Here is a 144,179-nt window from a genome sequence, read left to right as displayed (position 1 = left end):
TAACACAATCTTTCAATTTATTTTCAAAGACTGTTTAATCTGCCAACCTAATTTTCAGCTCTCACAATTTTTTTTATCCCTGCATTCTAATTTTATTTGTCAACTTGATTAGGATAGAGGATGGCAGCCGATGAAATATTATTTCTGACTGTTTCCAGAATAGATTAACTGCACTATCACTCTGGTCCCAGATTTTCATTTATTTAGTTTTATTTATATTTATACTTTACCTTACATTTCTCCATACACTGTTTAAAATCTACTGGCATCTATTTTCTTGGTATATAATATTTATCTACTCTTATAGGTATATAAATTATCTTCAGAGAAAATTTCCTATATTGGTGGAGAATCAGGTAGTGTACATTTATGTCAGACCATTAAGTTGTACTAGCAGCTATTACCTTTCCAGGAGTTGAAGTTTAATCAGTTAAACTTTTCTAAAGTTTTTTTTTTAATATTTTGGAGTAATAAAGTTAATTTTTTAATTTTTTTTCATTTTTTTATAAAGTTAATTTTTACAGCATTTTCATACAGAAGAGGAAGATAAGCACCAGATACAAAGTACTCAATAAAAGCAAATTTTTATTTTTTAGTCTAGCTGGTCAGATGACATGAATTTGTACATTATCAGTTTTGTGTTATTTTGAAAATCTGGGAGCTAACTGGTGTTTGGATAATTCTATTAGGAGAATTTTATTTCTGAAATCTCCTATTGTTTGTTTAAACTTATGAAAACCTCCTTTCATTGGCTACAACTACTCTCTCATGTTTTCACAACAGTATTCATTTAATCTGCTGTAACTGAGTACAGGAGTGCAACCTTGTGTAGGGAGCTGACCCCTTCAAAGAGGAGAGGGAAGATAGAAGATTCCCTCTACTTTGGATAAAGTATAAGACCAAATAAACTCAGCCTTAAAATCAGATTTTATCTCTACTTTTCAAAATTAGAACAATAGAGAAAGAAGCCTAGAAATGAAAGAAAAAATAAAATGCTCCAACCAGGGTTTTGCTAAAAATTATAGGTTTATAGGTTACCCTACATGTAGTGATCTCTCAAAGCCAAAAAGGGTATCAAAGTGATTTATAAAAGTAAAAAATTATCATACTTGAATACAAAATCCAAAGTCAACTACAACAGAAATGATACCCAGTCTACATCAAGCTGTACTTGGGGAGAACAGTTGCACTAGCATTACGAGGAGGTGGGGGTAGAGGAGAACAGGTGTGAAGGAGGACAACACTGGTGGTAGGAATGCCCCTTACTCATTACTCTTATGTGCCTTAAATATTACTGTGAAGGATTTATAATTTACTTCCCCACAATAAAAAAACTGTATCATAAAAAATAAAAATAAAAAATATTTTATTGAAACCATTGAGATTTACAAAGTTCTTCATAGCTGGATTTTAGACATACAATGTTTCAGGGACAATCCCCTGAGCAGTGTTGACCTCCCTCTATCAATGTTCCCAGATTTTATTTATAAAAATAAAGCACTCAAATTGCTTCTTATAGCTCTTCTCAATTTCATCTCATATGAGTATCCTGATATTCTAAGTGCAGCTAATTTCATAATGTACACTTTCTCTTTACTGTAAAGTTACAGTTGATTTCATGATTCTGCCCTTTCTACAGAACCTTTGTACTCATTAAAAGCAGGCATTAGTATCAATTACCTACAAAAAATTGTAGTATGATTTTGTCTTTGGAATAAATCATGCAAATAAAATAGTAAAAATTAAGGTGGATGTCTTATTGCATGAAATGCAAATAGAATACTAAAATAAAATCTTGTATTCCAAATTTTTGGTTTACTGATTGTTGAAAACAAATTTCAGTTTGTTAAAGTTAAGCAATAAAAATAATTAGAATACTTTGAAAATAGACACTAAGAATTTTATATGTAAAGCTTTGCAGATTTATCTGACAGATTACCAAATAGTAATTTTGCATTATGGTCAACTTTTCAATTCTTTTCTGTGTTAGCACCATTGCTTTTCTGTCCTTTCTTTTGGAATCATTTATTTGCCAAAAGAGGTCATAAAGTCTCAATTCTTTTATCTGGTTAGGTTTTTTAAATTATTATATAAAACAAGTTATCTATGAAATATTTTTAAAAATTATTTTCAGTTTTCTATCAATCTCTATGCATATCCCCCTGCTGGGAGATTAGATTAACCATTGTCTGCACTGATGTGTGATTCTTCAAAAGTCATTCTGGTACATAATTACCACAGAGATGTATATGGCCTTGGGCAAGTCATTTAGCTTCTCTGTATTCTCCTTTCTTCACTTACAAAATGGGGATTAAATGACCTTTCTGTATCTACCTATCAGGAGTGCTATAGATAAAATAGTATAGTAGACTTGAAAGTACATGGAAAGTAATTTTAAGTGTCTAATAAAATTATTATAATCTATTCTAGGAAACTGAACTAGAAAAATATATGTATGGAGGTTTTTCAAAGCTGCAGTATGCTTGTGAGTTCAGTGAGTGTGTGTGTATGAATGAATTATATTCACATATAAGTTTTCTACAGTAAAATATAAAATGAGATTTGAGAGTTTAGGGATACCGTTTCATATTTTTATAAGATGTGTTTCTTGCCTAGAAAGAAACTACAAATTTTCAAAGCTATTGATGCATAAAATTATATTCTTGATTAAACTGAGATTTTCAAAATTTCAAATCTTTAGTAGAGAATAATATTTTCCTGGTACCAAAGTAGAAAATGTCTAGATACTATAGAAATAATAATACACCCCAGGGAAAAATATTATACTGATACATTTTCTCTTAAAAGCAAAGAAAGTTATCTTGTACCTATTCTATCTAGAGAGAAGTGAAAAGAAGATAAAAGGAGGAAATCTGTCAAAAACTTCCCAAAACAGAAATCACAGGGAGAAATAGATTATTAGGGAATGTTAACTTCCAGATACAAGCCTTAGATTTTCTAACAATAGCATGCCACAGCTTTATTTTATTCTTCTATTATGTAATAAGAAATAATTAGTAAAGCAAAGATGTAAAATGTAAACAAATATATTTGTTGATAAGAATTCAAATAGTTGTCTTTTCTTTAGATAAAAATAAAAGCAGGATGCAAGCCTTTAGCAAGATATTTAAGATAAATTTTCTAAATACACAAAAACATACTAAATTCATGAAAGAGTCTTGCTTAATAAAAATTAAGGTGAGTTAAATTCACCACAACTTTGAGAAAATTGAACTTTAAAAAATAACTACACCAACAACTATTATGACAATAGTAAGAAGTAATAGAAATAGAATGCCTGTCTTGAAGACAGGTGGGGTGGGTGAGGAGAGAGATATGGGGCATTGGTGGTAGGAAGGCTGCACTGGAATCAAAATGAAAAATAAAAATAATTAATGAATAAAAGAAAATTGGGCTTAAGTAAAGTAATAAATGTATATAATTAAACATAATTAAGTTGAGGCAATTACATATAGGTATATTTTAATATGGCTTAAAGCAAATTTATATGTACTTGAAATTTTGGTTTTTGTACTATTTATTTTTAATTATTTCCTTTAGGGGTTCAACTCTTATTTAACAAATATTTATATAAAAGAGCTTTGGTATTTGATTAACCACACTTAGAAAAATAATTTTATTGGAAGATTGTATATATTTTATAATTTGGTCAATAAGATTATATAATTTAATCAGCTACCTTCTTAAATGTAGTCATTATGTTAGTTGGAAGGACAAAGTTTGCTATTTCTTATGGGGATTTTTTCTTTTTTGGATCACATCTGGCTCTGCTCTCAGTAATCACTCCTGGTAGGCTCAGGGTACCATATGGGATGCCAGAGATCAGACCAGAGTCAACAGTGTGAAAGGCAAACACCCTACCCATTGTGCAATTGCTCCAGTCCCTGAAGCTGTATTTCATAATAAATGTAAACATGAAGAACTTTCTTATCATAAAAATAAACTTCAGAAATATTGTGGGGTTCTTTTGGTATATATTTAGTTTTAATATTACATTTTAAAATTTAGGTTGGTAAATAATATCTACAATTGATAAAATAACACCCTAGAACCTTTTACTATATTAAATTTTAGTATTTATTATGCATAGAATTACTTCTTATATATTAAGATTTTTTAAGAAAAAATTACTAATAAGGTTAAAATAAAATAGCATTAAAACAAGAATTTTACACAATTTACTTATATGTGTTGATATGTATTTCATTATTGTATGTTTCTAGAGCTTTGGGGTTAAAATGTGCAGCTTTCTTCCCTGATAATAAATAGACAATGTGCACTGAAGTCTTTGTGAGTCAGATTAAACAAAACCCAGAAGCTCTAACATAATCATGTATTGAATAAAATATGCCTTAGAAAAAAGATTAAAGAGGGACTTTAGGGACTGATTGCTAATAACAGTATAGAACAGGATCTGTGTATGACAGAATTTTCAGCTTCCTCAAAACACCAACATTTAAAAATTGAAAAAATATATAGGCATAGGCTTACAAAATAAATTGTTAATCTTCAGTACTGCAAAGTACAGAGATGAGCACTTTAAAACATTTATTTTAATAATATATTCTCAACTACATTTGATAAGATTTTGTTGTCGTTGTTGTTGTTTTTGGTTTTGGGGTCACACCCGGAAGTTCTCAGGGATTACTTCTAACTCTGCTCAGAAATCACCCCTGGCAGGCTTCAGGGGACCATATGGGATGCCGGAATTCGAACCACCGACCTTCTGCATGAAAGGCAAGAGCCTTACCTCCATGCTATCTTTACAGCCCTGATTTTTTTGGTTTCGGGGCTACACCCTGTGACGCTTAGGTGTTACTCCTGGTTATGCGCTCAGAAATCACTCCTGGCTTGGGGGACCTTATAAAATGCCTGGGTATCAAATCACAGGCCATCCTCAGTCAGCTGCTTGCAAAGCAAATGCACCACCGCACCGGCCCCAATTTGATAACTTTTATTGTGATTTTTTTCTATTACCAGAGACATATTTATAAGCTTTGTGTGTTTTGGGGGAAATTTCAGAATGTGTTGCCATTCCATTTGATAACAAAAAGGGATAACAAAAAAAATTTATCTAAGTAAGGCAGATGTATCAGAAAATTGAGGTCAATAATAAATATTTATCTTTCATTTTGTATAAAAATAAAAGAAGAAATATGGTATGTTGATTAAAAACTGAATCAAAACATGAATTAAACATTTTTGTATTACACCTTGTTAAATTGCTTCCTATATGATTTTTATTTCTTTAATTTTACTGAATTTTTCTCTCTCAAAGTTATTTCTTCTTCTTGAAGTGTATTTCATTTTAATCAAAAGCACAGTACATTTCAAATTCTTATTTTTATCCTCAGAAGTTCTCTTTCTTGAGGGTCCTACTGACATTAGTAATCATTAATGAAAAAGTTTGTAGATTTTGGGTAAGTTTTGAATTTTGCATAAACATATACTTGTAGTTGAGCCACCTTATGTCCAAACAAACAAAAAGAAAGGTAGCAGATTAGTGAAGCAAATTAACTGGGGGACAAATTTAGCCTCCTACATTCATTTCATTTGCACCTCATCTTGGACGTAAGCCATTAGCACAGCAGGAAAAAGCAATGGTTATGCACCAGGCCACCAGCACTTCCATGCATAAGATTTTGCAGATTGACAGAAATAATGAATGTAATTAAAACAGCATGTAGCCAAGAAAAAATAATTAGTATACAAGTTGGATGGTTCTGTAAGGCCCATGACATGACAAAAACATTTTTAAGGATTTTAATGATATCCTAAACTAATTTAGTTACCAAACATGAGCTTACATCTCATAATATTTGATAAATAAATGGTCTAAATAATTACGTCCAAGTTGCAGACTTAAGGGGTTTCAATTTTAAGAACTTCAGTTATTAGTCGTGGATTTTCTTTTCTTATTATTGACATGATGTTTATAATTTATTTAATTAAATTCAGAAGGAAGTAGTATTATGAATGTCCTGTGGTACCAAATAAATTAAATATATTTGAGATTTTAGAATGCAGTACTAGTAAATTCTAAGAGCATATTTTAAACTATATATATGTGTGTTTGTATCTGTGCATACAAGAATACATATTTGAGTGGGCAGGGGGAATTTGGCCATACCAAGTGTCCTTTGTACTTAATCTTGGTTCTGCGATCAGTTATTCTTGGTACAGATCCAAGAACCATATATGGCTCCAGAGACTGAATGAAGTTTAACCAAGTGCCTCTATCATGTACTCTATCTTTGGTTGAAATATGTACATATCTTTACATATTATACTCTATCTTAAGTAGTATGATTAAAATATTGATAACTTTTATAATTTTCTCTTTCAAAATGTTTATACTCCACCAACATTAAACTGCCAAAGAATCTCCAAAATTGTCCTTTTATAGTGGCCTATTTACCACTCTCTCTCCTTGATAGCTAAATATCACCAGCTTCGTAATTTCACTGAAAGTCTAAAATTTATCATCATTTCATATTAAATACAATTAACTTTATTTTTTGTTTGTTGGTTTCTGGATCACACCCGGCAGTGTTGAGGGTTTACTCCTGGATCTGTGTTCAGAAATTGCTCCTGGCAGGCTTGAAAGACCATGTGGGATGCCAAAGTTTGATCCTGGGTCTATCCACAGTCAGCAGCATGCAAGGGAAATGACCAAGTGCTGTGCTATCACTCCAGACCCCAGTTAACTTTAAATAGAAAAATGAATGATATTGTGCATCCTTGACTTTTTTTCCGGTTTATTCTACTTAATACATTGTCATTAACTTCTAAACAAGTTGCAGCAAACTTCAAGATTTCATTTTCTTATGTAGCACTATATATGTATACATGCACATATATAGTAGAATAGTATTTTATTCCATGCATCAATATTTGGCCATTTGGATTATTTCTAAAAATCTGGGCACTATACATAAAACAAAAAATTGATGTGGAATCACTGCATTTTATCAAATCTCTCCCTCTTTCTAGATATTTCTATACCCATTTCTATAGAGTGTAAACAAGGTAATATTTCCACCAAAATTGAATGTAGATTCCTTTTATACCAAATCACTTTAATACTGATTATTTCAAGACATTTTGATATATATTATCCTCACTAGGTTTGAGATAATATTATTGACATGATTTTTATTTTCCTGATAATAAATGATGATTCACCACAAGTCTAATAGCCAAAAGTATTTAATATTTGGGGAGGAAATGGTTCTCTCTCTGTTTTGATGAACTATTGAATATTTGTTATTGAGCTAAGTGAATTCTTTATATATGCTGGGTAGTAGCTCTTTATCAATTACAAGATATATGAGTAAGTTTTCCTCTTCAATTTGTTGTCATTTAATTTTAACCTGTTTCTTTAGCCACACAAATGATTTTTAGTTTGACATTGTGATTTTTTTTTAAATTCTTATTAATCTATCTTTTTAAAAAGTTGTAAAAGATTGTCCATGGTAGATAGCTTGCACAAAGAACAAGAGAATGCAGTTAGGGCAAAGAAAGGAACAACTATGTAGTTGGAAATGATCTTCATGACATGAACTACTTTTGAAAGGAAGTAACATACATAATACCATGACGGTAACAATATTGCAAACCACAGGTCTATAGAGGCCTCCTCATGCTGGCCAGAAGCAGGAAGTGAAGGTGAGAGAGCTGAAAATTTAGGGCAGTGTCCTAGATACTGACATCTACCATCTTTTCTCTACAGGAAGCACCTTTTGGAGATCCTTGGACCCCTAACCTGCAGCTGCCTAACAAGGAGACCCCAGAAGCCTAAAATAGAAGGTGAAGATGGAGAATCCAAACTCACCTGAAGATCAGCTGAGGAAAAGCTGCTTTAAGAACCACCTGCATTTGGGTTACCTCCAAAACATAAACTTTTTTCTAGGCAAATCTTTTTCCCTATTTGTATAAGTCACCATATTGCTTGTAAAACTGTGTTTTATCTGCTTGGATATTAATAGTTACATGACTGAAATTATACAACTACAATCATTTTGTAATTACGGTGTTTAAATAAAGATTAAAAAAATCTAGATAGTTGGGGCCAGAGCTATAGCATAGCAATAGGGAGCTTGCCTTACATGCAGACTACCTGGGGTAGACCCAGGTTCAATCCACGGCATCTCCTATGGTCCTCCAAGTCTGCCAGGAAGTATTTCTGAATGCAGATCCAGAAGTAACTCCTGAGTGTGGCAGGGTGTGGCCTCAAAACTAACTAGCTAACTAACTAACTAACTAACTAACTAACTAACTAACTAACTAACTAAATAAATAAATAAATTTCAATAGTCATCGGAACCAATTGAAGCAGAAGGCTCATACCCAAATTCCAAGAAGATTGAAGGGATATGGGTCTGGAAGCAAATACCATTACAGGAAATAATCCACACATGATTCAGGAAATAAAACAGGTTCAGGGCCTACCACACTCAGCCTTCTGCTCCTAGTATTAATGCCAGCGAGCAGATAGCTCAGTAGTGGGAAAATGCAAGCAGTTTCTTCCTGAGATCCTGGGTCTATATTGGCAAACCCAAAGACCATATTTAGGGAGAATAGGTATGGTAAAAAAACAATCCAAAAATTCTTCAATCTAAAAGTGATTTTATCCAATAAATAATATGCATCATTCAGAAATATCCTAAATATAATTTAAACCAATTAATCCAACACCTATCACATATTGATATGGCTTTAACCCTAAATCCCTTCTTATTAGTCAAATTAATCTTGAAATTGTTTCAATTCTAGAATTTAGTTTATTTGAGAGATGATCTCAAGAGGATGTAGATGATAGGAGTTTTTTGTTTGTTTGTTTGTTCGTTTGTTTTTAGTTTTTGGATACACCCGGATATACACGCTCCGGAGTTATTCCTGGCTATATGCTCAGAAATCGGTCCTGGCTTGGGGGACGATATGGAATGCCAGGGGATCTGGTCTGTCCTAGGCTAGCGCGGGCAAGGCAGACACCTTACTGCTTGCACTACAACTCCGGCCCCATGACAGGAGAAATTTTGTAATAGTATTTTTATGTTAATGAAATGAATACATTTGATACTTACTAATTTTCTTCTATACTTACTCTCCTGATATGCACTTAAATGGTCACGTTTTTCCTATTTTGAATAATTTATTATACTTTTTATACTTTTATTTATTATACTTTTTATTATACTTTGTATTGTTGCCTAGCCTTAAAATATAAAATATTTATGTACGAACTAAAATAGTTAAAGAAGAATAATTAGTTTTTGTGAGTAAAGGTACCGAAAATACCTAAATAACATGTCATTATGTTGTCTTATTTGAGCTACTAGTTTTATGAAAGTAGGAGCTTTTAATTGAAACAAATATTCACTGGCTAATGGTCTATTTGGCAGAGCTCATGGCCATCATTATTTTTGCTACTCTTGATTAGAATCTGAACCATAAAAGTCCAAGAGATTCTTAATTGAATGTTATTAACAGTTTGTGTACTGTATGTAATAATGAATTAACTGAATCAGAGACATTTTCACAAAATAAAAAAATAGAGCTAAGGAAAATTAGGTTTTCAACTTCTCTAATTTGATTCAAATAAATGTGCATCTGAAGATATATATTCTTTTTTTTAATTTAAATGCCAAATGTCGGAAGAAATGAAAATAATGTTAAAAATGAGAGTAGCAAAGACTTACTTAAGAAAACAGAGGTTTTCTTAATCTCAAATATAAGGACAGTATTGTATACATAGTTAAATGACTTTGTCTTAGGAACAAAATACACATCATTCATTGTTCAAAAAAATGTCCTTCAATGACAATAAATGACTAGCTTTGTTTTAATAACATAAAGAATCTAGGATATTATATGCCATGCTGTTGGCCCTGCATCTAATTGTAGTTATGTGGATGGTTTATTAAATCAAAACAGAGAACTTAAACAAACCAAAATTTAGAAAAGCTATAAATATATTTATGATCATTTAAATAATTTGTTTTATGAAAGATTATGGTATAAAACATCAAAATAAGTCAGCAACTAATCATTCTGAATGCTAAATTATCAAGTAATGAACATATATTTTTAAAATATGACTACAAGTTTCAGATTTCTAAGTTTAGTCACTAATTCTTTTTTTTTTTTTTTTTTTTTTTTTTTTTTTTATGTTCTTTTTTTTTTTTTTTGTGGTTTTGGGGTCACACCCGGCAGTGCTCAGGGGAAACTCCTGGCTCCATGCTCAGAAATTGCTCCTGGCAGGCACGGGGGACCATATGGGACGCTGGGATTCGAACTGATGACCTTCTGCATGAAAGGCAAACGCCTTACCTCCATGCTATCTCTCCAGCCCCATAGTCACTAATTCTTAAATAATATTCTAGGCCTGGGCTGGAGTGGTGGTGCAAATGGTAAGATGTCTGCCTTGTCCATGCTAGCCTAGGAACTGCGGTCATCCCCTGGCATTCCTTATGGTCCTCCAAACCAGGAGTGATTTCTGAGCTCAGAGCCGGGAGTAACCCCTGAGCATCATCAGGTGTGGCACACACATAAAAAAAAAAAATTCTAGACCCAAGCTATACTTAGATTTTTACATATGGAGGAGTTTGGAGTTCACATGGAGATGTTCAGAGGTTTCTTCTAGATCTTCACACCAGGAACATACCCAGTCTTGGGGATAGAATAAGAACAATTGTCAGAAGGTAAGCCTTAATTCACCATCTATCCCTATGGATTTATTAATATTACAGTTTTTTCTTTTTTGTTTTATAAAAATAATCTGTTTATTTTATTTTATTAAATTTTATCATCCATATATAGAAATATATTCTAATATTTTATATTATTATATTACAGCATAATAACATAAAATAAATATGGTTTTGCTCTCTAAAACAAACAGGATTTAAACCATTTTAGATAAAATTTATAACAAATAAATTTAGAATTTTTATGAGATTAGTACTAGTACAACAAAAATAGTATCTAAGCAATGTATACTAAGTTCTTTTGGAATATTAAATATAGGACATTTAAAAGGAGAAGCTTGAGTTACAATTACTATTCATTTCTTCTTTTAAATGACTGCATTTGAAATGGATATTATATCAGTTAAGCTTAGATGATTCTTTAAAATAAAATAAGTTAGTCAACTAATCTTAATTTTTATGAAAGATGCTTTAAGTTTTGTGTATTCTAAAAAAGATAACATAACTTTTTGAAGTAAAGAGATTATTACATAAGTATGGGTGATTTTTAATGAATGTAATTACCAAGTATTAGAAAGAGATATGGAAATATCACACTGTAACAAAATGTTATGAAGTAACTGTATTTTAAGATATCAAAATTAGACATCATTCCTTAATAAAATAGATATAAAAATCAAATAAAAGAAAAAAATTAAATGCCAAACTATTAGACTTGAAATAATAACATTTTATTAGATATGATAATTTGAAATTGTGATAGTGTGAATCTGAATGTTGTATACTTAAATTCCTTTCAGCATTAGATTTGGATGTTTTACATTTGTACATATTATATACATAATATACATATATATTAAATATTATATGCATATTAATGTATCTCTTAGCATCATTCAACTAAATATTTTATCTTAGTAATGGAATTAAATTATTGTGACCTTCACATAGCCATTATTTTTAAATTTCAAAACAGCATTCTCTGTTCTTTAGCTATAGCTATAGTATTCCAGCCCATTCCTCTATGAAATCTGTACTTCTTTAAGTTAGCCAGTGTCCATTTTTCACTCGTAAAGGTCTTACACACTGACATGATATTTAAGAAAACGTATGACCTGACCTCATATTAGTTTTCCAGCTATCATCCTTTATTCTCACATGAACAGCATACTTTTCTATACTCTTATCTATAAGATAAGTGTATGCCATCAGAAACATCTTTTAAAAATTTTCCTTATGGTTTAAGTCATTAATCCTTTGGCATGGTTTACCAATCTCTTTCTGCACATACGGAATTCTTCCTTCTCCTTTTGTCACATATTGCTTGATTTCTCAAATCTCCTGAATGAAGCTTATTTTATTAAGAAGCCTAACCAGACAATTTATCTCTACACTGTTTTTTTTTTGTTTTGTTAGGAAATTATTCTTTATATAAGTATGCAACAGAGTTATGTATGCTAATTTCTTAAAAGTATTCTTTCAAACATTATTTAAAAATTTCTACATATGTATAATTTTCCCATCTATGTTTTGTTTTCCTAGGGTCTAAGCTTTTTGAGCAAAGGAAAAATAGGATTATGTATTATTTTATTCTATAATTCACATGTTTAGACAAAGAATGTGCTAAATATATATTTGTTGATGTATTGACTTATGTAAATTTCAGAAAAAACATTACTAGTTGGGATGGAAAAATAACTTTCAATATCCCTTTAATATTACAAGTGTCAGACATTACATTTAGAAGGAACTTGAATTATTCAACTTAAAGTTACTAAACTATGAAATGTTCTGCAGAAAAGCCAAAGGTATAAGTGCAGCCATGTATAATGTCACTATAGGTTAACGATGAAATAGATCTTTTCCACATTTTCAGTGAAAGCATTTGTGAAAAGATGTATTGCTCCAACTTGGAAATCTATATTCTGCGACAGCTGCTGACTAGTAATGAGATCTAACGAGCTGTCTCTTTATTGGAAAAAATAACATTTGCAATAACAGCCCCTTTGCAAATTGTAAAAGAGTATGGGAGTACAGATATAACCCTGAGTTGATAGGGGTACATTCATGTCAATGTCATTTCATTCAAATCTAGGTTTCTGTTCTCATTTAAAGTAAGGTACTGTACATTCAAATGTGAAAATCAACTCCATTTGTTCTAACAGCCTCTGGCTAAAGATTTAGTTTCTTTCATATTATATTAATGTAACACTGATGCCAGTGTTATCCTAGTAAACTTAAGACAATTAAGTTTAAACAATGATAAGCGTTTTAGAGCTCATTTACATGCATAGCATAAGGCTATTGTCCTCTCTTCGAGTGTGGAGCTAATGTAAAGTGCTCATTATTTTAAACTACTAAGCTGATATACAAATAGCCCTCTCCTCCATCTTACCCAATCTCCCAACCCCCAACAAATATAGGTAAAAAATGAACAATGGTCAGCATTAGAGTAAATTATTTGAAAACTGGTGGTGGCTTGCATTATCTTGGAATGCTTCAGGACTCAAGTTAAAAGTCATTTGAATTTAGCCAGTGGCAATAAAAATATTATTGATTTGGAAAATATAAAAAAATCTATTATTTCACATAATGAAATAGAGTTATTAAAAATATCAATAAAATTTAATTTTTCTGAAAACATTATTTACCCTATATTTACCTTTTAAATTATAATGTATGACACATAGCTCTAAAGTAATAATTTTTATAATTTCTAACAATTTCCTACATACATTATAATCTTTATTTTCACTGTTTCTACTATTAAAAGAAAAAAGCTGCATTATTTTTAATATATATTTCATTCCAATTGTTCTCAGGATTATCTTGACATATCCATACTTATTTGCTCTTTAGTCAGCTCAAAACTATATGAAGTAACCCCTATATTAAAATAGAAACTTCTACTCTATTTTTCCAAATAATACAAGAGTCATTCATGTTATAAATTAATAACATCTTCAGTTTTATTTTTCACATTTTTGCCACCAATTTACTCTTCAGCCTACTACTCAATATACTTACATTCACCTAAAATACATTTCTCAATTTATTTTTAATAACTTCCTTTTGAAATTCTTCAGCAAGAAGATTTGGGATTATCTTTGGCGTGGCTTCCATATCAGCATGCACTTCTGATTATCTTTCTTATTTAATTGTTACTATTCAACAGATACTTTTAGAAATTTTATTGTCTTGTCAATTATATGCTGTCCATTCCTAGAATTCTTAGTCATTATTTTTGTCTTAGCTCTTAGCATTCTTTCCAGAAATATTTTATGACTTCTCACTAATGCATACACAGTTTTGATGGCACCATTTTACCTGCCATATCACATATATCATTAGAGTTGTTATATAGTCTATAGAAGTAACTGCATACTCAATACCCATTTTTTTTTTTGGTTTTTGGGCCAGACTCAGTGACACTCAAGGGTTACTCCTGGCTATGTGCTCATAAATCACTCCTGGCTTGGGGAACCATATGGGATGCTAGGGGATCGAACTATGGTCTACCCTGTGTCAGCCGTGTTCAAGTCAAATGCCCTACCACTACACCATTGCTCCAGCCCCACTAGATATCTATTTTAAAATTTGCTTCCTTTCTCTGTGTAGCAACCCCCAACTATTTATATTGGTTAATTTCTTCACAATTCACTAATTTTCTCAAGACAGAAGTTACAACTCTTACGTTATTTACATTATTTTATATGCAAGAAATTGCTATACTCTTAAATTCAATAACGCAAAGATAGCCAACAATAAATTATCTCTTATACAAACTTTGTGAAATAGTTGTCACATGGTACTAAAGTGATTTAATGACGTCAATCTGATCATGCCATTTGTCTTCTTATATTTCATTATTCTTTGGTTTCTTAGGACATTTAGGCTCAAATTCAGATTTTTTTTTACTAGATTCTTCTTCAGTCTTCTTTCCAGTTCACTTATTTAGTCCTAGAAGACTAACATATTAGTTTTACAATGGTGCACCTGTACTTATTCAAGTTAAGCATCAGTAGTAAAGAATATCACACTAGGAAAATTAATTAAAGTGTGTTTATGATCCATTGCCTTTGCATATGGCTATGTACTATATATGTGCTCTTTTATTTGGAAGGGGTGATGGACCAGACTTGGTCGTAGTCAGGGCTTATTTCTGGATTTGTGCTCAAAAATCAATCCAGTAGTTCTTGGGGACCAGATTTGACACTGGAAATTAAACCTGGGATAGCTACATGTATTGCATAAATCTTATTATTCCTGTACCTTTTTTGACTTTGCAATTAATATGTGGTAGCTTACTTATATTTTTCGTGACAGTCAATATTTTATTAGTATAATGATATAGTTATTTTTTAATTATTTTCTTCTTGCCTGAGATCTTAAGATTTATAATGTATCTTTAGACTTTCATAGTATAGTGCTTAATAAACATAGCACTCAATACCCAAGTTCAAAGATAAACTAGCAAAATAAATTAGTCTTGCAATTCTCATCCAAAATGTTTTTTGATTCTTAGGTTAAGTAAATTTTTGAAGGCATAGTTAACAATTTTCATAATCTGGCATTAAATTATGTGTCCACTATTGTCCAGAATTATTTTTCACCTTTTCTTCTTCAAACACTAGCTGTTCATATTGTATAAATCATTTCTCCATTATTATATATGTGATTTCTTTGTAATTCCAAACACAATTTTTTATGGTTGAGTAAAGGAACAAATGACTATCAAGATCAAAGCATCAGTAGTTTGTACTCATTGTCTTGACCATGCTTTGGCTCTGCATCTATGTATAATCTCTACCCATCTAATTAAAATCTAAAAGCTAGATATTCAAATAAAAATACTTTTTTCATATTACAAAACTTTAAATATCATTTAAACATTCTTATGGGGTTAATAAATTTTAAGACCAAAGTATAGAATTGGAGAGTATGCATGCAGGAACATTGCCCAAATCATTCAATAGGCACTCTGATAAAAACCATAGAGAATTCCCCTTTAATTTCCAAGCACAGCCTTGGAAAAATTGCTATTCAAAATATATCTATAATGATAAGAATGTAAAGTCTGCCATACTCCTATTAAACCCATAAACTGTGAATCCTAGTATATTCTGTTGCTTCACCTAATTCTCATTAAAGCATTGTGTCTCAGGAACCTATATATTTACTTATACACTCAGTTTAAATGTATAAACTTATACTTATATAAGTTTCAAGGAGGCTGAGAAACTGAGTCTTTAATCCCAAAGAAGTAGATTTAGAATGAGAGGAATTTTAAGAATACAAATGTTTAATTATTCCATGTGGAAACTAAGCATAATAATTATTGAACTATTTTTATACAATTTACTAACTTTCAGGTATACATGTATATGTATATATGTCTATGTGTGTATACATATATGTCTCTTCCTAATGTTTAGAATGTATCTTCCTAATGTTTAGAAAAAAGCATGTAGAGAATAAACAGCCAAAGTATAGAAAGAAAATTATTACAGAACAAAATTAAGTATAGCATTTTATTATTTTTATTATATTTTTAGTCTATGATATTTATGGACTTCAATGTTTGTGTGTATGTGTGTGTGAGCAGTTATTCTAAGAAGTCCCAGAAAATTGATGATTCACTCCCAGTGAGCTCAGCCAATATCATCCATGGATTAAAGCAAAGACTGGAGGATACAGTTTGGGTCACAAAGTTCCAGGAATCACTAGGGAAATTTCAGTGTTACATGGGGCTTTCAGTGCTAAACCTAGACACAATTTGGAAGCTAAATAGAACCCTGGGTCTAATCTCAGTATAGGATCATAGGAAAGAAGCACTCTAACCCCTGAGTTATCTCTTTGTCCCACCTGTATATGTTTTATATACTGACACATGTTTGTTCAAATACCCTGGATAATGTATTTATGTAAATAAAATACACAAGATTGTGTACACATATACACATCTTTTTATCTATTTCTATAAAGAAGAATAATTATTCTATTAGAAGAAATTACAAAGTTGAAGAAATTGTTCAAACAATAAATCATTTCATAATTTTATAGAGTGGAAAACAAAAGTGGAAACAAAAATATGAAAACGACAATTTTCTGCGTCAGCAATTTCAAGATGACATGTTTAAATAAAGCTTTGGAAGAGTATTTTTAGATAAAATACTCCTATATTTGTTAACAAACTTCAATTTTCATCCATGTTGGCTACTATATCAAAAATATATAGGTTGGGTGACTTAACAACAAAGACTTGCTTTCATCATACTGGAGGCTATAAATTGAAAGATAAAAGTAGCAACCGATTTAGTGTCTGGTGAGGAGTCATTTATTAATTCACAGCTGTATATTCAGTATCCTAGCACATTCTGTCATTCTTTTACACAAGGGCTTTAATCCCATTGATGAATGTTTGATCTTCTTTAGTCAATGAGCATTGGATAACTAACCTTCAAATATTGTAATGTTGGAGACAAGTGGTGATAGGACAAGTATTCCATGTATAGAAGATTTTGTGGTTTTTGTTTCTAGTTAAACAATGGCTACATCAACTGTATAGTTCTATTAGAAAGCTTATATTCCAAACCAAAGAACAAATGTCAAACATATTTAATCTAGTGTCCTAATAACTTATACTGAAATTAAGCTGTCAGACCATAGGTGTAACTGTATGTTGACTAATGTAAATTTTGTTGAAATAAGAAGAGTCTTCTGAGCTTCTAAGTATTTTTACATGACAAATTTTAATTTTCACTCAGTTTTAAGTTACCTAAGAGTTAATTGCACTGGGGGTTGTGATCATATATGTGGCATCTGACATGAAGCTAATGAAACATTAGACTGAATAATATGTGAATAGAAATGCTCTGACAAACTTTTCTTGTAAAAAAATACAGTGTCATATATAATCTTGAAGATTATTCATTTGGTTTTGTTTTAGGGGTAACATCCAGCAATGCTCCAGGCTTACTCTTGGCTCTCTGCTTAGGATTCATTCCTGGTGATAATGAGCTTGGGAGACCATATAGGATAATAAAGATATAAACTGGGTCAGCTGCATGCAAGGCAAGCATCTTACCTTACTGCCCTTATGCTTCAACTGGCTCCTTTAGTAGAATTTTCAAAACAAGGACCACATGAAGAAATGTTTAACACTACTTATCAGCATTTCCAAATAATATCATAATTGATGAATGTTTTAGGTATAAAACCTGAAACATAAGTATGTAAAAAGAAGTTGGTGATATAATTTTACTAGAGTTTCTTAACTTTTATTAACCAATGTCTCAACACCATATACTGAAGTTATCTTCAATTATCTTTCCATTCAAACTTTTTCCTAAAAATTAACAGAATTATTTCTATAAACTATCACTTAGCTCAGCTCCCCTTTCAGTATCCTAATCCTCCAACCTTCCACACCGCTCCTCCATTACTAGAAACTGTGGATTTCATAGTATTATTCAGTTCCTCTATTTAATCTTTTTAGTGGCTATCCATTGTTATTAGAATGAAATACAGAATTTAAATATATTTACAATCATGGTGGTTATCGCAATCTCTGGAAAACAGTGAAAATGAAAAGGAGGTTCTTCATAGTAATACTACAACTATGTATCAAACTCAATCTCCAGGGCAAGATAGACACAAGATGCCTTACTCAAAGTATTCAGAGTCAAGCTTTGAATTTTGGCTTCTTTCTTTTCACAGTTGCTATTTAGCCATATAAGGCAATCTTAATATATGACAGAACATTATTTATTTATAGATCTGGTGATATTATTTTAGATTTCAACCTTAGATATGTGTTTTCAGACTCAAGTGTTGTTTTGCAGAATTTTTTCTTGCCATGGAATGTAAATGAGTTCTCTCAGCCCATGATTTCAACCTCATTTTATATTAAGTGTATTTTGAAACATTGAAAATACTTTGAAAATATTTTAAAGCCATGTATCTATTGATCTGCCTTTATTTGGTTGTTTAAATCTTTTCCAAGTATAAATGAGTCTTTTCTTTTCGGTATGTATGCAGTTGCAAAATCATATTATTTTTAATTGCAATTTTTGGCATACTATAAGAAACATTAATGATTAACAAAATATCAATGTGTCCATGAACTCAAAATGGAAAGAATATAAATAAAATAAAATGTCTGGTACAATGTGATATAACTAATTTTTTTTAAGAAAGATTCTCACTGATTCAAAGGATTGAAAAGAATAGCAATCATGGCATAATTACAGAATTTTAAATTGAATAACCAAAAGCTATTAAAGTTATCATATACAAAAATTTTGGAATAACAACATTGTTTTTCCTAATTTACAGAAGAAAAAATAATAAGAAATATCAAGGAAAATCATCATAGTTACAGATTGTCAGCATTTACACTATCAGGTTCTTTTGTAGATAGATTAATAAAGTGTGACTTTTTAGCAATAATTATTTTCCTGCTGACCAACTTGACCTGAAATGTGAATCAGACTAATTTTAAAGACAACAGCAAGAAAATGTAATTTAGATTACAAAATACTTTGAGAGGCACAAAGTGTCCTCCTACCTTAAAATGAGTGAGCAAAAAGGACAAAATAATGATATTGAGATGGGGTTTGTTGATGATACCCTAAAGAGATTTAGTGTAACAAACTGGTTCAATGGATCCCCATTAATGTTAATGGATGGAAGCACAGCCTACTTGTGGATGGTAAAATCTGCTAAGTCATGTATCATTTCAATTAAGAAAGAGAATATTTTGGGAATGCTGCTCTATAGTCCACAGTAAGTGTCGGAATAGAAATGTTGCACTGGTGATGGGTGTTGTTCTCCACATGACTGAAACCCAAACACAATCATGTATGTAATAAAGTTGGCTAAATAAAAAAAAAGGAAATAAAACACAAAGACAGTTTTCACATATTTTATTAGCAAAAATAGTCATTCTAGATGAAGTACTAAAAGACAGCACTAGTAGACATATTTTCAATAGCAGCAACAAAACTTAGGGAGAAAAAGCAGCTTGAGATCACAGAATCTCAGCACTTAAAGTTTGTGGTTGGCCTTATTTATTGGCCTTCACAGTAGATCAAGTAGAATAAGACTGAAAGAGGTAAAAAAAGGTAAAAAAAACCAAAAGTTTATCTAGATAAAAAATAATCAAATATAGGTCTGAAGACATAGTACAGAATTTAAAGGAATTAGCTTGCATTGGGATCTGGCCACTAGCCTTGTCAGAATCCAAGGTATATTTATGGTTCTCAAAGGATAATTATATACCATAAAAGTAAGTTAAAAATGATTGGACCTATATGTTGGTGGAGGATTTTCCACTTTCAAGGCTCTTCATCATTGATGGGGGTGGTCTGCTAAATAAAAGTTTCAGGGTTATATAGTGGCTGGAAATTTTTAGAATAAGTACAGTTTTTGTGTCTAGAGTACTAAGCAATGTGGTTGTGAGGACTATAAGATGTGGCTACCCTATGTAGTATCGTCTGCTGCATCTTAAGTATAGAGGTACTTTTCCTAAAGAGTAACAAACAGCAAGGGCTTTATTTAACATAGATTGAATTTATGAAGAATAAAGGAGAGAGGAAAAGAGCAAGTATGGGGAAAAAGAGTGAGAGAGAGAAAAAAAAAGAAAAAAAGGTTGTAGTAATTTGCAAAAAATGTGTTCAACAAGTGGGACCTATAATGTTAGTCTGTGGTGCACCATTGACTGTTCCAGTGGTTTGAATGATCATATGCTTTGGGTCCTACTAGAAACATAAACAAAGCAAGTGAGTAAATAAGAGTATTTTATTGAGGTATTGTCATAATGAGCACTGTATATGGTATCCAGTGTGATTGAACACCAAGGATTAAAATGAGGGTGTCCACCTTTCATTTCCAAGGCCCACTGTGGACAAAGAAGCTGAAGGGTTAATTCATACTTGGTAAAATTAAGGCATTAAAGCATATTGTTAGTAATCACTGCAGCAGGAGTCCAGGTTTTCGATTATATTCAGCACCTAATTCTGTGGATAAATACATTAGGACGTTATATTAGAGACCTTTGTAGTTAGAGGTTGATTGCATACCTGTTCACTCGAAACTGCTGTTTCTATTATTGCTGGTTTCTTTAAGTTATAATGGATAGTCACAGCTTTGTGTTGACCCCTTCCACTTCATTTGAACACTGAGATGCTCAAAAAACCACATGTGGGTAACAGGCATCAACTTTGGTTTACCATCATTTGAAGAAATCACCCTAAAAGCTGTACTATCTCTTCAGTTCCTGCTAACTTATTTTCTTTTGTACTGATTGGTTATAAATCCTATAATCTTTACACTAAGACATTCTCACTGATATTACTAAGAAATACTTTTTTTTGTTAGTTTGTTTTTCGGGCCACACCCATTAGATGCTCAGGGGTTACTCCTGGCTATGCGCTCAGAAATTGTCCCTGGCTTGGGGGGACCATATGGGACGCTGGGGGATGGAACCGTGGTCCTTTCCTTGGCTTGCGCTTGCAAGGCAGACACCTTACCTCTAGGGCCAATTCGCCGGCCCCACTAAGAAATACTTTTAATACCTAGAAGTATCCTGAATATTTAAAAGCAAACTAAATTTAAAGAACTCAATAATTAATTGGATTAAATAAATATTAATATCAAGGTTACTAGTTTACATCAAAATTGTAGAGATGTAGTTGCTAACATTCAAAAGCACTGTACTGGAAATATGGACCGGAAGTTGTTCTATTTTTTTGTCAAGAAACATTTACATGTACAAGAATGACCCTGCTTTTGATATTCAATAAAATGCCTTTAGGAAGCCTGTTTGAAAGCTTAAATATATTTGGAAACTGGCCCATTGAGTCACTTTAAAACATTTTCACACAACGCGTAATCAAACATGTCCTCAAATGGGATTAGAATTGTGTTTCCTGGTACATTCTAACCCTCATTATGCAAAATGCTCTGGAAAATGTAATTCAGTTCATAATGATTTGACTTTGTAACAAAAACAGTTAAATGGTTTCATTAGCTGCATAATATTTTTGCACAATAGAGATAAATGAGTGTTGAAATGTACTAATTCATTTAGTACCATTAGGTAAAAATAATATTGAAGGCAATAATGATATCGTTAGAATTATGATTAGTAGAGATCAAAGCACACATTTTCTTGCTAATAAGTATAATTTTAATGTGGAACAAACTATGGAAAATATACAGGCATTTAACTTGTTGACTTACTTAATACTTATACAATTGTTAGACTTTGTCTTTCATAATGTTAAGAGATTTATAAGTTAAATTAGATAACAAAAACAATCATTATTCTTTGCCTATATGGACTAAAAAGAATGCCACTTTTGGGTATGATGTTGTTTAAATTTGTGTGAATAAGAATTCAAAAGGACAACTATTAATGTAAATAGTTCCTCACCAATAGTTTATAGCAATAAATTAAAATGGTTTTTTGGAAAGATAATACCATAACCTAAATTAACACTGTAATTCTCAAATGTAAAAATGTATTACTGTATTTTCCAGCATATAAAACGACTTTTGAAACAAACAAAAAAATCAACCGATAATTGGAAGTTGTCTTATACGCGGAGTATATCCCGAAAAATGTTTCAATATGCTGCTAAATGAAAATTGTTTAAATATTGCCACAAAATGAATTTTCCAACTCGATCCTGCACCAATCACTGCAAGACTGCTCAGACCGCCTCTCTAACTCAGCCAATCCAAGCAGGCTTTGGATGCATGCAAATTAGACAATGTTCTGTACCTGAATCTACACTGTAAAAAGCCTGCTCAGATTGGCCCGAGTCAGAGAGGAAGTCTATTACAGTATAACCTTTGCACCTTTGCTTGTTCTGATTGGCTTACTGTGGTACACGAGCACAGGAACACATGCAGCACATGCAGCACAGGAACATTCTGTCTGATACAACGAATATAGGCCTAAACCTATGTTTTAACTGCAAAATTAGGGGTTGTCTTATACTCTGGCAAATATAGTATATTGTAAATCTTAATTAAGATCAAAGGTATTGAAAACATTAGCTGAATATCCTGCCAGTTTTCAGTAAACATTAAAGTTTAAATATTTGCACAAATACTATTATAAACATTTAGAAATTCACTATCATAAAAGGTGTCTATTCTATTGAATGATATATTTATGATATTTAAGTTTCTTGCAGAGCAAAATGTTTGTTTGTTTTTGTTTTGAGTCACAGCCAGTGATGCCCAAGGATTACTCCTGGCTATGCCCTCAGAAATCGCGTCTGGCTTGGGGGACCATATGGGACACTGGGGATCAAACCGAGGTCTGTCCTGAATCAGCAATGTGCAAGGCTGTGCTATTGCACTGACTCTATAGCAAAATCTTGTGCTAAAGTTTAATGTTCCAAATGTCTGATAGTGTTATAAGGTATTAGAAAATGAACCTAACTTTGCTAGCAATGTATCTTTAATATTGTATTTTTGCCCTACATATATTTATATACTTAAGTTGCAGATGGGAGAAATACCCCCTTCAAAAGATGTTGATGCCATATGACTTATATATTTGGTCTCTTCTCCTCTGGCCCTTTCATAAAGTGTTGCAGGTTATGTTGATGCTGTGGAGAACCAGCTGGGTAGCATAGAGAAGAGTTGTTCCAACTTTCAGTGACCCAGAAAGTCTAAGGTTTAGAATAGGGCTGGAAAATTAGCCATGATCACTATACACTGTATGAGTTCTAAGATTCACAACAGTCATACAAAGCAGCTGTCAATGTCCTATACATTTTGTATTTTTTATTCACCATTAGGGAAAATAATTAAGTGGAATTTTTTACATTCAACTTATTTTTTCCTTTTTCTCCTCCACCTATTTCTTTCTCCTCCCACTCCTCCTCTTTCTTCTCCCAATCCTTCTCATTCTTCTTCATCTTCTCATTCCCATTCCTCCTCATTCTTCTTCATCTTCTCATTCCCATTTTTCCTCATTCTTCTTCATCATCTTCTCCTCCCACTCGTTTTTCTCTTCCTACTCTTCCTCCTGCTTCTCTTTCTCCTCTTCCTCTTTCTCCTCCTCCTCCTCCTCCTCCTCCTCCTCCTTCTTCTTCTTCTTCTTCTTCTTCTTCTTCTTCTTCTTCTTCTTCTTCTTCTTCTTCTTCTTCTTCTTTCTCCTCCTCCTCTTCTTCTTCTTCTTCTTCTTCTTCTTCTTCTTCTTCTTCTTCTTCTTCTTCTTCTTCTTCTTCTTCTTCTTCTCCTCCTCCTTCTCCTCCTCCTTCTTCTTCACTTTTTTTCATTATTATCATTTAGTTTTGAAGCCACAACTGACTTTGGGGTAACTATTGACTCTACACTGATTATCACCTGGATATTAATTTTCAGAATTCTTTGTGGGCCCATATTCAGTTGTAATGCACAAGGGTCACTCCTGATATGTTCTTAAAAATTGATGTAGTTTGTATTCAAGGGTCCATGTGATAACAACGTCTAAGCATGCTCATCCGGTATAAAAATTATGTGCCTAGTTTGTTGAACTGTATTTTGTGTTCTGGAGTATACTATTTTTTAATTTTTTTATATTTTTAAATAATATCTCTATTTAAGTGCCATGATTACAGACATGTTTTTAGTGGGGTTTCATTCATAAAATAAAAACACCCCCTTTCACCAGTCCAACATTCCCACTATCCCAATGCCCCACTATCTTCATCCTCCCACCCCGTAGCATAATAATTTTTTTTGTTTTGTTTTTTTGGGCCAGACCCACTGACACTCAGGGATCACTCCTGCCTATGTGCTGAAAAATCACTCCTGGCTTGGGGGACCATATGGGCTGCTGGGAAATCAAACCGCAGTCCATCCCAGGATAGCACAGGCAAGGCAGACAGATACCTTACCACTTACACCACCACTCTGGCCCCAATACTAATTTTTAAACAAAACAATCATACAGTACTCAGTAAGCATTTAGCTTAGTTTTTATAATTTTAAAATAATAAAATCAATGATTGAGATATACATAATTAGTTTTGTAAAATTAGCAATAATGTATTTATTATTTAGAATATAAATATTATAATTGAAGAAAATAATCAATCAATAATTTAGATCTACAAAATTATTTTTATGAAATTAACAAAACATATTTATTTATTATAATTTAATAATTATGGTTGTCATATTGTTTTCTCTATATGATATAGAGAACAGGTTTCTTTTGTTTTGTTTTGGTTTGGGTTTTTTTGGGCCACACCTGGTGAAGCTCAGCTTTTACTCTGGGCTACGCACTCAAAAATCCTCCTAGCTTGAGGGAACATATGGGATGCCAATGGATTGAACCTCGGTTTGTCCTAGGTCAGTGCATGCAAGACAAATGCCCTACTGCTTGCATCATCACTCCAGTCCTAGAAAACAAGTTTCTATCATAGTTGCAGACTTTCACTTATTTTTACTGTCTCTGAAAGAGGTATTGACCCTGTATATATGTATATGTATATGTAGTATATGTATATGAGGTTATAAGAACATTGCTACTGCAAACATAACTTTTATGACCTACAAATTTTATTATGTTTTAATAACTTAAGTAAATACCAAGTTTATTTGGAATCACAGAAGAAATCTAATACATTTTAATATTGATTAAATTTCAACTATAGAATTAGATAACAGGATTAAGGTTTATGGGAACAACATAAAAATCTTACTAACATCATCATGTTACATTTGTTTTGTCATAATCTGGATAGTGTAAAATTGTCTATAAAATATATACTGTATTACAGGAGGAAATAAGAGAGCTACCAAGAACAAACAGATGTAAGACCACTAAGTAGCAAGTTAGGCACAGAGGAGACCACGTATTCTTGCAGCCCCGGGGGTGAGGGAGGAAGATATGGGAGGGAGGATGGGAACAAAGGTGTAGGGAGAACAATTCGGTGATGGGAATCCCCCTGATACTAAGTTAACATGTACCTAAAATATTATTGTCAACAATATGTAAGCCACTATGATCAAAATAAAAATTATATTATTAAAAATTTAAAAAATATATACTGTAAATCAATTTTTTGCCTTGATATACAGCATATTTTATCTAAATAACTTCAGTCAATGAGAGTGAAAAGAGCCTACCTATAATGTGAGAAGAAATGAAGCAGATCTAGAAATAGTCTATGTACCTTAAAAATGTAGAATCAAAAACTTATTTGATATTTATATATCAAATAATTTAAATGAGTTGTTTCATAATATAATTCAAAGACAGAAATGCTCAAACCTTCTGATTGGCAAGTTTGAACGTGAAGGTAGTCAGAGATAATACAACATGTAGGGAACTTGCCTTGCACAATACCAACCCAGATTACGTCCCTGGCGTCACATACAATCTGTGCAGTTTGACAGAAGAGATCTCTGAGTACAGAGCCAGGAGTAATATGGTACTACATGGTATATCCCCTAAATCAAAGCTAAGCAAAACAAAAAACTGAAGAAATATTAAGTTCTGTGTTTGTTATTTCTTAGTGTGATGGATATTATCAGCACCTGAACAAAGGCCAATATTTTCTTCTTAAAAAGATTTGTGGATTTAAAGTTTATAGATAGACAATGAGTTTAGTGTTGGTCTGTGACAGAGATGCCTAGTTTCTGTATCTTATTATTAGGAAGAGTCATACAATATATTTATAGTTTTAATGCATAGATAAAAGACAAATTTCTGGGCTCTTTACATAAGACCTATCCTTTTTTTTTTTTTTTTTGCCAGGTCCCAAGATATAATGAGAAGAAATATGTTGTCTATCAAGTCTGTTATCTGTTTTAAAAAGTCATGCTGGTTTTCTTTGTTGAATAAAACATCCTTTGTAATTCCTCATAAACTTTGTCCCTAGCATTAGTCCCATGTTTGCCCTTCTGGGTCTTCAGAAAATTACCTAACTCTTCTCTGTGACCACACTTGATGAAACTGAAAACAAATGTATTCTTGATATTTTATTTTATAAACAACTCATCTATCACCAAAAGAAGATTAGCTTTCTCTGACCTATTGTATCTCGGAATTGTTATAAAAACAAGGTGAGATAATAAATGTGAAAGCATGTCAAGAAAACAAATAAAATTATATGCAGTATTCCATTGTTATATATTTAAACTAATAGGTATGAAATTGCCAATTTTCAACAATGATAACTGTCAGTATGTTATTCAAATTTCAATGGTATACTTTACTGAATGTGGGGGAGGTGAAGAGCTTCCACACATTACTCAAAATTTCTAAGGCCTTTCTCACTGGGCCATATGATTCAATATTAGGACTTAAGAATCACTTATGACCTTGAGTTCCAGGGACTTCCTGGGTCACACCTGGTTATAGTCAGGCCTTCAAGATATTAACTAGCAAGAATTAGGGGGCCATTGTGCCAGGGATTGAATGTATAAAAATTAGAATATATATAAGTTATATTATTAACATATGTTTCCATCAATTTCTAGATGCAAAATTAGTATAATGATGATTGGATTTACCTTACCACATTTTTCTGAAAAATATAATAAAAATGAATAAACAGAACATTGAAAATTTTTGTTATCTTTCTGTATATAATAAAGGTAGGCACTTATAATAGTCCAAATGTTTAAATTTTAACTTAGTAATTTATAAACCACTAATTGCACATTGTTAACTTATAAGTTTATCAGTTGAACTGCTTTTCATTTTGACTTTTAGTACTCCAAATATTCAGGGCAAGTACACTAACATAAACAACATAAATTATAAAAAATAAAATTTAATGGCTTTTCAATTATATTCCAGGACAAATTTAATCCTATAAAAGCAAAAAGGGTTCTATTTTAAGATGGAGCTCACAATATTTTCCTTTCTTGCCCCCTTTGACTATCATGTCACTGAAAACTTACAGCTGAGCTCTGAAGATACCCACATCATCCAGAGGTTGTCAAGATTAAGGCCTTATACTGTCAGTGTCATCATCTACTAAAATCTTTGAGATCTTTTTTTTTTTCTGACACAGAAAGGAACATTTACAGCTCAGCAGACTCACTATTCTCTTATTGTTTCTTTCTCTGACTTCACTGATTATTCAGAGAGAATGAGAACCCATTCCACTTTTCTCTGCCAACTCTTAAAAAAATACATACAGTAAACAGGAAGTACAGCTTCATTTCCTCCTCATTTAGTCAGTCCCAAAAGAACAAAGCTTAATCTAAGTTAATCTTCTTCCTGAAATTCTCCTGGAGGACCTGACTTTTTTCCCCACTCCTTACCCTTCATTTTTTAAAAACCATTCATATCAAAGGAGATTTTCTTAGTATGATGTTTGTGAATAAGGAGTAGATTTAATTAGGCAAATCATGCTGTATCCAAATATATAACTGTCAATTCAAATTTCTCTGAAATGATTCAAATAGTTTTCAGAGGGTGATATGTCTTCACATTCAAAGGAGAAAGAATTTGTCATAGAGGAAAAGAAAGTTTATTGTGAGTGCAAAAGGGAGGACAAAAAGTGAAGGGAATAATATTATATGATTGTATGTATCTGTATGTTGGGCTAGTGAAATGTATGGTTATAGAACATATAATAAAGAACTTGGGTGCAGGAGTGATAGGACAAATAGGGTGCTTGCCTTGTACAGGGTTGTTTCAGATTGATCCCTAGAGTCCTATAAGAGCTTCTAAGCCTCACCAAATGTGAATCCTGAGTGTAGAGCCCTGAGTAAGCCCTAAGCACCTCTTGGTGTGTCCTAGAAAATTGAATTTCTATTTAATTTTTAATCATAAACTGTGAAAGAGTTTTTACCTTGGGAAGTATATCTGGTTTATAATACTGAAAATAAATACAGTCTCCAAAGCAGAGATAAATTAGGAAGTCCTCTTATAGTATTTCTGAGCAAATCCAGGTAGTTCCAATAGTGTTACAGGGAAAGAAATGGTGGCTTATATGTGGGTGGTAAGAAAATTAGAAGAGTCAAGAGTTAGTTCTTCATCATAGATTTTTGAAATGAATGTCCGTAGGGACATTTAATGAAATTACGATTTTATTCTAATCTTGTCTTTGAGGTATATAAAATAAGAGAGAAAAATAATTTCTACTACAGAATGGTGTATGCTAAGCAAGATGAAGGTAACCTTCAGAAATGAGAGAGAAGATACAGGAAGTTGCTAATCACAGAATATTCATTGCCTCTGGTGTGGGCAGGATTTGTCTGACTGGTGAAGGACAAGAGGGAATTTTTGTGTTAATGGAAATGTCCTATAACTTGTTTATATGGCTTTATGCATTGTCAGAACTTCATGTAACTATACTCTCTGATCTGTGCATTTCACTCCATGTAAATTACACCTTAAAATAGAAACTCAAAAGTTTGAAAAACAAAAGTAGTTCTGATTGAATACATGGTGAGAATAAAAAAGCAATTCATCCCAAGCAGCTGTCCACTGAGATAAGAGAACAAAAGCAGTTTGAGTCTCTGAGTAAACTGTTTCTACTTCAGTTTTTATAGACAGAAGTTTGACAACTTTGAGCATATGGAATCTGTCAGACTTACTTGAAGAAGTAAGTTATAAAGCAGTCCCTCTGAGATAATGAGATCTTGTCAGTAAACCTCTCTCAAATGATCAGTTATATGAAGGTGTGTATCGCCATCTGACCTTAACTTTCTTGTTGGAGTGCAGTGAAACAATGATTCAGAAATTTCTTATGGACCTGTTAAGTCAAGACCTATTGTAAAACGGGTATAGAACAGAAAAAAATAGAGTGGAAATTTTAGGAAATATTTTCTTATGTAGATAGGGACTTCCAGAGACATTTCAGTATAAAAATTATGCTGGTTAAAGGGGCAGGAGCGGTGGCGCTCATGAGCATCACCTGTTGTGGCCCCCCAAAAAAACAAAAACACACAAAAAGTATGCTGGTTGGATTTTTGTGTCAACATGAATATTCTCCTTGCTGGAAGTATTTGTTTACTTTGAATATAAGTAAAAATACTGAGTCTTACTAGAAAGGGGAAGATGTCCAGGCAATGGTTAAATTTTCTGTTTTGTTTTGTTTTGTTTTGTTTTGTTTGGGGGCAACAATCGACAGCACTTCTGGCTCTAAGCTAAGAAATTGCACCTGGGGCTTAGGGGACCATATCTGATACAGGATATTGAAACCGGGATGGCCACATGCAAGAAAAAAATGCTCTACCCGCTAAGCTCCACGCCCCCCATCCAAAATCTTAAGACATTTTCATTTGGGATGTTTCTCCACCGTGATGTAACCAACTGCATGTGAACATAAGCATCTTGTTTGCCTTCCAAACTCACCCAGGATCTTCTTCTTCCAGGAAGCCTGGAAACTGTAACCAAGTCCACAAATGCAGTGTCTTATGTTCAAACTGGGCCAGCTGCATTGGCCCACTCTTTTATCAAGTGAGATATAAACTGAGCAATGAAGAATCATGAGTACACTTCCCATGCAGCAAAAAGCTGACCATCTTTCAAGGAGAAGGCTGGCAAGCCCTGCTCTGCCAAGTCAAGCCTACTGCCTCCATCACCCCCAAAACATGAATTCCTGATAGCCCTGCAACATCACTAACCTTCTACTGTTCCCTTTGAAGACATAAATCTGACTAAACTTTAGGTACGTTGAGTTTGGGGCTGATATTACCAGGGCTTTTGGGAGTGAGTGTGGGCACTTTCTCATTATCTTCCTTCTTCTAGGAGACCTAGCAGCTGAATCATGAGCCTTAGTCATAGTATCATCAGTATGTTATTTGGAATTTCTGGACAAATTCTTTTGTTTGATGCTGCCATCCATATAGGAACACACTAATTGGACAGCTAAGGGTAAGAGCTCACTGAACCTTCTGCCATTGTATTAATGACACCATTAGAGATACAATGATTTCACAAGTGTGCTTGTTACTGCTCGCTCTTTCTTTCTTTCTCTCTTTCTTTCTCTCTCTCTTTCTTTCTTTCTTTCTTTCTTTCTTTCTTTCTTTCTTTCTTTCTTTCTTTCTTTCTTTCTTTCTTTCTTTCTTTCTTTCTTTCTTTCTTTCTTTCTTTCTTTCTTTCTTTCTTTCTTTCTTTCTTTCTTTCTTTCTTTCTTTCTTTCTTTCTTTCTTTCTTTCTTTCTTTCTTTCTTTCTTTCTTTCTTTCTTTCTTTCTTTCTTCCTTTCTTCAACTTTCTTTTCCATTTTCTTTTCTTTCTATTTTTTTATCAAAATTGGTTTTACTTATCTGAAAACAAGTGTATTTTGATCCAATATGTGATGCATTTTTTGAATAAATTTAAAAAATCTTGCCTCATCTAATGTCTTTGATGTTGAAACATGGAGATATATAAAGTTAAGATATCCATTGACTGATATTTTTTTTTTGTTGTTTTGGTGCCATTCACGGTAACGCTCAGTGGCTACTCCTGGCTTGAGCTCAGAAATCGCTCCTGGCTTGGGGGGACCATTGGGACGCTGGTGATCTATCCCAAGTCCTTCCTGGGTCAGTTGCCCTGCAAGGCAAAAGCCCTACAGTGGCGCTCGAGACTGCCCCCATTGGCTGATTTTACTGTGAATATGAAATTATGGGGTTCTCTGGCCTCGTGTCCTTTCATGTAAGTGATGATGGCTTCTTAGCTTGAAAGTGTTTATCTTTTTCAGTCTTCGCAAGTTTTGAACAAGGATGATTCTACAATAACGTTTGTTATGGTATTTTATTTTGGGGGGCTGGCACAGCTGATGACACTCAGAAGTTACTCCTGGCAATGTGTTCAGAAATCATTCCTTGCTTGCTGGGTATCGAAACAAGATCCATCCTGGATTAGCTGCATGCAAGGAAAATGCCCTACCACTGCACCATCACTCCTGTCATGGTTTTTCTTGTGTATCAGATCTCTGAAATAACACATTCCCTCTGAAGCCAGAGGACTCAGAGAGCTCAAAAAATAATTGGGGTGTATTTTTTATCTGTATATTTGAGCTACATAAAAATTTAAAGCCTTATGACTCTTGGGGAGAAATATACCACTTTGTCACTATATTTATAATATTCCCAAGCTCTCTTTTATATGGTCTATAACTAGTTACTTGCTATCGTTTTTCATTGAAGACTCAATTTTCTAAGATCAGGATTCAAATAGTAATCAATAATAGAAGAATTTGCTTTCAAAGGACAATATATATTTTCATTAATTAAAACATTTCCTTTATATTAAATATATGTATTCTATGTTTTAAGAGAGCATTCCTGTTATTTTTCTTCAATTCATCAAAAGGCTTCTATTTTTGTGTCATTGCTGTTTTACTTCAGGTGGATAAAAATAATATAGTATTCTTTTTACAGCAATTCTGTTTAGAGAATGCTTGGATATATTAGAATATTTGATGTTGGTTATATTATGTTTCCTTTGAAACCCCAACTTTCCAGCATAGTGAGATCTTTATTCACATCCTTCTGATTATCTGGCACTTTGATATGAAGGCCAAGTTATTTTAAAAAAGCTCTTACATATGCATAATATTCTTATTCTTCTGGTCTGACTCCAACGGTATCAAATTTATCTGTTAGTCTAGCTACGAGTGACAAAACACATATTTTTCAGTTTCTACTAACTTTGCAGTCAATGTTATTGAACTCATTTTCTCTAGAGTAGTTTCCATCAGATAAATAAAATATTTAAACATTGAAAATTGCCTGCAGTTAAAACTGTAGACTTAGGGAAGTAGATCTCTTCTGAATTTCTTATATATTAAAATAGACTTAAAATAAACTTTAGTTTTGGGGCTGGAGAGATAGCATGGAGGGTAAGGAGTTTGCCTTTCATGCAGAAGGTCATCGGTTCGAATCCCGGCGTCCCATATGGTCCCCCGAGCCTGCCAGGAGCGATTTCTGAGCGTAGAGCCAGGAGTGACCCCTGAGCGGTGCCGGGTGTGACCCAAAAACCAAAAAAAAAAAAAAAAAAAATAAACTTTAGTTTTAATGGTTTCATAGTAACATTTTTATTATATTATCTAATAAATATTGGCAATGAAGAGAATAGTCAATGCATTTCTTAAAATTTTACTTTGTTATTCTGTGATTAGTCACTATAACTACATAAAATGTTTAAAGAATTATGAAGAGATAGACTCTGATAGTGGCATCAGTATAATTAAAATTATTATTTCTTCTCAGATAACAAACTTATATTATTTAATATTTAGTAATTTTTTTTATTTAAACAACTTTATTACATACATGATTGTGTTTGGGTTTTAGTTGTGTATAGAACACCACCCATCACCAGTGCAACATTCCCATCATCAATGTCCCAAATCTTCCTCCTCCCCACCCAACCCCCGCCTGTACTCTAGACAGGCTTTCTATTTCCCTCGTACATTCTCATTATTAGGATAGTTCAAAACATAGTTATTTCTCTAACTAAACTCATCCCTGTTTGCGGTGAACTTCATGAGGTGAACTGTAACTTCCAGCTCTTTTCTCTTTAATCCTGGCAAATAGGATTCAATGCCTCATTAAGAAGATCATCCATGACCATCAAGTAGTTTTATTTTTTTCTATTTTAATTATGACAACAAAGATGCAAAGAAAGAGGACAGGGTAAAGTTACAGTGGAAGCCCAATCACCCATAAACAAAATTCACGGTATTCCCATCGATGATATCCCAGCCTTGAACTTTCAGCCAAAGAACATTAAGAAAAACAAAACTAAACCCATGTACAATACAATTACTTTGTCCCTCAAATCCCCAATTGTAGTACATACGATTTCTTAGCAGCACACAATATACTCTAAAGACATTAGACTTATGTAACTCCTTAAACATTGAGGGCAAAGTACATTTTTCTAGTTCCATGCACATGCTTACTAGTTTAAGTTAACCTCAAAAGTTTTAGTGGGTTGTTTTTCTTAAGGATTGGCATCAAGGGAACTTAGTAAAAAATGGTATTAAAGTGGCATTTGTTTGCATAGGCCCACCAAAACATAAGGGACATGGACAGACAAATTATGGTCTAAATACAAGGAGACCCTATCCCTGAAGTTTCCTGGCACAGGACTGACTCTAGGCTCCAGGCAAACTAGTTTGTCCAATTCAAGTCATCATCTGTAGTGGCAATACACCTCCATTCCTCACATAGTCTCTGTTGTTGGTATCATGCTTCTGTATTAAAGATCCTGGAGTCTGCATATCCCATATTGCAGTCAGGATGGTGCAGAGCATGCTCTCGTTTCACCTCACACTTAAGGGGCACTAGAGAGAACCATGTCCTATACAGCAGGTCATTGTTGTTGTCAAGTCTTCTCAGTGTAAACGGAAGTCTCTTTTTAGGGAGTCGATGTCAGACCCTTGGTAGTGTCTTTCCTGGTAGAGGACTGCTTCCAGCTGTTGCTATAAAAGACCTTGGATGTTTCGTAGATAGCTTGCCTGGTTCCGGCGTGAATGGAGGATGCCCATTCTTCTGAGGCCTGTGCCAGGTCATTATATCAATGTTCAGGGTGTAAGGTACATTGTACTGAGATTTATTAGATAAGAACTTATCTATATGTATGGTGTTTTCCCATTTTAATGTGTCTATGCAAACAAGGATCAATGCCATGAACCGTTATTGGTGCATCTGGAGGTAATAGGAACTAGACCAGCAATTTCCATGGCATAGTTCAATCATAGGCATCAAACTGAGGGACAGTTCCAACAACAATCCTTACTATACAGCTTACAAAGAAAAGACAAGATGAAAAGTGGATAGAAACATCATGATAGAAAAATATATAGAAAGTTACATCAGTTAAAGAAAATACCCATAAAATATTCAAAAGATATATGTGTTCAATATGTGTTTAATTTGTGTCCTTCTAAATAGTTCTGGGATTTGTTAGAACTCCTGTATGTCTTAGGTCAGAGATTAAAACTATGTGTTACTAAAGTTAAGAAGGGTAAATCTGGGGTACTGATGGTTGGGAGGAGCAAATGTTCGCGCGGGGGCTAGTGCCCCCGCGTGGTTTGCAAAATGTAGACTGGTATGAAATTTCCAGTGACAGCCTGAGTATAGCTGAGCAGCGATCTGCCACCCACCAGATCAAACTCCACCCCCTAAGCCCCACCCTAGGCCAGTGTCTGGGCCTGGCCTGGGAATGGGGAAAACCCAGGGTGCCCCGTCAACTCCTTCCAGGAACCCACTTGGAGATCCGGAGGAATGGGGGAGAGGGGGGTCGGGTGACCCAGGTCTGGGCCCCCCTGACCCTAGGCCGGACCAAAAGGCCGTTGGCACATGGAGAGGCCTGCCAGCTGCCCGTCCGTGCCGGCTAAAAATCCTGCTCCAGGAAGGGAGAGGGACCCTCCCAAGCCCGAAGGACAGGGATTTGAGCCCCACCATAGGCCAGTGAATATTTAGTAATTTTGATTAAAATGCATTTACACTGATTTTCAATGTATTTATTTTGTTTTGGGACAGTTTAACAAGAAATGTTTTATAACTGTTAGGTATTATTGGGAGTATTTGTTAAAAGATATATTCTTTACATATCTTTTCTATATATCATTTTAGCATCAGTTGATATATCAGGATTAATAACTAGCTCACAAAATTTTTATTTTTATGGATGACATGTGCCCATATATATTCCTGATTTAGAATAAACATACTGCATGATCTTCATTTTTTTAAACAAATGAATTATTTAATTGAATCACCATGAGATACACACTTACAAAGTTTCACTCATACATTTCATAAATTTACAATACCTTTCAGAAGAGCTCAATTTCCTTCTTCAGCACCCCTCTTCCCCCATCCTCTGGGCAGACCTTTGTTTTTTTTTTTTTTTTTTTTTTTTTTTTTTTTTGGTTTTTGGGCCACACCTGGTGGTGCTCAGGGGTTACTCCTGGCTGTCTGCTCAGAAATAGCTCCTGGCAGGCACGGGGGACAGACAATTTACTACTCTGTTGGTCTCTCTTCTTCTATCCTTTTTAAAGACAGAATAAACTGAAATTATTTTTTAAGTTCTAAGTGACATACTTTCTAGTTCTAAGTGACTAAATTTTAAATATAAAGTCATTATATCCTATGTATCATTCACCAATTTTACTAAAATCTGAGGTTAACAAAATAAAATATTCTTAACAAGAAATGAGACCATTTAATAAAAATATATTTCATTTTTCATATATATTTATTTTTACAAATAGATCATCTTTAAAAAGTTGACCAAATTTTATTTGTAAGTATCATTGGGAAAATAATGTTATTTTGTAGCACAGTGGCTGAAATACAAAATCGATTTTAATTTTTCTTAAAATGTATTAATTTAGCTTTGCGAACTGTCTCAAGAGCTGAGCACATTTTCCTGTAGAAGCAGTTGACTATTTAGTATGAGGTAAAAATTTATTTCAATAAAACTCTTCAAACCATGGTGGTTTGAGGCTGAATATTTTAGTAACACTGTCTAGAACAATATTAACATATATTTAAATTCCATGTTTAATAACTGAGTTGAAGAACTTCAATTCCCCAAGAAACTTTCACTATAAGTGTGAAAAATAATTTCTTTACAAATAATTTCTTTGTCTAATAGTGGAAATATTGGGATTTGCTCCTTCCTACCCCAGTGTTACCTTTGCTATGAGAACCATAGACACACTGTGGAGGGATTGAACATCAGACTCAGAAAAATCCTGTGGGTAGAAGAGTATGATAACTTTATCATTCTGAGAAAATGCTTTCATGTGGCTGATTTAAAATAACTTTTTGAAGTTTCCTTTTGAAGGGTGTTGGAGTAAGATTTTATGCTTTTCCTTCTTCCTGTCATCACGTCAAAATATTACTTAATATTGAATAAAGTTGGAGTTATCTAAAGAAAATTGGCTATGATCTTTTGGGGGGAGATTGCAAAGAAGCAATGTATTGTTAGTTTGGCATAAAGAGAACAAACACACCATATCTGTGTTTTAAGAAATAGGAATACCTTTCTTTTCTTTATAAATACATGTTTCTTGAAGGTAAGGAAGAAGGGATGAAAAGTCCTCTGCCTCCCAGGTAAACAGAGGCATCATTAGTCAGCTGTCCGATGCTGAGCAGTAAATCCAGGGTTTGTTACCCAGAGGAGAGTGAGAGCTAAAATAGTGAAAGCATGACTGCCTTGTCTCTTCAAATGGCCAAAGGGGTCTTTGAAATCATCTGTCTTTCTGCATTAGTCATAAGCAACTACTGAATAAAGCATTCTTCAGGGAAAATATCTGAGTATTTCTTCCATCCCATATGTCTTCTCTTGTGATTTGTTCATCTCTCTCATGTATATTATTCTGTGTGTCTATGTGTGTGTGTATTTTAGCTATTGTCTCTGGGACTCAAATTCAAGGCAGAAAAAGATAGTTACTGAAAATAGAATAAAAGTAATAGTGGCATCTTTTGCTGTCCAGTCTCAGAGTTATCATGGACTTTGTTATAAGACACATGGAAGGGAGTTCAGTTGAATAGTGATGGAAGCAATGATCATTTTGGAAAGAGTAGAGAATTATTTCCAAAAACTAATTATGGATAACTTTGAAAATCACAGAGCTTTAAATTAAAAAAATAATCTTAATAAAATAACATTGTGGACTTACTTTCCACTCAGTTCAACTCTTTCTCTAAATTGCTCCATATTTCTGGGCCAGAGAGATAGAACAGAGGTAGGGCTTTTGCCTCTCATGCTGCTCATCCAGGACTGATGGTGGTTCATCCCATATGGTCCTGCCAGAAGCGATTCTGAGGGTATTGCCAGAAGTAACCCCTGAGTGCCACAGGGTATAATTGAGATTAAAAAAATATAAAAGGAAAGAAATAAAGGAAAGAATGAAAGAAGAAAGAAAGAAAGAAAGAAAGAAAGAAAGAAAGAAAGAAAGAAAGAAAGAAAGAAAGGAAGAAAGAAAGAAAGAAAGAAAGAAAGAAAGAAAGAAAGAAAGAAAGAAAGAAAGAAAGAAAGAAAGAAAGAAAGAAAGAAAGAAAGAAAGAAAGAAAGAAGAAAGGAAGGAAGGAAGGAATAAAAAGAGAAAGAAAGAAAGAAAGAAAGAAAGAAAGAAAGAAAGAAAGAAAGAAAGAAAGAAAGAAAGAAAGAAAGGAAGGAAGGAAGGAAGGAAGGAATGGAAGGAAAGAAAGAAAGAAAGAAAAAGAAGAGAAAGAAAGAAGAAAGAGAGAAAGAAAGAAAGAAGAAAGAAAGAGAGAGAAAGAGAGAGAGAAAGAAAGAAAGAAAGAAAGAAAGAAAGAAAGAAAGAAAGAAAGAAAGAAAGAAAGAAAGAAAGAAAGAAAGAAAGAAAGAAAGAGAGAAAGAGAGAAAGAAAGAAAGAAAGAGAGAAAGAAAGAGAGAGAGAGAGAGAAAGAGGAAGGAAGGGAGGGAGGAAGGAAGGAAGGAAGGAAGGAAGGAAGGAAGGAAGGAAGGAAGGAAGGAAGGAAGGAAGAAGAAAAAGAAATCTCTGACTTCTGCCATTTTAATAACTATATATCTTGGTGTTCTTGTTTGAGCCTATTTTGTTTGATAATTTTTACATCAATTTTGAGCAGCTTCCTCTTTCCAAAGACTGGAAGTTTCTGCTGTCCCACTATTTGTTGCTACCTTTTCTCCCTACCTCTGTGATTCTTATAATTTAGCAATAATTCTGTTCTCTTTGTTCATAAAAATACCTTATATTTTGTTTAATCTTTTGTCTCTTTAGTTATTTAATTTTTTTCTTTACTATCAATGCTTGTTTGTAATTTGGCTTGAGTTCTGCAAGTTGGTTTCAATTCTCATATTGATTGCTTGATTTTGCTGACTAGTGCTTCCTTAATTTCTGTTGTCAATTCATTAAGTGTTCATTTTAGGTTTTCATCAACTGGGCTCAAGTATTTTGATTGGTTTGCAGATTTACCTAGGTTTCTTTACCAAGCCACAACTTTGTTTCCCCATTGTTCTTCTTATTGGATAGTTTTTAATGATGAAATTTAGTTTACCTATTATTTGAGAAATGATCTGTTGAATTTTTTCTTCTAAATGGTTACTAATAATGTATCTACATTTAAGGTTATTTTTCTGTCCATGAAGAGTTATTTTAGTTAGCTAAGAAAATTGTTGACTAGTTAATCTGTTGTGTTGACTGTATGTTTGTGAGGCTGTATATTGTCTAAGAGAGAGATGTGCTAAGACCTGCTGGGATATAGGAACAATATATGGAATAGGAGCTGTACATTGAAATAGAGCTCTATATTAGTGTGTCTATATAGTTTGGAAATCAAAGGGTAAACAAATGTCAAAACTGGCAACTTTCTAGTGAAGAGGTTTGGGAAGAGAGTGATGGTGTAGCTAAAAAAAAGCTTGTTGGTAGATGTTGGTACTACACATGTTGATAGACTGGAGCATGCACTATCAGCTCCAGGAGGGCTGAGACCCTAGTAATGTTGAGCTCACCTGAAAAACATATGCACTTTATCTGAAGAAACCTTGATCTAAAAATGTTTCAGTAAAAGACAAGAGAAAATGAAGACTGTCTTTATGTTTAGACCATGTTGCCTAAATCCAGAGATAGGTTTATAATACAATACCTCTATGGTGCAAGTATTTGATTTGAACACTTTGTTTGATCATAACATATACATAAAAAAAGTATTTTTAAAAAAGCAACATTTTCTCCTTTCCATTCTTCCTTCACTCTTTGCAATCTGATCTTTTGTCCTATGTTCTTAGTCAAATAATAAAATTTAATTATGGTCCACAAATTCTTAATATTTTTATCTAGGGCTCTATTTCTAAGTTGAAGTCATATCATAGATGATGGAAAAGTTCAGTCTAAAGTAAACTGACAATTCTAAAGTAGCACAATCACTGTGAATAGAGGTAAAAGAGAGCTCAAGAAAGTGAAAATTATGAAATCCATGCCAGCAAGTGCAATTCTATTCTCCATATTTGGAATCTCCACAGTAAGGTTAAGCAGCTCAATTCAAATGATACAAAGTGGGTCATACCAACAGCAGGCAAGCTTCAATGATTTTAGTAGAATGAGAAATTAAGACATTTCAGTCTGTAGCTCATACAGAAAAAGGATCCAATGGCTGTAAGGAGAGCTGGCTAGAGGTCTTGTTTATATTTTCATGGCTGTAAACTTGCTCATAGAAGATCAGAAATGCAAATTTATAGGGAAGGAGTATTTTCTGATTTAATATACTGATGTCTGAATAAATGTTAACTTTATAATCAGAAAAAATAATTTTTGAAACAATTGTTTTCTGGAGAGAAGCCTTTCAACAGATTTTTGCATGGCAAAAATAGTCCAATAAATCACTTTGTTGTAGCAAAAACCTATATAGGTATGGAATATGCAAAAATAAAGCCTTAGAGCTGAATTGAGGAATAGAAATCAGGAAGAGCCTAACACTCAGTGGAGGGAGAGGAAGCTGAACTCCAGAGGCAATTTCTTAGTAAAGAGCAGGAAGCAGGACCAGGAGGGAAAATAGCCTACAAGCACAAAGAGAGTTCTTGTAAATGTGGGAAATAATTTAGGATGGAAAAATGACCACTGGCTCAGCAAATTTGACAGAGCTATTTACAAAATTTGATTAGAGCTCTTCACAAAAGGCTTGAGCTTTCCCTAAATTACCACATAAGCTTCTATCTACTAGGTAAGAGAAATTCCAAATAATTAAACCTATCAAAATATTTAAGTGACCAGAATATCTTTATGAGATATGATATATTTGCAATATTTTATATATTTTCAGGAGTACTAGATGTAGAAAGGAGATGCATGCTGACCTAAAGTAACTTAGCAAAGTTCTAACTTTAATAGGCAGTGATATTTCCATATGTATTCCTTTTACTCAGTGAATACACACAGAGATGATGCTTTCTTCATTCCTATTGTTCTAGAAAAAGGTATTGTAGAGAACATATATGAATGTGCATTAACATTTACTAAGTCTGTGAAGACAGAAAGAAAAGATGGGGGAAGAAAGCATAGTACAGTGTATATATCAAGCTTAAATTATTTAAAGTAATCAAAATGCATAAAATATGTTTCACTCGTGGTATCTAAATCATTGACCTTCCCCTCTCACCACACACAAACACACATACACACACACACACACACACAAGTGTGCACGCGCAAACAATCAACTGATCTAGAATCTAAGCATTAACTTTCCTATATTACCTATCAGAGAGTAAATTCTCTTACTTTCACCCAGTACAAATTTATCTTTTTTAGTGCTTTATTTAAAAGTGCAATCCTTGCCTAAACCCAAGTTCATATTTTCTAGGTCATTCCCTTTACTACATGGCCTGTATGCCATCTGGTCTATTATATATTTTATGCAGAGTTATTTCTGGTAGCAGCACATTTTGCTATCTAGAATGCATAATTTTGGAGACATTTGTCTGTTGTTCTTACTGATATCACAAGTAACTAAAGCAGTAGTAGTCCAGCATAGTTACTTTTGAGGAAATTAATGCATGTAGAAAGGAATAAATGAAATTTCTTATGTGAGTTAAAAAAATCTTTTTTTTTCCATTAAATGGAAAGGTCCACTATGAATTTACAAAGGAAAAAAGGAAAAGCAAAAGAAGCCATGAAAAACTCATTACCAGTTATGAATTAAAGCCTGCATGCTTTTATGTATTCAAACCACACCCAACACAGAACAGTAGTCCGAAGCTGTACTTAATTTCTTGGGAGGAAATGAGAAGCTTATTTTTTGTCTTCCCATGGCTTTTGAATCATGTCCTGACACAAGCCAAATGTTGTCTGTCAGCCTGTTACAGCATGTGCTCTTATGTGCTGCCACACTTTTTTTCATTTCTGTCTCCCCCGAGTTAAACTGTTCTATTCTGCTGCTTTGCTATCTAGTGTTGTGAATAAAAATGCTCAGTGACTGTTTCCATGCTGTTTACATTTAACATTAAATGCTCCCATCTCCTGGTGTTTGCAACTGACTACGTCTTGGCAACTTCTGAATAAGTCAGAGAAACCAAGCCACCACTGGGACAATGACAATCATTTAGCAGAGCAGTGAGGATAAAGGTACTGCACTTAGAGTTCTTTCTTTTTGAGCAGCAGCATCTCACATGGAGAGGACAGATTGCTAGCAAGTCATCATGAGCACAGCTGTGACTGGCCAACAGATGCAACTCTATTCCTATGCACAGTCTGTAGGAATATACGATTGGATGGGATGAAATGAAAGTATAAACTCAAGAAATTGAACTCTTCTTTAACTGGGACTATGTAGAGCAGCCAGAAGCCTCCTTGGTCTTTGTTTTCTAACTTTCCAAGGAATAACAGATGTTGTGAATTCAAGAAAATTAAAAAAATGCAAATATCCACCAAAGCCTGAATGGTCTTTAATGTAAAACTGCAGGAACATTGAAATTTTAAATTTCCAACAATGTTTATTAATATTATTCACATATGCTTTTTTTTGTTTTTAGAGAGTGCTTTGATGTTAATCCAAGTTGCATACAGTGTGCAGTGATATGTATGATACTCCTGTTCATGAAAAAAAGTACTGGACTAGGGCCAGGCAAATGTCAATGGTCAAAAACTTGTAAGCCTTGTCCCAGAGAAGATTTAAACACATTAAAATATCACAAATGTGTCCTCTTGGACAATCTTTACTTAACATTTTTCTAAAATACCCTCTCACAAATATGGCTAATTTTAAACATTTTTGCGTTATAATCTGAAATTTAATTGTATTTCTAGATATTTACTTAACTTTTACGAGAACATCCCCCTAAAAACACCCCACATCTTCAGAAAGATTATAAAGTTACAGAACAAAAATAAAAGAAAAATTAAAAGTTATTGTTCAATATCTATTTGAGGTTTCATTCATTTAAAACAGTGTTACAGAACAAAAATAAATGGAAAATTAAAAGTTATTGTTCAATATCTATTTGAGGTTTCATTCATTTAAAACAGTGTTACCTTTAAACACACAATGGGTGTGTCAGGGATATTAGGAAAATGTTCTGAGTACAATATTCAATAAATATTACCTTTCATAGAAAATAAACTTCCTTAAATTTAGATTTAGTTTTATTGTTTACATTTAGAAGAAAATGTTTTGACCAGAAACAAAGGGATCTCTGCTTGATCCTCTCACAATATGAATGGCTGTAAAATGTATAGTGCAGTATTGTAATGAGGATTTGTTTTCTGGGTAAGGGAAGGGAATAATTCAAAAGACAGGGATGGACATTTTTTGCATTGCATAACTGCATTGAATTTTGCCTTAACAATGTTGAGAGCAACCACTGAATACCACTGAATACTGCAGGATGTGGCCAAAGATAAAAACAAAACAAAACAGAAAGGAAATGATAAAGAAAAGAAAATTTGTTTTTCATTATGACAACCAATTTTATATAGAATTGTTAAGTTAGAAACAACAGAACATCAGTCTCACAGTTTTTTTAAATGAGTTTTTTTTTCTTTTCTTTCCTGAAATCATTGTGATCTACAGAGTCATTCATAGTTGAATTTTAGCGAGTTAGGCCAGTCCCACCACCAGTCAATCATCCTTCACCAATGAACCCAGAGTTTATCCTATAGCACCACCCTTTGTCCCTTGGCCAGCCAGTATAACAGGTCCATTTAAGTTAAAGTTAACATGCCTTGATTCTGTTCTCATTGACTTTGGTTTGGATATTTAATTCTGTCTTATTTTTTTTCTTCACCAATGCATCTAAAATCATTTGGCCCCTGGACCCCAGAATTATTTTTCTTTCTTCTTAATTTTAAGGAAATATGTGGTAAAACAAAGCAATACATGTCCCAAAGTTCTATGAAAATGGTGGGAGCTCCAATATAAAGATAAAAAGTAACTAAAAGAATAGAAAAAGAAAAGAAAAAAGGATGTGTGTGGCAGGATTTGTTTGTTTTTGCATAGGCACAGGAAAATCTTGGGAAAATACAAGAGGAAAAAGCTTTGGCCTAAAAGCAGGAAAACCCTACCCATGAAGCACCATGCCATAAGATCAACTACAAGCTCCAGTCATACTAAGTTGTCTATTGCCAAAATCTCCTCAATTATGGTTGTCACAGACAGATTTCTATAATTAGAGATCCTAGTTTTTGTACAGATCCTATGTTTAAGTTACAGTGATATGGAGCATCTTCTGGCTTCATCTCATTGTTAGGTGAAAATGCAGGGAACCCTCCCCTGAAAGCAAGTTGTTGCTGTTATCAAATCATCAGAGTGGCATATGAGACCACTCTGGAACAAGTCATTGCCATGGGTAGCATTAGGGCCTTTCTGGGTAGAAATTTGATTCCTGATGCTGGTGCAGAAAAGCATGTTGGTTCCATAGATGGGATCCAACATTCAGAAATAAATGGCCAATGCTCAATCTTCTGAAGCCTTAGCCATCTCACTATGAGAAATGTTCAGGGTGAAAGGCCCACTGCAATATAAAATTAATGTGCTTATGCAGTAAAAATAAGCTAAACCATCCTGATAACCTGGTTCTAACATGAACTAGGAACCCAAGAAAAACTTATGTACTAGAATGTCCTACTAAACAGATTTAAAAAAACAGGAATGGGGTAAGCTGTCTTTCTGTAAAAAAAAATGGCAATAAGAATTACACCAATAAAGGAAATACATCTAAAGAACTGTACAAAGGAAGGGCCTGAGTGATAGCACAACAGTAGGGCATTTGCCTTGCACATAGCCAATCCAGGACAGATGGCGGTTCTAATTCCAGCGTCCCATATGGTCCCCCAAACCAGGAGCGATTTCTGAGCACATAGCCAAGAGTAACCCCTGAGCATAACCAGGTGTGGTGTCCCCTCCAAAGAAATATACAAAGGATATATACATATTCCTTTAAGTCTTTTGAAATATTAAGTGGAGTCAATAAAATCCAGAGCACAGCTTCAGCCTGTGACATGGTCTGGTGGAGTCTTAAAAATGGCTCCCAGCTGGGGTCAGAGAGATACTACAGAGGTAGGGCGTTCGAATCCCGGCATCCCATATGGTCCCCTGAGCCTGCCAAGAGCGATTTCTGAGCACAGAGCCAGGAGTAATCCCTGAGCACTGCCAGGTGTGACCACCGCCCCCCCCCCCCCAAATGGCTCCCAGCAGTCACATATCAGGATATGTTCTCGAGCTAGGTGTTTCTAAAAATCCAAATCTGGTAGAGGCTAATATTCCGCAATGGCAGGAAATGGGTTACAAAGGGCCACTGAGAGCAAATCAGTAGCAATGGAGGTGCCACCTTCTCTTCAGGCAAAAGAAAGAAAGGCTGGGAATTTGTCTTTTTACTTTGGTAGCTTTTTGTGAGCTGGTTGGGGTGGGGACCATTCCGCATTCCTGAAGAGTAAAAACGAAGGGTATAAAGGGTTCAATATGGAAAAATAACATATTGGGGTGAGAGAATAAAGGTCTAGAAAAGGATTTGTAAAGTGGTAAGCGGGGGTGGGGGAACGGCAATATACAACATACAATATACAACATAGAAAAACATTATGTATATTACAGACAAACATTAGAAAAACATTGAGGTGACCAACACATAGTCTTAAACACACACAAGACACTGAGGATTGGTCCATGGGTTACAGTTGAAACTGTTTCAGGTGAAATGGTTCAGAATGCTTAAAAATTATAAAGCAGGCAAGTCAGATTAAAGGTTTTCTATTTTCTAGGCAAATTATCATTGTGAGGGTAAACTTTACTGAAGAAAGCCTTATTGGGTTAGATTGTGTATAGAGTATTCTTAAAAACAATCATAATTCTCAAGTCTAGAAAGCAAACCGATATGGTAATGAACACTGTAGGAGGAGTCTCCACCATGAAATACCATCTACCATTTATTGAGCATTAGATTTCTTTTCTGTAAGCAAACTAAAATCATGAGCATTATGATATAATGGTAAACTACCTGAAATTGAAAATAAATTGCAATAACATACACAATGAATGAACTCTATAGCAGGTGTTTATGACATGCGGTTGCATATTCTATTGTTCACACTGTTTTCGAAGACTGAATGTCAAGCACTGGAGATTTAGTTATGCTTAGAAGAAATATCCTTTTGTATTTCCTCCTTCCTAAAAGAACAACCTGTCATTATTTGCTAGAAAAAAAGAGTTCTGCCAGCTTAATGCCCTCTATTGGACAAAGAGTTGATAAGTATGCATATTTACTTCACATTTGCTTTTATTTCTAAATCATGGAAGCAAGAGGCAAGAATAAGAGGAATTTATGAATTCCAATCCTTTTGTTTTCTACTGGGCTGATATTTACACCAGCACGAGAAACAATCTATCTATTCTTTATTACAGTTAAAAAGGCAAAGAGTTTTAAAGTTAGATTGCTTGGTATCTTTAGCCCCTTTGTCAAATAACATAGTTACTGTAGGGAACACTTAGGTTGAATTAAATTACAGCACCTTTTACAACCTGCTACAAGTTAATTCATGGTGCTGGAATCTCTAACTCTGACTTTTACCCCGAAACACAAAGCATATGACGAACATTGTGAACTGATGAAATGTATCAGTCCATTATGGAAATTGCAAGAGCATATATCACTATCTTTTCATTTTACAATATAAATGACAAAATCTTGTATTTTTGAAATGTTTTTATATAAAAATATCTAAAGGAGAAAACATTCAGAAATAAATAAACCGTGTTGCCATCAAATAAAGTTTATCTGACCACATTTTAATTAGAATGATATATATCTTGTGTTAGACTAAAATTTATCATCTATAATATTTAGCAATATCCATAATAGACCTGTATTATTCTTGGGTGGTACAATTAATCTCCAAAATATATTAGGGGGGATTTAAATAAAAATGAGTCAAATACTCTGGCTAAAGACACCACAGGCATTTTCTTCTTTTCTTTCTCTCCTTTGTTGGTAGTAAAATTTGTTAATTAAAAGTATTAAAGGAGGATAAAATTTGGCACATTTGTGAGCTGCTTTTGATTGAGTTTTGACTCCCTGAACATTAAGTGCATATGAATATTTATTATATTGCATGAAAAATCTCTTCAGGTCTTTTTTCTTTTGCAATTTGCTGTGATGGCTCAGTGATCAGTTGCTTTGGTTAGTAAATTTTGGGTGGATTTGTTGTTGTGATATCCATACAGCATAAGTGTCTTGATGACAGAATGTTTTATATTGTATAAATTATTCTAGTAATTCTTATATTGTAGCTAATCAACTGCTGAAATCATAAATAAAGGAGTTCTACCACAATCACAATAAGATATGGTGGCTACGGTATTTCAGTTTTGAAGTACAATAGTTTGAAATTATTTTGAAGATACCAAAAAGAAGTTACTCTCCATCTATGTAGTCATATATGTGTTATAATATGCAGAATATATGTGCATATTAGAAGCCAGTGTGATGGTATAGCAGGTAGGGCAGGCACTTGCCTTGTGCACAGCCATGCTGAATTTAATTTCAACACCCCTTGCAAATTTTAGAGCTCTGAGAACTGATACCTAATTACAGAGATAGAATTCAGCCCTGAGCAAAGCAGGGTATGCCCCATTGACCAAAAAAATATGCATTTTATAAGTAAAATTATTTTCTATATTGCTCTCTAGCAGTTTGTACAGCTATTACTAAAATACAAAAATAAGTCGGAGGAAGAGTACAACTATTTTTAACATTAATAAACACATACTTTGTTCATAGTTAGTGAAAGACCAATACCTGACAGCCTATTTACAAATTATTTTAAGTCAAATCTAGCTACTGAAAGGTAGATTATTAAACCAACCATTGAGTATCAAGACATAGTACATGATCTAAAAAATTTGCCTTGCATGTAGCCAAACCCGATTCAACCCAATAATCATATAAATTCCCCTGAAACCTATCCTGACTGAGCTCAGTGGAACTTATGTGATTCTCGGGTTGAATTACCAAGAGTAACCCAAATTCCTTGACTAACCTGTATCAAGCATTGCTAGACACCTACCAGAAGTGAGGCATTAGAACAGCTACTTTTTCACAAAGCTCAGAAGGTGTCAACCCTATATGCTTTTTACTTATATAAACATTGAGAGACACTTAACAGTATATACTAGATAACAAGCCGAGTTTTTTGGCATAAAGGTCATACAGGTTATTTGATTTGGTGCACGTGCACGTGCACCAAATGAAATACACATAGTCTCCAGTTGTCTTCTGCCATCTGCTGGAGGGGGTGGTGCTTCAGCTCAGTCCAAAGTCCCTGCTGAGCTGAGCTGAACTGTATGCCACTGAACTATTTAACCTACAATATTCTGCGCTTTGTATGAGACTAAGAGTAATGATGATGATATCTGCGAACTCAGTGATAATGACAATGTCTATGCTGATACCCTTACATCAGATAGCTGAAGCTCTGTTTGGACATACAGGTGATTAGGAGGAGGAATCTAGTTTTGAAGGATTTTAACCTTCTTTATTTAGCTTGATTACCTGTTAAGCTACAGTTTTCTGCACTTTATTTCAAGTTTTCAGGTATTGTTGATAGTTTATAGTTTTTCTTTAGTAATAAATATTATAATATTTAACCTACTGTTTCCTCAATATTGTAATTGTTTTCGGCATAGATTTTATTTTTGAAATTTACCAGTGGCTGCTGCATTTTTCACCTTAGCTTATCCTCGAGTCGCTAACTTTTCCGAGTTTTGGGGTAAAGTTAGGGGGTCAGTTTATATTTGAGTCAGCTTATACTCGAGTATCTGTGGTATATATTAGTTTATCATGTGGCTGTTTTCTTTCTATTATATGCTCTGTCTCGTCACTACTATTCTCCTAAATTAATTTTCTTTGGTAACTTCAGTCTTCCTTGACAATAAGTAAAATTACTTCCTAATGTAGCACATTTACAATCTTTTTTTTTATGAACTTTTTAGTAATTATTTTTACAACATAGTCAATTAACTATGATACTCACTTTTGGTTTCTGTTCAACTATGCTCATTTCAAAGAGGGTTTGATTTGGAGGGTCATTTTATTCTTGCTAACTCTTTTATTCCATTATTCTGAAAGAAAAAATTGTCATTGTTTTTACACAAACGAAAAGTTATTTAATTATTTTGGCATATTTAAACAACACCCTGTAATGTTCAGGACTTACTCAGGCTCTTTGCTTAGAGATTACTCCTGGTAGTATGCAAGAGATCAACTGTATATGGTGTCTGGGATCAAACTATACTCAGCCATGTGTAAGGCAACTGGCTTAACTTATATATCTGTGGACAATACTTTATAAATTGTCATGAACTTCAAAAAAACTGGTTATTATTGGTTTAAGTCTAATAAACTGTTCATTTCCCTTCCATTCTTTTGTTGTATTTACTGCAAATATCTGGGTCTTATTTTGGTTGTGATGTTCAAACTTGCTTTCTCTTTTGTTGGAGAGGATAATAAGTACTGTTGCAGTGTTTAAATATAATTTCCGGGGGCCGGAGAGATAGCATGGAGGCAAGGCGTTTGCCTTTCATGCAGAAGGTCATTGGTTCGAATTCCGGCATCCCATATGGTCCCAGAGTCTGCCAGGAGCGATTTCTGAGCATAGAGCCATGAGTAACCCCTGAGCGCTGCTGGGTGTAACCCCCCAAAAATAAAAACAATATATATATATATAATTTCTAACTATAATCTGGAAATGGCCTCTATATATCATATAGACAAAAAGCAAACTAAAACACCTGAAAAAGGATACTACACTCAAAGGAGCTGAGGTGTCCTTGTTATGTTTTGCAATTATGGTGTTTAAATAAAGAAATTATTTAATTAAAAAAATGGAGGATTGATTACTTCTAAAGATGTTAGGGCAACTTTCATGAAAAAGAGCAGGTACTCATTCCACAGTGTTTGGTATACTTGATTATTCAGGGAATTGGAATTTTAATGAGTAGTTGACACCTAAGAAGACAAAGATTTCAAGCTACATACATGAATGTTCAAATAAGTATACTTATGCAAAAATTTTGGGTCTTTTGTTTTTATTAGAGGTGCCATTTGATAGCAAGTCTTTCTAATCCTGTTTTTACCTGAATGATTATTTCATATATCAACCTCCTCAATGAAGAATGTTAGAGAAATACTAGAATCTTTCATCTTGAAGAAGCAAATCATAGATGTCTCTATTTTGGGGAAAATTCCAGCTATCTTTTATTTAAATACATCATAAGCCAATAAGACAGGAGGCCAACTAAATAGGAATTAAATTCAGCATTTGAGTTACATATCTGGCTGGGTCCTGCTGCTAGCTGATTCTATAGAATTGAATCCTACCTCCCTCTCCCAGCAGGAGACAGCTAGGAGCACAAAAACATTGGCTTAACATGTACGATCTAACATCTATATTTCAATGATTTATCTTTCTATTTTTATAATCCAAAATTTTTCACAACATTAATATTTTATTCCCCTCTTCTTCTTGAATTGCAAATACATAAAGGAAAATGCAGAAAGCTATTATCTTTGGATATGCTGCTTACTACCTAAATGCAGCATTCAAGGATTTTAACACTCATGTTGATAATTAATGTAATGTTATCAAAAGATATACCCTATCCAGATTGGTAAAACTGACTTTACGTTTATTTTATTTTTATTTTTTAATAATATTTTATTTAAGCACCTTGATTACAAACATGATTGTGGTTGGGTTTCTGTCATGTAAAGAACACCCCCTTCACCAGGGCAACATTCCCATCACCAATGTCCCAAATTTCCCTCCTCCCCACCCCACCCCCGCCTGTACTCTAGACTGGCTTTCTATTTTTCTCATACATTCCCATTGTTAGGATAGTTCACAATGATTTTTTTTTTTTTTTTGGCCACACACGTTTGACGCTCAGGGGTTACTCCTGGCTATGCACTCAGAAATTGCCCCTGGCTTGGGGGGAATATATGGAACAGCGGGGAATTGAAGAGTTGTCTGTCCTAGGCTAGCTCTTGAAAGGCAGACACCTTACCTCTAGCGCCACTGATCTGGCCTCGTAAAACTGATATTAATATATTTTATAAAATAAGTATTTGTATTGCTTTAGGGTCTAATCTTGTTTTATGAGGAACCATTGTGCTAAAAAACAAGATATTTAAATAATAAGTACTTAAATAAATTTGGAATTTTTATTACCACATTGTTACTTTAAGGAAAGTGATATTTTTGCTTGGTTATTTTAAGTATGACTTTTTATCTTTTTGGTATTTGGTATCATAATTTAGGGATCACTCCTGGCACAACTTTGGAGATAATATGAGGTATCTGGATTTAAAACGTGGTTGGATATATGTACAGCAAGTCCCTCATTCAGGCTCCCTAAATGTTGACTTTTTAATATGTGAATACTCATGTTCTATACACTGATCAATATTCAAGAAAACCTGGTCTCTATTCAGCAGCTATATGCTCATAGTTTATATGTAGGATATAAATAATTTACTTTTATATACTAACATCTGTGTATATTCTATGTGTGACTGTATATACCTATTGCATTTATTTTCTTAAGCCTCTCAGTTAGGGGTTATTTAAGTAAAATCAGGCAATTTCAAAATAAATAAAGGTGGGTTCTGCTCTATCAGCATAACTATTTTATTGTATGGACAGTATTTAAATGAGTGACTGGTGACCATTTCACTTCATTGTAAGTTTGGTAACTTGTATATCCAAACACTTTAGAAAGTGTTTCAATTTATTTTTTTTTACATATACACCACACTATTTTATTTTTGAACCTGTTATGACATAATTCTGACTAGACATACTTATTTTTCTTTAATGAAATTGTATCTACATGGCTTTCAAAATGGCTAAATGGCATTTAATCATGACAGAGTAAATATCCTTTCCTCTCATAATACTCCCTCATTTCTCCATTTATTTGGTGGCATATGCAAAATTCAATTTCATTTAAGAAGATATTTGTATAATCAGCAAGAACAGTTGAAGTAAAGTAATATGATTAAAAAGGCCAAAAATCATGAATAATTTAAAAATGTGAGGGATATACTGTGTGAACATTTTAAAAAGAAAATGAACCTTTTAAATTTACATTTGTGGGGCAAGAGTGATAGTACAATGGATAGGGTTCTTGGCTTGCATGTTGTTGAGCAGGGCTCAATAACTATGGCTACATATGCACAGTTCCCATAATTCTTGTCAGGAACAATCCCTGAACACAGAGCCAGGAGTAAGCCCTAACTCTCATCATACTAGCTATATTTGTGATAACAAATTTGCATTTTAGGATATCAAATTCTATTTTTAACTTAAAAAGCAAACACATATTTTTAAATGTTATTTAATTATAATTTTTTATTTTATTTTATTTTATTTTTTTGGTTTTTGCATCACACCCGCAGCACTTAGGGGTACTCCTGGCTGTGTGCTCAGAAATAGCTTTTGGCAGGCTCAGGGGACCATGTGGGATGCCAGAATTCAAACTGGATTTGACTGCCTGCAAGGCAAATATCCTACCGCTGTGTTATATCTCTAGCCCTAAATGTTATTTTTCTACATCTTAAGTTATTTTAAACTCAACATTTCACAAGAATACTTTTGTACATGCAGAAATTAAAAATTGAGAACTAAAGAGATATTACAGGGTTTAAGGCACATATGGTCACCTGACCACCACCAATAATGATTCTTTATTACAGAAGTGTGGGTAATAATATGCCACAGTAAGGTGTAGATAACCTAAAACCGAATCCACAAAAATGGAATGAAATTTTGAATAACCTAATTTGCTTTATTTATGCATCTTCCATATTTATTTTCACATGATCTAGTAATATAATTGTAATTATGCAAAAGAGTTCACATTATTTTAGAATCTATTTTATTTTTAAATAAAATGTATAAAATTTTGTTCCACTATTGGCATTTTTTTATTTTTTCTTCTTACAAGCATTTAAATTGCATATAATCATAATAAAATAGACATTGTAGCTATGTATATCAAGAGATATACATAGCAGCTAATATACATTGTCACAGATTTTTGAATCTCCCACCTCCTTCATAGGAAAGGTCAGTTTTCCTGGCTACAACTAGGATTGTTTTAAAGCGGTTTTGCAAGACCCAGTCTGTTTTTTGATATTTTTTTTAGTTTGTAAACCCTACTGGAGTAGGGGGATGGTCACCTTTGTCATGACATTTATGTTAAAGCACACAAATACAGTTATATAATAGATATAAATTATGTGTATTTATATATTTATATATTAATTTATATAACGCTACATAAATTTTATCTTTGAAAGGCAGAGTCACATTATTTCCAGTTGTTGATGAAAAATATACCTCTGTGAACAACTTCTCTTTCTGCTTATTTAAAATTAAGCAGAAACCACGCTAGTCACAATTATGGTAACAAAGATCTGTTATGCTCTTTAACCTGAGTTCCTTTTCTGTTCTTATTTTCCCTTATTGATGGCTAGACTGCCATCTCCTGCTTCAAGAATTCCTACTCCTAATTCAGATGGCAATAATGTCCATCAGGATACTTTTGAACTGATTGACTTATTGCCCATTACCTGGAAGGAATTCAAGTATATGCTTAAACAAGCCCTAAAATCTTCAGCCTTTTATCCCTAATTGTGAAGTAAATGTTCTAAATTCATGAGCAGGTGGCTTACAAGTTGTTAAAGCACCTGGAAACACAAAATACTGTTAGTTTTGTTTTACTACTATTTTGAGGACAGAATTTGTTCTTATATAGGTGACAAATTAGAAAAAAAATTTAAATAAAATACAGACTTCACATTTGTTTATGTTCCAATTCTTCTCTGAGAAACATAAAGGGAATTATGAAAGCTTTACTTCACTATTTGAGAAGCACAGGATGCACAAAAAACAGACACACACACAAACACACACACACACACACATGCACACACACACATATTTCAAACATCTGCAACCTATTTCAGGCCACCCAGTGTGCTATAAAATAGTTTTTTATATAGTGCCACAAATTGTGTCCCATTTTTTAAAAACTCACCTTCTACTAACTAACATCTTGTTGTTAACTTCCACAAGCACACTCTAGGTCTTTTATTAGTAAAGTATATTACCTTGAACGTGACTGTTACATATTTGTAAAGCATTTAATATATTTAAAATATGCCATCATTTTTGTTATGTTTCAGTTTTTAATGTGTCATTGATGAATTTTTTGACTGTTGAGAATGTTTAATGCATGCTTTTGCATTACAATGGCTCTCAGGAAATTGACAGTTTTCTCTATATGTTTATGTATATAGTATTATAAAAAGAATCTTCCTAATGTGTTTCGTGTTTTTCTGGGAATCATATGTAGTAATACTTCATTGAAGATTATTAGAGAATTTTTCTTTATTCTTGAATTATATTCATAAACATTTCTAGTCAACACCCCAAACTATATATTTGACACAAAGAACAGATATGCAAAGTCTTGAACATTATTCAAAAGGCTTAACTTATTAAAAAAAAAAGCAATGGATACTCTTGTAAGATAAGAAACTAAATAAAGGTACATAATAATGGTAAATATACAATTCTGAAGGTAAAATTTTCTGATTGAAGGCTCAATAGTCAGGATTTCTTTAAGCTAATGCTTGCTTGTAAAGCATAAATACTGAAGGACTTGATATTAAGTGTTGGAAAGTATTTGTTAAACTTTATAAAGTCAAACCAAACAAATTCAGAATACATTTTTTTAAAAAATCAACAAGAGAGAGACAATGAAGTTGTTTAAAGAATGATGGCAATAGTAAATATCTTCATTTATTTAAAATTACCTCCCAAATTTTTGAAAGAAGTTAAAAGATTAAAGTATATTTCACTAATTCTCACCAATTATTATGCTTCTTTAGTCCTGTTTTGTGCTTAATAATGTTGAGTGCCATTCTTTTGCCATGAGGGTATGAGTGATACTCATTGCATTAAATAAAAACACAAATTAAATTCTACCCTTCTTCATAAGAAACTTGTGTCTGCTGTGTATACTTTAATGGTTTTACACTCTTTGTTAAAATTTTTTAAAATATGTTGTAGTGTTTGTTATCATTAAAGAACTTCTAGAGAAAAATATGGAGAATTTTATTTTTTTGCAATGTTTATACAATGCAAGTTAATAAAGAGAATGAAAAACAGAAATTTAATCATAGAGACTATAGAATCTGAATATGACTTGCTTTAAAGGTGTTATCTTCTGGGTAACACTGACTTCATTGGAATTAAGTGTATACCACAACTGTATAGGTAGGTAATCCATATGCTTCTCTGTGAAGGCAATTCCACCCAAACACCTGGCTCCTTTTCCTGTCAATTAATAGCCTATATATAGTTATATAGTATTGCAGTCTTAGATAGTGTGAAGATTCATATTATCTGTATTTTTCTGAAATTTGGTTCAAATATATGTTGACAGAAATGAAAATGGTGACTATCAATTGGAAACTTCTATAAATATAGTACTTTTTACTCCCTGAGTGATAATATAAATGTCAAATGAGAGTCTTTTAGGTTTAAAATAGATAACTCATTTAGATATATTTATTTGTAGTAATAGGACATTTTCTTTACCCCATCACTGAAATTCCAAGAATTATTTAAATAGAGTTTAAATGTATATTGCTCACTACTGTTTGGTGTACACTTGACGTCTCTATATTTTCTACATGTTTACTAGAGCTTTAAGTGACTGTGTTTGACTGGAAACACTTTTTATTCCCTGACACATTTTATTTTTTGCATGGCAAAAATAAAACCAAACTAAAATTATTTAGGCTAAGTGATGCAGTGAGTCTAGCAAGCCTGAGGCAGATTGGGTATTTTGCATTCAGAAGAAACCACTGGAGAGTGACAGTTCAAGTAAAATACTGTGAAATAGTTGATGGAGAATATCAGATTTGGGGATGCTCAGGCTTACACATTAATGGGAAGAAATTTGAGTGGAGAAAATTTCACTATGAGATGAGCAAGAATGTAATGATGGAAGAGATCATCACAAAGAAAACTGGAAAAAAAGACAAATCTTTAGAGACTGAGTTATTAAAGTTTACAGCACCTTAAAATAATTTGGAAGATTTTTTTTAAAATGCTTGATGATGTTCACAATGCACTTTAGATCAATTAAATTGGAATCAGAATGGGATTCAGTATTCAGTAATTTTCTAAACCTCCCCATGTATTCTTAATGTACAGCTAAAATAAAGATAATGGTGAAACCAATGGGTGAAGTTTGACATTGGATTGTGAAAGAAGCCAATATCTCATGTTATTGTTGCACTAGAATAATGATTTCATTTTGGGTCTAGTTAAAATGTAGATATTTTATGAAGTCTAAAATTTCAACTTCTGCACTGTTTCTCTGTGCTGCATTCTTTTTTTTTCCCTCCCGCCCCCTGTGCTTCATTCTATAGTTGGTTGGTTTTCTAAAACAATATGATCTTATGATAATTCAGTTTTTATATAATTTTGAAGAACACTAGCATTTAAGCAGTGCAATATATTGCAGTTAGAACTTATGATTATTATTACACTCATTAAATATAAGCAAAATAGGAGGAATGTGTGTTATTATAATATAGTTAACTCTTTGGTAGGCACATTGACACATTTTAAAACAAAATATAATGGTGATATTTATAAGATAATTTTCTTAGATTTGTTGTAAGGTTTTTTCACAAGTGCTATGTCCAATATTAAAGCACTCAGTATTTAACACATTGTATTTTCCACTAGGAAAATCTAAGTTCACTTTTAAAATAAAATGTCAACATTTATACACAAAAAGAAATATTGTGACTCAAACCATAATAAGGATATAATGAATGTAACTATATTAAGATATTTTATACACTAATAATTGTACTGTATGCTATGTTTGCATATAAGGAATTGTGTGATAACATAATTTAAAAATCACTTCATAAAATTTTACCAGATGGACATTTTTGTGTACCTAAATCTATTCATTCTATTTTGTGCAGATGGAAGACATTTTTGAAGTTTAATTAAATGTGGAATATGTAATTAGTCTCTATGTACTCAATATTAATGGTAAAAATATGACTTAGACATTCATGTATTTTTATAATAAATACAGATACTTAGTTTGGAATTGTTTTAAATTTTTAAATTCATTTTAAATTCATTTTAAATGAATTTTTCCTTAAGTATCATTAATGGTTTTCCAATCTGTTTATTATTTTTTCCCAAAAATCATTTTACCACTTGAAAAAAATCAAATTCTCAGTTAAAGCAAATACTTTAACAATGCATGAACACTGAGGAAAAAAACTACTATTTATCATACAAAGATATTTTATCACCACTGCTGAAATACAAAATAAGTGCATTTCTTCAGTTTTTATTCTTAACTACACTATAACTTTGAACTACTTTTAATATTACTCTTTCTTAATATTATGAGAAAGAAATGAAATGTTTTAGATATGCTTAAAATACTTCAAAAGATCATATCAGTGTGTCTCTTAGTTCTCAGCATCTTCAAGGGCTACAAAGGCCAAATATTGCCAGGCATAACCTCCAGTCCTCAAGGACTACTAAGGAAACCTCTTTCAAAATGATGGGGTGGCTGAGGAGTTACTAATCTTGCTTGTAGTCAAATGGCTTGTAGCCTTGTAGCCAAGGCTTTCCAGGGGTTATTCCTGAGTACAAAAGTAGGACTAATACCTGAGCATAGCCTGGTGTGGCTCCTAAACAAACAAAATAATAATTTAAAAATAAATAATTTCAATGAGATACATTATCTCCCTGGTTTCTGCCTTACATTTTAATATTATGTATAAAATTTCAAAATAAAATTACTTTAAGTTGTGTGTTGTGCAGATATATTTATTAATAGTGATGCCAATACCTTTAGTGGTGGAAAGGGAAAGATCCTGGTGGAACATAGCATAATGCAACCATCAACAAATGAAAATAAATTACCTATAAATGTAATAACTGTAACCAAAGGGGTAAAGAAAGATTGGAAGTAATCAAAGTAACCTTTGACTAAAGAGGTCCTGACTGAGTATTACAGGGATAAAGACTAAAATAATTCTGCTCTAATATAATTACTTAGTTAACTAGAACATATAATTCCTATATGCTAAATATAATTCATTGGTGCTTTTATGCTATGGATCAAAATAAAATTTTTGATTCCTGAGTACCTATAACTTTATTGAAAGTTTTTATTGATTTGTCTTTATGAAATAAAATTAACAATATAAAAATTAATGACTATAAGCTTTTTAGAAATCAGTTTATTTCTTTGAAAAGCTAATTCAACAAAATATATTTTATAGAGTTATAGTCCTTGAGAAAAAAATTATTTGCCTCTATGTAATAAACACATTATTCATGAGACACCATTCTAATATTTTCCATTTAAGCAAAATTGAATTTCATAAAAAGGACTGTATCAAATTCCAAGATAATATTAATCTTAATTTAAGATAGAGACCAGATATCCTTAAGCATGGGCTAATTTTTTACCATGATATTTGAAGTAGCTAAAGTTAGGCACTTTAGAGAACAATAATTACTTTTGCATTCCTCTAAAAAGAACCTATTTAGGTCAGTGAAGGCAAAATTGTCTATATAGCTTGACAGAAGTGCTTTTTAGAAGCACATGGAAAAGTGTATTAACTGGAAGTCTTCTTCCTACTTAGCATTTAGTTACTTTAGTGAAAACCTTGAATTCCCCTCAAGAGAGATATTTTGCTTTATCTGAAATGGACTCTAAGTAATCAGACATTTCTTAATATTGAACTTAGATCAGCAAGTAAAGTGCTTTGTCTTTGGAATTCCTGTGGAAAGTTTTATTCTCTTCATCACAGCAGAGACTTTTAAAGCTTGTTCATCATTATGAGAAATGTTAACGTTTGTCATTTCCTCATTTGACAAGATCCAGATACCTGACAAATAAATTTTATTATGCAGCATCTTATTCTAACCATAAAATTTTTTGTTATATTTATGGATATATTTTGGGGACACTTTGTGATACTTAGATGTCAGAAACATTTTTAGAAGAACTCAGCAATAGCCGGGATCACCATGGGCCACTGTGTACCTAGGGTACAATGAGCTTTTGGGCATTAAGTGAAGGGCCATATGTGTGTAGACTTAAGCTCTGCAACATCTTCAATACTTGAATTTTCTTACACACTTGAATTAATAAATGATTTTAGACTGAACCTTGTGCATTTTTGTCTCTCTAAGGTTTATTTATCTCCAACTACATAATCGTGCTAGTTACATTGTATTATAAAATATATTATTAAAGAGCAAATTGAACACAATTTGAATTGAACAAAAATTATGGGAAGATACATATTATCTTGTTACTTAATACAATATATACTTATAAATCAAAATATAATTTAATAGAATGGTACTCTTTTACTATATAATTAAGTATAATACAATACATTTTATTAAAACTTATGATATACTCTTTAAACTATTAATATCATGTTTTAGGATAAAATATATTAAATTCTCGTAAGTATTTACTGAGTACTCTAGTCTAATTCATCAACAGAGGGATATTTGTAATACTAATTATTGAATTTTGAAAATTTCTATTTCTACTTTATATTTCCAGCTATGACTTTAAAATACATGTGTACTGATGAATTCAGCAAGACCTAGTTCAGTATCTGTGGAGAGTTTCAGTTATGAATTCCATCCAGAAAAGTTTCTTAGATTTGGAATTTTTTCAAGATTGCTTAGAGACTTTATGTCTACAGTAACTTAGATATCTCTTTAGTATTTTTCAATATGATTGATACCTCTTTAAAAATCAGATTCAAATAAACATAAAAATTTAAATGGACTCATATCAGTAAAAAAATTAAAATACTACTTACCATCCTACCAATACAGGAACCACCAGATTTTTCTGGGTTTATTGAAGAAAGCAATTGGTTGAAACATGAATGGATCTGTAGAGTATATTGCTGAGTGAAATCAAAAGCAGAGGGACAGATGCAGGATGATCTATCTCAGACATGCATTATAAAGAAAAATAGTAAAGGAAGAACAAATGTGCATGGGTACTAGAATATGAACACTAATCTGTAGAACAAAGCTTATCAAGTGGGAGTTTTAGGTGGTGGTGTTGGGAATCTCAAGACAGTAGTGTAGGTAAGCACAGGACAATCTGGTGAAGGGTGTTGTGTTGTAAAATTGTATATTTAAAACACCAGCACTGGTCATTCATTTTTTTAACGATGTGTGTCAACTTCTGTAGTGTGAGATTATCTTTTTTGTTGTTTTGATTTGCATTTCCCTAATGATTAATGATGTGCTGCATTTTTCATGTATCTTTTGGTCATCTGTATTTCTTTTTTTTTTGGGGGGGGGTCACACGTGGCAGCGCTCAGAGGTTACTCCTGGCTCTATGTTCAGAAATCGCTCCTGGCAGCTTGGGGACCATATAGTATGCTGTGATTTGAACCACGCCTTCTGCATGCAAGGCAAACACCTTAACTCCATGCTATCTCTCAAGCCCATCTGTATTTCTTGTTTGAGAAAATGTCTGTTCATTTCTTATTCTCATTTTTGATGGAGTTAGATTTTTTTAATTAAATTGTGTCAGTAATTTGATTGTCTTAAATATTAATTCCTTATCAGATTGGTCTTGGGTGAATAGTTTAACTTATTTATGGGTAGCATTTATATTCTATAAATCTTTTGTTTGAGGTACAGAAGCTTCTCATTTTATGTAGTCACATTTGTTTATCTTTGCTTTCACTCTTTTGGACAATGATGTTTCATCTTTGAAGATGGCTTTAATCTGAATGTAGTGAAGTGTTTTGCTTACATTTCCTTCTCTTTTTCTTAAGGTTTTGGGTCTGATATCAAAGTTTTAAAAACCATTTTTATTTGACCTTTGTACATGATGTTAAGGAGAGGTATGAGTTAACATTTTTGCCTATAGTCAAATAGTTTTCCCAACACCACCAAAGAGGCTTTCATTTCTCTACTTTGTTTTTTTGCCTCTTTATCAAAGATTATATATCTTTATATCTTATATATCTGGAGATTAGTTTCTGAATATTTAAGTATATTTATTTTATTTGAAGTCCTGTCTTTATTACATACCATTATGTTTTAATGACTATTGATTTATAGTATAATTTAAAGTTGGGTAAAATGACTCCTACCATCTTTTTCTTAAGAATTTTTTTTAGCTATTCATGTGCTTTCACTTTTCGAAATGAATTTCAGAAATGTTTAATCTAGTTCTTCAAAAGAAATGTCAAATTTAAAATTCATCTCTTAGATGAATTTCATTAAAACTATATAATACTTTGGTAATTATTGTCATTTAATGATGCTAATCCTCCCAATCCAATAAGTGTATACACTTCTATTTCCTTGAGTCCACTTTTATTTCTTGAAGCAGTGTTTTGTAGTTTTCTTTGTATAGGTCTTTCACCTCTTTAGTTAAGTTGACACCAAGTTGACTTGATTTTCTATTGCATAATTGTTAATGGGAATGCTTTTTGATGTCTCCTTATTTTCTTTCATTTTTGTATGTTAAAAAGCTTTTTCATAACTAGTTTTGTAAAAATAAAAACCTAGATACCTTTGTTTTAAATTACACTATTGCAAACTTTTATATAACCCAATATTTAAGAAAGTCTTTGGTGATATAAAATAATGCAGTTGGTTTAAATAGCTGTACTGATTGAAAATATGCACTGAAATAAAATTATATATTCTATCTACTTAACTTTCTCACTATGTAAAAAGGATTTGTTTGTAATGTTATTCAGTTGCTCCTACATGAGATACAAATGGTAAGCTTGTAGACAAGATAGTATTTGGTCCTGGATTAATAGGTAATAAATGTAGAAAGAGTATAGCAGAAATTGGGAAGAATAGGAAGAGAAATGGTTAGATTAGAAGCAAGGATGGAGATAGAAATATGAGCCTGACAAAGGATTATACAATTATTTGGAAAAAACAAAGCCTATGTTTAGTGATGTGTATAAAGAAAAATAAATTTTGTAGAGTTATGAAAATGAAAAACAATAATAAGTGTATTTGAAGCTTCCATGAATATGCTGATACAAATAATTCAGGGAGATTCATGCAAGGACCATTCACTTTATTACTAGAATAGCAAACTCTAGAGAAACCATATTAAAAAGAACATGTCTGAGATAAATCTAACAAAACTTTGGAACATTTTGCTGAGATCAAATCTATGTCAGATTGATTGGTGATGGCTTGTAATTACTGAGATAACAGGTAGTACAGACAAGATTGAATAAATGTTATAAATCCTGCCTGTTTTGGCTCGTAATTTGGCCAAAAGACTAGCATTCAGGATGAAGTTTTAACAATTTTAAGAAAGCTACATAATTTTTTTATTCCTGCTGAATGAGGATTGAGTAATAATGGCAATTGTGTATTTATGCATGTTTTTTCTTTCTGTTCTCCAAAGTGTGTTGAAATATTTTCAAAGTGCTTACTTCCCCAAAAAAAGTCATAGTCAAATCTCTATCCACAGGATTTAGTTCAATGATGGCAAGTGAGGCTGTCTAAACTTTTAGTGCTGAACTTCTGACCCTGGAACTCTCAAAAATTCAGAGAAATCGAAGTCTGGCTTTTACCAGCTAGAGTACCTATAATCAGGCAATATCCATTTAACCTAGGGAAAAAATTTAATTGCATACAAGTAATCTATTGGAAAGATAAAAAAGAGTGACAATCAAAACAAAGGGCAATTCCTATTCAGGGGTCCTCAAACTTTTTAAACAGGGGGCCAGTTCACTGTCCTTCAGACTGTTGGAGGGCCAGATTATAGTAAAAACAAAAATTATAAACAAATTTCTATGCACACTTCATATATCTTATTTAGAAGTGAAGAAACAAAATGGGAATAAATACAATATGTGGGCCGCGGGCCATAGTTTGAGGACCATTGCAACAAAACAATGCAAAAATAAGATTCAGAACATGCTACCTTAGAGATACATTTAAATGGAATGACAAAAAAATTTTGAAAATAAATAGATGTTAAAACATACCAGGAAAAAGCAAAATGTAATATAACTTTAATATTGAAAACTAGAAGTTAAAAAGTATTTGAGATAAGATAGGTTTCTATACTGGTAAGATTATAAACCACTTGATATAAAAATACCACAAAATCCATCTAATGAACACATGAGCCTTTAACTTTAAAAATTTTGATACTGATACTCTGATGGATTGACTCATCATATGAAGAGAAATACAAGCAAATCTGTCCCTAAGACCATAAGCAGAGGTGGGTATTAGACAAACTAAAGATCTAAATGGAAAAAGGTAAACTATAAAGTAACTTGCAGTGAGGGATTTATTTTGAACATCCCAGAAATGAAAAAGTTATATTTATATATCAAAGAGTACTAAATTTATGGAGTTCTGGGGCTGAAGTGATAGCACAGTCATAGGGCATTTTTCCTTGCACACAGCTCACCTGGAACGAATCCAGGTTCAAACCTTCCAGCATCCTCTATGGTGCCCCAAGACTGCCAGGAGTAATCCCTATTGGCTGCAAGGTGTGGCCCAAACTCAATGAACAAATCAATAATCACGGAATTTTATTTAATACAAACATATACATAATTTAAATGGATTAATGATTGACATCTACCAAATACATATTTACCAAGTACATATTTCAACAAAATAACAGGAATACAAAACACCAAAATATGAAAGTTAAAAATAAAATTATAAAAAAGTATAATTTTTTTTATTTTTGGTTTTTGGGCAGCACATGGTGACAGTCAGGGGTTACTCCTGGCTATGCGCTCAGAAATCCCTCCTGGCTTGGGGGACCATATGGGACCCCAGGGGATGAAACGAAGTTCAGTCCTTGGCTATTAAGTACAAATCAGATGACTAACTGCTTGCATCACCACTTTGGCTCCAGAAAGAAAAACTTTAATAAAGATATACAAATATATAAAACATTAAAAATTCTAGATATTTCCTTAAACCTATCAAAAAGTTAGAAATTTAGCTAATGTAGAGTTATTAGAAAGCAAATATGCAGGAATTTTCATGTCTTAAAATTTATAAACTAGTGATACCATATGGGAAACAATCTGATAGTATTTACAGTATACACTTATATATTTACAAAGATTTTATGATGCAGTAATTTTACTGCTGGGTATACATTACAAATAATTTATCAAATGTTTAAAATATTGCCTAAGGGTATATATATATTAGAATTTCATATAATAAATATATATATGGGAATACAAATAAATGTCAAAGACTTACTATGGATCAAAAAAAGATAAGAATAGGGGCCTGGCGGTGGCACTAGAGGTAAGGTGCCTGCCTTGCCTGCGCTAGCCTAGAACGGACCGCGGTTCGATCCCCCGGCATCCCATATGGTCCCCCAAGCCAGGAGTGACTTCTGAGCGTATAGCCAGGAGTAACCCCTGATCGTCACCGGGTGTGGCCCAAAAACCAAAAAAAAAAAAAAAAGAATAGTGTAAGTAATAAATTACCAATGAAATACTAATGTTCTATGTCTAATAGAGCAATAACAAAACAAGTTAGAATAGTAGCAATGGAGAATGACAGTGATTTGGGGATAATGTGTTTTAATTGGGAAGTAGTTCTATACTAATATGATTTGGATGACAATATAAAACAAAAACTCTCTTATCACTCTCTTTTCAGCAAAGCTGATGGTTAGTAAAAATGTATAACTAACTAAACCATTAGCTGCACTTCTGACTAAAATATATATACACTTAAAGGAAAATAATTGTGATAAAATGTAACTAAAATATATAGACATGTATGACTGAAAATTTGTATTATCCACTTCAACAAAACTAGATTCAAAGAGTTGATTTTCATACCTGTAAAATTTTATAGAATGGTTGCTAGATATTACAATAATGCTTTTTTTGTCTGTTTTTGGTTTTAGTTTTTGGGCCACATCCGGTGATGTTCAGGGGTTACTCCTGGCTTGGGGGACTATATGGGACACTGGGGGATCAAACCGCAGTTCGTCCTCGGTTAGCACATGTCAGGCAGACTTCCTACTGCTTGCACCAGCTCTCTGGCTTCTACAATATTGTCTTATTTTGCATCAAATATACCTTTGTGTTGTTACAGAAAAGTATACTTATATCTTACATGAATTTTTATTAAATCCTTTTTATTTATAATGCAAATATAAGGAAATTTCTAGAACAAAAACAATTAGGAAAATGGCATCATTATTTTTTAAATTTAATTTCATTAAATGCATTCAAATGCAAGAAGTTTTCAAAGAATAGATCAATTTTATAAAAGTCTTTGACATTTTTGTTTTAATATTTTTAAAAACCCATTGTTCAGCAAATATTATATTGTAATTAATTATAAGAACATTTTCATTTACAGACCAAAATTATGTATCTTGTAATCCAATTTGAAAACCTAATATACCAATTTATATTAATGAAGTTTCTTGGGATTAAAATATATCTTCATACTTGTTTTATATAAAGCAATGACATTTTTGTCCCTATTCATCTGAGCCTCAAAATGGTTTCTAAAAGACAAATTATTCAGTGTTCTTTGTCATTAGAAATTTCCTTGCTTCTTATTTTGCATAATATCATAATTATACAAATTATATAAACTTTTTTGCAAGTTCTTTATCAAACAGGTACAAAAAAGAATGTTAAATATCAGTATAAAGCTTTAACATTATTATAGATAGTTTTCATTCTAGATGGTCAAAATTAAGAAACTGAAATGCTCCTGTTCAACCCAGCTATTCCACTCCTAGGGATATACCCTAAGAACACAAGAATACAATACAAAACACCCTTCCTCACACCTATATTTATTGCAGCACTATTCACAATAGCCAGGCTCTGGAAACAACCAAGAAGCCCTTCAACAGATGAATGGCTAAAAAAACTGTGGTACATATACACAATGGAGTATTATGCAGCCATCAGGAGAGATGAAGTCATGAAATTTTCCTAAACATGGATGTACATGGAATCTATTATGCTGAGTGAAATAAGTCAGAGGGAGAGAGAGACACAGAGTAGTCTCACTCATCTATGGGTTTTAAGAAAAATAAAAGTCATTTTTGCAACAATCCTCAGAGACAATGAGATGAGGGCTGGAACTTCCAGCTCACTTCATGAAGCTCACCACAAAGTGTGGTGAGTGCAGTTATAGAAACAACTACACAGAGAACTACCATAATCATGTGAATTAATGAGGGAACTGGAAAGCTTCTCTGGAGTACAGGTGGGGGTGCGGTAGAAGGAAGGGAGATTTGGGACATTGGTAGTGGGAATGTTGCACTGGTGAAGGGGTGTTCTTTACATGATTGAAACCTAATCACAATCATATATGTAATCAAGATGTTTAAATAAAAAAAAAAAGAATGCCAAGAGGGAACAAAAAGAAACTGAAATGTAACAATTCTTTCTTAGCTCTTGTCTGTAGTTTTTCTATTTTAAAAAGTCTGAAAGTATTTTTTTAAAGATTATTAAATTGAGATAGTCTTGTAGTTAATGAATTCTCATGTATAGAGATGGTTGTGAAAACACTATTTTGATTGGATGTATGCTTAGACTAACCAAATATCTCCACTCCTTTTTATTTGCTTGGGAAATTGGCCACACCCAATAGTACTCTGGGGCCACTCCAGGACCAATGTTTAGTTATTGCTACCTGTGATTCTGAAGAACATATGCAGTATCAGGTATTGAACAGGGATTGGCCACATGCAAGGCAAGTGCCTTATGCCTGGTCCTATATCCCTAGTCCTTATACTTTTAAGTCACTAATGCTCCTTGAATAATTTTTTTCTGTGAATGATATTAATTATTCTGTGATATCTCCTAATTATCTGACCTTTAGGTTTATGTTGCTATCTACATTTCTCATCATATATGTCTAGAATTTCTTTTGTAATTTTCCTCATTCTTCATTTTATGATTTCTCATATTAGTGAGCGGAATACAGATAAGTTGTAAGTTTACAGTTTTTTTTATCAAATTTATATGCATTCTTAAGTCATTTGTTTCTTGATTAATGAACTTAGAAAATACGTGTAGAATATTTAGGCTATTGTAGAATACATGTAATCATTGATCTTAGCAACTAAAAGAAGAATATTAAAGAATATTTAAGAATAAATTTAATCATATTTTTACACTTTGAAGCTTTGTATTTGGATATCAAAATTTGTGCAATATAATAATTAAATCCATAATATTCATCCTCATCACAAAATTTGGGAAAGATATAAACAGTATTACTCAAAAAAATTACAAGTGGTAAAAGACACATGAAAAAGTGCTCTGCATAACTCATTATTATGTCGATGCAAGTTAATTTAAAAGTGAAATCTAATCTCACATCACAATGTTGACATAGATGCAAGGATAAAGATATGCTCAATTGGTACTGGTGAGAACATTGAGTAGTCTAAACTTTCTAGAAAACCATTCCTAAAAACCCTAGAAATTGAGCTTACATTTGGCAAAGAAATTCCATTACTTGTAAAATATTTCAAAGGACTCAAAGCAAAACTGTGAAGAGATATTTGCACCCATATGTTTATTGTAGGATTAAGCACATTAGCTAAAATTTGGAAACATGTGTCAAAAAAGATGACTATGCAGAGGTTATAGAACATGTACTCAATGAAATTTTACTCAGCCATAAAGAAAAATAAAGTCATGTATTTACTTATACATAAGGGTAACTGAAGAGTATCATGTTGAATGAAGTTAGTCAGAGAGAGAGAAGTCTATACACTAAGCCATCTATCTAATATGATGACTATAAAGAAACATAATGGTGAAATAACAAATACCAGAGACAATGGAAACAAAGAATTTGAGAGCTGGTATTCAAGAGATACCGCTTAGACCAACCAATCTAGGAGATTCATCACCCATCCTGAATATGTTGGTGTGAACAAGCAATCCAAAATCTTGGCATAGATATGAGAAAAAAAAGATGGGCCTATATAAGGATCAGTAATAAATGTGGGACTAAAGTGAAAGCACAGCAAGTAGGGTGTTTGCCTTGCATTCAGTCAACCCACATCTGATCTTTGACATTCCATATGGTCCCGTAAGTTCCCTCAAGCATTACCAGGAATGACCTTTGAGTGCAGATGCAGAAGTAACACCTGATTGCCACTGGGTGTGGCCAAGAAACAAACAAAAATTCACTTGTAACTGAAGTATTATTTTTATAGTCATCTTAACAAAATGAGTATTTATACTGTTTATACATTTAAATGTTACAAAGTGTTGTGTGGTCATGAGTGATAGATTTGTTTTTGTTCTTATCAATTAAATGGTGCAAATGATTCTATGGATAAGGATGTTGGAGTTCAGTTGAAAATTTCAGCAGAATGCTGAGGATAAACATAGATCCAAAGTAAAAAACTGAAGAGCAATTATGCAGGCAAAAAGTATACTTAAAAACATTCTGGAAAGGAGCTGGCTGGAGCAATAGTACAATAAGTAGGGCACTTATTTGTAACCAGACCAGGTGTGATCCATTGTACCCATATAGACCCAATCAGGCAAGGAATGAACCCTGAATATGCAGTCATGAATAAGCTCTTAGAACAGATGGCAGTGGCCTACCCAAAATGAAAAACAAAGCAGCTTGATGTCCATACTAATAAGAGACAAAATAGACTTTTATATAAAATGGCATAAATGATATTGATGAAAATAATACAATAACCAAAGAAAATGGTTACATACCAACACACTTAAAGTCAAGTGATTTAATACAAAATACATAAAAATCAACTACTTAAGGTAAATACTGAGCGTAAGTCATTTTAACTTAAGCTCAATAGCAGTAGGAAATTGTTTTATCTTTCTCATTACTGACTAAAATAATCATATAAATACTTAACAAAGACTTGACCTAACACATTGATACTGGTGTTTCTATTTGTGTACATTAAGTCACTTTCATACCTAACCCACCAGTGCTTCATATCAGTGTTGACATATTAATGTACAAGTACACTCTGCTCTTGTTAGCAGAATGTGTCTCTGTAGCACATTTTCCAGAAATGAATATTTTTCTAATTCAGTAGTGTTTTTTTTCTTTTCTTTTCTTTTTTTTTAATTTTTATTTCGATCATATTGGCTTACATATCTTTCACAGTAGTATTTTAGGTACATATTAACATTGAATCAGGGAAATACCCACCCATCACCAAATTTGTCTTCCCCCACATCCCCGTTCCCTTTCTGCAACCATATCCCCCCCCCATAACCCCTCGGGCTGCTAGAGTAGGTGGTCCCCTCTTTATCTAGCTTACTGTTAGTGATCATATATCTGTTTGGTTCTGGTACCCTCCTTTGTTTCCCCCTCTATTTGAGAAGTGGAGCTCAATAATTCGAGTTATGTGGTTTTGTTTGAAGGAAAGAAAAGCAATAGATTGGGGTACAAAATAAGAAAAAATAAAAAGAAGAAAAGAAAAATCAAATAAGCTAAACATGGCGGAGTCCTTCTGGAGGCTTTCAACCTCAGTTTGAATGAGGACATGAAAAAGGTAATTGAAACATCACATCAATACAGAAAGAAATATCAAATTAAATATCCAGTGAGCACTACAGCAATAAAGACAAGCACCACTCAATAGTCTTGGTTCTGAAATCAAACCATGCAGGAGTACAAAAAGAGAAAGAAAAATGATTATTTTGTGTTTTTTTTTTCTTTTTCTTCCTGCATAGGCACAATAACTATTGGGGATAATATAGAGGGAATTCCCTTGGCCTAGGAGATACAGGGTTTCTCCACCTCTGAAGTATACTGTCATTGGGATTAACTATAGACTCCTTGCATGATCATTTACTCTTCCCTCAGTGTTTTTTTGGTGTATAGAAGGCTTTGTCATGGATGGTAAAATCGGACCTCTGTATTGGAGATCTTGGTGTCCGTACAGCTCAAGGAAAGGAGCTTATGATGAAGACTTTCTTTGTGGTTCTAGCAGTTCTGCTTCTTCTGTGTCATTCTAATCCATCTTCTGTAGTTAGTAGTGTTTTCTAATTCAGTCATGGACAAATATTCCTTTTGTTGAATGAATATTTATTAGCTTAACTTTGATATGGCTAGATATAAATTAGTCTAGCATATATCAACAATAGAAGCCTGTGTCATAATTTTTTACACTGTAAGAACTGATGATGAGCTATGATCAGCAGAAAGTCAATGATAAACATTTTTAAAGTTACTACTGCCTCTGATATTTCTATCATAGTAATAGGTACAAGTTTCCTAAAAATATTCAACTATTAAAGTTGAGGAAATCCTAGTAATGCATATTGAACTTTTACCCTAGGTAATAAGTAGCAATTGTGTGAGAAAACTGTATTCCTCTTTGAAATTTATATTCCTTCTGTTTTATGATACAGAAAAATATTTTTTAAAAAATTGATATGTGCGGCCAGAGAGGTTTCATAGTGGATATAGTATTTGCTATGCACATGGCCTCCTTGGTTTATTTCCCAGCATTCCATAAAGTTTCCTGAGGTAGCCAGAAGTAATTTCTGAGTGCAGAGCCAGGAATAACACTCAGGTACCTGCCAAGTTTGACCCCCAAAAAATGATATTATTAATTAAAAGTCAGTGTTTTTAGCAGAAAGGCAAAGTAAGATGTGCATATTGACTTCTAGATATATATGTACATATATGTGTGTGTGTGTAAATCTATTTTGACAGTATTTTAAATAAAGTGTCATCTTAATCTATCTTGACATTTTCCTTCCTTGACTATTAGAATACAATGTGATGTCTGGGAGTAGAGCTGTCATCTTAGACTGTGAGGCCCTTAGATCTGATAGAACAATAAAAAAAAGCTTGGTATACTATTCATATTGTTTGACAAGTTAAAAGTTAGCCAATTATTTGAATTGAAAATTTTATTTGGATTTTATTTTTAAGATAGAAATTTCTTATATTTTTCTTAAGAATGTCTTAGAAATATTTCATATAAGAAGATATTGATGGAAATATAAAAAATCAAATAAATTTTACAGATATGTATTCTGCAAAAATATATAATAGCACTTATATGAGAAAAAAACAGTCTTTCAAATAGTTTAGTTATAGCTACTCTGCACATTTGAAAAACTATATTCTTTAATCTTATTTCAAAGTTATTATAAACTACTTCAAAAAATAAACTATAAGATTTTAGAAATAGTTACATTTGTAAGAACATTTTCTGGATAAGTAAATAAATATTTTCCATGTAGGAAATTGTATAGCTAAACCTATTGTTTCAGATCAAAAGACTCTCATTCTTGTATTTATAGCAGTTTATGTTTCACAGATGATATAATCCTCAAACACTTAGAAGTTAACCTCAATTTTGAATCTTACTGAAACATGAAAAGTCATACTGGCAAGCAGTAATTCTATTACTCTGTGAACAATGTAGAAGCCTAGTTGGCCAGTTATGATCGGATTTTTGCCTAAATATAAAGATCTTTACATTCCTTAAAAGTTAGAAGGAAAATAACTTATTCTCTGATTAAAAGGATGATACATTCATGTGATAGTGCTATACACTGTTCATTGTGCGATCACATTCAACCAGAGTGAAACCCTTACTGTGTATCTGGGCACAAATTCCATTATGTTCAATGAGGATTTTTCTTAGAGATGGATTTATTGACTCACCCTCAACTTGAGCCATGTTCATTAACTTAAGCTGGCAATATAAAGCTTTTGTTCCTCACATTTCATTCCATTGCATATGTGGCTGTTTATCAACTAATAGAGAAAATCCCAGTTATAAACCATATGCTGGATAGAATAAATTAGATGAATTTAAGTGATTTAACAGTATGTCTAACATCCCTGGGTTTCAGAATGATGGCTGTGTAATTTCTTTCTTTTGTTTTTCATGTTTGAAATTCTGGTGTAATTTCAAAAATGTTTTCTGTGTGTATATATGCTCACATTATTACAATAAACATTTTGAAAGCAAAAATGCATTCCATTCAAATTTGTAATAGCACACACAGCAATTATTTTATTTATTTTCTGTAATTACAAAAGTTATGTGTTTTTGAACTTTAAACTTTATGCTGTCTATTTAACTTGATTCCTTGTATCCACGTATATATTTTATTAAAGTTATTTAAAAATGATTAATTTCCTTACACACTTTCCTCATGTGAATGAATGAGGTCCACTGACTTGTATTTGACATAAGATGTACAAATTGTTTCTTAACAATAGTACATAATATGTAGGTGCTATCTTGCATGCAGCCAACCAGGGTTTTGGTCCCAGGTATCCCACATAGTCTCCAGTGTTCATACAGACTTATTGCTGAGTGTAGAGCCAAGAAACTTCTGAGTACTGCTAAATGTGACCAAAAAATCAAGTAAAATATAGTGCATAGAAGAAACTCTGACCAGAAGAATGCCATTGTAAAAAGAAGCAACCAGCCAGCCAATTCAAGCTGTTTATTAAAAATAAAATACCCAACTACAAAATGATTAATTCCATTTAAAAATAAAAAAAACACAGAACTACTTGTTAATGTTAAGATTTTTCTATTGTTTATTAGGGTGTTGAACTACATCCAATGACTCTGGAGGCCACTTTCAGTGGGGTTGCTTTATGCCCTCTCCTGCAGTATTCCAAGATGACATGTGATATCCAGGATACAGATGTATATGTTGGTATATGTGGTATATGTTGTATATGTGTTACATTTTGGTATATGTTGCATAAGCTGGTGTTATAATTCTTTGAGCACCACCTTAGCTCTCTTATATTTGAATGATCAATTCATAATTAAAATTTAAGTGTTAAGAACTGTGGAGCTGCTATTAATTTAAAATAACAATTTGTATTCTATATTTAAAAGCTTTACATATTGAGTTATTCCAAATTGTCTTTTTTAAACCTGGAATATTTTGTGTTTTATTTTGAAAGACAAGGACAATTAATGCCTTAAAAATTTTAAAGTAATTTGTTGTTGATCTTATTAATAGATTTGGAATATGGCAAGTTAAAAAGAGGAAGAAGAAAAGGACAAGTCTTTGTCACATGCTATGTTCATAAAAATTGTCTAATTATTCCATATTTTTGTGGGGTTTTTTGGCCACACCTAATAATGCTCAGGGGTCACTCCTGGCTATGCACCCCCAAATTGCTCCTGACTTGGGGGACCATATGGAATGCCAGGGGATCAAACCACATCCTAGGCTAGCGTGTGCAAGGCAAACACCTTACCGCTTGTGCCACTGCTCCAGTCCCAAGGATTCCGCATTTTTTAAACAAATCCTTATTGAGTCATACATTTAGACAAAAGGTATTCTTGAAATTTATGCCACTGTTTCTGTAAATTGTTGGTTTAATGAAAAATTTAGTTTTAATTTATTTTTTTATTTTAATTTCACAAATGGGGTGATAATTAGAAACTTATATTTTGGAATGTATTATCTAGAATATGTATAGCTTTGTACTATGGAAACTAAATGGTAACTGAATATTAAATACAGCAAAAAGAAATATGGTATTTTTCATGCTCAATTGATTGGGTCTCAGGCAGTAATTAATATCCACTTCAATATATGTTTCAATTTCTTTTTTTTTTTTTTTTGGTTTTGTGGCCACAGCCAGTGACTCTCAGGAATTATTCCTGACTATGCACTCAGATATAGTTCCTGGCTTGAGGACCATATGGGATGCTGGGGTATTGAACCATGGTCTGCCCTAGGCTAGTACTTGCAAGGCAGACACCTTACCACTTGCAGCACTACTCTGGCCCCACTTTAAAAGATTTTGTTATCAACAATAACAACAATTTAACAGGAAAAATAGTGTAACTTAAGTATTCAGTACAGTAAGTGATCTGCATTTTTAATTGTGTAAAAGATATTTATATTTAATAATTAAAATGTTATATTGATAGTTTCTTCATTTATTGTTTTTCAGCTTATTCCTTAAAACCCTTGCACACATTATTCAACTCTGGTTTTACATATCATGTCTTTATATGACCAGGTCATGATTCTTATATATTGTTTACAGGTCTCACTCATATCATAATATTTTAAGAAATTTTTTCTTATGCTGATTCTTTATATATATGTATATGTAAATATAACCATGTATTTTCTTTATACAGTTGTCTTTCATATACATTATGTGTTCACACATCTGAGCACAGGAGTAAAAATATCATTCTAAGTTTCTGGTTTTAAAGGTCTTTTGAAAAAAACTAAGAAGTATGAATACTGGTAGTCTAATTTTGCATTTTTATTTTATTTTATTTTATTTTTGTGATGCAAAGCTCATTTTTCACTGAATAGAATTTACTTTAAAAATGAGGGAGGAGAAAGAAGAACCAGAGTCCAAGACCGAACTAAGGTTTCTCCAGAGTGGAAAACACTTACACACACACACACATACATAAACAGACACACACACACACACACACACACACACACACACATACACACACATACGCGCACACACACGGATCTCTGTCCAGGGGAAAACAAAGGCTTGGGAGAATAAGGTTTATCTTTTGTGTGTATGTTTGTGTGTATTTTTAATTATATAACATTAATACAGATAAATCATCTGAATTGTCTTTTTACAGTATTTTTTATTGTTTTTCTATTGGTCAAATATATTTTAATTAATAGTCAACTGACTTGAATCATTTTCCCCATCTTATGAACACATCCACTAAATTTATCTAGTATGTTAGACTTTAACACATTTCATTGTTTCATTCCAAGCTCATTCACACATTTTTATCATGTTTGCATTACTCTGTAATCATGCCAATAATGGTAATAAATTCTAATTACATTATATCTTTCAATGCATCCTCTATATTATATCTTAATACAATTATGAGCTAACTTCAATTTTGTATTGCAGTTTTCTGATTATTAAATATATGATCATGTTTTCAATGTACCAGCTGTACACATTTGAAAAGAACAGGCTCTGAAACTGTGGTAAAGAATACCCAGGGGCTTCTCCTTATGATTCTTAGCTACTGGTTCCAGTTCAGTATAATGCCTGTTGTATGCAATGCTTCTGGGTATTTGCAGTACTAGATATTATATAATATGCTTGGGTCTCCCAGTGCTGTATCTGGTGATGTTTGTGGGACTATATATATATATATATTTTTTTTTTTTTTTTTTTTTGGTTTTGGGGCCACACCCGGTGGTGCTCAGGGGTCACTCCTGGCTGTCTGCTCAGAAATAGCTCCTGGCAGGCACGGGGGACCATATGGGACACCGGGACTTGAACCAACCACCTTAGGTCCTGGATTGGCTGCTTGCAAGGCAAATGCCGCTGTGCTATCTCTCCGGGCCTGGGACTATATATTATAGTTGATCAAATCAGGATTGGAAGCATGCAAGCATGCAACTGAAACCCTATGCTGTCTCTTTAGTCCAGTATTTCATTTATATTATATATTTGTTGACCATTGAAATCTTCTTTACATAATATTTTCAGATACCATTTTCATTTTATGAATGAATTTATTTCTATGCTAATGAATTATAGGAATTGCTTGCATATTTTGTTATTCCTCTTTTGAGAGATACATTCCCATCCCGCATATATCTTTGTCAACTAAATTTGATAGATATTTTTAGTTACTGTAGTCAATATTTTGTGTATTAGAGTACAGTGTTTCAGGAAACAAAATAGGGTGATCACAGCTAACTAAAAGAAAATCTATATAATATCTGCTATATGACATGATTATTATACTTTTTAACTTTTATCTGTTTAAAATATATGATTTTTATAACATGTTGATAAAACTTAGGTTTAAGTTAATACATGGCACACATTCTAGTATTACTATATAAGCTTGAAAAGACAAACACAGATTTTGTCAATAGCATCATTTAGTTTCTGGCTTCTTAAAAGTTAAAAGTCTATTATGTAATTATTTACTATCAAGTTGTTTGTGAAATAGAAAATATAAATTAGGTACAATTTTATTAATCTTTCATATTGTGTTTTGGATTTCCACTTCTACTTGTGAGGAGGAGAGAGATGGGCAGGAATTGGTGGTAGGAAAGTTGCACTGTTGAAGAAAAGGTGTTCATTTTTTTCTTAATAAAATTACATACAATTTATAAAATATATGTAGTAGTATTTACTTTTATAATAACTATTGAACTATTGTAAAATGAAGGACATTTTCATAGAGGTCATATATATTAGTGTCCAGGATTAAATCTTAATGTATCATATAAAAAGGTTTAATGTCTAGACAAGAATGAATTTTAGGTATTGATATTGTCAAACTTCATTGATATTTATTTAATGGAAGAAACAATATTTATCATGTTATTTTCTTTATTTTTATTATTTAAAAATTTTAAAAGGTGCCTTAATGAAGATCACACTTCATTTATAAAATTAACCCAGGTGTCTAATTAATAATAAAGGTGTTGACAGAAATTTAATTAATTTACAGGAAAATGTCACTTAGTTTGCTCTTTGTTAAAAAACATATGCAAATGTTTACTAACTCTTGAAATATTCAAGTTGTTTTCTTTGGTTTAATTAAGTGAATATTAAATTGAAGAAGAAAAGGGTTTGGTATAAGCTTAATTAAAGACACGTAACAATTTTACTCATTTAAATTTTAGGCAATATTTTGTTTTTATTGATGACACATAATATTTCTCTCACAATTACCTTTGAGTCATAGTTATGAATCAAGTCCAACTCTGTTACACTGTCAGAAATATATAAATGCAATCATAAATTTTTGGTTACTGTTAAAAGTTTAGACCCTAAAATACACTTAAGAACAGTAGGTTAGATTTGCTCTTCACTTAAAATATATTGCAATGAGAGCCAAAGAACTATGTTTTCTTTAACATACATTTGTGTTAACAAAAATATTTCCTTTTAAATATAAAATGTTGAAACTATGTACTGTGAATCAAACCAGGCTTCCTGCAAATTGTCCAAAAACAAGTATACAAACAGTTACATTTATTTCTAACACCAGGCATGTTTGGATTCACTAGCATTCAAATCTTGAGCCTTGCCCAGTATTTCAGACCCATCGTTTTCATTTCAAATCCATATTTGTATCTATTCCATCCATTAAATCTGATTTTAAATTTTCCCTATTAAATATGTACCATGTAATTTATGAAGATATCAACTTTACTCTACTTTATCTATCTAATCTATAATTTGTCTATCTGTCTATCTAGATATTTATCTATGTATCTATTGTTGCAGTGGGGATATGGGCAGTAAATTATTAAAAAATAATTAGTGAAAAGGAAAAGGAAGAAAAAATAACCAGGTAACCTCCCAGATTATAGAAAGTATTTTCTACAGAAGGATTCCAGAGAAATAAATTATTTTCCCTTTTAAAAATTTTTAACAAAGATGTATCTGCCAGCATTTTTTATTGTGCTCCAAAACTGGGAACCATTAAAACAGGGGGAAGATATTAAGCTGATTCTCTTCTGGGGTTCAGAAGAGTTCAGATCTCTTTAGGGGTTCAGATCTTTTCAGGGGTTCAGGTATCAACTGGGCCTCTTCTGTACCTGGTGATTCCTTTGCTTCAGGGCCATGTCCCTAATCTCATTTCTGTTCCACTTTCTCAAAATATTCCCCTTTATTTTGGAGGGCATTTTAAAAATGAAAACTAATTAACAGGTTTGATGCAATTTGGACTATACTCTTTTTTTTTTTTTTTAATTTATTTTTTTTTTTTAATTTTTTTTTTATTTAAACACCTTGATTACATACATGATTGTGTTTGGGTTTCAGTCATAAAAGGAACACCACCCATCACCAGTGCAACATTCCCATCACCCAAGTCCCAAATCACCCTCCTCCCCACCCAACCCCCGCCTGTACCCTAAACAGGCTCTACATTTCCCTCATACATTCTCAATATTAGGACAGTTCAAAATGTAGTTATTTCTCTAACTAAACTCATCACTCTTTGTGGTGAGCTTCCTGAGGTGAGCTGGAACTTCCAGCTCTTTTCTCTTTTGTGTCTGAAAATTATTATTACAAGGGTGTCTTTCATTTTTCTTAAAACCCATAGATGAGTGAGACCATTCTGCGTTTTTCTCTCTCTCTCTGACTTATTTCACTCAGCATAATAGATTCCATGTACATCCATGTATAGGAAAATTTCATGACTTCATCTCTCCTGACAGCTGCATAATATTCCATTGTGTATATGTACCACAGTTTCTTTAGCCATTCATCTGTTGAAGGGCATCTTGGTTGTTTCCAGAGTCTTGCTATGGTAAATAGAGCTGCAATGAATATAGGTGTAAGGAAGGGGTTTTTGTATTGTATTTTTGTGTTCCTAGGGTATATTCCTAGGAGTGGTATAGCTGGATCGTATGGGAGCTCGATTTCCAGTTTTTGGAGAAATCTCCATATCGCTTTCCATAAAGGTTGAACTAGACAGCATTCCCACCAGCAGTGGATAAGAGTTCCTTTCTCTCCACATCCCCGCCAACACTGTTTATTCTCATTCTTTGTGATGTGTGCCATTCTCTGGGGTGTGAGGTGGTATCTCATCGTTGTTTTGATTTGCATCTCCCTGATGATTAGTGATGTGGAACATTTTTTCATGTGTCTTTTGGCCATGCGTATTTCTTCTTTGTCAAAGTGTCTGTTCACTTCTTCTCCCCATTTTTTGATGGGGTTAGATGTTTTTTTCTTGTAAAGTTCTGTCAGTGCCTTGTATATTTTGGAGATTAGCCCCTTATCTGATGGGTATTGGGTGAATAGTTTCTCCCACTCAGTGGGTGGCTCTTGTATCCTGGGCACTATTTCCTTTGAGGTGCAGAAGCTTCTCAGCTTAATATATTCCCATCTGTTAATCTCTGCTTTCACTTGCTTGGAGAGTGCAGTTTCCTCCTTGAAGATGCCTGTAATGTCCTGTAGTGTTTTGCCTATGTGCTGTTCTATATATCTTATGGTTTGGGGGCTGATATCGAGGTCTTTAATCCATTTGGATTTTACCTTTGTACATGATGTTAGCTGGGGGTCTAAGTTTAATTTTTTGCAAGTGGCTATCCAATTGTGCCAACACCACTTGTTGAAGAGGCTTTCCCTGCTCCATTTAGGATTTCCTGCTCCTTTATCAAAAATTAGATGGTTGTATCTCTGGGGAACATTTTCTGAGTATTCAAGCCTATTCCACTGATCTGAGGACCTATCCTTATTCCAATACCATGCTGTTTTGATAACTGTTGCTTTGTAGTACAGTTTAAAGTTGGGAAAAGTAATTCCTCCCATATTCTTTTTCCCAATGATTGCTTTAGCTATTCGAGGGTGTTTATTGTTCCAAATGAATTTCAAAAGTGTCTGATCCACTTCTTTGAAGAATGTCATGGGTATCTTTAGAGGGATGGCATTAAATCTGTATAATGCCTTGGGGAGTATTGACATTTTGATGATGTTAATCCTGCCAATCCATGAGCAGGGTATGTGTTTCCATTTCCGTGTGTCCTCTCTTATTTCTTGGAGCAGAGTTTTATAGTTTTCTTTGTATAGGTCCTTCACATATTTAGTCAAGTTGATTCCAAGATATTTGAGTTTGTGTGGTACTATTGTGAATGGGGTTGTTTTCTTAATGTCCATTTCTTCTTTATTACTGTTGGTGTATAGAAAGGCCATTGATTTTTGTGTGTTAATTTTGTAGCCTGCCACCTTGCTATATGAGTCTATTGTTTCTAGAAGCTTTTTGATAGAGTCTTTAGGGTTTTCTAAGTAGAGTATCATGTCATCTGCAAACAGTGAGAGCTTGACTTCTTCCTTTCCTATCTGGATTCCCTTGATATCCTTTTCTTGCCTAATCGCTATAGCAAGTACTTCCAGTGCTATGTTGAATAGGAGTGGTGAGAGAGGACAGCCTTGTCTTGTGCCAGAATTTAGAGGGAAGGCTTTCAGTTTTTCTCCATTGAGGATAATATTTGCCACTGGCTTGTGGTAGATGGCCTTCACTATATTGAGAAAGGTTCCCTCCATTCCCATCTTGCTGAGAGTTTTGATCAAGAATGGGTGTTGGACCTTATCAAATGCTTTCTCTGCATCTATTGATATGATCATGTGGTTTTTATTTTTCTTGTTATTGATGTTGTGTATTATGTTGATAGATTTACGGATGTTAAACCAGCCTTGCATTCCTGGGATGAAACCTACTTGATCGTAGTGGATGATCTTCTTAATGAGGCATTGAATCCTATTCGCCAGGATTTTGTTGAGGATCTTTGCATCTGCATTCATCAGTGATATTGGTCTGTAATTTTCTTTTTTGGTAGCGTCTCTGTCTGGTTTAGGTATCAAGGTGATGTTGGCTTCATAAAAGCTATTTGGAAGTGTTTCTGTTTGTTCAATTTCATGAAAGAGTCTTGCCAAGATTGGCAGTAGTTCCTCTTGGAAAGTTTGATAGAATTCATTAGTGAATCCATCTGGACCTGGGCTTTTGTTTTTCGGCAGACATTTGATTACTGTTTTAATTTCATCAATGGTGATGGGGGTGTTTAGATATGCTACATCCTCTTCCTTCAACCGTGGAAGATTATAAGAGTCCAAGAATTTATCCATTTCTTCCAGGTTCTCATTTTTAGTGGCGTAGAGTTTTTCAAAGTAGTTTCTGATTACCCTTTGAATCTCTGTCATATCAGTAGTGATCTCTCCTTTTTCATTCCTGATACGAGTTATCAAGTTTCTCTCTCTCTCTTTCTTTGTTAGGTTTGCCAGTGGTCTATCAATCTTGTTTATTTTTTCAAAGAACCAACTTCTGCTTTCGTTGATCTTTCGGACTGTTTTTTGGGTTTCCACTTCGTTGATTTCTGCTCTCAGCTTTGTTATTTCCTTCTGTCTTCCTGTTCTTGGGTCCTTTTGTTGAGCATTTTCTAGTTCTATTAGCTGTGTCATTAAGCTACTCAGGTAAGCTCCTTCTTCCTTCCTGATGTGTGCTTGCAAAGCTATAAATTTTCCTCTCAGTACTGCTTTTGCTGTGTCCCATAAGTTCTGAGAGTTTGTGTCTTTATTGTCATTTGTTTCCAGGAACCTTTTTATTTCCTCCTTGATTTCATCTCGGACCCACTGGTTATTGAGCATGAGGCTGTTTAACTTCCAGGTGTTAAAGTGTTTCTTCTGAGTCCCTTTGGAGTTCACAAATAATTTCAAAGCCTTGTGGTCAGCGAAGGTAGTCTGCAAAATTTCTATCCTCTTGATCTTATGGAGGTATGTTTTATGTGCCAGCATGTAGTCTATTCTGGAGAATGTACCATGTACATTGGAGAAGAATGTGTATCCAGGTTTCTGGGGATGGAGTGTCCTATATATATCCACTAGGCCTCTTTCTTCCATTTCTCTCCTCAGGTTTAGTATATTCTTGTTGGGTTTCAGTCTGGTTGACCTGTCCAGTGTTGACAAAGCCGTGTTTAGGTCCCCCACAATTATTGTGTTGTTGTTGATATTATTTTTCAGATTTGTCAGCAGTTGTATTAAATATTTTGCTGGCCCCTCATTCGGTGCATATATGTTTAGGAGAGTGAATTCTTCCTGCTCTACGTACCCCTTGATTAATATAAAATGTCCGTCTTTGTCCCTTACAACCTTCCTGAGTATAAAGTTTGCATTATCTGATATTAGTATGGCCACTCCAGCTTTTTTATGGGTGTTGTTTGCTTGGATAACTTTTCTCCAGCCTTTTATTTTGAGTCTATGTTTGTTCTGACTATTCAGGTGCGTTTCTTGTAGGCAGCAGAAGGTTGGATTGAGTTTTTTGATCCATTTAGCCACTCTGTGTCTCTTAACTGGTGCATTTAGTCCATTGACGTTGAGAGAAAGAATTGTCCTGGGATTTAACGCCATCTTTATTTCAAAATTTGGTGTGTCTTTTGGGTAGTCTTGTCTTAGATTAGGTCTTTCAGTTTTTCTCTTAAGACTGGTTTTGTGTCTGTGAAGTTTCTGAGCTGTTTTTTGTCTGTGAAACCATGTATTCTTCCATCAAACCGGAAAGTGAGTTTTGCTGGGTATAGTATTCTGGGTGAAGCATTCATTTCATTCAGTCTTGTCACAATATCCCACCACTGCTTTCTGGCATTGAGCGTTTCTGGTGACAGGTCTGCTGTAAATCTCAGGGAAGCTTGCTTGAACATGATTTCCCCTTTTGATCTTGCTGTTTTCAGAATTCTGTCTCTATCTGTGGGATTTGTCATTGTGACTAGGATGTGTCTTGGGGTGGTTTTTCTGGGGTCTCTTTTGGTTGGTACTCTTCGGGCATGCAGGATTTGATCACATATATTCTTTAGCTCTGGAAGTTTCTCTTTAATGATGTTCTTGACCATTGATTCTTCCTGGAAATTTTCTTCCTGGGTCTCTGGGACTCCAATGATTCTTAAGTTGTTTCTGTTGATCTTATCATAGACTTCTATTTTCGTCTGTTCCCATTCTTTGACTAATTTTTCCATTGTCTGCTCATTTGCTTTAAGTTTTTTGTCCAATCTCTCCTGCTGTATGGAATTGTTATGTATCTCATCTTCCACAGCACCAAGTCTATTCTCAGCTTCTGATACCCTGTCCCAGAGCTTATCCATTTTGTCATTCACTTCGTTTACTGACTTTTTCAGTCCTGTTAGTTGACATGTTATTTCAGTTTGGAGTTTTGTCATTTCTGCCTTCATATTTTCTTGGTTCTTATTAGTGTTCTGTTCAACTCGATCCATGGTTTCTTGGAGTCTGTTGAGCACCTTCCATATTGCTAGTCTAAAGTCCTTATCTGAGAGGTTGATTAGTTGTTCAGTCATTATCTGGTCCTCAGAATTGTCATCTTCATTCTCTATGTCTGATGCTGGCCTGCGCTGTTTCCCCATTGTCACATTTGTATTGTGGGTTTTTCTACGTGTTGTAGTGGTATTCATTGTCTATATGATGTAGGCAGCACACTCCTCTGGCTCCTCCCTTTCTGGATGCGCTGACTTGCCTCTAAGGGAGGGGAGTCCTCCGTGGATGAAGCCTCACACTGGGTCAAATCTTAGGCCCGAGCATGTAACAGAGAAGACAGTCCAGAGAGAAATGTTTGCTTCTGTGATATAGCGCCGTTCTTAGTGTGATTTTTCCTTCTTGTTGCAATGGAGTTCTTTCCTTAGAAAGAGTGCACGGCCGCGTAGCGAAGCGGAGCGGCCGTGCTCCTCTGAGCCTCTTTTTGCCCCACTCGCAAGAGTTTCACGCAAGAGGACAGTAGACAGACATAGACAGGTCACACTCACAGTCTTTCACAGCTGAGCCCCACTGGGCCGGTGTACTTTCGCGGATTTTCCCCGCCTGGTGTCACACACAGGGAGCCAGCCTGGACTATACTCTTAACAGGTGTGTTTACAGCTTTTTAGAGAAATATAGAAGAATTCCCAAACTCAGGCTTGAAAATTTATCAAAAGTTGAAATGTGGAAGATTCATAAAATTATCCTGAGAAAGTATGTGAGATTACAAGTAGCATAACCATGAGGCAGGTGGTGTAAGTAATTTGCACAAAGAACAAACAAAAGTCATCAGTTATTTGATCAAATTACCCTTATTAATATATATATATATATATATATATATATATATATAAATCAGCTCTTTGGATAGTGAAATCTTCGTGACACTTGTGTGTTTGTTTCCATGAATAAAGACTAATGATACCTACATAACTTTTTAATATATAAATTTAATATTTTTATTTTATCCACCATAATTTATAAATTTGCAATATTGTCAATGGTATGACAAGACTTAATGCTTATAGCATTCCAATAGCACACTCATCACCAAAATGTCTCCTTGTCCATTATATCCCTTCACTACTTTTTGTTTTTTTGTTTTTTGTTTTTTGGATCACACCAGCAGCACACAGCAGTTACTCCTGGCTCTACGCTCAGAAGTCGCTCCTGGCAGTCTCTGGGACAATATGGGATGCCAGGATTCGAACCACTGTCCTTCTGCATGCAAGGCAAACACCCTACCTCCAAGCTATGTCTCCGACCCCTTCACTATTTTCTTAAAGTGAGTAAATTTTTGGGGGTTTTTTGTTTGTTTGTTTTTGGTTTTCGGGCCACACCCAGCGGTGCTCAGGGGTTACTCCTGGCTGTCTGCTCAGAAATAGCTCCTGGCAGGCACGGGGGACCATATGGGACACCGGGATTCGAACCAACCACCTTAGGTCCTGGATCGGCTGCTTGCAAGGCAAACGCCGCTGTGCTATCTCTCCGGGCCCAAAGTGAGTAAATTTTTTTCTATTTTTCTTTTAAAATTCTGAGAAAATAATGAAAATAAATTGATATTGATGTTGGTATTGGCCCTGAAACCCAACTATGAAGCACTCTGTAAATCATAATGGTTTCAAAAAATAAAATAAAATGATAGGAGTAGAGTTAGGTTTAAAGAGAGGGCCTCATTTCTATATATATAAATCTATCACTAAGTTAAATCCTTGGCTATCACATAACTCTTGTTATATTTCAAGTAGTGTTTTGCTTGAGCAAAATAAAATCACTCCATAAAGTACTGGAGAATAACAGAAACCAATAAGAATATAGTAGTCACAATTCTTCTTTGGTTTTAATCTTAGTATAGGGTCACTGAGAATTATATATATAATACATATTTATATAACATACAAATATATAATATAATATATAATTATTATATATAGTTTCCTTAATTTAAAGAGTAGGAGGGATTAGAAAGCATGCCATAGCAGCAAATTTTTCCACTTAAGTATGTGTGCTGTAATTCTAAAATCTGTAGCACTCTAAATATTAAGCCATTAGTCTTAATAGTAAAAGAAAGTTTAACTTTACATTAGATAATAGGCAAAAAGTAAAAGAAAATAATCACACACTGGAGGACATCACTGATTTGCCTTTTCATTTAATTTTATTTAAATATTTTATTTTATTTATTTTATATTATCTATATTTATTTATATTATTTTATTTATTTTGACTTATTATTTTGTTTTATTATTTTTATTTTATATTATTTATTATTTTATATTATTATATATTTTATATTATTTATTATTATTTTTATAATTATTATTCAGGCAGTGATTGGGGCTTACTCTGGCAGTCATATTGATGTTAGGTATAAATCTCATGTTGTTAATGCAAGCACCTTACCCACTGTACTATATCTGCTTGGTTTTTAAAAATTGCCTATACAGTATTACAATATCATTTTTAAAACTTAGCAGTTTTGACAACCAACAATTATAATGAAACTCACTGAAATATATAATTTATAATTTTATAAATTAAAATGTTTAGAATATCACTTGAGAATTAAATTGTTAGTAATATTACATTTTTCCTGTTGAAATACTTTACTTACAGAGATATAACAATCATACATTAATTTCAGTACTGCAAGAAAATAATCACTGTAGCTAGTTATTATCTACCAAGAAATAATCATTTTATAAATGTCTATTTATTTATAAACTAAAATATTTTTATAATTTATGATTTTATCATAATATCAGGTAATATGTAAAAAGAAAATATTATTTTTGATATTAGGTAAATAATTCCAGTTGACTAATTCAGAATATAATTTTTGACAGTAAGAAAAGAGATAAATCAAAGTCAAATAAATTAGTAAATGCCTCAATAGTTAGAAAAATTACTTATATGCATATATTCTTTATCTAAGGTATAAATAGTACTATGTAAATACAAGAAATGAAAATCACAGAATCAGTCTTGTCATAAAATTTAACGCTCCCTAAAATATACATGACAGAATTACTCTTACTTCTTGACTGACATAAAGAATATCTTCATAGATGATTAATGATCTCATAAATCTATAAGTAGTTGCAAAAGTGAACGTAAAGTATTCCCAGAATTCCCATAATATTATTGTTTTATGTTCATTTTACTCTGTTTTTTGCTTTTTATGTTTTTCTAAATTTTAAAATGCCAATAACTGCTTTATTCTAAATATTACTAAAACAGTTACTTTATAATATTAAGAGAACATATATTATATTCTCATCCTATGTTCTTCTGTGATCAAACTTTACAGTCATAATATTTATTCTTAAGTCATATATTTGTTATATGTCAAAGCAAAAGTTATTTTATTCTTTATAAAATTTTTGATTCATATTTTTGTCTCTTGTTTCAAAGCATTAAGTAATAAATGAAGTTTTCTTTTTAGATATATATGCTTATTTTGATATATATATATACATTTTATATATATCCTATTTTTAAAAGACTATTAGTTCCTTTCACATGTAAATTAAATTTTCTCTTTTTTGTTTTTATGTAGTTAATTTTTCACTTTCTTTTTCAGTTTTTAATTATTTTTAAAAATTGTACAATATTTTTAGGAAGTAATGTTCATCATCTGATATCTTGTCTACAAGCTAAAATAAAGTTTTCAGGTTTGCGATTTATGTTTATAAAGTGAGAGGTGTTCAAATATTCTGAAACATGTCTGAAACTATTATATTACTTAATATGTATGTCCTGTGATTAAACTATGCCTATGGGTATATATACACATATATAAGTATATATAAAATGCACTTGCAATACAAGATATAGCCAAATATTTGATATTATGCACAATTAAAGTAAAATGCACATTGCTGGTTATGGTCAGGTGATGCAGTAGTATTATATATATCTATGTTCAAAAAAATCAGTGACTACATAAATTATAAAATAACCATACAATGTCAGATTCCATAGCACTATGCAAATTATTAATAATTAAATAGAGGATTAGAAAAATGGAAATGAGGTTATGGTAAATGACTTGCATTCTGGTTTAATATGCTCCACAGTAACACATGTTTTCCCAAGCATAGTTAGATGCAGTCCTTAAAAACCTGGCCCTTTATTGGGTCCTCAAACTGAACCTTATAGAATGAGAATCAAAGTTAGGGACGCTAAATAGTCTGTGAACAGTCTGAATAATGATCCCACTAAGAAACAAACAAAGCAAAACAAAAATAAAAATTTTACAGTCTTGATTGAAAGAAATCTGGTAATGTCTAAATTCTAATATTTTTATTTAGCTCATAATAAACAAGCAAAAATAAGACATTGTTTTAATATGTATACATTTAATATATAAATTTACATATAATACATAAATGTTTTAATATACAGTGATAAAATCAGGAACACTGGGAACCACATTAATTTTTCTTTTTATTCATTTACTTTTATTTTGGTTTTTTTTTTTTTTTTTTTTGGATCACACTTGGCTGTTCTCAGGGCTTGCTCCTGGCTCTGTGCTTCAGGATAGATCTTGTTGGACCATATCTGGTGCTTAGAATATACCAAAATTGCAGCATGCCTTTAAAACTGTTCCTGGAAACCACAAAGATGTAAAACATAGTGCTTAAATTTGCAAAGAAGGAACTAAAGAAACAGTACAGCAAGTTTTTTGCTTTGCCTGTGGCTGACACTGGTTTAGTCACCAGAATACCAGGAGAGATCTGAGCACAAAAACAGGATAATCCCTGAGCACAGCAGGTATGGTCCATTCCCTCTCTGCCAGACTTTAGCTCCAGATAAAAGGGCTGGAAGCAGGGTCACCTGGAGGATTAAGGAAACAAGTCAGACATTAGTGAGACAGCATGGGGGTCAGGGATCTAACTGCCTCTTGGTCAGAGAGAACCTGCCTGTCCTCTCTGTAAGATAGTTATTATTCAGCAATAATTAGTCATAAAAAGAAGGGCAGATAACTCAGTCAATACGAACTAAACTTAAGGGGGTTTAAAATCTCAGAAGAGAAAGAGGAAGAGGTTTCAGGTATAATTTCTGAAAGTCGTCTTCTTCCAGGGAAGGGTGACAGATAGGAAACTGTATACAGGTCTCCCACCCCCAGGGTATTCCCTGAGAGCATCAGCATTCATATAGTTTGCAATAAGAGCCCCTCAACTCACTACCTGCACTTTCTCTCTGGCACTCTGACCTCTAGCTAAAGGTTTAGAATTTTTCTGCTACTGAGAAGTCAAAGAAAGACACTATATATGTAGCCTTTCACTACACTTCCCCACACACACAAATTTGCAAAGAAAATATTAAACAGATATTTGGGAAATAAATATGTAGTTTTAAGATACTGTTAATGAACAATCTTGTTCTGAATTTATGTAAAAATGTCTGCGTGTGTGAGTGTGAGTGTGTGTGTGTGTGTGTGTGTGTGTGTGTGTGTAAGTGACATTAAAAGGTCTAGAGAGACCTTTTAGCTTTATTTAGCCAAGCCAAATTTGGTTCAATCTAGGAGCAAATTATGCTGTGTATTGAGAGTTATGCAAATCCAATAATACTTGAGTTACCCAGATGTACTTAGTTGGAAGAATTCGACCTATAAATATGAATCCTAGGTCATGTAGTGCTGAGGATCAAACTAAAATCAATTGTGTAGCATGTGTCCTAACAGGTTTACTACATCTGGATCCTGTACATTTTATATTTTTATAGTTGACATGTATTTGTAATTTAAAAGTTTGGCTTAGACAACAAGGTGAGTGAAAAAACATGTTTTTGGTAAATATTCAGTTTTATATATTATTACAAACTATTAAAACTATAAAGCATTACTTTATCTAAGTCACAGACTAATAAGGATGTGATGTAGCCATGGTTTTTAAATACACTAAAATAATATTTTGCCTCTTAATTTTAAAATCTAGATACATGTGATAGTGTCCATGATTAAGTTCTCAAATCACCTATTCTATTTAGCTCTATGAATTAACAAAATCTTGTCTACATGTTGGGTAACTTGTCAGACTGTTTCATGTACAATCACAAAGAGAATGAGGAAAAATTTGATCACTATTTCTTTAAACCACGATTTATAAAACTTATCCCATATAGTGCAAGCAAATCACTTTTATTGAACCCATAATCTAACTAAATTATCCAGGGTCAATGAGCATCTCATTGATAAAACAGTATTTTGGATAGCAATCATATTTTTCTACTTTCTGAAGGTTTGAACTTCATTTATGCACACTCTTGGTTTGTTTATTGTCAGATATGAAGACATCTAAGAAACGAATAAATTTTTATAGACATGATTCTCTGAGGCAACAGTAAGAAAATATGATTTAGGGACCTTTAATTTCTAATTTTCAATCTTAGAGAATACCCTATTAGTAGGGGTCCTGCAATCACTCTTTTATATGCCACCTATCCCAGAAGAAGATAATCCAGAGACTGAACTGCCTCTTGAAATACACCCTTTTGAAACCTAAAGTCCATCTTAGTTTAGATTAGCATAGATAGGAAACTGCCTTTTAGCATTTGTATTTTTGTTTTATTAGCTTCAATTAATAAATAATGTACATGGGGAACAGTCTGGGCTCTCAGTCCACTATGCTGTGAGCCCTCTGACCCGATGCTTTTCTCTATTATATCTGTCTTTATCTTAATCCACGCTGCACCCCTGCTTCAGTCCTATTCACCCCAGAGCTGATCTCCAGCAGTTTGCCACAATGAATACATCTTTTTAGAGAGTTTTATGTCTTTAAATGTACTAAAGATTTCTAAAATAAGAGTCAGTACTTCATAGACTGAAATGGCACCACTAATTACCCTAATCCGCTTCACACAGAAACTGTGGGAGAGGGAAAAACCTTGACATTCTGAAGAACTTCTTTTCAATAGTTCAAAATAGACCTGGAACACCAACATCAAGAAAGAATAAAGATACATATTTTGTGATAGCTTTTCATTGGAGGAGAATCAATGCATTAACTGTTCCTTTCTGAAAAAGGCTAAAATTTTTAAATTCCTTTTTCCCTCCTTCCTTCCTTCCTTCCCTCCCTCCTTCCTTCCTTCCTTCCCTCCCTCCCTCCTTCCTTCTCTCCCTCCCTCCTTCCTTCCTTCCCTTTTTCCTTTCCTCCCTTCTTCCTTCCTTTTCTTTTTCCTTCCCTCCCTCCTTCCTTCCTTTTCTTTTTCTTTTGTTCGTTCCTTCCCTCCTTCCTTTCCTCCTTTCTTCCCTTTTTTCTTCCTCTACTACTTCCTCCCTTTTTCTTCTTTTCTTCCTTCCTTCTATCCTTTCTTTCATCCTTTCTTCATTCACCCTACCACTGCTCCACCATTCAGGCCCCACCTTTTCTTTCTTTCCTTCTTTCTTTCTTTCTTTTTCTTTCTTTCTTTCTTTCTTTCTTTCTTTCTTTCTTTCTTTCTTTCTTTCTTTCTTTCTTTCTTTCTTTCTTTCTTTCTTTCTTTCTTTCTTTCTTTCTTTCTTTCTTTCTTTCTTTCTTTCTTTCTTTCTTTCTTTCTTCTTTCTTTCTTTTCTTCTTTTTTCTTTCTGTCTGTCTCTGTCTTTCTTTCTTTCTTTCTTTCTTTTTCTTTCTTTCTTTCTTTCTTTCTTTCTTTCTTTCTTTCCTTCTCTTTCTTCTTTCTTTCTTTCTTCCTTTTCTTTCTTTCTTTCTGTCTTTCTTTCTGTCTTTCTCTCTTTTTCTCTTTCTTTCTTTCTCCCTTCTTTCTTTCTTTCTCTTTTCTTTCTTTTTTATTTCTTCTTTCTCTCTTTCTTTCTCTTTCTTTCTTTCTTGTTTTCTTTCTTTCTTTCTTTCTTTCTTTCTTTCTTTCTTTCTTTCTTTCTTTCTTTCTTTCTTTCTTTCTTTCTTTCTTTCTTTCTTTCTTTCTTTCTTTCTTTCTTTCTTTCTTTCTTTCTTTCTTTCTTTCTTTCTCTTTCTTCCTCTCTCTCTTTCTTTCTTTTCTTCTTTCTTTTTCATTTTTTCTTATATACTCCAAGCATGAAGTAGCTCTGGCCTCCAAACCAGGCAAGAACTTAGAATAAGTAAAGGCCCATCTGTTTTGCCTTTATATAAGGCCAACAGCATAAATGAAATATTTTCCTAACTCCAGGGGAAGTAAGTAAAACTTTATATATATTTATGGATTCCTATATGATTAAAAAGGCACAATATATTAATATCTTCAAAATTTAAAAGAAAGTTGGCTTACATCTAGCAGTGTTCAGGGATTACTCCTGAATTTGTGCTCAGGATTACTCCTGCCATAATTCCTGTACCAATCTCAGGTCAGCTGCATTCAATGAAAATACTTTAACTGCTGTACTATATATTTATGGCCATCAAGAGTTATTATAATAGTAAATTTTTTGCATATTCTACTCTCATCACTAGTATCACTGTTTGGGATTTTTAGATTTTTTCCCCTACAGAGAACTGTCTTTTTCTCTCCTCTCATATTTTCTAATCAAAATAATTTTGTTTTAATAAATAAAATAAAATTGGCTTGAAAAAATTTCAAAAGCAAAATTTGAAAGTGAATCCTAAGTAACATAATAAAACACCCAACTTTCAGATTTCTTTTCTTAATCATATTTTATATAAGTTGTATATTATAAAATTACATAAATTAGTTGAACTACCTTTACATTAAAAAACAATTCAAAAGAAAAACTTTAAGGCACTGACATTTCATGCTGTTTCTATCAAACTACAATCCTGTTAAAATTGTAAGAAGTATTGACCATTTTACAGTTTCCTTATTATCTTGCTAGCCAATTTTTTTCTGAGAGTGAACAAGTCTCCTAAAATGGATATCCTAAATCGAATTGATGTGAAATACCTAAATTTCTTGACTGCCTTTGAAAACAAGTCTCCAGGGTAGCAGTAGAAATGCTGCTCTATCACCAATAGAATATTTCCAATTTATTTTTTCTTCATATCTGCACAGAGAAAGAGACCACATCAAAGAAAATTGTGCTTGTAACAATCATTCTTGATTTAAAAATAATTTTTCTGGTGTGTAAATATAGCATTAATATTAATGGAAAATAGGGAATATAATTATTCAAAAAGAATTGTTATTCTTAATGACTTTGTTAGCATTGATTAAGTCAATAAACAAAAAATAGATATATAATAAAAATAGTTGTGAACACTATTATATGTATGCCTTACTTTTAAAACTGTGACTTAAAATATAGTTTTAATCACTAAATAAGATTTATTTAGTTTGGGGTTTAAGCAGGTTTATTTATGAAAAGAATATATGCTGATAATCTTTTAACTTTATAAATTTGCCAACAGAACTTCTGATTAAAAAGTAAGTTCATAGGGCTGGAGAGGTAGTGGAGCAGGTAGGCTCTTCCTTGCCCACAGACTACTTTGGTTCGATCATCAATCTATATGGTTTCCCAACCACAAACTGAAGTGATTTTTTGAGACTAGAGCCAGGAGTGAGAACTAAGCACCTCCTGGTATGGCCCCCAAACCAAATAAAGTCAAACCAAAATTCTTTAGAAAATGTTGCTGATTATTTAATTACACTAACATACATTTTATTTAATTACACTAACATTACACTAACATACATAAGTAGCATCTTCCTAATCTTTTGTTTTATTCTGGGTAGACATGTTTTGGGGCTTCAACTGGAGATGTTCAGGGAATACTGATGGCTAGATCATGTAGGAAAATATGATACTTGAAAGTTAAAATTTTCTATACATGACTGAAACCTAATCACAATCATATTTGTAATCAAGATGTTTAAATAAAGAAAAAACATTTAAAAAAGAAAAGAGAACAAGAAAAAAAAGTTAAAATTTGATTTCGTCTGTTGAAGGGCATCTTGGTTGTTTCCAGAGCCTGGCTATTGTGAATAGTGCTGCAATAAATATAGGTGTGAGGAAGGGGTTTTTGTATTGTATTCTTGTGCTCCTAGGGTATATCCCTAGGAGTGGAATAGCTGGGTCGAATGGGAGCTCAATTTCCAGTTTTTGAAGAAACCTCCATATCGCTTTCCATAGAGGCTGTACTAGACGGCATTCCCACCAGCAGTGGATAAGAGTTCCTTTCTCTCCACATCCCTGCCAGCACTGATTGTTCTCATTCTTTGTGATGTGCGCCAATCTCTGTGGTGTGAGGTGGTATCTCATCGTTGTTTTGATTTGCATCTCTCTGATGATTGAGCACAGTTATAGAAATAACTACACTGAGAACTACCATAATCAAGTGAATGAATGAGGGAACTGGAAAGCCTGTCTGGAGTACAGGTGGGGGTGGGGTGGGATGGAGGGAGATTTGGGACTTTGGTGGCGGGAATGTTGCACTGGTGAAGAGGGGTGATCTTTATAGGACTGAAACCTTATCACAATCATTTATGTAATCAAGATATCCAAATAAAGAGAAAAAAAAATTTGATCTGCCCAAGGCCAATCCCATACAAATCAAACACGCTTCGCACTGTAGTATTCGACCATCTCAAGATGTAGCATCTTTCATGTAAAATAAATACATTATATATCCTCATTATACCATTTAAAAATAGCATATTTGTCAACCTTATTGGTGAATGATCTGAAGAGTTAAGCAGAATTACTTTCTGAGGTATTATACTCAGAGAATGTGATTAAATTAATTGTTTTTTAATCCAAACATTCCATGAAATTCACATTTGTGATAAAAGGGAATATGATTAGTGTTAATACATGCAGCTCATCTCACTTAATCTTTCAAAAGAATGTCTTGTTATTTTTATAGATGAGAAACTAAGAGAAATGAACATCACTCATTTAATTAATAAAAATGCTCAAGTACCAACCAGGTCTCATTGATCCTGGTAACAAAATTCAGCTCCGTGTGTAAGTGTCTTCCTCATATCATGCTGAATTTAAAGAGCATTTTCTTACTCTTTTCTATCACTTACTTCTCTGTCTTGTCACTCGTCTGTCTGTCTGTCTGTCTGTCTCACATACACACACAATTGAAATTCTCGATACAATTATCTAGATGGATTGGAATAAATTCATACAGCACAATAAGAAAATAAATGTTGTTGTAGATATTTAAAAGACTTTAAACTGTCCTCTTATGCATTAAATTCAACTTCCCTACAGTTCTGTTTCACTTCCGTTTGATAGATTTTTCTAAAAACAATTCTGTGACATTAGGTATATGTTCTAAACCTTAACTTAGTACTATCATTCTCTAACTACAGAGGATATTGGATATCACATGTAAAAAGTACCATCCTACAAGGGTGACCTTTCCATTTTTAGATACCTAGATACATTCAAAATTTCAGGATTTTATTTGCTTCTAACCAAATGATATAACTCCCATTCTTGTTATAATGAACTCTCTAGGAAGACTCACAAAACTCATAAAAACATGTATTTATGTTTTCCGTCATCTTGGACTCTCGTAGAGGCCCAGACTAATTAAAAGATAGAAATGGTGTTTGTTTGTTTTGTCTGCTCTGTGTGGTGCTTATCGATATAGCTCGAGCCCTCACTGGATATTTGACACTTCTTTTGGTACTAGTGGAGTGTTTCACCTTCTTTTTCTCCATCTCCCAAATTGATGATGAGAGCCTTTAGAAGGACTCCGCCCATTTTCGGGGTATTAGACTCTTACCCCAGTTTATTACTTTTCTCTCCTTCAAACAAAACCACACAACTTGAACTAGCTAGTCCTGACTCCAGTTAGAGGGGGAAATAAGGGAGGCATCAAGACCAAACAGGTGCAAGACTACTAAGTAGTGGGTTAGATACAGAGGGGACCACATACTCTAGCCGCCCTGGGATGAGGGAAAAGGAAAAGGGAGGTAGGACAGAAACGGAGGTGTAGGGAGGACAATTTGGCGATGGGAATCCCCCCTGATTTTATGTAAATATGTACCTAAAATATTATTGTCAACAATATGTAAGCCACTATGATCAAAATAAAAATTTATATTAAAAAAAATGGCAAAAAAAGGTAGTTTCAAGACATTTACCTTAAACAAACAGTAAAATAAATATAGACAAATGTATATATAGATATTAAATGCATACAAACATTAAAAAATCATAGAAGCTTTATTTATTGCTAAAAGGAGAAATACTTTGTGCTCATCAATAAGATGATAAAAACTGTGGTATCTTCTTTTCTAATAAATTACTATCCAGAAAAAAAAAAAGAAATGAAAGGGCTAGTCAGGTTCCTAAACTCATAGCCACTCATGGAGCGGTTATATATAACTGCTCATGGAGCAGTTATATCTGCATAGTCTGCTATGTGACCACGAAGCACATGGTTATTGAGCACTTGAAATATGGCTAGTTCAAAGAGAGCTGACTGAACAATGAGCTCAGAAGACAATGAGTCTGAAGCCATAAGAAAAAAGAAAAGAATGTAAAATATCTCCATGGTACTAATATTGGTTTCATGTTGAAATAATATTTTGAGTGAGGGGATTAAATAATATGTGAAAATTGAAAAAAAAAAGATAGAAATGGTTGGAAGGCTGTGGTCTAATGCCATTTGTGCTGGCTATAAACAGGGTCTCCGAAACCAGAGGGAGCAAGCAGCTCTTCTTAAAATTGAAGGTGTTTATGTGCGGGATAAAACTGAATTCTACCTGGGAAAGAGATGTGCTTATGTGTACAAAGCAAAGAACAACACTGTGACTCCTGGTGGCAAACCTAAATAAACCAGAGAGATCTGGGGAAAGGTAACTCGTGCCCATGGAAACAGTGGTATGATTCGAGCCAAATTTCAAAGCAACCTTCCTGCTAAGGCAATCAATCATAAAATCCATGTGATGCTGCACCACTCAAGGATTTAAGCTTACCGAAAAGTAAATAAATAAAAGAAAAGAAAAAAAACATTTATTTATTTAATTTGGTATATAATAAGAATATATACTTAAGGGGCTGGTGTGGTGGCACAAGAGGTAGGGCTTTTGCCTTGGACGCGGCTAACCTAAGACTGAGATTTGATCTCCTGGAGACCCATATGGTCCCCAAAGCCAGGAGCAATTTCTGAGCACATACCCAGGAGTAATCTCTGAGCATCACGAGTGTGGCCCAAAAACAAACTAACAAAGATATAACTTAAGAGTACCCAAGAAAAGAACATAAGCATCAAGTTAAGGAGCATGGACAGTGAAGACTACCATCTTTCCTGTGGATATGGGGCACCTCTCACTCCTTCAATGTCCCATGAACAACAACATGGAAACTCTTCATTATATTTGTGGAGGATTTTTTAGGGGTTCTATTTTGATTTTATTTAAAAAGTATGATTGATTTTCCTTATATGAGTTTTATTAGGTCTAATTAAATAAATTACTGGGCATTGTTGATTGAATTAAATAATCAGCATTTTTTCTAGTATTATTATTGATATTTAATTATGATTCACTACCTAGTAATCAGCCCCTATCCAGATTATCTAAGGACTTTCCAAATTTCTCATTACATGACAGAAATAGAGTTTCATTTTTTAAATTGTATTTTATTGTGATCTTCTTAGTTTAATTTCAGATATACACTGTGTCAGGGCCATTCTCAACAGCAGTGTCAGTCTCCCTCCATCAATGGACCCAGGGTTCATCCTATACCACTACATTTTGCCCCTGGCCTGCCAATATAACAGGCCCAATTAAGTTTAGGTTGTTAAAGTTTAGGTCTCTTGATTCTATTGTCATTGATTTTGACGTGGATGTTTAGTTCTATCCTTATGTTTTACCCAAAAATGCCTCTGATACCACTTAGCCCCTGACCCAAAACTTTTTTTAACCTTTCTTCTTAGTATCATAGAAAAATGAAGAAATATGTGGCAAAACAAAATAATTTGTAATTCTATGAAATAAATGATTCTATTAAAAATGAAAGAAGTCCCTATTTAAAGGGTAAGAAACAAAAAATAAAATTAAATAAAAGAAAGAAAGGGTGAGAGTTTGACAGGTTTTGTTTTGTGTATGTACGTGCTTTCTTTTTTAGTAGGAAGAGCAGAAGATGAAGAAAATAGAGAGGATTCACATGAAGCATTCTGCCATAAGACCACCTTCAGTCTCTGGACATACTAAGTTGTCTAACCCCAAAGTATTTTTTTTTTGACCCATAAAAGTTCATCTTGATCAAAGTTGTCACAGTTTTCTGGTTTCTGTAGTTAGAGATCTTGATTTTTGTACAAATCCTATGTCAAAGTCAGGGTGACACAAAGCATCTTGTTTCATCTCACCATTAAGTGACAATGCAGGGAATCCTGCCATGAAAGCAAGTTGTTGCTGTTATTAATTTGTCAGAGTTTCAAATGAACCACTCTGAACCAGTTAGAGCTGCATTAGAGCATTCCCTGCTATAAGTTTAATACCTTGGGCTGGTGCAATAAAACCATACTGGTTGCATCGATGGTATCCAAAGTCCAGAGGTGAATGACCAATCTCCTATCTTCTGAAGCATAAGCCTAGTCACAATGACAAATGTTCAGGGTGTAAGAACACACTGCAATTTAAAATCTATGTGTTTCTATCCCTATTAGTTAAGAACTTGTTTCAACACATGTGATTTCTTCATTTTAATGTGCCTATGCAAAAAGTAACAATGCCACATGATACTATTGGTGCATATGGGGTAAAATTAATAAGTTAAGCCATCTCAATAACCTGATTTTAACATATATTTCCTTTATTTTTTTTGGGGGGGTGTAACACCAGGCACTGCTTAAGAGTTACTCCTGGCTCTATGCTTAGAAATCCTTGAGGCTCGGGGGACCATAAGGGATGCCGGGATTTAAACCACCGTCCTTCTGCATGCAAGGCAGACATCCTACCTGCATGCTATCTCTCTCTGGCCCCTCTAACATATATTTTCTAACATATATACATTTTTACATTACACATTTTATAACATACATTTTCTAGGCAAATCATCATTGGTGAGAGTATATTTTACTGAAGAAAGACTTCCTGGATTAGATTGTGTATGGAGCATTCTAAAAAAAATCATAGCCAGGAGTAATCCCTGAGCATCAATGGGTGTGGCCCCCAAAACAAACAAACAGACTAAACCAACAAATAAAAAAATCCTAAATTTCAAGTCTAGAAAAATAAGCTATATGTTAATGAGAACTGTTAAAAGGTGTCTACACCATAAAATTTCCTTCTAGAGGGTCCTGAACATTTAGATTCCTTTTCTGAAAGCCAACTGAAATCATGATCATTATGGTATAATGGTAAACCACCTAAAATTGAAAATAAATTTCAATAACATACTCAATAAATTAGATCTGTGGCAGAATTTATGGCAAGCAATAGCATATTCCATTGTTATTTGTGGATATAAACATTAGAAAGTATTAGTAGACAAATCAAATAGAAAATTAATAGATTAGAATTTTGTTAAGATAATATCTTAATGATCACTGTATATGTGTCTAATATAACATTTAACTGTGAAAATAGGGTGAAAAATCCTAAATCTTTAAGTACCACTGTGGATACAAAGATTGAGTAATTATAGAAATAGTAAAATTAAGACATTGAAACTTCTTAGTGTGAGCACTGTAGTGTGAGTCCATGGTTTCCAACTACATTCTGCACAGTTTCTGTGGATAAAAGCAATGAAATTTTATTATTGATATTTATAGAGAGCAGTTGATTGGACACCTGTTCAATCTAACCAGCTGTATCCATTGCTTAAAGTCTCTTTGAAGTGTAAAAGAGAATATAAACTTTGTGTTTCTCTTCTCCACTCAGTTCTTTCTCTTCTCCTCAATATACTCTGGAGCTAATAGTGTTCAAGATTACTACCAATCAGATCATTGTAGTTCTTTGTGGAGTTATTCTAAATATCACTTATATGTGATATCATTCTGTACTTATCTTTCTTCTTCTGGCTTACTTTATTTAACATAACATTTTCTACTTCCATTCATATTGCTGCGATACATGATTATATCATTCCTTACCACTATGTAGAATTCCAATGTATATATTTGGTACATAGATGTTGATCAGAGTTAGTAATCCTTGGTCCATTTATCTTGGGGTTAAATGCAGTTTGGTCTGATATGAGTATAACTATTCCAGCTTTTTTTATTTGTTTTGCAATGGTTAGATAATTGTTTTCTTTCCTTTTGTTCTGAGTCTGTATCTATCCTGCACTTTTATGTGTGTTTCCTGCATGCAACAGATGTCTGGGTTTTGTTTCTTGATCCAACCCACTAATCTGTGCCTTTTAATGGGAAAGTTTAGTCCATTGATATTTAAAAAAACTATTGACATTGTGTCATTATATTGTGCAGGCTTGTTACAATTTGGGATTTGGTTTGTGTCACTGCTCTTTGAGTAGTTTCTTTAGGGTAGGTTTTTTTAGTGCAAACATTGTGAATTCATTTTTTTCCTAAAATGTTTTTAATCTTCCCTCCTTAAAATGAGATTTTTGCTTGGTTATGGACTCTAGGTAGAAAGTTTCTTTCCTTCAGTAGTTTGAATATGTCATTCCTTTCCTGGATTATTTTAAATGGAACATCTTGTTTTATTATCATTTTTTCTTTATACTCGAGTTTTTGTACCTCCCTTATTGCTTTAAAGAGTTGGCTCCAGCGAGGTGGCGCTAGAGGTAAGGTGTCTGCCTTGCAAGCGCTAGCCAAGGAAGGACAGTGGTTCGATCCCCGGACGTCCCATATGGTTCCCCCAAGCCAGGGACAATTTCTGAGCGCTTAGCCAGGAGTAACCCCTGAGCATCAAACGGGTGTGGTCCAAAAAAAGCAAAAAAAAAAAATTAAAAATAGAGTCTCTCTCTCTATCTCTCTCTCTCTCGCTCCCTCTCTCTCTTATTCTCTCTCTTTCTCTCTCTCTCTCTCTCTCTCTCTCTCTCTCTCTCTTTCTCTCTCTCACTGCTTTTTGCCATTTAGATTACTATATGTCTTGGTGTTGTTCTGTTAGGGTCCATTTTGTTTGTACTTTTTTTGCCTCTTAGATTTGTAGAAGAACCTCTTTCCCAGGGGTTGGAATGTTCTCTGCTATTATCTCCCTCACTACTTGTTCTTCTCCTTTCCTGTTTTCTACCTTTTCTGGTATTGCTATCTTTTTTGACTTCTTTATCACTGCTGGCTTGAATGTTTTCTTTACATTCATCTATGCAATTCTCCACCTGTGCAATTCTACTCCTATGGTTTGCTAACATGTTTTTCAGTTCTATTTACATGAATTCTCTCATCTTCTGAACGAGTTTTTCTTTGAGTTGGTTGAATTTTTCATCTATAGATTTCTTAATTTACAGGCTAGTGTCTCCTTGATTTCCTTTGCTAATCCATTAATTGTTGATTTTAGGCCCTCATCTATAAGGTTCACTAGTTTGGGTAGATTTCGAGATTTGCCAGTATTTCTTTCCATATCCCAAATGTAGGAGTCTTTGTTAGCTTCCCCATTGATCTTTTATTTTAGTGTTTTGTAATGCTAAAATCATGGTGTTTAAGAAAGTGACCCATTAAATTAGTTATTATTTAATCATAAAAGGTTGCTTCAGGTATTTCTTGTTTAGAGGTTATTTTTCTAAACCAGCAAGGTTGTCAAAATCTGATAAAAATATTGCATACAAGTTCATTGCTTTGTTCAGCTGGGTTTTGAGCAGTATATTTTCTGAGAGAAAGAAGTGCTAGATCCAATCTGCCAGGAACTCTAGAACATAAATTAAAATGACTTCCATGTGATTTGGGAAAATGAGGACTGATGAGTAGGAAGGGTGGTTCCCTTGTTCCTGCCCAGACACAGACCTGGCTGGCCCCAAGTCTGCAGATCCTCTGAAATGGCACTGAAACCCAGAAGGAGGGTTAAGAAAGGCCCCAAGATGTGAGGTGCCCTATTTTCACCCATACACAAACCTGGCTGGGCTCAAGGTGCTGTCAATCAGTAATCAAAAATAGTCTTCTTTAGAATAAAGAAAATTTACATCAAGATTCTGAAACAAACACAACCATACTTTACATCATACAATAATAATGTGACTACATAACTTTATATAACATATTCTTTACAATTTTTCTAAAAATGTATATCTATAAAGAAAATATATTTTGGACAATAGACTGAGAGATATTAGCAAGTAATAAAGTTTTATCAATTGTCATAAAGTATATTTATCAGAAACCATTTAATTAAAAATATTTGATAAAATCTTACTCAAATTTTAAATAAAATTTTACTGAAAATAAATTATAATGTTTAAACTGAATGAAAACACATGAAAATATGCTTCTGTGTGGGGAGTGGTTTGGTGGGTGTACTATTTAACTTTTTACACTTTTGTGAATTCCTATTTTTACAGTAATTACTGAGGTACATAAGTCAGTGAGAACAAATGCAAGATTACTGGGGAAATTCTCAGAAATAAATTAAATTAAAAATATGTTTTGATTGACTTTATTTTTTGATTGACTATTTTCTTTTTGTCATCTTATATTGCTTTTTACCATTGCTAAAGAATTATAATTTGTTAATTTAGGAATATCACAAAAATAATTAAAAGTCTAAAATGTGTTTTAATAGTTTATAATTAATATTAGCATCTGTGTACCTGACCACAAAATATTGAAGAGGGGGAATTTCTGTTATCTGACATATTATTATTTAGTAAAGATAACATATGATATAATCAAACATATACTATACACCTGGTAAAGAGAATACATACTTTCCTGGTACTTTAAATAAAGAAATGTTACAATAAAATATTTGCAATGAAAAGCAGAAGAATAGATATCAGTAAAATATCCGGCCATGTAGATAATCCTAATGTATGTAGTGTTGTGGATAAAGGAGTCTATAGTAAATCCCATGACAATATACTTCAAGGGTGGAGAAACCCTGTATCTCTAAGGCCAAGGGACTTCCTTTTTGAATGACCCCAATATTTACTGTTCCTATGCAGGGGGGAAAAAAAGAAAAAAGAAAGGCAAAAAGCACAAAACAATTTATTTATTTATATAGTTTTTGTCGATTTCTTTGTTTTGGTGTGGTTATTGAAGTTGTTGTCTCCATTTATATTTACTTACTTATTTTTTTTCTTTTCTTCCTTTATGTCAGGGTTCTCAAACTCATGGCCCATGGGCCGTTTGCGGCCCTCCTTACAACATTTTGTGGCCCATGGCCTTCAAATATCGCAGTATTCACGATTATTTGCTTACTGAATAATCACAATAAAAATCGCATTATTAAGGAAAAAATGCATTAAACATTAGCATACCCTAAGCAGTTCTGTTCGGGGTAGTCAAATGTTTAAAGCGATTTTTTGCGATTTTTTTCTTACTAATGCGATTTTTTATTGTGAATATTCGGTAAGTGAATAATCACGAATACTTTGCACCTAGCACAGACATCATTTACGCTGCTCCTGTCCTCTGTCCCTTACATTACTAAGGCCTAAGGGAAAGAAGGGAGACAAGTTTATTACAGAATTAGATCTTGTCATACCTTCATCATGACTTCATCAAAGCCTGCAGTGAAGAGAAAGATTGATGACAAGCACAGACAATTTCAGGAAAAGTGGGAGACGCAGTATTTCTTTGTTGAGCACAGGGGCATCCCCACATGTCTTATTTGCTCAGAGAAAGTTGCAGTGCACAAGGAATGCAACTTGAAACGCCATTATTCAACTAAACATGCTGAGGAATGTGCAAAATATTAAGGAAATGAGAGAGCCAAGTGAGTTGCCAGTCTTAAAGCATGTCTAATAAGGCAACAAGATTTCTTCAAGAAAGCAACCAAAGATAATGTTGCATCAGTCGAAGCTAGTTACATGATTAGTGAGATGATTGCTAAGGCAAGAAAAGCATTCACAGAAGAAGAGTTTGTTAAAAAATGCATGTTACAGGCTGCAAGTATTATCTGTCCTGAAAAGAAAGGTCAGTTTAGCAAAATCAGCCTTTCTGCCAACACTGTGGCAGAGTGCATTTCTGACATGTAAGGTGAGATTTATCACCAACTGTGTGAGAAAGCCAAATGTTTTGATGCATACTTAGTTGCTCTTGAAGAGGGCACAGTTATAACAGACACTGCGCAGCTCACAATTTATGTCCATGGTGTTGAATACAATTTCGAATTGACAGAGAAGCTGCTCACAGTAAATTCAATGCATGGCCAGACCACCACTAATGAGATATTACGGCATCTGTGTGATGTCATTGAGAATGCAGGTGCCATGGAAGAGGTTTGTTGGAATAATAACCGATGGAGCGCCATCTATGACAGGAAAAAAATGGACTGGTGGCACTTGTTCAAAGAAAACTTGAAGAGGAGGGTGTAGAGAAGGCCATTGTTCTTTACTGCATTATCCATAAGCAGGCCCTTTGCAGTAAGTGCCTGCCGTGTGACAATGTGATGTCTATTGTTCCGAAATGCATCAACCAAATCAGATCCAGGGGCTTAAAACACAGGAGGTGACATGCTTTTTTAGAGGAAATGGAGTCAGAATATGGAGATGTGCTTTATTTCACCGAGGTATGTTGGCTCAGCAGAGGAAACGTCGTAAAAAGATTTTTTGAGTTGAGAGAAGGGAAAGCCTTCCTGGAGAAGGATGGGAATGCTGTTTCTGAGTTGAGTGATCACAAATGGCTCATGGACTTAGCTTTTCTTGTTGACATCACACATAAGCTGAATGTACTAAACAAGATGTTACAAGCCCGGGGCAGCTTATTAGTGCTGCCTATGACAACGTGAGTGCATTCTCCACAAAACTTGTGTTACGGAAATCCCAGCTCTCAACCTTTGCCATTTCCCAGCATGCAAGGAACTTGTGAATGCAGGCATACCATTCAGTGGTGAGAAATATGTTGATGCTATTTTTAAGCTAGAGAAGGAATTTGAACACATATTTGCAGACTTCAAAAAGCACAAAACCACTTTCCAAATTTTTGTGGACCCCTTTTCCTTTGATGTGCAAGATGACCCCCCTGTGCTTCAAATGGAGCTCATTGACCTGCAATCCAACTCTGATCTCAAAGCCAAGTTCAGGGAGATTAGTGGAAAAGCAGACATACCTGGGCAGTTTTTGAGAGAATTGCCCCCCAGCTTCCCTGAGCTTTCCTGAATGTTCAAGCGCACCATGTGCCTTTTTGGGAGCACGTATTTGTGTGAAAAGTTATTCTCCACATTGAACTTCAATAAGTCAAAGTACAGGTCTAGACTTAATGATGATCATCCTCAAGCCATACTGAGGGTCTCAATTGCTTCCTCTCTAAAGCCAAATGTGGTTCAGATTTGTCAGAAGCGCTGTCAAGTCTCTGGCAGCAAGGAATAGGCAAAAGATGCCATGTTCATAAGAACAGTTCATGATATTCATTCAATGTTCTATTCATGTTCAGAAGAAATAATTAAAACTGTTATTAATGACGTTTAAGGACTGTGTGTGTGTGTGTGTGTGTGTGTGTGAAATCCCTTATGTGGCCCTGCCTCACCCTGACCTTTCCTCCTGTGGCCCCAGGTAAATTGAGTTTGAGACCCCTGCTTTATATGCTCTGCCATGTTTTTTTTTTTATCTCAAGACCATGGCTTTTATGTGGTGCTTCTCTTTATTGTTGGAGTGTTCAGTGGATATTTTAGTTGACACTTCTTTTTGTACTGTTGTGATGTTTCACCTTCTTTTTTCTCTTCGTCTCTCAAAAACCTTGGATGAGAGCCTCTAGAAGGACAGTGCCCATTTTCGGGATATTTGACCCCCCCCCAGTTTATTACTTTCTCTTCTTCAAACAAAACCACATATCTAGACCCGCCTCCCAATTAGAGGGGGAAATAAGGGAGGTACCAAGACCAAACAGGTGTAAGACCACTAAGTAGTAAACTAGGCACAGAGGGGACCACTTATTCTAGCAGCTCCAAGGGTGAGGGAGGAGGATATTGGAGGTAGGACGGGAATGGAGGTGGAAGAAGGACAATTCCGTAATGGAAACTACCCTGACTTTATGTTAATATGTACCTAAAATATTATTGTCAATGATATGTAAGCCACTACGATTAAAATAAAAATTATATTTAAAAAAACTAAAAATTTTAAGACTAGTAAAAAATTTGAAAAAATGTGACAGACTTATTACAAGGAAGTGGCCTATTGCAAGAAAACTAAAATAGCAATAGCAGAATTAAAATTAGTAATAAGGAGATGTGAAAGTATTAATTGTTTAGAAAAACTGAATTAATAATCTGGAGAAGAATATTTTAAAAATTTTTAAGAAACTGAGAAAATGAGAAAGAGATGATCAATGAAAGCTAACATGATGTGAATGAAGCATAGATCGCAAAGTTTTGCTTTCAGAAAACTGTTGTCTTTCAAAAAGAGTAAAACTGAATATCTTAAATTGAATGTAAATCATAAAAGTTCATGATTCTAATGTGGTACTACGAAGGTAGATTAGATGTTCATAAATACATTTCATGTGGTTAAATAGGCTCAATATGTTCATATACATTCTTGAAAATGACTGTAATGACATATGAAGCTTTTTCTGATTGGGGAGTTTTATTAAAATAGTCAAAACGTTATTTTTAACAGTAAAATGTTTACTACTAAAATGCTAAATAATAGTATGATGAAATTTAAATTTATGTACTGAATTACCCAACATAGGCTCAATTAAAATAATCTTGTATAAATTGTTCAACATTAATAATTTATCACATATGTTTATATGTTTGAAGCAAAAACAAAAAATCTGATTTCCCAGAAATCTCCTGAGAACAGTTCAATATGACAATTTTTATTTGACATATATTAATGTATAGGATGCCTATCCATTATAATGTTGATTTGCTGATTTTTTTTACAGAGAAAACTATTGTATCCTACAAATATTTAGGTAAACATGAAAAAAGCAAAGTGCTAAACTATTCTGAAGGTTTGCATATCACTCTTTTTTGTTGCATATGTTTGACACATGTTGGTAATCACTAGAAAAATAAAAATCATTGGCCATTCTGCTAGTAAATTGATTTCTTTATGAGAAAAATATGAATTGCATCATATTAAGTTAAATTAACACAAGGGAATGAGAAAGATTGGAAACGCACAAAAATATATGTGCGTATATATTATTTGAATATCTGGACTCACAGTACCTTCTTGACCTAACATGTCACATCTTTCTATCTGCTATGGAAAATATGTATGTTTGAGATAAGGTCTCTCATCTAATGACACACTCTGTAATGTTTTTATAAATCACATAGACTGCTCTGAATCGATTTCACAGCATTTATCAACCAGCTTAAATGACAGCCCTGGGCCACGTTATGGACATTTTAATATAACTTATTGCTAATATGTAAATTTCTTGTTTTGCTAGATAGTACCCTTTTCTATGTTTTTTTTGTCATCTGAATAAGTGTAATTTTGTACAATAAGAAAGGACAGTTTTGAAGCAGTTGAGACTTAATTAATGCACTGAACTTGGTTGTTACAAAATGCTTCTTTCAAAACTAAGCATGCACAGTACATTCTAATATTTTTGAACCAGAATTAGACCCGTGCACTTCAGTATAAGTCACACAGATAATTAAAATCTTACATTTTAAATGCATTTATTTTCACAATATTCATAGATTCATAATATCGTTATCTTGGGATTTTTAAGAATATACATTATGATTGATATGAAATGTCTTAAACAGTTCTATTTAATGCTTCTATGTTGCATATCCCAGTGTGCTCATCTAGATAAATTAAGTGACTAAATAAACATATGCTCTGTTTTTAAGGTAAATATAGTTATCATCCTTGTTTTGGGCTACAAACTCCTAAAGACTTAGAAGCATACCTAATGTTTATTTATTTATCTTTCCTGATGCTTATCAGAGTGTACTTCACTTTGCATATAAACACTGATTAATTGACTGATGGCTGTCATGTTCTAATTAATTATTCATAACATTCTAATGGCATTCTTTTCCAAGGAGATCAAAAGAATTCTACAGACGACTTTATTTATAATAACTAGCATTTCAGGTTGAAAACAGCCAATTCAGGAAGTAAAGACTAAATTGCAGGAATATGGAATAAAATGATAAAAACCAATCCTCTACAACTTATTGATCTCTTAAATCTGTATTCTTAAATACATAATTTTATCGTAAGATATTATTGATTATTCCTAGGATAAATGAACAGTGAGGATATTTTCTACAGTTTACGTTCCTTAGACTTTGTATTAGGGGCATGCATCTTTTCAGCTTTAAGTCTCATTTCAAGTGCCAGGCAGCGTTTCAAAGTTACTTACTATTGGCATCATATAATACAGATTCATAGTAGGGTGTAATAGGGTTGAGGTACTTGCAAGTAGGGAATTGCTTAAGTACAAAACCATTTTATTCATTACTCTTCTGTTTATGCCAGGAAGTATATAGCATAGCTAAAAGGCCAGGCCTTATGTAGCTTAGCTAAAGTTTTAGTAAAGAAATTTCATTTTCTTAATACTGTAAAAATGTATGGGAGAGGGTGGTGTGGGTAGAGGGAAAACAACCTCTCTTTGACTTTGGCATAATGAATTTCCTGTTCAGAAAAATGTGTCTCTGTGGTATCAGCCTTTCCTTTTAATCAGTTAGGTTGGACATGCTGAGATAATTTTCTGCAAGCACCAAGTGTATGGTTAGAAAAAGAACCTCTAGGCCAGAGCGGTGGCACTGCCATAAGGTGTTTGACTGTACATGATGGGATACTGAGTAGAGTCACACTGGATCTCAGCTACCAAACACCAAGTCCTTGGTAGAAAGGTTTACATGTAACACAGAAACTATTCTTGATCAAATTCCTTCCTACTTTTACAATAATATGCTTTCTATGAGGTAAATAATTGAATAGAGCATAGCCTATAAATGTTTGCATATATGAACTTGTTCTGAGATTTAATGTTGGTTTTAATATTGATAACTTTAATAAAATAAAACATATTTAAATTAATTATGTACCTATAATATGTTGAAATAATTTCAAAATTATCTGTACAGTAGTAATGCTAAATAATCCAGTCATCTAACAGCAAAAAATATTATAGCACTAGTTGACAATTATATATGGCATTGATTTATAATTTACTTTCCCCATTTATATTTTTGTGGTTCAAGTTTACAAGGTTTTTTCCTATCTTCATAATTTTATATATACATTATTTAACTTTACTCTCTCTTTTACTAAGGTGAATAGTAGGGCCATCTTTAACCTTCTAATATTTTTCTATGTTTTGTTCAAAATTATTAAAAAAATAAAAGTCTAAAGTAGTTGAAGTCTGTGCCAGAGCTACCTTAGTTAAAGTTATGATTTACATATCAAAGCAAGATCTCTAAGAATCAATTTAGTCACATTAGCTTCCATTAATTTATTTCTCCTAATGTGAAGTCTTAAATTGTAGTTCATTTGAAGAGACTGATTTTTCTAAATTGTCACCCTATTTCCAGTATAGCCAAACAAGCATAGACTATACCTCTGGAACTGATATAATAAAATTAAAATTGTCTCTTAAAATTGATTATATAGACATAAACACAGTAATAGTTTCCTACATCATTTGAAAAAGCTAAATAATATAATATTCATTACTGGTATTTTAAGAGAAATAGACAACTAAAAAAACCTTTTTAGTCTTGTTTCCCCAAGTCTATAATAAAACTGTGTAAGCCCTTTCCCTAGGAATTGTGTAGTTACATACCATACAGCGGCATTTATATGAGTATGATAAGATATATTAAAAAGAAAAAATCGCCAAACATCACAATACACATCAATACATATCAATAGACTGTGACAATCAGCATAAAAAACAAAAAGCAACAAAAAGAAGATATATTTTTGACTTAGATGAAATAATATGCAAAGTATATATTGCATGGTTTTTAACTTTATAGGCAAAACTACTTTAAGTACATGTTTATAATCTTATAAAGCTTCTGAAAATTTGCTTAAACAACTAATTTATAATTTTTGATGAACTGAAGAGAAAAATGGATTATTTACTATAAATATTTGTTTTATGAAATGTAATATTGCATTTTGCAGTCTGTTATTTAAATGGTTATTACATTTTGATTTAAATTGTGTAGAAAAGGTTGTCAATTTATGTTCTTAGAAAATTCATAATAATTATTACATGTATTTTGTCGAAATCATAAGTAATATTCATCCTCACTATTTTTTTTTTTTGGTTTTTGGGTCACACCCGGTAGTGCTCACGGGTTATTCCTGGCTCCAGGCTCAGAAATTGCTCCTGGCAGGCACGGGGGACCATAAGGGGCCCCGGGATTCGAACCAATGACCTCCTGCATGAAAGGCAAACGCCTTACCTCCATGCTATCTCTCCGTCCCCCATCCTCACTATTTTTAAGATTTAAGTCTGTTGTCAAAAATTATGTTTATAATTATTTAAAAATATGAAGTATATTTAGATGTGTCTATTCATACTCATTTTATATATTATATAATACATTTAAAAGTAACTAATATTTTAATTAAATATTTTATGAAAAAACTTATTTTAATTCAAATATGATATTCAATATTTGATATCAGTATTATTTTGGTTTGGGGGTTACACCTGGCAGCCCTCAGGGCTTACTCCTGGTTCTGTGCCCAGAAACTGCTACTGGCAGGCTCCGGGGACCATATGGGATGCCTGGTTGCTAACTATCATCTGTCCTGGATCGGCTGTGTGCAAAGCAAAAGCTCTACTGTTGTCTAACCTCATATCACTAAAATCAGTTTGTTTCTTGGGTTTTTGGTTTTGGTTTTTGGGTCACACCTTACAGCACTCATGGATTACTCCGGATTCTGCATCAGAAATTGCTTCTGGCAGGCTTGGGTGGCCATATAGGATGCTGGGATTTTAACCACCCTCCTTCCTGGGCTGGCTACGTGCAAGGCAAATGCCCTACTATTGTGCTATCTTTCTGGACCCTAAACATTAGTTTTTTTATACAAGAAGTGAAAAGAAGTCTTTATATCAACATTTCATTTTAATTTTTTATTTGTTTGTTATTAGGCCACACCAGTGGAGCACAGTGGTTACTCATGACTGTGCTCAGAAGTTACTCATGGTAGGTTCACAAGACCATATGGGTAGCCAAAGATCGAACCCTAATCAGCCACATGCAAGGTAAATGCTATACAAGCTGTACTATCCCTCCAGTCTAATTAAGCTTTTTTTTAATTGTAGTACAAATGTGTTTCACTGTATGATGTTGACATCATATATTTTTCTAAAATTGTATTATCTACTTGGACTATTTATGACTTTTCATAGAAATTTAATAAAGCATGTTTAGAATATTTTGGGCAACTATCCTTAAAATGTTAATCTAAAAGTGATCTGATGGGGCCAGAGTGATAGAATATATAAATATAAATGGAATAAAAATATGATGGAATATATGAATTACTGAATATATATGATATATAATTAATATATAAATATAATGAAATAATATGATATACTATAATATGATGTGATATACTATGATATAATATATATAAATGAAAGATCTATATTCTTACTCTCTCTATGCACCTTATTCTTCCTAATCTTCAATTCCTAGATATGACATTTTTTCAGTTTCTATAGTTTTTCCATAACAGAATAAGATTGGTGGGGCTATAGAGCATGTGAGTTTCTTACATTTCCTTTGGAAATAATATGCAATTATAATTCTTTTGTTATTACTTGAATTGATGTTTTCTTTTGAGTACTGAGTTAATTCTCTAATGCACCATTTTTCTATATGTAGATCGACCTATGGAAGGATGTTTTGTTTAAACAACTGAATAAAATAAACTTTGTGCTGGGGCTATTGTGCATTTGTGCATTTGAAATCAAACTCCTTAGTGTAAATACTTCAGCTGAATTGATTTGCAATTGGGTCCAATCTCTTTTTTCCTCTTTCTTTCTTTCTTTCTTTCTTTCTTTCTTTCTTTCTTTCTTTCTTTCTTTCTTTCTTTCTTTCTTTCTTTCTTTCTTTCTTTCTTTCTTTCTTTCTTTCTTTCTTTCTTTCTTTCTTTCTTTCTTGCTTTCTTGCTTTCTTGCTTTCTTGCTTTCTTGCTTTCTTGCTTTCTTGCTTTCTTGCTTTCTTGCTTTCTTGCTTTCTTGCTTTCTTTCTTTCTTTCTTTCTTTCTTTCTTTCTTGCTTTCTTGCTTTCTTGCTTTCTTGCTTTCTTGCTTTCTTTCTTCTTTCTCTTTCTTTTGCTTTCTTTCTTTCTTTCTTTCTTTCTCTTTCTTTTGCTTTCTTTCTTTCTTTCTTTTGCTTTCTTTCTCTTTCTTTCTCTTCCTTCCTTCCTCCCTTTCTCTCTCTCTTTCTCTCTTTCTTTCTTTTGCTTTCTTTCTTTTTCTTTCTCTTCCTTCCTTTCTCTCTTTCTTTCATTCTTTCTTTCTTTCTTTCTTTCTTTCTTTCTTTCTTTCTTTCTTTCTTTCTTTCTTTCTTTCTTTCTTTCTTTCTTTCTTTCTTTCTTTCTTTCTTTCTTTCTTTCTTTCTTTCTTTCTTTCCTTTTTTCTCTTTCTTTCTTTCTTTCCTTTTTTCTCTTTCTTTCCTTTACATAGACAGACCAAGACATTTATTTAATTTTTAATTTGACAAAGAATGTCACTTTTTTCCCCACAATTTCCTTTTTCCTGTTTAAAAATAGAAAAGTTAACTAATTCTCAAAGATATTAGGAGAATATAATCATCTGATTATCTATCTTTCAAGCCCTTTGCAGATTAAAAGTAATATTAAAGTATATAACATTGATTTTGAAATACTACAAAAAATATGGTGATTAGTTTTTTTTTTAAGTTATGTTGTTTCCAATAGCAGTGTCATTATTTTTGGAACCTCTGCATAGTGGGGGTTAATGTTCTATCTCAGAGATAAAGGTCTGTAATTTTAGAATATCTAAGAATAGCAGCATGAAGAAAAAGTGACCACAGGTTAACTTGAACTGGCTCCTCCCCATGAGCCTATGAACTACTGTGGGTCATGATCACAAAGCTTTCCAAAGCTCTTCAATGTTTCTTTTAAAGATTACCTCAGCTGGAATTCCAAGAACTTCTGATCACAGCAGGAAGAAACTTGAACACTCTGCCTTTCACATTTCATCAACCTGACTTATGACCTTCCCTGTCAAACAGAGAACTCATGATGCAGTCTGTATTTATATACCCTGCCTTGCGAGATGATCACACAAAATTAGCACCTTTTACCAAAATTTCTAATACAGAGTCACAGAATAATTGCCAACATACCATGAATCCTGGACACGAGTCCTTAAATGTACTGCCTTTGGCCCATTTTTCTGGGACAATGCTTAAGTAATGCTGAATGCATTAGTCATCTCCTTTCTGCTGATATTAAAGCTGACAATAAATTTGACCAAGTTTATTGGCAAAGGCCACCAGCGAATGAAATATGTACTATGTTTCTTTAGTCATAGAACTTATTTTTAAAATCAATTTGGAAACTCCCACAACACATATGAACTTTCAGGGGTTTTATGTTTTGTTTTGTTTTGGTGTTTGGTCCACACCCAGTGCCGCTTAGGGGTTACTCCTGGCTATGTTCTCAGAAATCGCTCCTGGCTTGGGGGACCATATGGGATGCTGGGAGATCGAACTTCGGTTCGTCCTAGGCTAGCACGTGCAGGGCAGACGCTTTACACCAGGTGTCTCAAACTCGTGGCCTGCGGGCCGTTTGCGGCCCTCTGTACGACATTTTGTGGCCCGTGGCAGGCCTTCAAATATCGCAGTACTCACGATTATTCGCTTACTGAATAATCGCAATAAAAATCGCATTAGTAAGAAAAAAATCGCATTAATCAGTTCCGTTCGGGGTATGCAAATGTTTAATGCGATTTTTTTTCTTACTAATGCGATTTTGTGTTGCAAATATTAGGTAAGTGAAATCCCTTATGCGGCCCTGCCTCACCCCGACTTTGCCTCCTGCGGCCCCCAGGTAAATTGAGTTTGAGGCCCCTGCCTTACACCCTGCGCGACCGCTCCGGTCCCAAACTTTCAGTATTTTATGGTGAATAAAAAGGCAAAGCAAAAGGAACATTATAATACCGAATCGATATATCCATAAGCATCAAGACATATAGAAACTACAGGAGAGAGTTATCTGTACATTAAATTTTCTGTTTCACTTTTGTTTTATATATTCATCATCTAGGTTAAAAGAAAAATACATTATATAATAAAGAAACTAAACACATATTCATCTCTGAATATTTATTTCTGCATACCTGGCATCTAATTGTTTAATTGTTTATAATTCCATTCATTATTCATCAAAACACTTTTATATTTAAATCTTGATGTCAACGGATAGAATAAAAATAGTAATTCATCAAAATGGGATGAAAATGAAAATAACAGATAAATTATTCTCACCAAAAATTGAGTCATACTTTGATAAAACTTTCACAGTATATGTTAATGAACATGGATCTGTTTTACAACATTATTCAATTATTTAGGTATAATTTTAAATAGTTATTTAAAATGTTTCAAATAATTATTTGAAATACATATGATATTTAAAACATACTTTACATTTAAGTATTTTGTTAAAAATCTAAAATAAAAGATAACTTCAGAGGGTAATAATAAAAATTATACACTATAAAGCCATATTTTTAAAAGTAGTATAGGTGTACACATAGATGTTTGTGTATAGATGTTACCTAAATGCAAACTATACTACAAGAAAAAGCAATAAAACAGAATATAGTATTAAATTTTAAACAGAAGGACTCACAAGCAATTGTTGCTTTCTACGGTGAGTTGGGTATACTTTGGGTGTTTCATTTTTGTTGTTCTTATAAAGATGTATTGATTTGAAAAATCATAGCTCTTTATTTTTTTTTGATAGCTCTTTGTTTTATCATCTAAGAAAACCCTCAAACAAGAAAAAGGAACAATAAGTTAAATAGTTATAAATTCTTTGTGTAAGAGTGTATGTTTAGTGAAAATTTGATAGAGCAAGAATTATCTCTCCTTTTATACAAAATATTTTTCTTTAATACAAAATCCTTATTTCTAGAAAGTATAGCTATTATAAAATATTTTAAAAATTGAAACAATGAAATAGTTTGAGGAAAAGAATAATGTGTCTGTACTAGTGTATATGAATTCTGAAAATGTATGCAAGTTATTATCAGAGGATATTCTTAGAGTGAATTCTTAAAATATCAGGGAAGTTAATTTAACCATTGTTGTGCCAGCCACATTATTAAAATATTTTCAAAAACCTTGATATATCTTAGTCAATTTTACCTATGAAAGGATTTCAAACTAACAGTTTTGAACATAAAGCAAACCAATTAAATACTTAGTAAATATAAATTTTATTCCGTGTTTCAAAATATCTGAGATTTAACTAGATTATATTTTTATATCTTTCTCACTTCATATTCTTGAATTTCTTTCATGGAGATTAAAGCTACAAAATATATTTTATTTTTATTTACAAATGAAATCATTAATATGCATTTATTTTATGTTTTATATTCAATTTTATATTCTAATTTTAAAGAACAAAGTACCAGCTCTAGAGTCATCTCATAATTATTTGGTAACCATTATTCATTTATTTTCAGGGAATAGTTTATTCACATCTTGAAAACTAATTTCACAGTCTCAGTTACTAATCTCTGATAACGTCTAAATGTATATTACATATACTAATGCACTTTAAAAATGGAAACTGGTTTCTGTTCCCTTTTACAAAATAACAAATGATCTATCCACATCAAATGGACATTAGTCACATTGCACTGAAATATTTTAAAAATATATCGAGTACAATCAAACAGTACATATAAAGACTTCTATTACTAATGTTTATTGAGCGCCTGCCTTCTGTGCAAAAATGATATTGTATAGGTTCCATACTAGGACCACACGGCATGTTGTAGCTGATAGTAGATTTTTAAACAATTGAAAGTAGGGATTAATCATAGAAATGCTGACACAAATGTAACTGATGTTGTGTGAGTGATATCGCTGGACTATACATGTTATTATAAGGTGTAAACTAGATATAGCCGTTACGGGTTGTATTTTGCAAACTTTGACCGAAGAGGCCTTTGACAATACAGCAGAAATTGGAGCTGTCTTGCATGTTTTTGTTTGTATGTGTGAAAAGAGGTGGATTGTGGTATTCATTACCAGGTCAGTTGTATTGGGGTTGGTTAATCACTGGCAGAATATAAATCTCTGATCCCAGCTCTTCCAGTTATTTGTATGGCAGGCAGCTACACAGCAGCAACTTCTGTAATCCCTTCTCCAGCAGTTAGAGCTACTAGAAAAGCTTAATAATATCCCAGAGGCAAAGATGAAACGGTATTTCCACAGCTATTGTTTGCTGTAGAGAGCTTTTGAAGTCAAGCTTAAGATGTCTTTATTTCCCTACCAGAAAGAAAAAAAAAATTTTTTTGCCTGCTTTTACTCTAGTGTTGTCATGATGATGGCTTTCTGCTTGAAAAATATTCCAAGCAGCTGCAGCTCTCACATAAAGCATTAGGGAATGAGGACAGCTTTTCATCAGGGGCTGTTGGAATCTGTAACTACAGTTTGTCACTGCCTAAACCCGTGGCTATGCTGGTAGTGATCTCAATTTAAAACCCTCAGTTACTTTCTTATCAGGTTTAGGGCAGCCACGACTTTTATTGTCAGCTTATTGGGACTGCTTTCAGTTTTAACTTTTGTGGTTAATTAAGTTCTAAATTGGGTGTAGTATTAAGCTCCTATTTAACCTTTGCTCTGTACCACCTAGGAAAAAAATTAAAAGCAGTAGCCCTGGAATGCACCAAAAGTTAAATTAATTTCAGTAGTGTGTGTCAAGATAGGTGAAAATCAAGGCTGATTTATTTTATACAGAGGGCACAACATTACATGCAGATTTATATAAGCTTAATTTCTGACAAACGCAGATCATAAAATCACAGCCAAATTGAGGAAATGTAGAGAAGAAAAAAAAACACTTTTCATTTTTATAATTAACTAAGAATATTGTTAACTCTAGAAGAATCAAATAAATTAGAACAATAAAATAATCAAACCAACAATAAAAATATCACATATCAACAACGTCAAGAATATTTGAATCTCCTTGAGAAGACAAAACTGATTATTTACATGAAAAACATAATTTTGTGAAGAAAAAAGCAGTATATTAATTTTATTTTTGGTGAGAATTTGATATAACTAAACAGAAAGTTAACTATTTTATGAAAATAATGCCATATGCTTTTTTTCTCTCTTTCTTATATCACACCTTATGGAACTCATAAGCTTCTGGCTAAATGATCAGACAGTTTTCAGAGGACCATCGAGTTTCAGAAATCTGGACTTCAGCCCACAAAACATGTAGTTAACATGATGAGCTATTTCTGAATCAGTGCCATATACTTGATTATATAGGAATATTTTAAAATTATAAAAATAAATTTTGTAATATTTATATCTTGAATATTGGCCAAAATCATTTTCATGATTCATATATAAATTTCAAAACAAATAACAAATTCTCATAACAAGTATAACTATCAATTTTAGTTAGGTATTACAAATTGTTGTTAGTTGTAACATTACTTCTAAGCTCACATCAATAAAAGAAACAAATATATGAATTCATGAATGAATTCATTATGTAAGAATATATTATTATTAGAATACATCCCCATACACTTTTTCTTTTTTTGTTGATATCAGTATTCACAGTGTATAATTTTATGTACTAAATTTTATTGGCTATATAATTTCAAATATGCACAACATACTTTCTTAGGTCATACTTAGTCTCAATATAAACTTTGGGGTAAAGGTATCTCTAAAATGAATGAGATTTAAAAATTTAATAATAGAAATTAAGATTTTCTTAATTACTGATTTCCTAATTCCCATTATTTACCATTATTATTAATTTAACAAGTTGTCCTGAAATACTTGAATGGTTCTGAGAATGATGAAAGGTAAATGTCATTTTAGAGAGGTGATGGTAAGTAGTCAGAGGCATCAGAAGATGCCAGATTACTATCTTTAAATTAAGGGAGATGTCACAAGCCAAAAAAAAATGTGATTAGCATCTAAACTTTGATAAAGATAACAGTATCATTCTAGAACTTCTAGAATTACTGTAGATCTGCCAAGGTAGTTCTAAATTAGGCTATATGGAAGCAATTAGAGATTATTATAAAAGTATAAATCATAAAGAGAATCACATTTTGAAAAGCAATTATGTCATCGGAATATATTATAGTATTTTAGGCAAGGGAGCAATACCTTTCTTATACAGTGTAAAGATACATTTTTATAAAGAAGAATAAAAAAATATAAGTTAAATGCCTCAATTTCCTGGGGATTAATCTATAGACATGCAATTTTCAGAGTTCTACTGGCATAAAACTCATTCCACTACTTTAGCAGAATATACCTATTAAAACTTTGGGTATTCCTTGTAATACAACCTAGTTACAAACAGTATTTAATGTGTGCATGTCTGCATTGCTTTCAGAAATCTCCACTGGATGTATTAGAGTTCTATTATAACATATATAGAAACAAATCCTTATGCCCCAAGTACTCTGGTCATTTTTTCATTCTGAAGTAGAGTTTGCCATTGTATTTTGAAGCAATCTTCAAACATTATTATGGCAATTAATTTAGTAAAATTTTAATTTAATACATTATTTAATTGAATCACTAAGATAAACTAAGTTGCTCTCTGCACTCCTCTGTTCATTGGAGCACTATTCACAATAGCCAGAATCTAGAAATAATCCAAGTGTAGGAGGACATATGTATGAGTAGACAAAGAAACTTTGGTTCATCTACTCCAGGGGTCCTCAAACTTTTTAAATAGAGGGCCAGTTCACTGTTCTTCAGTTCTTTAGAGGGCTGCATTATAGTTTAATAAAAACCTAATTCCTATGCATACTGCATATATCTTATCTTGAAGTGAAAAATCAAAAGGGAACAAATATAATATTTAAAATGAAGAACAAGTAAAGTGAAATCAACAAACTTGCTATTCCAGTGTGAACTATGGGCCTGCTTTTGGTGAGCCATAGTTTGAGTAACCCTGCCTGAGACTGAAAGGAGGAGTTGAGAGACAGGGAATAAGGAGGTGAGTTGGAGAGTGTGAAACACATCTCACACATGTGCATTGCTGGTCCAGGATGAATCAGATGCTAAGCAGGACAATCAGCAGAAACAAAATTCCCATGGGTCAGATAAATGTCCTTGGTATGCCTCATATAGCTCAGGGGTCATCGTTTTAGGACCTTGTACACAATAGAATACTGCACAGTTATTAGGAAAAAATTGATTATATATAAATATTATGTGAGTATTATGCTGAGTAGACTGAGTCCAACAGAGAGACATAGAATGATTGTGCTCATTTCTGGCATATGAAATAGTATATTATTAATATCCAAAGGCAATAGAGATGAGGTTCAGGAGGACTAGTCCATGTAGGAATCTTCCCACAAATAGTGGGGAAATGTACATAGGGAATGAGAAGAGACCACTATGAAAAAGAGAGTGGGAAATTATCACACTGGACAACAACTGGATGCTGAAAAGCGGTAAACTGATATATCATAACAAATCAGTAACAACAATTTGAAGCCACAGTGTTTAAAGTGGGAGAGGAAGGGTGAGAGACCGAAAAAAAATATTTGAAAGAAGTAATAGAACTTTTATTTTTGCTTAGTTTTATTAAAAAATAAATATGTCATAAAGCTTTTTTTTTGTTTAGGAAGGAAAAAAACATCATGTTTTATTAAGTCAAATAAGCAACTGTAAATGTTTTAACCTAAAAAGACTGGGAATCACTGATTTACACAGAATAACTATATCAGAGACCCACTGAAACAGTCAGTTGACTGTCTCATGCCAATGGCAGAAAACAAGACCAACTTGGATACAAAAATAATGTGTGGAAGCCCTGGTAAGTGCTTCAGCAGACTAACTCACTGAGACATCAGCATAGACAGATCTTGCAGTAAGCTACACAGAGAATCCCAAAATTTTTGTTAATAACATAACCACATAGAGAAGAAAAAGATCTGTCAAAGTCAGGCAGGGGGGTAAGCTGGAGGGAAATTAGAGACATTGGTGGAAGAAATGTGCACTTGTGAAGATTGTTGTATAGTATATGACTAAAACTCAATCATTAACATGCAATATAATTTTAGAAAAAAGTTGTCTAATATCTAAATAAATCTATATAAATATAGAGATTTTTCAATTTATAAAAGATAAAATACATTTGTAGAAATCATATCTTGCTTTTTTGATTACATAAATCTCTAAGGTTTACAGTATCTCTCTAGCCTTTATACATATAATTTTATAGAAAAGAAATTATTAAATGTAAATTTGATTCAAAAGTTATGAATAAATGAAAAAAATAGTAGGTAATAAAATGTAAAAAGAACAAGTAACTCAACTTCAGTAAGGTTTTTCTTCACCTGACATCTCTTCAATACTTTAAAAAGATTGAAAGATTTAAATTTAGAAATATGTTTTTATATTCTTTTCTAGAATTTTAAATAGCTGAGATGCTTACCATATTACTTCTAAATAGATATATAATTTGTTTCACAGTTTTAGTCCAAATAGTTCAATATCAAAGTTGAGAAACATGAGTAATGGGGTTAGTTCTAGGATGAGTGCTATTTAATAATTCCATCAATCATCTCAAAACATGCTCATTTACTTAGTTAATAACATCAGACTGGGAAGGGTTATTTAGCACATTGAAGGACAGAATTAAAATATTATGTGACCTTGAGAATTAACAAGTTTCAGAAGTTATCAGAATCAAATTATAAAATCTTACAGAAAATACATATTAATGTAGTCCTGTAGACTAAAATACTTAAATGACAGATTTGAAACATATAGATTTATTAGATTTACTAGGTAAAAGCACCTCAATTCTAATGAAAAAATATCAAATTAATCACACATAAGTGTCTTTCTGAGATGCTATTATAACAGTTTAGAGAATGACCACTAAGATTTTCATAAATGAATTCAATTTTTGGCTTCTCTTTTTACAAATTTGTATGAACTGAATCAAGTTGCTTAATGTGTGGATCTCAGGATTATTTTTAATCCTATCAAGTGGTGTAAATGACAGCAGCATCTTTCAAAAAACTTTTCTTAAGATTGAACAATACCCTAGACCTATGTTTAGATAATAATAAGAGCTATATAATTAAATATTTTAACTCATTTCCTTAAAAATCAGTACAGAAATGAACAGAACAATGTGGGTCTCCTTAAGTCATTGGATGATTTAGTGTAAATGGTAGCATTTCAGCTAGTTTTGGGACATACTAAAGTTCGTTATTGTAGTAAGAAAAGGCACTTCGGGGCTTGAGTCATAGCACAGCAGTAGGGCATTTGCCTTGGTTGAAGTGTCCCATTTGGTCTCCCAAAGCCAGAGTGATTTCTGAGCCCAAACCCTCAGCGTCACTGGGTGTGGCCAAAAAATCCACAAAACAAACAAACAAAAAAAGGCACTTTATTGTCTATTGTAGCATAACCACTCCCATCCTGAATTTAGATTTCTGTATAATTGATAATTATCAATTATATATAACATCGATTATACAATTATCAATTATTCAGAAAGCATTGTCTTTTTTGCAGTCATAGAACAGCTATAGCATAAAAGATAAAAGTTTAATTCAAATAAACCATTTGAATAGTTTTATAGTTTTAAATTTTTAAAACTATTAAGTAATAACTGAATTGTTTTTTCAAAATTGGTGTTAAGAAAAATTAAGTATCACTTTATTCAATTGCAAGGACAACTTGACCATTATTCTAAATAATAACTTTTTTTACATTACACATTATTAGTTTTAGCTTAAATAATTATGATATGCAGCTTAAGGTTATTCTACTCTATCACTATGGCTGAGAAAAATAATTTATAAAATTGATCTTTTTGCTATATTTTGCACATTAAATTTATTCCCACAAAAGCAACTTTACACAAAGTTTGATATTCTACCCTGAAATGAGGCTTTTTACTTTATAACATTTCCATCTGTTGAGACACAGTCACAAAAGGAAAACATGTCAGGTAATGATAATAGAAAATTGATGATCCACTATTGTTAAAAATTTGTCCCTATCTATATATTTCTCATAAGTAAGTTTAATCAAACATATACAATTTTATCATGATTAAATTTACTAAGTAGGCCATTTAATTTGTTCACTACTCTGTTTAGCCAACTTTAATATAGGAACATCATTTTATTCAACTCTTATGTAATGGTTATTTCAAAAAATTTGAACACTTTGCTAATGAATGAATGTTCTGTGCTTAAAATTCTAAGAAATTATCACTAAGAACTGAAAATAGTCAGACCCAAGTGCACAATAATTTAGATGGCATAAAATACTGCCCTGGTTTGAATTCCAGTTAATTAGGTCAAGATAATTTGGCAGTCTTTCTAATGTCTTCCTCTGAGCACTCAGTAGTAGTATGGGTATTACTATAGTGCCGAGAGATAGACATTGAGCAGAGCTGACTCAAGTGTTTTATAAAAGTTGGTCATGCCCTATAAGCCCATATATTTTAGCCATTCCTCATTTATTCCCCAGGGCCAGTTGTTACATGAATTCCTCTCAGGAAAGCTTTACCCAGGTGCTTCTTTCAAAAGCATTGTACAAATATGGCCGGTGTCATAACATAGCCATCATTAAAATTGTCCTGAAATTCCTCTGAAACTGATCATAACAAAATTCAGGGAACAATATTTGTGGAGCTGATCTTATTCATATATTATTTAGAACATTATCTTTTACAGCTGGAAAGCACCTATTGTTTTCTTTACTAAACTTGTGTTTTTTCAGCTGAACATATATAAAAGTATGTCATGTTTTATAAATGTTTCTTTCATTTTCTTTTATTTTTTAAATATTAATAATATACAGTGTTTATAAGATTTTAATGTATAGTATTTTTCTAAATTGTTTATATAATATAATAACTAGCACATCAATAAAATATATTAAAACTGAAGTTTCTCTGCAAGTATATGAAAGAGACATTAAGCTCTATAAATATTTTTTAAAGTGAAGATGAAAACACTTGAACAAATTTAAGGAAATATTTCTTCAACCTTGTGCAAACATTTCTTTAAATAATATGTAGCAAGAGATTTGTCATAGATTAATGCTTTAAATTCTTGGCTTTGTTTGACCACTTGAGTACTTGAAAGAATTAAACAAAAAACTTATATTGCTCCAGTAATTTCATGAGTAACATTATTCCAATGGTCTAATATTTTTTTCTCAATGCCTTCTTCCTAAATACTGCAAGCAAATGATGGGAAGAATGATGTATTTAAATTCCAAAGATGAAATTTTCCAAATAAAAAATACATAACAATTTTTATCCTTGTTATACACAATAGAAAAATATTTAGAGCAAAGAATCCCTCCTTTGATAATTCAGGTTTATTTATTTATTTTTTGTTTGGGGCCACACCCCAGTGACACTCAGGGGTTACTCCTGGCTATGCACTCAGAAATCACTCCTGGCTTGACAGACCATATGGGAAGCCGGGGATCGAACCATGGTCTTTCCTAGGCTAGTATGTGCAAGGCAGAAACCTTACCACTTACGCCACCACTCCAGCCTCAGATAATTCAGTTTTGTATAAGTGACTCAGATAATATTTGATTTGTAACTCTGGTTCTTCCTATGTGTTACTTTAATTTACCTAAACCTGTTCATTAATTATTTATAAAATTAATACATAGTTTTTCTTTATTTTTAAGCTTGAGGTCATAAACAGTAGCTTAGAGATTACTCCTGGAATCTTCAAAGGAGCATATGCGGTGCTGGGCATCAAATCTATATTGATCATTGGCAAGGCAAAAAAAAACAAAAAACAAAAAAACAAAACTACCCATTGTACTATCTCTAAGTCCCTAATCAACAAGTACCTATTGGTGATTCTCTCAGGCAGCAGTTATATGGATATACAAATATACACTTTCATGTACATATACATATAATCTAAACATACATAACACTGAAAGTAGCATTATTTAGCATGTGTATAGAAGTTTCCATTCTCTATTGACTACAGGTTAACTAAAAATTCAGAAAGAAAATGAGAATAAAATGTATATGAAATAATTCACTGCATTGCAGAACAAATGAAATGATGCCTTTGAGTTTTATGAATAAAAATATGGTAACATAATAAAATTATTAAACAACTTAGACAGCAATCATAAACACTTGATACAAATAGAATAAAACTATAAACAAGAGAAAAACTTTCACTGAATATGATGATCCAAATTTGTGATTAGGCAGTAAGTAGTATAGAGGTATACAAGAAAGTTTTCTTAATACTCTATATGGTAGATTTTACTATATCATTAATTTCATATTTACTGAATATATTAATGGTAACTTAGAAATATGAAGAATTAAAAGTCAAGAAAGCCTAGAAAGAAGGACGGTTTCAATATGTTTGTCCTTTTGTTCAGAGTTTGGGTCAACCTGATAGGTTTGAAGGCTTATCATTTTCATTTTTAAGAATTGCGTCTAGTGGTTTTGGGAGGGTAATATGCTATGCTGGGAACTCAAGTAGCATTGGCTGCACACAAAATAACGGTTTAGCCTCTATACTATCTTTCCATACCACAATACTTATGTCTTATAGAAACTTCTTTCAAAATTCTTTAATATGAAGGAATAAAACATGTTTTGGATGTTGGTATTAATACCCTTAAATAACATGTTTGCCTTCAACATATTTATTAAAACCAAATCTAAAACATGACTCTAATCCTTTTTAGTATCATTAGTATCAATCAGAAGACAACCTTATGAAAAAACACATTGTCTCTGAGTAGCTTAGAATAGGCCATATTGATATTTTCTGACAAGTTACCAGGTTAAATTTGACACTGCTAAACTAGTCGCTACATTAATTTCAAAGAACAAATATGCAATTATGTGCTACAAGAGAACTTACAAATCATTACAGAGAACATATAAAACTATTTTTCTTTTTGTATAATTTAAATAAAATGACATTTATTAAAGGTAAATATAATATAATAAGTAATAGTGGCCAAAGAATACCTTCTTAGTCCACACTTAAATTTATAGATGACAGCTATGAAGTGATATTTGAACAGAACTTTTATTCTCTTTTTCTTTTTTCTTTGTTCTTAGGACACACCTGGTGTTTTGGACTTATATCTAGCACTATACCAATACATAAAAAATATTAGTTCTGTTTTATGCAGCATGTTCAGTAATATATTTTGGTTTTACTAATTCTATAAGTATACATGTGTGTATATGTGTGTCTGTCACAGTTTCAGAATAAAAATACATTGAGAATAGTTTTTGTGTCTTAAGTAATGCTTTAATTAATTTCTCAGAGTTATTTAGGAAAAAAACTTTTCCTCAGAGTTATATGTCAGATTAATGAATTAAATTTAATTACAAATGTAAAATTTTAGAATAAAAATAAGGTACATAATCTCTTAACAGTTTATTTCAAAATATATTTGGCAAATAATAGCTCTCTGAACAACATGTGCTGGATATGGGAATACAAAACTGAATGAAAAGGAACTTCTACTTTAAAAGGATAATGATATTATTATTATTAACTGCCATGATAAGTCTGTGATATGAACAGTTGAATTAAGAAATTCAACAATAAGAATTCACAAATAGACCCTATTTACAAATAGCATAGTATAGCACAGAGGATCTTTATATGGTATTTTGGTGGTTATCTATGAAAAATAAACCATGAAGTATTAAAGAATATTACCAAAATGTAAATTCTTTGGCATTTATTTGGGGGAAGGAAATAACTTTAAAAAAAAGAAAAATATCTCATATATATAAGAACATATTTTGATAGGTTATTAAGGCTGAGTATCTGAAGAACAGTGAGGGGAAAGAGATTTGTTTCTATTTATTCTATACTCCATTTCACCTGCCTCTTGACTGATCTGACCAGGTCAAGATGTATGTACAACAAGCATATGAGCCAATATATATATATTTTTTTTTGGTTTTTGGGCCACACCCAGCGGTGCTCAGGGGTTACTCCTGGCTGTCTGCTCAGAAATAGCTCCTGGCAAGCATGGGGAACATATGGGACACCGGGATTCGAACCAACCACCTTTGGTCCTGGATCTGCTGCTTGCAAGGCAAACGCCGCTCTGCTATCTCTCCAGGCCCGAGCAAATATTATTTTAAGTAACTTAACAATGATCTTATTTCCTTTACCTCACCAGTGCCCTTAAGATATTTCTTGGGTCACTCAGTTTAGAGTGGAAATTTGACTTGGGAATAGTTTGGCTGGCTCCAATCAGCGATTATACTACAGTGCAGTGGCTTTGGGTTAATGTAGACATGTAGGATTTTCTAGGGATAGAAGAAATGCCACGTTCCATGGCATTGCTCAAAGTCAACCACATAAACTGACCAGATAAAATTTTAATACTTTCTTTCCTGGATACAATTGAATGGCCATTCTTTAAAAATAAATTAACAAATCTTCTTTTATAAAATATAAGCATTATGATACATAATGAAATCAATTACAGACAAATGATGAAATCATTTCTTTGCTATCAGTACTAATCATTGTGGATTATTTCACTGTATTTTTGTGCTTTTGCTATTTATTCCATATTTTAAGATATATTTTTGTGTTTTTGCTATTTATTCCATATCTTTTAAGATAGATTTTATAGAAAAGAGTGTACAATGTCAAACTCAATAAAATTAGACTGTGTTAAAAATAGGCTAAGGTACAACATGTCAAAATTTATGGGACACAGCAAAAGCAGTAATTAGGGGGAAACTCATAGCAATACAGGCCTATGTCAAGAATCAGGAAAATAACAAAACCAACAGTTTAAAAGATCACCTCAAAGAATTGGAACATCAGCAACAGAGAAGTCCAACCACATCCAGAAGGCAAGAAATAATAAAAACCAGAGCAGAAATAAACAACATAGAAACCAAGAAAACAATACAAAAAATCAATGAGACCAGGAGTTGGTTTTTCGAAAAAATAAACAAGATAGACAAACCACTGGCAAAACTCACCAAAAAAAAGAGAGAAAACACCCAAATCAGTAGGATCACAAATGAAAGGGGAGAGATTACAACAGAACCCCAAGAAATACAACATATCATGAGATCATATTATGAACAACTATACTCAACTAGGCTAGAGAACCCAATAGAAATCGATAGATTCTTGGAAAAACACCCTCTTCCAAGACTGGAAAAGGAAGATCTAGAAATCCTAAACAGACCAATCACCTCAGAGGAAATTGAAGATGTAATTAAAAAACTCCCTAAGAACAAAAGCCCAGGCCCAGATGGATTTACAGGTGAATTCTATCAAACATTTCAAGAAGACTTACTACCACTTTTCCATAGGCTCTTCCAAACCATAGAAAAAACAGGAATCCTCCCCAACTCCTTTTATGAGGCTAATATCACACTCATTCCCAAAGAAGGCAAAGACACTACCAAAAAAGAAAACTACAGACCAATCTCACTAATGAACATAGATGCAAAGATACTCAATAAAATATTAGCAAACCGAATCCAGCACTTCATCAAAAAGATCATACATCACGATCAAGTGGGATTCATCCCAGGAATGCAAGGTTGGTTCAACATACGCAAATCAATCAACATTATACACCACATCAACAACATGAAAGACAAAAACCACATGATCATATCAATCGATGCAGAGAAGGCATTTGACAAAATCCAACATCCTTTCATGTTAAAGACACTCAGCAAAATAGGGTTAGAAGGAACCTTCCTCAAGATAGTTACAGCTATCTATGAAAAGCCTACAGCCAACATTATACTCAATGGTGAGAAACTAGAAGCATTCCCACTAAGATCAGGAACTAGGCAAGGCTGTCCACTCTCTCCACTCTTATTCAATATAACCTTAGAAGTCCTAGCAATAGCAATCCGACAAGAGAAGGAAATCAAAGGAATTCAAATTGGGAAAGAGGAACACAAGCTATCTCTCTTTGCCGACGATATGATGATATACATCGAAAACCCTAAAGAGTCCACAGTAAAACTCCTAGAAACAATTAACCAATACAGCAAAGTGGCTGGTTACAAAGTCAATACACAAAAGACAGTAGCGTTTCTATATACAAACAATGAAGTTGAGGAGAGAGAGATTAAAAATACAATTCCATTTAAGATAGTATCAAAAAATATCAAGTATCTAGGAATCAACCTTACAAGAGAAGTGAAAGACCTATACCAGGGAAACTTCAAAACACTCCAGAAAGAAATTGAAGATGATCTAAAGAAATGGAAGAACATCCCATGCTCATGGATAGGTAGAATTAACATAATCAAAATGACTATCCTACCCAAACTCCTATATAGATTTAATGCAATCCCTATCCAAATCCAGACACAATTCTTTAAAGAATTAGAACAAGCATTCACAAAATTCATCTGGAACCACAAAAGACCCAGGATAGCCAAACAAATACTGAAAAACAAGAAGCTGGGAGGCATCTCCTTACCTAACTTGAAACTATACTATAAAGCCATAGTAATCAAAACAGCATGGTACTGGAACAGAGACAGGACATCAGACCAGTGGGTCAGAACAGAATTCCCAGACATAAACCCCCAGGTATATAGCCAACTAATATTTGATAAAAGAGGCAAGAATCTGAAATGGAACAAAGAAAGCCTATTCAACAAATGGTGTTGGTACAACTGGAAAACCACATGTACGAAAGTGAAAATCAACCCATACCTTACTCCTTATACAAAAATCAACTCAAAGTGGATCAAAGACCTTGAAATCAGACCCGAATCCATAAAGTTTATTGAGAATAAAATAGGCAGAACACTCAAAGACCTATATATCAAAAAGGTCTTTGAGAATGGAGCACCAATGGCAAGAACGTTAGCATCAAATATAAACAAATGGGACTACATCAAACTAAAAAGCTTCTGCATGGCAAAAGAAACCCTGCTTAACGCAAGAAGACAGCTAACAGAATGGGAAAAAATCTTTTCACTTGACATATCAGATAAAGGGCTGATATCTAGAACATACAAAGCACTCAGAAAGCTGAGCCCCCCAAAACCAAACAAAGCTATAAAAAAATGGGGAGACGAAATGAATAGACACTTCTCTGAGGAAGACAGAAGGATGGCCAACAAACACATGAAAACATGCTCACCTTCACTCATCATCAGGGAGATCCAAATCAAGACAACAATGAGATACCACCTTACACCAGTGAGGATGGCCCACATCAAAAATAATGGAAACAACCTTTGTTGGCGGGGATGAGGTATGAAAGGAACTCTCATCCACTGCTGGTGGGAATGTCCCCTAGTCCAACACCTATGGAGGAAAGTCTGGAGAGTGCTCAAAGAACTCAGAATTGAGCTGCCATTTGACCCAGCAATTGCCCTCCTAAGCATATACCCACAAGATGGAAGGACATTCATTCCAAAATACGTATGCACCCCACTATTTATCGCAGCGCTCAGTATAATAGCCAAATCTTGGAACCAACCTAGGTGTCCAACAACGGATGAATGGATCATTAAGATGTGGTACATATACACAATGGAATATTACATGGCAGTTAGAAATGATACAATCACAGACTTTGCAGCAACGTGGATGGACCTAGATCATGTTATGTTAAACGAAGTAAGCCAGAAGACAAAAGATAAACACAGAATGGTAGCACTATTCTGAAACACCTAGAACATATATTTTATACACAACTAATACCTAACAATCATATAACAGGGTTTAACAGGGTAGAAACTTCGATCACTGTAATAGTCAACATATACGTGGGAGCAGTGTCCAAAATACATGAAAAAGGAACAATGCAAACTCTTGACTGCACATTATACCACAAGGAAAACAGCAACAACAGAAACAGCAACATGGAGAGAACAGGTATGTAACCAGACTCCTACAACAAAGGCCCACAATAATCCCTTAGAGATCGTAAACAGGAACACAAGTATAGAACAACGCGGGAAATCACGTAATGCAATGGCAACATACCATAACACTACGTTTTAATCCCTTTACCTTACTATATTTTAAAAATAACCTCTCAGCTTTTCTTTCCACAGGTGCCCTTAGATACAAAGGGCGGACAAACTAAGATAGCAATTCGGGATACCACACGAGATACCATACCTTGCTTGCACTATGAGACGGCCACGAGAAAACTCTTTAACATACACTTTATCTCTAGGTTAAACCTTCTTTTAGGAATCGAAGCACGTGACCAGTCAGACCACCAAAGCAGTACCTGCGATGTACAGACCTAAACTACAGGCTCTAGTCATCGAACACATTCAACCAAACCAGCATTCCCTTGCTATTCTCTCCTTTCTTCTCTCTATTTTTTTCTCTTCTCTTTTCTTTTTCTCTTCTACCCTTCTCTTTACATTTTTCCCTTTCTCTTCTCCCTTTCTACGGTATTTTCTCTTTTCTCTTCCTTCATACCCCTCCCATATACCTTCCCCTTTCTCCCCCCCGGAAATCCAACTATCCCTTCACCCCTCAATCCCATCCAGATCTCCCACCATATTAAAACTCTCCACCCTCAGTCCTTAATCTTTTAGGCATCAAGATCGACCTCCTACCCAATGAACCAGTACCCAGCACCCAGGCGAGGGGACACCCAACCGAACCCACACATCGTCTCCTGCAAGAAAAGACAGCCAACTCCCCTGTGGACACATGCTGCAAGACCCTCCCTACCAACTCCCCCTAACATGGACTGTTTCTTGAAACAGGACTTAGGTCCAATAGTATCCCCAATGCAAGAACTCTTCCAAGACCTCCCAGCTGCAAATTTTTACCAATCTGAAGGGGGGCAGGGGGTGTGATTGGAAGATGCCTGGGAACCCACACACCACAAGAAAAATCCAAAAGACAATGGGAAAACTGTACTTCCAACATAGGCATAAGACCTGTAATACACCAACTCTTTACCTGTTCTCTCCCAAATGCAAAGTAGTCTTTTGCACCACGTTGGTCCTTTAAAAACTTTGCTAACTCATTTTATTTTTTTTATTTTTTTTAATTAACTTATTTATTTAAATGTTTGCCTTACATATACATTTGTGGGCACATACACTTTTATTTCCTTTTTTTTTTTTAATCGTCTTTGGGTATGTGACCTATCTCTGTTACCCACTCTGTCCACCCCAAATACTCCGACATATAATGGAGCACCACTTCCCCCTGCAAAGGCACACTAAATAAAGGGGAAATCTTACATATTTAAAAAAAAAAAAGAGCTCTTATCTACTAGAGATAGGAACTCATAGTTGTTTACAATACAGGGTTATCTCCTACCTTGAAAATATGTCAAGTGGAATCAACTTAGACCTCAGGTGATTAGATACCATTCAACCAGCCTTGAACCCTGGATCCCAGACATAGAAACGGCACAGCTCCTCACAACAGCTGTAAGAAACAATCTCCATCTGGGACAGCCTTATTACTGCAGGGTCAATATCAAGGGCCATCTCTAACATGATATCTCGACAATGAGGAAAATGTGAACAACTTGACCTTAGAGCAGTTTAGCCTACCTCACCAGCTAACGACAAGACAAGACAAAACCAGAAGACGCGGCACCCTTTGGTAGGTCCAAAAGCCAAGATCGTGATTTACAGATGACTGGATACTAGAACCACGACCAGACTGTATACATCTTGGGACCAATAAAAAAGCCCTAGTCTAGGGTTTGAACTAAGACCTGCACAATAAGCATGATCCCCAGTCCCAAAGGTCCGGCAGAGACAATTGTAACGGAAAGGGGCTTCTGGAAGAACAAAGAAAGACGCTATCCTAGATGCCTTCCTAGGTTCAGCGCAAAGACCAAGATCACCAACCACAGAAGATGGATTAAAATGGCACTGAGGTAACAGAACCTCTAGATTCACAAAGACTGACTTCACCATAAGTCCCACCTCAGGATATGTACAGATACTGGGACTGCTAAACACAGAGCTCTGACGGTATCACACTGGACAGAGCAGAAGCCTTCCACACACCAAAAAAAAAAAAAAAAAAAAAAAAAACCACAACCTGGAGAGTAATGATCCTGAGCAAAGACTAGAGCTGATTCCATGACAGTATACTCCAAGGACGGAGAAACCCCATATCTTATAGGGCAAGTGAATTCCTTTTCGAATGACCCCAATATTTACTGTGCCAGGGCAGGAGGGAAAAAAAAATACAAAAAACACAAAACCTTGGTTATGTATATATATATATATATATATATATATATATATATATATATATATATATATCTTACCTTCATTTATTATTGTTATTATTATTTTTATTTACCTAGCTATTTTGGTCGATTCCTCAGTTTGGATGTGATTATTGAAATTGTTGGCCCCAATTATTTTTTTTTTTTTCTTTTCTTTCTCTTCCTTTCTTTTCTTTCGTTATGTGCTACGCCATGTTTCTTATTTCAAGACCACGGCGTGTTTTTTGTTTGTTTGTGTTTGTTTTTAGTTTGTTTTGGTTTGTTTTTTATCTGTTTTTTTTGTGGTGCTTATCGTTATAGCTGGAGTCCTCACTGGATATTTGACACTTCTTTTGGTACTGGTGGAGTGTTTCAACTTCTTTTTCTCCTTCATTTCCCAAATCGATGATGAGAACCTCTAGAAGGATTCTGCCCATTTTCGGGGTATTAAACTCTTACCCCGGTTTATTTATTTTCTCTTTTTCAGGCAAAACCACGCAACTTGAACTAGCTACCCCTGCCCCTACTTAGAGGGGGAAATAAGGGAGGCATCAAGACCAAACTGATGCAAGACTACTAAGTAGTTGGTTAGAGACAGAGGGGACCACATATTCTAGCCGCCCTGGGGGTGAGGGAAGAGGAAATGGGAGGTAAGACAGAATCGGGGGTGTAGGGAGGACAATTTGGGGATGGGAATCCCCCCTGATTTTATGTAAATATGTACCTAAAATATTATTGTCAACAATATGTAAGCCACTATGATCAAAATAAAAATTATATTAAAAAAAATAAAATAAAAAAAATAGGCTAAGGTATTTACCTTTTGTTTTATGCTCTTTATAGGAAGATTACTATTTATGATTTATTTTTAGACATAGATTCTTCTTACATATACATAAATATGTATAATATTCATGATCTAAAGCAGGAAGACAATTTTGCAGAGGAATAGTTGCTTCAACAAATTGAGATAAAAGAGAAAGGGAGAAAAAGATAAAAAGAAGATGATGAAATATTTTTATTTTATTTCCTAATTTTTTTTGTTCACTAGGAGAAAAGTGACAACTGTTAAAGTATACTCAAAGAACATTGTATTCTTGGTTTGGGAAAGAAGGGTAGTTCATCGCACATTGAGATATCTAATTGAATTATAGAAATATATTTGTTAGGATTTACAGATGACAGTCAGAAAATAATGTCTATGTGGCAATGACTATTCATTAGGTTGCTGGCAGATACATTACTTATTTTAGCAGATGATACAGCAACATCATCAAAGTGTGGTGATTCGTGCATCTGTATGAATTTGTTTTTATTTCCACTCAGAAAAAATACCCAACAGAGCCTCTTACTTTAATATCGTTCTCCTGTCATCACTTAAAAATTCTCACTGATTGAGATGTTACATACCATTTTGAATGGTGTTAACTTAATTATTTCTTATCTGTTGAGGATTTAAACGTGCTGATGTAGCTGATATTAATTATTAAATAAAAGAAAGAATGATCTATAGAGCAGAGATGTGCTTTAGATGAATATTTTTTTAAAAAGATTTTGACCTTAATTCTATCTCTTTTCTTTTAGACTTCAAAAGTTTTATGGTACCTACATATTAATTTTAGATAAAATACGGAAAATTTAAGTACAGGAGCTGAAAACTTAATAGTCTGTTTTATTAATGGAGAATTTTGTTATTAGTGCCTTTCATTTTTTTGTGAATCTTTTTTCCTTAAGCATTGCAGGAAATATTGATGTTTTAGACCCCCGTGGGAGCCACCAAAATATTCATGAATGTCTCTGAGACTCATATCTATGTATAAGTAGAAAATATGCTTAGATACAGATCAGAAAAAAATTTTGTGTTATGTGCAATGCCTTACATCATATATGAAGATGTTTTATTTTCTTGTAAGTGTAATCAAAATTTAGTTCCCATAAACAGGCAGTTAAATACCCATATATTCATCAAAACATGACATGGATATAAACAAGTTGCAAATAGTTAAATGCTATTAAAGTGATACATTTTTATTTTGAAGAAAAAATATTTAAACAATGTAGAAAATCTTATTCAACACCCAGAGGATCTATCTCTACCTGTCTCATTTCCTAATCATTAAAAAAATCTTAAATTTATTCTCAGTTCTGGCTTCTTCCTTTCCTTTACATTAAAAATGTCTGCTTGAATTATCTTACATTAGTGAATATAATCCACTCAGTAGACAAGACATAAAATTTTCACTAAGGCAGTTCAAACTATGGATAAGTACTTAAAAAAAACTCTGATTCTTTATTTAGATACCCTTTTCCTTCTATAGAACATATGCTTTCTAAATACTAAGGTTTTATTTTTATGAGTAAATTTTATTTTGACACTCACTTTATTAGAGAGAAACTTATGAGTTGGATTTTGAATATAAAAAGTACTGGGAGCGGCTGGAGCCATAGCACAGTGGTAGGGTGTTGCCTTGCAAGTGGTCAATCCAGGATTGACCTAGGTTTGATCCCCAGCATCCCATATGGTCCCCTGAGCCAGGAGAGATTTTTGAGCACATATCCAGGAGTAAGCCCTGAGTGTCACAGGGTGTGGCTTAAAAAGAAAAAAAGAAAACTACTGAGAAAAATGACAAAGAGCTGTATTAAAGATGTTTGAGGAATTTGTTCTAGTTAAAGTAAAATGGGGTAAAATTATAAAATATAAATTTAATTAAAATTATTTTGTTGTGTTTTTAATATATAATAATGCCATAAATGTTAAAAGTAGCATATTTTGTATATCTAAAGCAGTTTTTATTAATTATTAAGAACGGTTTAACAATTAAAATATTTTAAATTATTATCTTTATTTAAATACCTTAATTACAAACATGATTGCGGTTGGTTTCAGTCATGTAAAGAACACCCCCTTACCGGTGCAACATTTCCATCACCAATGTCCCAAATCTCTCTTGTCCCCAGCCCACCCCTGCCTGTACTCTACACAGGATTTCTAATTCCCTCATTCATTCACATTATTATGATAATTATCAATGTAGTTATTTCTCTTACTGCACTCAACAACACTCTTTGTGGTGAGTTTCATGGAGTGATCTGGAACTTCCAGCCCTCTGCTCTTTTGTCTCTGAAAATTATTGCAAGAATGTCTTTTATTGTTATTAAAACCCATAGATAAGTGAAACTTTTCTACCTCTCTCTCTCCCTATAACTTATTTCACTCAGCATAATAGATTCCATGTACATCACGTATAGGAAAATTTTATGACTTTATTTCTCCTGATGGCTGCATAATATACCTTTGTGTATATGTACCACAGTTTCTTTAGCCATTCCTCTGTTGAAGGGCATCTTGGTTGTTTCCTGACTCTGGCTATTGTAAATAGTGCTGCAATGAATATAGGTGTGAGGAAGGGATTTTTGTATTGTATTTTTGTATTCCTCGGGTATATCCCTAGGAGTGGTATACCTGGATCTATGGGAGCTCAATTTCCAGTTTTTTGAAGAATCTCCATATCTCTTTCCATAAAGGTTGGATTAGATGGCATTCCCACCAGCAGTGGATAAGAGTTCCTTTCTTTCCACATCTGCACCAGCACTGCTTGTGCTCATTCTTTGTGATGTGCACCAATCTCTGCGGTGTGAGGTGGCTCCTCATAGTTTTGATTTGTGTCTCCCTGATGATTAGTGATTTGGAGCATTTTTTCATGTGCCTTTTGGGCATTGGTTGCCACGCATAAATAAATAGTTAGGGGAACTCAGCCCACCAGATTATTTCCTCAGATTTTCCTGGTGGGGAGAACTGAAATTACCCCCATGGGGTTCCTCAAAAGGCCAGATGTGAACACCTTTTTCCCCTGCGTGGATGGTTGAGGAATTTCCGAAGAGATGCTTGGCATTACATTTTCGGTCATTATTTGGCTTCTCTCCTTTGTAAAATCTCAGGCAAAATTGTGGTCTCTATCAAATAATTTGGCTTAGAAATTACAGCACCAAACATTACAAAGAGATCCCTTTTTCTGTATAATGTTTAGTCCTATAAATTAAGACAATGTTTTTTTTTTTTCTTTTTCAAATATGTCCTTTGTAGCTGCAGTTTTTGGTGATCAAGGGCGAAGCCAGAAAGCAGACCCCTGGGCTATTGACTCCCCTTAGAAAAAGGAAACCACACCTAACTGCAATTTAGGGCTATTGGCTGTTTCCTTTACTTGACCTCTAAAACAATAAAGTACAGCCCAGGAAGATCAAGTTTTTAGATATTTGCTACTTCCTCCTAATCCTGATTTTGCATTTGAAGTAAGGTTGCAAAGAGTTGCCTCGAGTTGTGACCTTCTCCTTTGTAACTTAAATTTTTACAGGTATATCCATAGCTTAGGTATAGTTACTGTTGTACATTGCTTTGTGGTTATAATTATTCTTCTCCTGTGACTGTCTTACCCCTATAAAACCCCATTTGGAAAATAAACTTGTCGCACTCCTGCCAGAAAAACGTGTTGACCTCACCACGTTCTCTGTGTGTGGTTTCATTATTTTATATTTTGCATTATACACCAAAATCTCCCTGATGGCTGTAGAACAGAAGGTGCCTACAGCGATTTGTATTTTTTTTTTTTGTCAAAGTGACAGTCCATTTTTTCTCCCCATTTTTTTGATGGGGATTTTTTTTATGATGATGATTTTTTTAAATGTAAAACAGGTGTATTTCTATTGGACTACCTGATACAGAAGATAGTGTGTTATGAATGTATAGCATGGATGACAAATAATACAAATATATTTATTTGGAATAAATAAAAAGGCTTACACAGCTCAATGGGTCACTTAGAAATGATCTCTTATTCGACTTAACTCAGCAGAAACAAAGCTGAAGCATAAACATCCTTCTTTTAGACATATATTGGGCAAGAGGAAGACACTACTTGGTTTTTAACAAACTGACCTTCCCTTAAGGCCTGGTCATAGAAGTGTAAACAATGTAAATGTGTCCTCCATCACCAGCTGTTATGTCATATCTATATGTTATCTGTGTATTCTGGAACTATATAAAAACCTGTCAATATACCTGGGAAGGGTATACTATATCACAGTTACATTTGTGTTCTTGGCAGGTAGGACCAAGGAAGAGTAATTCAGAACAAGTTTTACATCCTATTTAAAACAAGTCACTAGTATTTCTGAAACAACAGGTTAATAGAAATATACTGCTTGAAAGTTCCCCTTTCACTTTGGTTCATTTTCAGTTTTTATTTATGTTTGCTTACACAATCCTGCTCAAAATTATCAAAACACAAAATACCTATTTTTTCCTTCAATACCTGCATTTTTCAGTTTTATACTTTACTACGTCACTGGTATGTCAGCAGTTACTGAATATTAAAAAAATGGATAAAAACTTCTTCAATGTCAATGTCTATATTTATAACGGTATAAAGGGAAGGAGACAAGAAGGAGAGAATTCAAAAGTAAAACACATTTATGAGTAGGGAATTTGGTTCAAGTCTTTGGATAAAAAATTTCTCTAGAGAAGCTGCTATTATGGAATGTCCAGAAACTTCCTTTGCCCACCCAAGAAAGACCTGAAAGTTCCAATTCGAACTTTCGAAAGGTACAGTTGAGATGTCGTTATAAATAATCAAAGCAATTGGAAGGAAATGTGTCTTCCATTCATAGTTTGTAGCATACCCCCTAGCTGTAGGTGAGTCAGTCCAAAGCACTGAAGGACCAGAAGTGCTCTGAAGGATAAGGGTACAAGAGTACTGAACAAACAACCGTCTACATCAGGAACAGACTTCATGGCTAGGAAAATGTCAACAGTAAGATGAACTCCAGGATACATCAATTCCTCCATCACTAAATGTGGCAAAATTAAAAAAAAAAAGTTTACAAGTAGATATAGTGAAAAAAGAAAATGACAAGGCACAAAAAACACAAAAGCAACGAGACGATGCTTTAGGTTCAACAGTATGCCATGAGGCTAGAAAACCTGTTAACTTTGAAAGCCCTAGCAAAATATCACTCTTGTTTATATATCACTTAGATAGAGAATGATCACATGGGGACTCCTTTCTTTTTAGATAATGAAGAATACCGACTTTCAGCCTTAAAGCGTTCTGCATTTCTTTGCCAATCTTGTAGTTGAGTATATTGTTCCAGTCAATTTTGGTGCAGGTAACTGGAAGCCGCTGGCGCAGCCCTTGAATATGGTGTCTGACATGGTTTGGTAGTTTTCACTAATTGCTGTCTGGTACTCATTTTCTGCATTCTCTATGATTTTAATAAATTCTTTGGCAGTTTGGGCTTCATTTGAAACAGTTATTGAATCCTGTACATCTTTATGACTAACTGGACATTTCCGTCTTCGTAATAGTGAACTTGTATTTTAAGTACTCCATCCACTTGAGTTGTAGGTGGCATGATAGTGAATTTCCACTCTGATCTCCAGTGTCCATTCCAGAAGTTTTTAGGCTGAAACTGGTGGCTTTCAATGCATGCAATAATGGTTTGTTGCCCATCTATAGTTTTAGCATAACCAGTAAAGAAGCCGTTGGAATAGTGATCTTTCACGTAGGCCCTTAAAGCACTGTCACAGGATTCTCACGTAGGCCCTTAAAGCACTGTCACAGGATTCTCTCCAAGACTTCAGACTGCCATCTACTTCCTCGGGTTGGGGGTCACTTGCTTCTTTCCGTAAGTGATCAAACTTAAAGGAAATCTTGTTTCTTGGATCTAAGAATCTATTACCCAGGTCACCATGTTCTGTAATCAAAACCTGATCTTCATATCCTCTATCTTCACAGGTGTGAACTGATCCATATTGGGCAAAGGCATGTGCTGCTCCTTTCCTGAGGAGATTGTCATTATTAAGTAGTAGTCAGACATCATTGAACACTTCATTAAATTCACCAGGGGGTGCATGAGTGATGAATTTAGCAGCTATCCGTACCTTCTCCACATCCGACACCCGATCCTTGAAGTCAGCCATCTTGGCTGCCCTGGCCTAGCCTGCCCCAGCTGCAAAGCACAGATTTTTTTTTCTTGTAAAGTTTTTTCAGTGCCTATATTTTGGATATTAGCCCATTATCTGTTGGGTACTGGGTGAATAGTTTCTCCCACTCAGTGGGTGGCTTTTGTCTTCTGGGAACTGTTTACTTTGAGCTGCAGAAGCTTCTCAGCTTAATATTTTCCCATTTGTTTATCTCTGCTTCCACTTGTTTGGAGAGTTCTGTTTCCTCCTTGAAGAGGCCTTTCATCTCAATGTCATGGGGTTTTTATTTACCTACGTGATGTTCTATATACCTTATGTTTTCAGGTCTGATATCAAGGTCTTTAATCCATTTGGATTTGAACTTTGTACATGATGTTAGATGGAGGTCTAAGTTTGGTTTTTTTATAAGTGGCTAACCAGTTGTGCCAACATCACTTGTTGAAGAGGCTTTCCTCATTCCATTTAGGATTTCTTGCTCCTTTGTCAAAAATTAGGTGATTGTATGACTGGGGAACATTCTCTGAGTATTCAAGCCTATTCCACTGATCTGAGGGTCTGTCTTTATTCCAATACCATGCTGTTTTGATAACTATTGCTTTGTAATACAGTTTAAAGTCGGGGAAAGTAATTCCTCCCATATTCTTTTCCCAAGGATTGCTTTAGCTATTCGAGGGTGTTTATTGTTCCAAATGAATTTCAAAAGTCTTTGATTCACTTTTTTAAAGAATGTCAGGTTTATCTTTAGAGGGATCACATTAAATCTATATAATGCTTTGGGGAGTATTGCAACAATTAAAATATTTAAGTGATTATTTTTATTTTACTCAACAGAGGATATGTTGAGAAATCAACTGAATGAGTTTATTTTATAATCACAATTTCATAGTCTGAAAATACAACTAGCATGGCTATACTTTAATTGCTCTGATATTTAAATGATTATTACAATTTTTAGACTTAGTTTTAGTAAGTATATGAAAACAATTTATAGAGAGAATAAATGGGCTATAATGTTCTAAAAAGAAGTTAAAATGCAATGAAAGGAAACTAAAGTGAGTAGTCCACAAAATTTACAGTAAAATATTTCAATGAATTCATCTGGATAAATTAGAAAGATATTCTCTTACATATAACTATACTAGTAATTTGTTTATAAAGTGAAGTAATGGGGGAAAGATAAATAGCCATTAATCAAGCAGAACTTTCTATTTTTGTCTATGAGCTTTTCTAAGATAGTAATAACATTTCCTGTCCAAATGATTACCATATTTTTCTATGACTTTAAAGAAAGACACAAACAGCATATGCTATTATTTTATCTGGTTTGGGGTTGCTATAGTATTCTTTAATTTTCAGTACACTTTATTTTTCAATGTCATATCATTAGGTAAGTGCAACATTTACTAAATATACAAAAATGTAAATAAATATATAAACTATTCATATAATGCTATTAAAATTGGATATCATTAATATTTGATAAATAATTTGTTAGTAAAAATTAATTTATAAAGTATCTTATTATTATAATAAATTAATAAATGATGTGACAGATATAAATTTAAATTTTTTCAATACCTTAGTATACAGAAAGCAATTTGGGAACATCAAATGCTACTATAGAAAACTCCCCTATAGCAGTGAAATTAACAATCCTATACCAAACTCCTATACACTGGAATATTTTTTATCAATTAAATTGTTTTTAATATATATTTATAAACATATGTAATAAGTAACTTCTTTTTGAAAAAATTCTGTGACTTTAATTCATTAAAAATGCATTCACGGGCCCGGAGAGATAGCACAGCGGCGTTTGCCTTGCAAGCAGCCGATCCAGGACCAAAGGTGGTTGGTTCAAATCCCGGTGTCCCATATGGTCCCCCGTGCCTGCCAGGAGCTATTTCTGAGCAGACAGCCAGGAGTAACCCCTGAGCAAGGCCGGTGTGGCCCAAAAACCAAAAACAAAAAAAACAAAACAAAAAAAAACAAACAAAAAATGCATTCACAACTATTTTGGTGGAAAGGGGAACAGCCTACAATGTTCAGTATCTATTTCTGATTCATGAGTGATTTCTGGTTAAAGGACCATATGCAGAGTGAGAGATCAAACAGGGGTCAGTAATATGGAAGACAAGTGCCTTAACCTAAATTGTCTATTATATTTATCTTTAGAGTCAGTTCTTTAAAATGCACATTGTGAATTTTAAAATGTGGAAAGATTCAAAGTTATCATAAGTGTGAAGATTAAAAATAGTAGACAAGGAAATATGACCAATTAATTTAATTCAAAGAATAGAAACAGGGAACTTTCTAAAAAAAGTGTTTTGGCTGTAACCATGTTTGCACTGGGTTAGCTTCATAGTTTTTGAAAGAGATGTAAACCAAGTTATTAAAAGACATGGGTGCACTGGCCTCGCAGCTGAAAACTAGTGATAGACCCCAAAGAGCTGAAAGCTGGCAATCTCTAGATTGCCAACCCTCTCCTCTGCCAAAGCCATGCTTGCTGTTCCAATCACCCATAATCACCATTTTGCCTATGGCTCTGCTTCATCACTCCTCTATAATTTTCTGTAGAGGCACCAATCTGAACAAACTCTAGGCATGCCCATATTTGGGTGATAGTACCAGGATTCTTTTTGGAGTTAGTTTGGGAATTCAACCCCCACCACATTCTTCTACTTTCTGGAGACCTGGCAGTTGTAATCATGCCCCACAAAAGCCACATTATTAATAAAAGTTCTTTGAATTTCTGGACTGTATGCCCACATTCGAGGTTGCACACAATTTTATTTGTTTGATGTTAACTTCACCATAGGATAAAACCAATTTAGAGTCAAAATGTAGCGAACATCACTTAATGCTCAGAAATAAATGAAATAACAAAATGTTCAGCTAGCAACAAAGCTTACTAAAACTTCTGCCAATATGTAATGATCTCATTGAAGATACAATAATGTTCACAAATTTGTTTTGCCACTATACTTATTTTTAAAATTAAGTTCGCAGAATCACTGCTAGCAACACTGGGGACCAGGCAGTGTTAAAGACTGATCTTTGGTCTCCCATTAGTAAGCATATCTTCCTGCTAGGAGCCATCTCTTTATCTTCAATGCTGACATAAACTATCTTTTGAGAAAAACTGATTATTGTTATTTTTAGTTATTTTCTATTAAAGATGTATTAATTACATATAGATTATTTTGAAATAAATATTAAATGGAGTTCATAAGAACAATATATATATGCATATATTAAAAACTTAAGTCTTTTGAAAGTACAGATAATTAAGGGGACTAGAGTCATAGTACAATGGATAGGGCACTTGCCTTACATGCAAATAACCCCATTTTAATCCTGGCATCACATCAAATCCCCTAAATTTTCCAGGATTCTTGATTGCAGAGTCATGAGTAAGCCCTAAAATCAATAGGTATGACTACAAAACAAGGACAATAAAATGCCCCAACAGACAAGAACAAATATAAGTAATCTAATAACAAAAAATGTTTAAAAATTCATAATGAGAAAAAATACACGAAGTCAGTTACATAACACCCACCTATAATGAGCTAAATAATTGACACTGGAAAGATAGCAGGCTTGGAATGGCCTGTGCCTTGCACATGGTTCACTTGCGTTTGATCTCCAGCATCACATAAGGTCACTGAGATTGCCAGGAGTGATTTCTGAGTGCAGAGCCAGGAATATACGCCTGAGAACAGCTGGGTATGCCCCCCCCCTAAAAAAAAAGTAAAGAAAAAAATATAATTTACTCATCAAGCCTTTCTCTAATTCTTGCTTAATGCAAAGCCTGTGTTCTCTCTTAAACATTTACCTCTCTCTCCCTTCACATCTTTCTAAATAAATTTAAATAAAACTATGTAGCCCACAAACAACGACAACTACAAAATACAGAAATATATATGCAATAAGACCTGAGGAGTGAAAGGGTAGATACTTCTCTTGCACTTGTGCCAGAGATTGAACCCAGGTCAGCATATGTAAAACCAAGTGCTTTGCTGGGTATATATGTGCCTACCTCTCTATTTTTATGATATGTAAATCTAATGTTTTTATTTGTTCTACATTTAAAATATAAAGTTAAAACTTACTGTTTCCATTTCTAGAATTTTGTATCAGTTAAGTAATAGAAGTTTAATAATATTTGATTAGATATTTAAAATAAAAAACAGATCATTTTAATAATGGTATTTCCATATAATTTCTGGTATGCAAATTTATTTTTTAAACTGTCTTTGAAATATACTGGATAAGTATAAATATGTAATTATATAAACATTTAACAAATTAAAGTGAATATTTTGTGGTTTAAAAATACAAAAATTTATATTAAGAAGTATTAAAGCAATAATATCCAGTGGTGTGGGATACACAGTCTATAAGTTCTGTTTCACTAACAATTATTTTAGTGGTTGATAAGAAATCTATTGTATTTATAATTGTATATAATATTACTATTGTATGTAATAGATAGATATGTCTCAAATAAGTCATTAATGAAATTTTTAAAATTTATTGATTTTGTAATATATCTGTTGCTACAAATTTTAGAAATTCTTGAAGTAGTTAACAAGATAAATTTCTTAAATTATTAGGTTCAAAGAATAAAGTTTTTAGTATCACATAAATGAAAACTTAATCTAATAAGATGTAACAGAGTATACAACGTATTTTTAAGAATATGATAATAAAGTTATTTATACAACATACAAAACTAGTGAATATGCTTCTAACTTATATTACAATGTTGCTAGTGATTCTATTCAACAAATGTATAATACTCTTAATTTTTTTAGTTCTTTTTCCTCTTTCCAACATCAGTCTTACTTATATTATCTAACCATCAGCATAGGCCTATTAACCATTATAGTATTGTCTATCCAGAGAAATAATGACCAACATTATTACTCTTAGTCAACATTGATAAAAATTACTTAAAACCTGAAACTTTAGAGTTGACTGTTTCCATAAAAGATAGCAATACTATTCAAAATAGACAGTATATTTTATTTTAAAATTATTTGTAGTATAGGATACATAAATACTAAGCTGTTCATAATGACTAGGAAGCACATAGCTTGGAAAAGATAATAACTCATACATAGTAATGTAGTACTATGTACAATAAAATTACTATGCTATAATAAAACTTTATAAAGCTATCAGACTGAAACAACCAAGAAAAAGTCTTAAGTACTGTTAAAAAGTAAATTCATCTGTTCCATGCTAAAATATAATGAGACTCTAAGAGGAATGTATCTGTTGATTACCAGTATATTTCTGCCAGTATCTGTGTGCCATATGGCATAAAATTCACATTAATTTTAACATTTTTATTATCATGTGAGGTTCTATTCTCATGACTTTTTATTAAAGAAAAATATTCAGATAAACCCACAAAAGATAAATATTGAAATAAGGAATTTTTATGTCATTACTATTGCTTGTTCTCCCCTACTAATGTATAATTTACATGCACAGCAAGTGAAGTAAGAACTAGGGCATCAGCTTAGTGGCATAAATTTGTGCTATTCTAAAGAAACTAGAAACTAAGTCTAACAACAACAAAAATTGAAACCAATTTTAGGTAATAATTTTATAATTTTTATGCATGGGCTATTACTCTCTATAAAGGAATCTTGATTGAATTACATTATTGCACATACCTACATTACAAAAACATATATTCTTAGTTACTATTTTTCAAAATTAATAAGCAAAATAATCAACTGATTTTGACACCTGTTATTCAATGTTTTAACAATGTGCAAATCTGAAAACTGAGAGTTATTTAAAGCAATAACTAGAATATTTTGCATATTGGAAGACATGATAACATTTGACTCCAACTGCCCTTTGAAGAGATGAGTTACTTTGCAGATGGCTCCAATCTGGCAATGCTCTTCTGTTTATAGTGCTGCAGGTGGTGGTATAGGACACAGGATCAGAGGTGAAAAGATTAGAGCTTTTAATTGTCTCAATAGTAAATTCAGTAAAAGTAGATCAAATTTTCATCAGTACAGCCACCTAGAGTGACATAAACAGTGCATAATCCCACATTTTACATTCTTACTTATAATTCCAAAATAACATTGTTCATAAGTAGTTTTTGATTAAAACAAATCCCAAAAGAACCTCTGCACTTAATACACTTATACAACTTTTATGAACCACCATTCCCAGTCATTTCTTCATAAGCAGAATAACTCACATAATTAACAATGATTATGACTAAATTAAAATTGGAATATAGAACAGCTTAGATAGTACAGATAGCAACTAACTTCA

The 144,179-nt window shown here is 33.2% G+C and overlaps 2 pseudogenes; one reads left to right on the top strand and one right to left on the bottom strand.

Annotated features, from left to right (window-relative positions):
- Window positions 1-95,042: 95,042 nt before the first annotated feature.
- On the top strand, window positions 95,043-95,375 carry LOC126006904 (60S ribosomal protein L35a-like; annotated as a pseudogene).
- Window positions 95,376-101,913: 6,538 nt separating this feature from the next.
- On the bottom strand, window positions 101,914-137,864 carry LOC126007096 (F-actin-capping protein subunit alpha-1-like; annotated as a pseudogene).
- Window positions 137,865-144,179: the final 6,315 nt, after the last annotated feature.

The sequence above is a fragment of the Suncus etruscus genome, chromosome 4, assembly GCF_024139225.1.
Source record: "Suncus etruscus isolate mSunEtr1 chromosome 4, mSunEtr1.pri.cur, whole genome shotgun sequence".
Taxonomy (NCBI): Eukaryota; Metazoa; Chordata; class Mammalia; order Eulipotyphla; family Soricidae; genus Suncus; species Suncus etruscus.
This window is presented reverse-complemented; position numbering and strand designations above follow the sequence as displayed.